At 41.1% G+C, this 117,747-nt stretch overlaps 9 protein-coding genes across 12 annotated transcripts; 1 reads left to right on the forward strand and 8 right to left on the reverse strand.

Moving 5' to 3' along the window:
- Nucleotides 1-2,053: 2,053 nt before the first annotated feature.
- Nucleotides 2,054-3,190, reverse strand: LOC135513615 (N-acetyllactosaminide beta-1,3-N-acetylglucosaminyltransferase 4-like). Its single transcript, XM_064936493.1, has one exon. The coding sequence runs from the start codon at nt 3,188-3,190 to the stop codon at nt 2,054-2,056; it is 1,137 nt and encodes a 378-aa protein (XP_064792565.1).
- Nucleotides 3,108-21,146, reverse strand: LOC135514074 (leucine-rich repeat-containing protein 43-like). Its single transcript, XM_064937262.1, has 13 exons — nt 20,874-21,146; nt 20,102-20,359; nt 19,618-19,728; nt 18,395-18,534; nt 17,441-17,679; nt 13,249-13,412; nt 12,980-13,169; nt 10,541-10,680; nt 10,299-10,373; nt 8,897-9,127; nt 6,291-6,396; nt 5,898-6,077; nt 3,108-3,194 (listed from the first exon to the last, which is right to left on the reverse strand). The coding sequence occupies exons 1-12, from the start codon at nt 20,958-20,960 to the stop codon at nt 5,920-5,922; spliced, it is 1,899 nt and encodes a 632-aa protein (XP_064793334.1). The 5' UTR covers nt 20,961-21,146; the 3' UTR covers nt 3,108-3,194; nt 5,898-5,919.
- A 6,497-nt stretch (nt 21,147-27,643) lies between these two features.
- On the reverse strand, nt 27,644-62,323 carry mlxip (MLX interacting protein). Its single transcript, XM_064937263.1, is given in 18 exon segments — nt 27,644-30,303; nt 31,122-31,251; nt 33,625-33,748; nt 34,707-34,834; nt 35,128-35,235; nt 35,400-35,512; nt 35,797-35,869; nt 35,982-36,088; nt 36,481-37,021; nt 37,024-37,089; nt 37,245-37,339; nt 41,275-41,364; nt 41,520-41,760; nt 42,343-42,384; nt 42,639-42,728; nt 43,214-43,299; nt 43,616-43,722; nt 61,734-62,323. Coding segments are annotated over 18 exon segments (2,580 nt in total). The 5' UTR covers nt 62,051-62,323; the 3' UTR covers nt 27,644-30,181.
- An 892-nt stretch (nt 62,324-63,215) lies between these two features.
- Nucleotides 63,216-70,489, reverse strand: LOC135514077 (B-cell CLL/lymphoma 7 protein family member A-like). Its single transcript, XM_064937265.1, has 6 exons — nt 70,280-70,489; nt 69,354-69,435; nt 69,025-69,121; nt 68,751-68,930; nt 66,232-66,335; nt 63,216-64,079 (listed from the first exon to the last, which is right to left on the reverse strand). Exons 1-6 carry the CDS (start codon nt 70,369-70,371, stop codon nt 64,005-64,007), a joined length of 630 nt encoding a protein of 209 aa, XP_064793337.1. The 5' UTR covers nt 70,372-70,489; the 3' UTR covers nt 63,216-64,004.
- A 214-nt stretch (nt 70,490-70,703) lies between these two features.
- On the reverse strand, nt 70,704-80,852 carry cfap251 (cilia and flagella associated protein 251). The gene is made up of 21 exons (XM_064937264.1): nt 80,746-80,852; nt 80,024-80,308; nt 79,785-79,925; nt 79,490-79,599; nt 79,289-79,397; nt 75,720-75,800; nt 75,525-75,602; nt 75,388-75,432; nt 75,081-75,283; nt 74,711-74,899; nt 74,365-74,615; nt 73,474-73,625; nt 73,173-73,346; nt 72,853-73,040; nt 72,640-72,754; nt 72,327-72,490; nt 72,160-72,250; nt 71,896-72,039; nt 71,482-71,710; nt 71,189-71,290; nt 70,704-71,080 (listed from the first exon to the last, which is right to left on the reverse strand). The coding sequence occupies exons 2-21, from the start codon at nt 80,288-80,290 to the stop codon at nt 70,929-70,931; spliced, it is 2,985 nt and encodes a 994-aa protein (XP_064793336.1). The 5' UTR covers nt 80,291-80,308; nt 80,746-80,852; the 3' UTR covers nt 70,704-70,928.
- A 128-nt stretch (nt 80,853-80,980) lies between these two features.
- LOC135514078 (26S proteasome non-ATPase regulatory subunit 9-like) lies at nt 80,981-85,538 on the reverse strand. Its single transcript, XM_064937266.1, has 6 exons — nt 85,382-85,538; nt 82,284-82,383; nt 81,917-82,098; nt 81,671-81,772; nt 81,404-81,492; nt 80,981-81,198 (listed from the first exon to the last, which is right to left on the reverse strand). Exons 1-6 carry the CDS (start codon nt 85,490-85,492, stop codon nt 81,168-81,170), a joined length of 615 nt encoding a protein of 204 aa, XP_064793338.1. The 5' UTR covers nt 85,493-85,538; the 3' UTR covers nt 80,981-81,167.
- A 231-nt stretch (nt 85,539-85,769) lies between these two features.
- LOC135514079 (rab5 GDP/GTP exchange factor-like) lies at nt 85,770-92,133 on the reverse strand. Of its 4 annotated transcripts, none has more exons than XM_064937269.1 (10): nt 91,989-92,133; nt 90,446-90,499; nt 89,163-89,347; nt 88,917-89,047; nt 88,584-88,735; nt 88,291-88,360; nt 87,937-88,072; nt 87,682-87,776; nt 87,254-87,510; nt 85,770-87,136 (listed from the first exon to the last, which is right to left on the reverse strand). In XM_064937269.1, exons 3-10 carry the CDS (start codon nt 89,321-89,323, stop codon nt 86,711-86,713), a joined length of 1,428 nt encoding a protein of 475 aa, XP_064793341.1. In that variant the 5' UTR covers nt 89,324-89,347; nt 90,446-90,499; nt 91,989-92,133; the 3' UTR covers nt 85,770-86,710. The 4 variants fall into 4 exon arrangements, with proteins under 4 accessions (XP_064793341.1, XP_064793342.1, XP_064793340.1 ...); XM_064937270.1 differs by lacking the exon at nt 91,989-92,133 and having other exon boundaries at nt 87,254-87,363; nt 87,457-87,510; nt 90,446-91,344; XM_064937268.1 differs by lacking the exon at nt 91,989-92,133 and adding an exon at nt 91,174-91,343 and having other exon boundaries at nt 90,446-90,503.
- Nucleotides 92,134-102,674: 10,541 nt separating this feature from the next.
- LOC135514081 (translation initiation factor eIF2B subunit alpha-like) lies at nt 102,675-109,576 on the forward strand. The gene is made up of 9 exons (XM_064937271.1): nt 102,675-103,077; nt 103,297-103,398; nt 103,594-103,730; nt 103,923-104,039; nt 104,154-104,266; nt 104,367-104,435; nt 107,289-107,364; nt 107,461-107,586; nt 107,672-109,576. Exons 1-9 carry the CDS (start codon nt 103,065-103,067, stop codon nt 107,825-107,827), a joined length of 909 nt encoding a protein of 302 aa, XP_064793343.1. The 5' UTR covers nt 102,675-103,064; the 3' UTR covers nt 107,828-109,576.
- Nucleotides 107,263-111,572, reverse strand: LOC135514082 (transmembrane emp24 domain-containing protein 2-like). Its single transcript, XM_064937272.1, has 4 exons — nt 111,190-111,572; nt 110,536-110,728; nt 109,289-109,396; nt 107,263-109,090 (listed from the first exon to the last, which is right to left on the reverse strand). The coding sequence occupies exons 1-4, from the start codon at nt 111,367-111,369 to the stop codon at nt 108,966-108,968; spliced, it is 606 nt and encodes a 201-aa protein (XP_064793344.1). The 5' UTR covers nt 111,370-111,572; the 3' UTR covers nt 107,263-108,965.
- Nucleotides 111,573-117,747: the final 6,175 nt, after the last annotated feature.

Here is a 117,747-nt window from a genome sequence, read left to right on the forward strand (position 1 = left end):
CACCCTGCTTACGTACTAAAAAGGAACAAAATGTCCTTGTTCTAATTCTGACTAAAACTACACACATCATCAGATTATAGCATGTGGTAAATAACATTTGATTTGAGTCAATGTCACTCTTTTACTGTGAAATTGCTCTTATATGAAATAGGCCTACAATAGGCTTCAAGCGGCAAACTTATTTTGTCTCATACCAAAAGTAAGCAGGTCACACATAATTGTGCCGCTGGGGTAGCCTAGTGCCAGATATGTTTGTGCTATCATGTCAGCTGTTTGGCATGACAAGGGGTGGCATGATGGCACAAACAGACTGGTGCCCAGTCTACCTCTGGGGCTACACACAATGCCTCATAATGTCAAAGTGGAATTATGTTTTCAGAAAGGTTTACAAATTAATAAAAAATGAAAATCTGAAATGCCTTTAGTCAATAAGGATTCAAACCTTTTCTTATGGCAAGCCTAAATAAGTTCAAGAATAAAAATTCCACCTCCAACATTGTTTTAGAGAATTTGGCAGTATGTCCAACTGGCCTCACAACCGCAGACCACATGTATGGCGTTGTGTGGGCGAGCATGATAATGCACGGCCCCATGTTGCAAGGATCTGTACACAATTCCTGGTAGCTGAAAAATGTCCCAGTTCTTCCATGGCCTGCATACTCACCAGACATGTGATGCGTACAACAGAGTGTTCCAGTTCCCGCTAATATCCACCAACTTCACACAGCCATTGAAGAGGAGTGGAACAATATTCCACAGGCCACAATCTAAAGCCTGATAAACTCTATGCAATGACACGCTCTATGACACGCTGGCATGAGGCAAATGGTCACACCAGATACTGACTGGTTTTCTGATCCACACCCCTACCCTTTTTTTTAAAGGTATATGTGACCAACAGATTCATATCTGTATTCCCAGTCATGTGAAATCCATAGATTAGTGCCTAATGAATTTATTTCAATTGACTTATTTCCTTATATGAACTGTAACTCAGTAAAATCAATTAAATTGTTACATGTTGCGTTTAGATTTTTGTTCAGTATACAAACAGACAACAGCCACATTTTTAACCACATACAGTACATTCTATCACATTTGCATGACTGCTGAAAAACAGGTGCCACCCACAAGGAAGTGGTGAGGTGCACAAATTTACATGCCTCTTCAGAGTGCAAAGTTGAGAGGCTATAGTTCTTTTTTACAATTGGACACAATTGTAAAAAGGTCGCCTTGTCAATTTGTCGGTGTGATAGTTGTGTGGTGGAAAGGTATGCAGAGGGATATAGCTGGCTCCTACTGACTGGAAGTGTTGGAACAGTGAAACCCAACACTGGTTGACTTTCAGTAAAAAAACACCTGACCTCGGACTCATATGACAGTGGGATCGTGGTCAAGGTTGAAACTGCTAAACAAACCTAAAGAACTGCACACACTTTATTTATCTCCTATCTTAAAATCCTTGGATCTTTTTTTAAATGGCCTTTACAAGAACATTGCGTAATTCAATTATAATGCAATGCAATATGCAATAAAGTTAATCTGAATAGAAGCTGACAAAACCCTGGAAATGACCACGTTTCAGAAAGCATTATGACATCACATTTAAATATACATTTACAATCCACAGATTTCAGCTATAGTAGACAAGTTCATCACTGCTCCCTCAACCAATTGATTGTTTATAATAATTGTACACCACAGCTCCCCTCCCCCCACAGCACACTAGACCTGTTAAGTTTGTTACCCATCAGTACCTCTGTAACCCACTAGACCTGTTTTTAAAGTTTCTGTTCGACCTTCCTAGAACCCAAGAAACATTCTACAAACTTCCTTGTCAAAAGTATCAAATCTCCGTAGGGCTCGTACACCATCTTTGCTGAACTGAATACACAGTAAAGCCAATATGTCAGAATACTTCAAATAGAAATATCGATGAAGGAAAGGAAGCTATTTTTTACCATTTATAAGGATAATTTCTCTATGAAAGGAATGCTTCTTTTACAGTAGTGAGACACACAAGTACAGCAAGATACACACAACACCTGATGCCTCATATCCTTAATCTAAAGCACTTCAGCTTTGTGTCCTGCAGTAGAGACCACATGGTCCACATCTCGGTGGGATTCAGTTTGTGCACCAGCATGATCTCCCTGTAAATGCAGGGGTTGAAATGTGACACCACCTGATGGAACCCAAAGGTTCTGAAGCCAGAGTGGTGTGTCAGCGTCACATTAATCTTCTGCAGGCACATGCCCACAAAGACATCATCAATGGGGAAGAGGTCAGTGCTGGACACTGCCACTCCCAGGCTCAGCACAGTCTGACGTGACATCAGGTAGCCCCCACCGCCAGCGTATGGAGGATATGGCTTGTTGGGGTACATCTCCTCTGGTATGAAGTACTTCCATTGGTTGTGCCGGATTGGATAGGCTCTTGAAATTATGTCACCAGTGAAGAGTTGCTCAGAGGGCTTGTGGCCTTTAACATATTCAACCAGATTGCTTGTGTGAACAAAAACGTCATCGTCCCCTTTGAACACAAAGTGGGCCCACTGGCACTCCAAGGTGAACCAGTTCAGGAAGTGGACCTCCTTCAGGGTCAGGTTGAAAAAACTGTCCTCAAAATCCCATTGCAGGATGTCCCCAAACTGCCTGCTCTCCCACTCCAGTAGCTGCTGCAGCAGGAATCCCTGTATTCTGTCTAACGACTTACCTACTAAGAACAACAGTTTCACCCTTTTACCCTGAACATATCCCCTCTTCCCCCAAGTGCTCCGGAGCGCAATCCTGCGATCCACCTGGATGGCTGTGGACTTAATGGCCAGCAGGAGAAAAAGGTCATTCTCACAGGGTGTTGGAGACAGCAGGCGGGGGAATGTCCTGCAGTGTTTATACATGAGGAAGTTACGGTGGGGAGGTGGAACAGAGGACGGAATATTCTGCATGCTGTCATTGAGGGAGCACTTGAAAACATCCACAGTAGGCTGTGACAGCGGTGGTGTGGTGGAGGCAGAGGTGTTCCAATGCCAACCTGTGTGGTTCTTACGCCACACTCTGAGCTCTCCCCTATATGGTAGTGAGACATTGACGTCCATCGTCATAAAGATGACACCCATCAATGACACCAACGCAGTCCCAATGACAATGGTCCATCTACTGAGGCGTAGGTTTCTGAAGAGGATCCTCATGGTTCTGAAAAGAATTGCAAGCACAATACATTTTAGCAACAAGGAGACAGTATTGGCACTGGTAGCCTATGGGCAATTCCACTGTAACAGAGTGACACTAAGACTAAAAGAAATTCACTTTAAAATGTAAGTCAAACAAATGATTGCAAAGTTAAGCAAACCATACAACTCTATGCACAAGGACTACTTATAACAATTTCCACTGAGAACTTTACAAAAACACATTTTCTTGAAGAACAGTGCAGATGCAAAGATTGGTATTACTGCGGAATTACAGCGGTCATTCAGTATGTACTGTATCTACTGGTATATGTAGTAGGCCTACAATAGACTACAAGCGGCAAACTTATATTGTCTCATACCAAAAGTATGCAGGTCACACATAATTGTGTCTCTGCGGTAGCTTGGTCCCAGATACAGTATGTTTGTGCTCTCATGTCAGCTGTTTGCCATGACAAGGAGTGGCATGATGACACAAACAGACTGATGCCCAGTCTACTTATGGGCCTTTCTCCACCACAGAATAATAAACCATGTTTGTGGAATATGTAATGCTGCATCCATAATCAAGTGGAAAGGTGGTAATAACCAGTTGTGATGTTGGATGCTAATTGTCCACAAGCTGTGTAAACTACAATTATAAACTACAATTACAGCTATTATGCTTGTAAACAAATCATAGTGTTCAAAAGCCATATTCTTAAATATTTTTTTATAAATAATGTTTTGTTTTTTAATTTAACTGCCAAAAATGTTATCAAGGTAATTTCCTTAGTGAGTGATGTCAGAGGTCAAAGTGTGAGAGAGGTTAGATGATAGAAGAATTTCCCACTTGGTTATGAACGTAACATTAGAACTAGGCTATGCTTAACAAGTGGCTGTCTAGACATGTAAATTAGAGGCTCTATTCAATCCGCATCACAGAAGTTCAGCTTTACATCGTATTTTAAATTTAAAGGCAATGTTCCCGTTTTAGCTGAGACTGCATTTGTTAAGAGCTGCATATGTCAGCCCTATTCTATCCTGTTGCAACACAATCTCACACTCAATTCATGCAAATATCTACTAAAAGTATTTCAGCAGATTTTGTGCGGCTTAGCACCATTATACAAGTATTAAGCAAAAACAAGCATAGAAAACAGCATTGGCATTAATAAAACCTGGTTGATGAACAATATTGGGTTGTTAACAGATTTGTTTTATGTGGGACACATACAAAGAACATTTACCAAAATGCATTGCTCTAATAACTTTAAAAAGATTGCTTGGAAGTTTTCCCACCCAAAAGCTATTTTCCTATAAATGAAGTCACACAAAAGTGTGTCTTTTCCTACGAAAAAAAAAATAAAAAAAAAATTAAGTCGCACAAAAAATGTGTGTATTTTCACACAAAAATGCACGAAATCTGCTGAATTACCTTTTGTACATATTTGCACAAATTGAATGTGAGATTGTGTTGCTTATTTCGTAAGGCAATAACAGGGTGCTTGAATGAAGCCAAACATGCAATTCCCACCAGTGGAGGCTGCAGAGGGGAGGACTGCTCATAATAATAGCTGGAATGGAGTAAATGGAATGGTATTTGAAACCATTCCAGCTATTCTATTCCAGCCATTAGCACAAGCCCGTCCTCCCAATTAAGGTGCCACCAACCTCCTGTGATTCCCATAGGCCTATAAAAAAGAAACAGGGTCCAAAACTCACTTGATTTAGTTACAATTTAAGTTTAGTTTAATTCTGATTTTGTTTTAAGAGCAAGATGGTTTGTGTGTTTTATGAACAGAAACTGAAAAACCTCAATAATGTTCCAGCACTCAGGTGTAGCCTAAAGAACCTTATGACAATAGTTGATAATAGTTTAGGCTACACCACTAAACTATTTGTCAATTATATAGTAGTTACACTAGTTATTTTATACTAGACTGTATTTACTTATTATAAAACAAGGAAATACAATATAATGCGTGATTGATTAACTAATTAATTGATAATTTATTCTATCAAGCCCAAGATATTTGGTTTGTTTTCATTTTTTATGCGCTTATTCAAACATTTTTATTCTTAGCCATTAAAAAAAGAGTTTCAATACAACACTAATTCACTTACTTGATATTGAAAACAAAGACGAAGATACCATCAAAATAGTTGAAGCCTACTTAGGAAGTGAGTTTCGGGGAGAACTGAAGTGCTGTTCGACATTTACCACCATACAATCCTTAGCGGGAAGGATGCACAATCAATGTTTGAGCACCTGTTGCTGAAATACTCCGTTTATAATTTGCTTGATCCAGTTATAATTCTTTACAAATACTATCATATTCGCGTTTTTAAGAAGTTATGCTATTCGTCTAGAGAATCGTTGCGAATTGCCTCGACTATGGTTACTAAATTCAAGTTACCTCGCTGTCCTGAAGAGAAGTTGCATTACATGTATTGTCACCAATCGTTCCTATAACCTTGAAGGGCGTGCCTTGCGCGTTGTCATTTGGATATTCTTCATTCCTTGTAACTTTTGTAGACTATGTCCAGTTCCTGCTATTAGACCCATGAACTTTTGAAAATTGAATTTCCCAATATTTTGATATAGCTACTAGGAACATGAGGGACAAAAAGGGTGCATTGTATTATCATAAACTTGACCAATTTGAGTTCGTAATTGGTTTTAATCCCCAAATTTGTCATGACAACTTTTTGTTTTTCTTCATACAAATAGATAGGCTGATGGCTCATTATGGGTGAGCCAGGTGATGAGCTTCTGAGGCTGAATGCCATTTATCCAGATGCACAGTGAACTCCACAGTCATTGACTCGAACTGGTTTGGACTGGGAGCAGAGTTGTCGTCCATGCGGAAATCTGCCTGGCTTTCCTTCCATCCTTTTCCCTTACCTATAAGTATGAAGGGAAATATTTAATCTTATGAACAACTTATTTGCTACCATTTTACATGGAATTGTACATTTTTTCCCGTACACTGTGTCCCTTGCACAAATATATTCTTCTCTAGAAACTAGCAAGGCTAAGGGATTCTATTTTTCATCCAGGTAAAACTGGCCTAAGAACAGATCAACGCCTACACAGTTGCTATGTATTTTTGCTCACTTTTAGAGGGTGGTGCAACATTCTTCTGCCCCCCTGCACTGTCAGCACTTGACTTAGTTTTCTTGTCCTCCTTCTTCTTGTCATGTTTGGCTTTCTTACTTGGGTCCTGCAGACAATTACAAAGCATGTCAGACATGTACAGTGCATTCGGAAAGTATTCAGACCTTCTTGACTTTTCCACATTTTGTTACGCTACATCCTTATTCTAAAATGGATTTAAGAGTTTTTTTTCTTCATCAATCAACACAAAATACCCCGTAATGACAAAGTAAAAACAGGTGTTTAGAAATGTTTGCAAATGTATAACATTTTTACTGAAATATGACATTTATATAAGTATTCAGAACCTTTACTCAGTACTTTGTTGAAGCACCTTTGGCAGCAATTACAACTTTGAGTCTTCTTGGGTATGATGCTACAAGCTTGGCACCTATATTTGGGGAGTTTTTCCCATTCTTCTTTGCAAATCCTCTCAAGTTCTGTCAGGTTGAATGGGGAGCATTGCTGCACAGCTATTTTCAGGTCTCTCCAGAGATGTTCAATCGGGTTCAAGACCGGGCTCTGGCTAGGCCACTCAAGGACATTGAGATTTGTCCAGAAGCCACTCCTGCGTTGTCTTGGCAGTGTGCTTAGGGTACAACCCTGTTGAAAGGTGAACCTGCGCTCTGGAGCAGATTTTCATCAAGGATCTCTCTGTACATTGCTCCATTCATCTTTCCCTCAATCCTGACTAGTCTCCCGGTCCCTGCCACTGAAAAACATCCCCACAGCATGATGCTACCACCACGCTTCACCGTAGGAATGGTTTTAACCAGGTGATGAGTGGTGCCTGGTTTCCTCCAGACGGGACGCTTGGCATTTAGGCCAAAGAGTTCAATCTTGGCTTCATCAGACCAGAGAATCGTGTTTATCATGGTCTAAGAGTCCTTTGGCCGCCTTTTGGCAAAGTCCAAGCTGGCTATCGTGTACCTTTTACTGAGGAATGGCTTCGGTCTGTCCATTCTACCATCAAGGCCTGATTGGTGGAGTGCTGCAGAGATGGTTGTCCTTCTGGAAGGTTCTCCCATCTCCACAGAGGAACTCTTGAGTTCTGTCAGAGTGAGCATCAGTTCTTGGTCACCTCCTTGACCAAGGCCCCTCTCCCCCGATTGCTCAGTTTGGCCGGGCGGCCAGCTCTAGGGAGAGTCTTGTTGGTTCCAAACCTCTTCCATTTAAGAATGATGTAGGCCACTGTGATCTTGGTGACCTTCAATGCTGCAGACATTTTTTGGTACCCTTCCCCAGATCTGTGCCTCGACACAATCCTGTCTCAGAACTCTACGGACAATTCCTTCGACCTCATGGTTTGGTTTTTGCTCTGACATGCACTGTCAACTGTGGGTTGACTGTGCATGTCAACCCACAGTTGCGACGAAACTGTGCTCAGTTTGGTCGGAAGGCCAGCTCTAGGCAGAGTCTGCGTAGTTCCATATTTTTTCAATTTCCTAATGATGGAGACCACTGTGTTCTTGGAAACTTTCAACACTCTAGAAATGGTTTTATACCCTTCTCCAGATATAAGACCACAAGCCTATCTCGGCGCTCTTTGGACAGTTCCTTTTACCTCATGGCTTGGTTTTTGCTCTAACATGCACTGTCAACTGTGGGACCTTATATAGACAGATGTGTGCCTTTCCAAATCATGTCCAATCAATTGAATTTACCACAGGTGGACTCCAAGTTGTAGAAACATCTCAAGAATGATCAATGGAAACAGGATGCACCTGAGCTCAAGTTCGTGTCTCATAACAAAGCGTCTGAATACCTATGTAAATAAGGTATTTCTGTTCTTTATACATTTGCACAACTTTCTAAAAACCTGTTTTTGCTTTGTCATTCTGGGGTATTGAGTGTAGGGAAAAAAATATATTTGATCCATTTTAGAATATGGCTGTAACGTAACAAAATGTGGAAACGGTGAAGGGGTCTGAATACTTTCCGAATGCACTGTATAGGCCTATCTCTATTGACTAGAAGAGATTCATGACTCTTTATTTGCCTTGACCACAATTGTTTATTTCTGTCAAGATCTGTTATAGATCATTTACAAATGACAATGGGCAATTTCATGGTTCATTCCATGGTTATGTTTCTTTTTAACACAGACTCAGATTTTTCACTTTAAAATGTATACCAAATCAAAACCATTGATTTCAAAGTTTAACAAACCATAGAATTATGTGTACAAGGTTTACTTTTAATAATTTCCACAGAAAATTTAACAAAAATACATTTACAGGAAGAACTCTGCAGATACAATGTTTGGTAACAGAATAAAACTGAAGGAGATTTTACCATAATTCTGTTACCATACTTTGCATCTGCACAGTTTTTCCAGTAGACCTACATGTTTCATTTATTTACTGTGTAAATTGTTCAAAGTAGTCTTTGTTCTATGTTTTGAAAAATAAGTCTCAGCATAATTCCAGTACTGTGGAATTTCCCCAATACTTTAATATAGATAATGTAGAGCAAAGGGCCTCTGTGGTCAAATTTGGCACTTATTTTCACTTTGATAGTTGTACTTTGCTTGCAGAGAAACAGGAGAGTCACAAGCTACAGAGTACCTTGTCTCGGGGTGGCATGGCCCTGGTGCTTTGTTCTGTGAGCAGCACCCCAAGGTTGCACAGGGCATCAACTCTCTGATCACCAGACACCAGGTCCTGTAGTGGCACATGGATCGAGCCCAGGGTTCTTCTGATGGGAGTGTCCTGGACCAGGTCCATTATTGAGTCTTTCTTCTTCTTCTTGTCTTTTGATTTTTGGTTGGAACAAGTGTTGCTTGGTGATCGCGCACACTGTCCAACAGACAAAATAATACTTAGTCGTATCTGTTACCATAAATGCGTTCATAAAAGGTTTCCATTAGACATATCATGTGTTGGATTACTACATACTGTAAAAAGGCAGAGAAATATTGTCTGATGACTGAAATGGTAGATTACGTTGTCACAAATATAGATATTTGTAACAACGGATATAGCCCATTACAGATATAGCCCGTGGTTCACTCTAGACCTGACTGGCCTTGACCAGCACAAAAACATCCTGTGGTGTACGCCATTAGCATCAAATAGCCCCCGCGATATTCAACTTTTCAGGGAAGTTAGGAACCAATATACACAGGCAGTTAGGAAAGCAAAGGCTAGCCTCATCCCCATACAGTTATTTATTTCTTTGCTCCTTTGCACCCCAGTATCTCTACTTGCACATTCATCTTCTGCACATCTATCACTCCAGTGTTTAATTGCTAAATTGTAATTATTTTGCCACCATGGCCTATTTATTGCCTTACCTCCCTTATCTTACCTCATTTGCACACACTGTTTATAGACATTTTTTCCTCTATTGTGTTATTGACTGTATGTTTGTTTATTCCATGTGTAACTCTGTGTTGTTGTTTGTGTTTCACTGCTTTGCTTTATCTTGGCCAGGTCGCAGTTGTAAATGAGAACTTATTCTTAACTAGCCTACCTGGTTAAATAAAGATGAAATAAATATAAATAAAAAACATTTTAAAAAATGGACTTACTGGACGTGATCTCGTCAGATTAATGGTTATGCTTTTTTAATAGTGTATCTGAAAGATGTTTTCACACTACCTTGGCTTGTAAGTGATTGTAACCATTTCAAAAATGTGATGTACAGTAACTCGACCAGTTTGAGTGTCCCTCTCCCATTGTGTTAACCACAAACACGCAACAGCTACATAAAGTATATGAGGAAGCAATAACCTTCTACATGACTATGCTGAAAAACAGGTTATGGCATGTGATACAGTGTCATAACAAAGAAACGTTTATCAGCTGTTAAGTGATATTATAAACCTCTCTGACAAAATGACATGGTTGAGAACGTTTCCATCCCCAGACAATAAGGACTGTTAAATTGTGTAATCGTTTACCCAGAAGTAAAATTCTGGCGAAAGTTTGTGACTTCCATGAGAGATTACAAATTGTGTAACATCACCTCTTTCCCCCCTTTCTTTTCTGTTGTAGATTTGGTTATTGGCTGTTCTCCTGAAGGGGCAGGCCATGAGAGGACCTAAAAAAAGCCAAATAATAGTCAGATAACAATAACTCAATCCTCACAAGACATCCATGCATCAACCTGAACATAAATCTATGCATCTAGAGGACTCGGTATGTGGGTGTGGGAGTATGTGAACTGTCTTTGTTTGCATGGGGCGGAGTGTCTATTTTGTTCTGTACCTTCTCCTCCTCCACAGTCAACCAGAGCCCACGAAGGACAAAGGACTTGAAGGACCCCAGGTCACCAACACTATGCACACTTGTGTGGTCATAGTCCATGGACTCTGCCCATGCCAGCTTATGTGTGCTGTTCATTATCACTGCAAAATGGGGGCAGTGAGAGAGAGAGAGATAAATAGTTGTTACTAACTAAAGACAGAGTGATTTTCTAGATGATAGAGGATGAGATCAGTAAAAGCTCAAGTCAGGCGATGGAGGTTTCAAGAATCACCTAGTGGAATCAAATGAAAAGGCATCCTATGCACGGCCCTGCGTCCCTCAAATATTAATCTAGGGATAGTGTGAGATTTTGGTAATAATTTTCTACTTACCCAGAGTCAGATGAACTCATGGATAGTAGTTTTGTGTCTGTGCGTACAGTTTAAAGGTAGTTGAGCAAGCCATGCTAACTAGCATTATCGCAATGACTGGAAGTCTATCTTCACATCACAGGGCTTTCTGTAAAGCTTATTAAATTGTAGGAAATACAACTCCTCTGAAGGTAAGAAAACAAGATTCAGTTAAAATTTCTGGACAATATCCCTTTAATTAATGTTCCTTCGCCCTTAACAACTCTGCATAATGTTCTCTGATACTTGGCAAAAGTAATCATGATCACACTACCTTAATTTATTGAAGAGAACCTGCAATATAGGAAGCCTTCTGCTCAGGAAGCCTTCTGTGTGGTGGTTAAAGTACTCATACCCTTTGACATATTTATTGTGTTACAGTCTGAACATATCTGAACATATATTTAATCCATTTTATTTTTCTTTCACCCATTTACACACACTCAATACCCCATAATGACACAGTGAAAACATGTTTAGAATTTTTTGCATATTTATTGAAAATGAAATACAGAAATATCTCATATATACATACCCCTGAGTCAATACTTTGTAGAAGCACCTTTGGCAATTACAGTTTGGAGTAATCTTGGGTATGTATCAGCTTTGCACATCTGGATTTTGAGATTTGATTTTTTCAAGCTCTGTGACGTTAGATAGGGCGCAACAATCGTCAAGTCTTCTCACAGATGTACAATGGGATTCACGTCTGGGTTTTGGCTGGGCCACTCAAGGACTTTCACATTCTTATTCTGTAGCAATTACAGCATTGCTTTGGCTGTATGCTTGGGCTCATTGTCCTGTTGGAACATAAATCTTTGCCCCAGTCTAAATGTGTTTACACTATGAAGCAGGTTCTCATCAAGACTTTGCCTGTATTTGGCTCCATTCGTTGTTTCTTCTATCCTTACCAGTCCCTGTCGCTGAAAAGCATCCCCATAGCATGATACTGCCACCACCATGCTTCACTGTAAGGATGGTATTCGTCAGGTGATGAGCTGTGCCTGGTTTTCTCCAGACATAGCGCTTTGCATTCAGGCCAAAAGGTTCAATTTTTGTCTCATCAGACCACAGAATCGTTTGCCTTAAGATCTGAGAGTCTTTCACATGCCTTTTAGCAAAATCCAGGCGTGCGGTCATGTGCCTTTTAGCAAAATCCAGGCGTGCGGTCATGTGCCTTTTAGCAAAATCCAGGCGTGCGGTCATGTGCCTTTTTCCAAACTCCAGGCGTGCGGTCATGTGCCTTTTTCCAAAATCCAGGCGTGCGGTCATGTGCCTTTTCTCAGGAGAGGCTTCCATCTAGCCACTCTCCCATAAAGCCCAGATTGGTGAAGTGCTGTAGAGACATTTCCTTCTGGCAGGTTCTCCTATCTCGGCCAAGGAACTCTGTAGTTCTGTCAGAATGGTCATTGGGTTCTTGGTCACCTCCCTTACCAAGGTCCTTCTTGCCCATTTGCTCAGTTTGGTCGGAAGGCCAGCTCTAGGCAGAGTCTGGGTAGTTCCATATTTTTTTCAATTTCCTAATGATGGAGACCACTGTGTTCTTGAAACTTTCAACACTCTAGAAATGGTTTTATACCCTTCTCCAGATATAAGACCACAAGTCTATCTCGGTGCTCTTTGGACAGTTCCTTGGACTTCATGGTATAGTTTCTGCTCTGACATGCACTGTCAACTGTGGGACCTTATATAGACAGGTGTGTTTCTTTATAAATCATGTCCAAATAATTGAATTGGCTGCAGGTGGACTCTAATCAAGTTGAAGTGACATCTCGAGGATGATCAAAGGCTATTGGATGCACCCGATTTGCACCCGAGCTCAATTTGGAGTGTCATAGCAAAAGGGTTTGAATATTTATGTAAATTAATTATTTCTGTATTTCATTTTCAACAAATTTGCAAAGATTTCTAAAAATATTTTTCACTTTGTCATTATGGGTTGCTGTGTGTAGATGGGTGAGAAAAAAAATCTGTTTAATTAATTTTGAATTCAGGCTGTAAAATGTGGAATAAGTCAAGGAGTATGAATACTTCACTGAAAGTTGTTTACCATCAATGGAACAATGGTTAGATTCCAAACTCTCCATTGTCCTGGCTGTGGTGTCTGGCATTGGAGTGTTGGTTGTTTCCTCCTCACAGTTCTCTTTTGGTGTCTGATAGATGCCAACGATGCCCCCATCCATCTTCTCCACCATGGGTGTCATTGGATCAGATGTGGATGCAGTGTCACTGCCAGCCTGCTGTGACCAATCAATAACTAGATTGTAATATGACAATCAATTAAGTTGAATGACTAAACAGAAAAATGGGATATCATGCCTTGTTGCCAGGGGGTGGTTGGCTGAGGAACTCATAGTTGACAAAGTAGCTGTAGCTGACCACAGGGAACTCAGGGGCACTCTCATCCACAGTCAGCAGTGGGTCCGGGACACCCCTGATCCTTCGCACTGTCACTGTTGCCATGGCCTGGTCCACTATCCGGTCTGTGGATGGAACATAACCATCTTACACTTCAAAAGCAGGCTGATACATTTCCCCAAGTGATTTTATTTGGCCCCCCAAGTTTCAATATTTTACTTGTTGGACATAAAAGACTGTAAAAACACCAGCAAATCAGCTCCACGGGATTTCATTTTGGTAAATCTGTTCCAAAGTATTCCCACACTGTCACGACTCCTACCGAAGGTGGCTCCTCTTCCTGTTCGGGCGGTGCTCGGCGGTAGTCATCACCGGTTTACCAGCTGCCACCGATCCCTTTTCCCTTTTCTGTTGGTTTTGTCTTATCAGATGCACCTGTTTCTTGTTTACATTTAGTTGGGCTATTTTAGCTGGTCGTCCCGCCTGCTCTTTGTGCGGGTTTATTTTCCCCCCACTGTGTTTGTGTGTGGTAGAGTGTTGGTAGCGTGTTTCATTTTGGGGTTTTCCTTCTGGACTTGTTCGGTCCTGGTTTGGGGTATCGTGTTTGTTGCGCCAGTGAGTTTTGGCTCGCACAATTTTCCCCGTGCCTAAATAAAGCACTACTCAATACTTTCTGCCTCCTGCGCCCGATTCCGCACTCACTACGCTTAAGTGCGTCACACACACGCAAAATACAGAGATACAGTTGAAGTCGGAAGTTTACATACACTTAGGTTGGAGTCATTAAATCTCGTTTTTCAACCACTCCACAAATTTCTTGTTAAACAAACTATAGTTTTGGCAATTCGGTTAGGACATCTACTGTGTGCATGACACAAGTAAGTGTTCCAACAGTTGTTTACAGACATATTATTTAACTTATTTAATCTCAGTGCCTCTTTGCTTGACATCATGGAAAATAAAAAATAAATCAGCCAAGACCTCCACAAGTAGACCGCCACAAGTCTGGTTCATCCTTGGGAGCAATTTCCAAATGCCTGAAGGTATCACGTTCATCTGTACAAACAATAGTACGCAAGTATAAACACCATGGGACCACAAAGCTGTCATTCCGCTCAGGAATGAGATGTGTTTTGTCTCCTAGAGATGAATGTACTTTGGTGCGAAACGTTTTAATCAATCCCAGAACAACAGCAAAGGACCTTGTGAAGATGCTGAAGGAAACAGGTCCAAAAGTATCTATATCCACAATAAAACGAGTCCTATATCGACATAATCTGAAAGGCCGCTCAGCAAGGAAGAAGCCACTGCTCCAAAACCGCCATAAAAAAAGTCAAGACTACAGTTTGCTACTGCACATGGGGACAAAGTTTGTACTTTTTGGGGAAATGTCCTCTGGTTTGATGAAACAAAAATAGAACTGTTTGGCCATAATGACCATTGTTATGTTTGGAGGAAAAAGGGTGAGGCTTGCAAGCCGAAGAACACCATCCCAAACGTGAAGCACGGGGGTGGAAGCGTCATGTTGTGGCGGTGCTTTGCTGCAGGAGGGACTGGTGCACTTCACAACATAGATGGCTACATGAGGAAAACTATGTGGATATATTGAAGCAACATTTCAAGACATCAGTCAGGAAGTTAAAGCTTGGACGCAAGTGGGTCTTCCAAATGGACAATGATCCCAAGCATACTTCCAATGTTGTGGCAACATGGCTTAAGGACAACAAAGTCAAGGTATTGGAGTGGCCATCACAAATCCCTGACCTCAATCCCATAGAATATTTGTGGTCAGAACTGAAAAAGCAAGCAAGGAGGCCTACAAACCTGACTCAGTTACACCAGCTCTGTCAGGAGGAATGGGCCAAAATTCATCCAACTTATTGTGGGAAGCTTGTGGAAGGCTACCCGAAACGTTTGACTCAAGTTAAGCAATTTAAAGTCAATGCTACCAAATACTAATTGAGTGTATGTAAACTTCTGACCCACTGGGAATGTGACGAAAGAAATAAAAGCTGAAATAAATCATTCTCTCTACTATTATTCTGACATTTCACATTCTTAAAATTAAGTGGTGATCCTAACTAACCTAAGACAGAGAATTTTTGCTAGGATTGAATGTCAGGAATTGGGAAAAACTGAGTTTAAATGTATTTGGCTAAGGTGTATATAAACTTCCGACTTCAACTGTACATACTGCCTTCAGAAAGTATTCACACCCCTTGACTTTTTCCACATTTTGTTGTGTTAACAGCTTGAATTTAAAATAGTGTAAATTTAAATAGTGTCACTTGCTTACACACAATACCCCATAATGTCAAAGTGGAATTATGTTTTTACACATTTTTACAAATGAATAAAAAATGTAAAGCTGAAATGTCTTGAATCAATAAGTATTCAACCCCTTTGTTATGGCAAGTCTAAATAAGTTTAAGGGTAAACATGTGATTAACAAGTCACATAATAAGTTGCATGGACTCACTATGTGTGCAATAATAGTGTCAAACATGATTTTTGATTGACTACTCCATACATACTGTAAGGTCCCTCAGTCAAGCAGTGAATATCAAACACAGATTCAACCACAAAAACAGGGAGGTTTTCCTATGCCTCGCAAAGAAGGGCATCTACTGGTAGATGGCTAAAACTTCAAGTTATTCATTACACTTTGGGTGGTGTATCAATACACCCAGTCACTACAAAGATACTGGCGTCCTTCCTAACTCAGTTGCCGAAGAGGAAGGAAACCACTCAGATTTCACTATGAGGCCAAATGGTGACTTTAAAACGGGTACAGACATTAACGGCTGTGATAGGAGAAAACTGAGGATGGATTAACAACCTTGTATTTACTCCACAATACTAACCTAAATGATAGAGTGAAAAGAAGGAAGCCTGTACAGAATTCAAATATTCCAAAACACAAGTTTTGCTCTAAGGCACAAAAGTAAAACTGCAAAATAAATTAACGTTATGTCCTAGGGCAATCCAACTGATCACTGAGTACCACTCTTCATATTTTCTAGCATAGTGGTGGCTGCATCATGTTATGGCTATGCTTGTCATCGGCAAGGACTAAGAAGTTTTTATTTTATTTAAAAAAAAAAACGGAATAGAGCTAAGCATAGGCAAAATCCTAGAGGACAGACACTGGGAGACAAATTCACCTTCCTGCAAGACAATAAACTAAAACACAAGGCCAAATAAACACTGGAGTTGCTTACCAAGATGATATTGAATGTTCCTGAGTGGCCTAGTTACAGTTTTGACTTAAATCGGCTTGAAACTCTATGGCAAGACTTGAAAATGGCTGTCAAGCAATGATCAATAACCAACTTGACAGAGCTTGAATATTTTTCTTTCAAATAATGTGTGAATATTGTACAATCCAGTTGTTCAAATCTCTTCGGGACTTACCCAAGAAGACTAACATGTCTTGATTCGGGGGTGTGAATACTAATGTAAATGAAACATTTCTTTATTTCATTTTCAAACATTTCTAAAACCCTGTTTTCACTTTATCATAATGTGTTATTGTGTGTAGACGGGTGAGAAAAAAATCTATTTAAACTCAGGCTGTAATCTCTTTTGAATTCAGGCTGTAACACAACAAAATGTCAAATAACTAAAGCGGTATGCATACTTTCTGAAGGCACTGTATGTGATCGGATGAATCTAGTTGATTTTTTGGCTAGGGTACTTGGCTCTCATTGATGATGAAATGCACAGGCCTAACAGAGTGATGAGAACACAAGCAACTGCTGGGAAATGCCTAAGATAAAGTGGAAGATAATAACCAGTTTAGTGAGTAGAATGCTCTTTCAAGAATCACTGTAAGGCAGGCTCCTTCAATATGAAAATACACTATGTGTCCACATCATTGAATAGGTGAATCCGATGTCCAATCAGATCAACCATAATTTACAACTCCCAGGTCGCAGTTGTAAATGAGAACTTGTTCTCAACAGGCATACCTGGTTAAATAAAGGTGAAAAAATAAAAATAAATAAATAACAATCTTGTTTGATTAGCACATTGTTAGGTCAGGTGGAGTTACTACTACACAACGCTCATCCCTCAACCGATCAGCGTAGACGTAGTAGTCACACTATATAATGTAAGACAATGGTGATAGTGTGGTGATTGATAGCTTAACCTCTCATCTTGGCCAGGCCTTCAAAGCGATGGTGATCATCCGGTGTAACCCGTGTGGCGTCCAGGTAGAGCAGCCTCGGGAGGCTGTCCAGGATGAAGCCTGGGTAGGAAGGGGTGAAGGTAAAGGGGTTGCCCTCCAGCACCAAGGTCCTCAGGCAAGGCAGGGTGACCAGGGCATCCACCAGGGCCCGCTGTCCTTGGAAGCCAGACCAGCTCAGGTCCAGAGATACCAGCTGTGGCCTGAAGAGGTAGACAGCATGCAAGGGCTGAGCTGACAGCTGGTAAGAGGAAGCTGTGGAACTGCCTCTGTATGTATGGGATCTGCCTTTTCATCACTTATAACAATGTTTGATTGACCAATCAAACAACTTGAACAGCCATGGTAAAAAAAAAAGTATGTTTCTCATATTGGGACTAGATGGTATAGCACCTAAATAAATATACATGATAGCTAGTTCATATTTTTTATGAAAATAGTATTTTAGTAACTATAATATGTTGTGGCCCTAATAGATGGGCGGCAGGTAGGTTTCGGGTACAGCGTTGGGCCAGTAACCAAAAGGTAAAAATCTGTCGTTCTGAGCAAGGCTGTTAACACACTGTTCCCTGGGCGCCTCTCCGATTCAGAGGGGTTTGGTTAAATGTGGAAGACACATTTCAGTTGAATTCATTCAGTTGTACAACTGACTAGGTACCCCCCTTTCCTAAGATCCTCTGTTTCACCCGCAAAGGTTACTTTTGTTAGACCTTTTATTTTATGATGTGCATAACTTTGTTACTTGAATTGAAAAGCACTATACAATGAAAGTTATTATTATACATATGACTGCTAAGGAATGTAATGTCACTACCTATTATTGCTAGAGTCTGTTGTCACCTGCTGGTGATTGTGAGCAAGTGCAGATGAGTATTGAACTTGTACTGCTTGTCACTTGCCCTGTGTGTGAGCAATTACCATAGAGTTCCAGTGAGGTACTGGATGTCTGCGGGGGAACCCAGCCTGTTGCAGCCCAGACCCAGATGCTGAAGGCAGGGTAGAGGCTGGCTGCTAAGACCTTTAAGGCTGGAAACCTGGTTGGCGTAGAGCTCCAAAACCTTTCAAACGAACGCATACAATGCATTTCATTGAAGGACTGTGCAGTGATATCAAAGACGATCACTATATGCATCACAGTGTTCATAAAACATCCCAATGATATTAAAAGTTACCCTACCAATGCCATGAATAAGAAAAAGTAATATGGCCTACTTGTTTGAATGTTTTTAGTGATACATCACACCAACATCTGTGAATTTTCTAATCAATTTGGCCAAACCCTAGATTTAGGTCCACACCGCAGTTGAACCCTAAACTTAACCCTAACCCACCCTAGCTTCATGTCCACACCCCGGCTCAACCCTAACTCTAACCCACCCTAGGTACATGTCCACAACCTGGCTCAACCCTAACCCTAACCCACCCTAGCTTCATCTCCACATCCCGGCTCAACCCTAACCCTAACCCACTCTAGCTTCATCTCCACATCCCGGCTCAACCCTAACCCTAACCCACCCTAGCTTCATCTCCACATCCCGGCTCAACCCTAACCCTAACCCACCCTAGCTTCATCTCCACACCCCGGCTCAACCCTAACACTAACCCACCCTAGCTTCATCTCCCTATCCTGGCTCAACCCTAACCCTAACCCACCCTAGCTTCATCTCCCTATCCTGGCTCAACCCTAACCCTAACCCTCCCTAGCTTCATCTCCACATCCTGGCTCAACCCTAACCCTAACCCTCCCTAGCTTCATCTCCACATCCTGGCTCAACCCTAACCCTAACCCACCCTAGCTTCATCTCCACATCCCGGCTCAACCCTAACCCTAACCCACCCTAGCTTCATCTCCCTATCCTGGCTCAACCCTAACCCTAACCCTCCCTAGCTTCATCTCCACATCCTGGCTCAACCCTAACCCTAACCCACCCTAGCTTCATCTCCACATCCTGGCTCAACCCTAACCCTAACCCACCCTAGCTTCATCTCCACATCCCGGCTCAACCCTAACTCCACAGAATCACTCCTCCTACTATAGTTCAGTGCAGACTAATGGCGCTCTGAGTGTCCCTGTGGTGGGATTCAATGAGACATGGGTTGATGTACCACAGCCCCTCCTCTCCCTGTGTTGTGTGACTCACTTGTAAAGTGCAGGGCAGGTACTCTGCTTGTAGTTCAGAAATTTTGTTGGCACTCAGCACTAACTCTCTTAGATTGGAGAACCTGAGCACGCCATCATCGACTATGGAGACCTGATGCACACAAAAAGACCCATTCACTGACAGCATGAATTCACATTCAAATAGATAGGAACATATGGGGGAGGGTGTTCCTCTATATAGATGGTCTTTTCCTGAAAATGCGAGACAACACTGCTGGGACTTAAATAATGCATTCATCCGACATTGGTTTTCGAATGCAATCAACCTTGTGCCTGTCCCGCTCAAAGTGATGGCACGTCTTACTATAATTGCCGATTACTGTGCAAAATAAAATGTTGGATGAATTGTTTATTTCAGCAGGACAGGTATATAAAGTCTGGTAATATAAATTGGAGCCAAAAGATTGCTCAACAAATGAATCAAGGCTTGTGAACATTGGCTATCAGACAGCTAAGATACTCACACCCTTGTCTACAATACGTAGGGTGTTGAAGTGGCTGAATATGAAGTTGTCATGGAGAAGTTCAGGTGTTCGCACGGACAGCTCTCTCAGGGTTCGGGCTTGAGGGCTCCATGACCCCTCATGTTGCCATGGGGACAATGGACTGGTCAAGTGCTCCATAAGGGCCTCCTCCTCCTCCTTGGCTGCACCTTCTCTCCCCTCGTCCTGCTCGCTGTAGCCCCAACTCTGTTCCTCAAAGATACTCCCTCTGGATTTGCTCTAAACACAACAGCACAGGAACATGCCGTTGAGGTAAAAAGCATTGCACTTCTGTTAATCAATGGTATTTTGGACCACCTCATTCATATCCACTAATTGTACATAAAAAGAGTAGGAAACCACTAAGAGGTGACCTTGCTCGATGGATGGCACCATCAAGAGCCAGAAATCTTGCTTGTTTGTAGGTGACCAAATACATATTTTCCACCATAATTTGCAAATAAATTCATTAAAAATCCTACAATGTGATTTTTTTTATTTTTTCCCCTCATTTTGTCTGTCATAGTTGAAGTGTACCTATGATGAAAATTACAGGCCTCTCTCATCTTTTTAAGTGGGAGAACTTGCACAATTGGTGGCTGACTAAATACTTTTTTCCCCCACTGTATATATAGCTCTGGCACCATCCATTCCATTACATTGAGACTTTGGGATCTTTGAGTGGAATCACACAAGTTTGTCTGCTCTCTTTTCTGATCTGATGTGTGGCCAAAAAAGCTTAATGTGGACTCACCCAACAGCCATGCCCACATGGAAAGTCCTTCAGACAGAGGCTACGAAGCTGCTCCTCCACAGCCAAAGAAAGTGTCCGAGAGCCCATTCTAAAGGATTAGGGTTGTAGATAAAGAAAAAAATAACAGACCCATTAAAGGGAAAGTCAATCCCATAAAATGGTGTGAGAGCCACAATATCAAACTAATTTACTTTTGAGTTTTTGGTAGAGTTTTTTCAAGGCCCTGTTGCTTGTTAACAATCGAGTGGCTGCATTTGGCTGTGGATCCTTCTGAAAGGTTGCCTGGCAACAGTTGACAGAACACATACCAGAGATCTACATTACACCACTTTCCTGTTGTGGGAAGGTACGGTGGCAAGAAACAGTATGTAAACCCTTTGGCATTACCTGGATTACTGCATAAATTGGTCATAAAATTTGATTTGATTTTCATGTAAGTCACAACAATAGATCACCACAGTCTGCTTAAACTAATAAACATACAAACAATTATACATGTTCATGTCTTTATTGACCACACTTTGTAAACATTCACAGTGCAGGGTGGAAAAAGTATGTGAACCCTTGGATTTAATAACTGGTTGATCACATTTTGGCAGCAATAACCTCAACCAAACATTTTCTGTAGTTGCGAATCAGACCTGCACAACGGTCAGAAAGAATTTTGGACCATTCCTCTTTACAAAACTGTTTCAGTTCAGCAATATTATTGGGATGTCTGGTGTGAACTGCTCGAGGTCATGCCACAGCATCTCAAATCGGGTTGAGGTCAGGACTCTGACTGGGCCACTCCAGGAAGCAACTTTTCTTCTGTTGAAGCAATTTTGTTGTTGATTTACTTCTGTGTTTTGGGTCGTTGTCCTGTTGCATCACCCAACTTCTGTTGAGCTTCAATTGGCGGACAGAGAGCCTTACATTCTCCCGCGAAAGATCTTGATAAACTTGGGAATTCATTTTTCCGTTGATGATAGCAAGCTGTCCAAGCCCTGAAGCAGCAAAGCAGCCCCAAACCATGATGCTCCCTCCACCATACTTTACAGTTGGGGTGAGGTTTTGATGTTGGAGTGCCGTGCCTTTTTTTCTCTGCACATAGTTTTGTGTGTTACTACGAAACAGCTAAACTTTAGTTTAATCTGCCCACAGAATATTTTGCCAGTAACCCTGTCGAACATCCAGGTGCTCTTTAGCGAACTTCAGACTTGCAGCAATGTTTTTTTTGGACAGCAGTGGCTTATTCAGTGGTGTCCTCCCATGAACACCATTCTTGTTTAGTGTTTTACGTATCGTAGACTCGTCAACAGAGATGTTAGCATGTTCCAGAGATTTCTGTAAATCTTTAGCTGACACTAGGATTCTCCTTATCTCATTGAGCATTCTGTGTTGTGCTCTTGCAGTCATCTGAAATTCACTTCTCGCCTGAGGGACAATATAGATAATTGTATGTGTGGGGTACAGAGATGGAGTAGTCATTTAAAAATCATGTTAAACATTATTGCACACAGAGTGAGTCCATGCAACTTATGTGACTTAAGCACATTTTGACTCCTGAATTTATTTAGGTTTGCCATAATAAGTTTTCAACCGTTTTGTTGACTCAATACATTTCAGCTTTTCACTTTCATTTAATTTAATTTCTAAAAACATTCCACTTTGACATTATGGGGTATTGTGTGTAGATCAGTCACAAAACATTTTAATTTGATTCATTTTAAATTCAGACTGTAACACAACAAAATGTGGAAAAAGTCTAGGGGTATGAATACTTCATGAAGGCACTGTATGTGTTCCGTGTTAATGTTCAGGTTAATCACCTTAACTTGTGACTAATGGGGAATTTAAACCGTGAAGGATTTTTTTAAACAAAATGTGCAAGATTACATCTCACATTACACTTTTTCTGTGAGCGGTTTTATTCTAAAATGCCTTCTATTTCTCATATTCTAGTGGACATGGATGCAATGCATTATTTGCAATGCATGCAAAGTTATTCCTATTCAACCATGCTTATTGGTTTGATCATCTGATTCATCAACATCACATTTGCAGTGATCATGGAGGAAACTAGTAACCTAGTGATACCTTCCACTTGCAAACCAAAGTCTGCTCGTAAACACTACGCTGCGGTAGGAAAAATGACTACAAGATTGCTTAGTAGATTATGGGATTGGAGTCAGAAACTAAAAAACTCAAAAGTTCCATGTAGGTACATTTCCATGTTTGAAATAGAAATTAGTCTCATTAATTCAAAAACTGTCAGACATCACGAGACAATCACTCATTAACACATCTTCAGAAACTTGTGCCATGCATCTCACTCGAGGTAAGACACTTAACACCACAGTAATATAGTTGCCGCAAACAAAATGTTTATTTTTCATATTTTTTATACAAAGAAAAAAAATAACTAATCTAAGAGAGTATTCATGGGCAATTCATAGACTTTACAAAATGTCTCTAAAATCCTGATTTGGTATGGTAGGATATGTGGAAGTGGATTCAGATTTTTTTAAATCATTAAAATGGACAAGCCAAGCAAAGAGCGACATCAAATGTTCACCCGTTTGTAGTAGTCAGTCAAATCTACTCCAAAAAGGAAATGCATTAGGATTTTCATAGTTATTTGATTTACCTCATTGTTGAACAGGTATCTTTCTATGTGAGTTTTGTTTAGGACTACCAATATCTTTCCTTGCAACATTGTTGATCGTCAGCACTGCCTCAAGACCAATGGGCCAAAATCACCTGAAAAAAGCTGCAAAATCCAAAACTCTGAACTGGCTTGCATCTCAAACACAACAACTGCTTAAAAAATATGTAAGTAGTGGACATCAAATGTTATTTGTCACATGTGCTTAATACAGCATGTGTAGGTAGACCTTACCATGAAATGCTTACTTACAAGCCCTTAACCAACAATGCAGTTCAAGAAATATGAACTATGGACATGGTTATTATATTGTGTAAAAGTGAAATAATGGAAAGAGCTTTGGCCTGTACATAATATTTGGTAAAATGATTAGACAAGAAAGAAAACATAAGCTCTGAAAAAGACTGTAAAATGGTGCTTAAATCCAAAATGTATCTTCTCATTAGGTTAACAGCAATTTCCAGGGAGAAGACCCACAACTGAATTTGACCATTACAGACATCATTCTGCCTGTGACGAGTGTCTCTGCCGTTAGATCCTCCTGTGCCATCAATGGATACCTTAGACAACTGAAACAAATGATTCAGCGAGATGATTTGACTGGAGACTCAGAGAGATTCATATCTCAGACTGAAGTCATCAGGAGCCAGTTCATAGCAGCCATGGATAATCAAAACTGTGTGAAACTAGATCTGGAGAAGCCAGGGGACAGTTCATACAAAAGGAAATTAATGGGTTACAAAATCCTTGATAATGTCTACAAGTGGCTGAAGGGATACTAGCAAAACACAACAAGCGTCCTTAGACTAGTCTTGTTCTTTGGAGGATAAATGATAAACTTGATATATTTATTTATTCATTTCAATCTATTTATTAATTAATATATGTATTACTTTTTCACTTGTTTACATAGCATATTTATTTATTTGTTCATGAACCTATAGTAAATGATGCTGTTCATTTGACCTCACTGCACTCCGTTCAAAAAGGTGCAGTTAAGTGCACAGGGGAGCAGCGGCTGCATACGGTTTTCCCGAAAGTTTTTTATTAAAACTCATTTCAAAACCCATAGTCCATTTGTTCACAAACCTTTTGACTGTCATGCTGCTCTTGCATGTTGTGTGCAAAATAAATACATTTTCTTTTATTCAAAGGAAAGGCCATATGTGTTCCCAATTTAATAATTTTGTATCTGAAGGATTGAATTACTTAAAGGAAAAACGCAATATAGATAGCCATAGGTTTTAACATTTAGAAAAATGAAATATGATCAACTTAAGCAAGAAACAGGTTGACTAGGGTAGGCCATCATTGTAAATAAGAATTTGTTCTTAACTGACTTGCCTAGTTAAATAAAAAGGTTTAAATAAAAAATGTAAATAGGCTAGAAGAAGTTCAAAAACGTATTAGCACAATGTGATCCAGATATGACTGTGAAGGCAAGGGTTGGTTTGGGGTTGTTTAGGGTTATGCAATAATGTTGAATAAGTAGTATGGCTTCATACTGTCCAGGACATTCTAGACGAAAAGGCATAGTTTGAATTCTGAACATACCAGTTCTACTGGTTGTGAAAACTGGAACCACATTAGTGAAATATTGCAAAATAGTCCTGTATATGCCAGAATAATTGCACAATAGTGTGTATACTCAAGTACCAGCAACAATGTGAATATCTCGTTCCATACCTTCCAGTCTATTTAATGGGAATGTATTAATTTATTAATACATACATTTATTTGCATTTCCTCAATTTGCATTCTGGGATGTGAATTAGGTTTATTCACAGTAGTCCTTCCATTGATATACTTCCTAGACTTGTGACATATGCCGTCGGGAATGTTCTTGGGGACCTTCAATGCTGCAGAATGATGGAGGCCACTGTGTTCTTGGGGACCTTCAATGCTGCAGACATTTTGTGGTACCCAGATCTGTGCCTCAACACAATCCTGCCTCGGAGCTCTATGGACAATTTATTGGTTTTTGCCCTGATATGCACTGTCAATTGTGGGACCTTATTTACAGTAGACAGGCGCCTTTCCAAATCATATCCAATTAATTGAATCTGCCACAGGTGGTCCTCAAATCAATTTGTAGAAATATCTCAAGGATGATCAATGGAAACAGGATGGACCGGAGCACAATTTTGAGTGTCATAGCAAAGGATCTGAACACTTATGTAAATAAAGGTATTTATGTTTGTTATTTTTAATAAATGTGCCAACATTTCTAAAACCCCTTTTTTTGCTTTGTCATTATGGGGTATTGTGTGTAGACTGCTGAGGAGTCTTTATGTTTAATCCATTTTAGAATAAGGCTGTAATGTAACAAAATGTGGAAAGAAATCAAGGGGTCTGAACTCTCTCCGAAGGTATATATTATAGGTGTATATATTCCATAAACAATCACTCAACCTTTGCACTTACGAAATGATTCACAATCACTGATATTTCCCCACGGGGTCATATTTACTAAATCTGTGTGTGAGATTTGAGTTTTCAGAAAACCTGTGCCAAGTATGTTATTCCTTCGACTACATTTTGAATTAGGACAGCCCCGATATCTGGTGAATAGTCAGGGAAGCCCCAACATCTGACACTCAAGTTGATCAAATTACACATCTCATTTACTCTCAATGGGAGTAGTGATTACTCACACAATAACAAAAAAATGACAATAAAGCAATTTCAATATATGCATTTTTGAAAGAAAGAGGAAAGAAAGCATATTGGATGATCTTTATCTCAACCTGCACATTTATAAGCAAAGGCCTTTGCCACTTTGACCAGATCTACACAACTATTTGACATGGGACTCTGTTGTGGTGAGAACTGAACCTTTATTTTTAACAATATGTTTTGCTTGAGAGGAATTTATATATTGGAGACACTCAGTAAAGATGTAATCTGCGGTCTCTTAGACAAAACATTGCACAATATTGTTTGATCTTATAGTGAAGATAACATGGGTGGTGTAAGTGACTATAGTAGAAATATTCATGGTCTTTTAAGGACCAATAGCATTTCGATGATAAACTTACAGGTCAGATATGGGTTGTGTTGGAGACTAACTTGAGTGCCCTCTTTCAGTGTTTTACCTGTTCCTGTGCCTTACATCACAAGTAGCAGCCTTCCAATGGACACAGATGGCAACATATATGATGTTGCGTCATGGACAAAAAGAGTTGGACTACTTGGCATGTTTAGGAGCCTTTTCCTGAGTGTTAAAAGGTTAAGGAAACTAAAACTCTATAAAGAAAAGCAAACAACATTAGCACTGATTAACTGTAAATCATTGCCTTCATCATAAATGCAATCAATGATGATTATATTGACACTAGAGCCTTTTAACAGTAGAAAATGACTTTAATTTCTCTTTCATATTCCACCAGAACCAGCCCGGGATTCTTCCCCCCCATACTGGGCCCAACCAGGTAGGCTGGATCCAGGAGCCGAAGATGAACGAGAAGATCACCGGAAAACATCTTTCTGCCTTTCTTTGTTATATGAGTGAAGCTGCCAAACTGAACATGGAAAAGAGGGTGATCAATGGACTCAATGAGGCCTGTCAACATATCAAAGACCTGAAATCCTGGATGTGCAACCACCAAGACTGCCAGGAAGTGTGCCAACTCCCTTTTGATGTGAACGACCACCACGAAACTCTTATGTTTGTGAAGAGGCTTCTCACCCTCTACACACAATGGTTGATTAAAGGAACATAGTAATACAATATGCCTACTTGAAGTCTAGCTTTATTAATAATTCATATTTATTTATGACATTTATTTATTCATCAGTGTACTGGTCAGTGTCTTATCAATTGAACACTTATTTGGTTCCGGGTCACATTGAAAATACTGTTTTTTGTCAAAGAATTGGCTGTATCATTGTGTTATCATTTGTGTCATACAAGAATGTTACCAATTGTTGGAAATGCCATGTATTGTACCTGATACACATTAAGTAACATGCAAAAAAATACTATGTTCCATTCATTAAAAATGTTTCCGGAAATTGTATCGTTTGACATTCTTCCTAGACTTGTGATGTGCCGTCGGGAACGTAAGAAAGTAGGATATTAAGGTTACCCAAAACACAGTACACAAGAAAAACACAAACCATGTAGGAAAAAAATACTATTTTCTTTACTACAAGAAAGAAAATATTTACCACACGAACTTTGAGGGAACAAACAGACAAGGACTTCCAAAAAGTAATCTCATAAATGAAATCTTCCTTAGACAAAATTGTTAATACTTGTTTTATAATTTAAACCATGTCATGATTCTTGACAGAGGAATATTTCCCACATAGTAACTGCTTTGCAAACAAAATAAGTTTAAATCATGACATCCATCTGCTCTTGCCCTTTGAGTATTTGCATAGCTCCAATTCCCTTAGAATGGAACAGAAATAAACATTTTGATCTGAATGACATTAGATGAATGTTAGCTGTGATTAGCCCTAATGCTGTCTGATTTGGACAATAATGTACATGTGGGGCTCAGAATCTTGATCTGTAACAATAATATAGTCCCCAGTCATCGGGTAAAGGGGACTCCACTCGTAGAGTAGCAAAGGGTGCAAAAATTAAGTGATCACAGTTAAGACATGTACTAAGACCTCTCAAAAAGCACACTATAAAACCCCCATAAAATATACATTCATGAAATAAACAACCAATGCTGCTAGATTTGACATCATTCAAAGTAAACTGTTGTTGTGCATCAAGTAATAAATACAGAAAAATCATTAGACTTCCTGAGGAGAGTTTACACAAAATGTGCTAAGACATATAACAAACAAAAAAAATAAGAATATCACACTGCAACAGTAATACAGTATCCATGCATGTACCGTTCTGGGGTGCATTTCTCATAAAGGAGTCGTCTCTAGACAGATGGGATGCCTCCCACAATGTGACAACGTAGGTTGGTGTTTCCAAGACTAAAAAAGGAGAGCGGCGTAAAATGTATGTTCCTATATTAATTTCAATATGGCCTTTAAAGTTGCATCTTTGACAAATAAGATCTGAACTAGGAAAGACATGCATCTTTGAAAGGCTAGCTTGATTATGAGAAACAAATATAGAACATACATACGCTGTGTAAGCTGTATGCTTATGGCTGACGCTTGTCTTCAGCTTAATGTATCCTAAATGTGTTTGTTTGGTTAAAGGGTACAGCATAAACACTCACCAGCGCCTCCCTTAGCGGAACAAGAAGAAAATAGCAACATTCACCACATAATGTTTGAATGCTCCTATAACACAACGTTTCTTTGTTTAATTGACTGAATGGAAGTTAGGCTGCAGCGTATGATGTTAAATGTACAGTGAGTGTAGTGTGCCCCCCAAGTGCTTCGCATTTGGTGTTCGGACCACTCAGGGTCCATTCTGCATTTTCCTTAAGTGAAAGTTGAATACTATTCCATGGATAACCCTTGGCTTAACATTATCTGAGGATATTAGACTTCTGGTATGATTCAGTACAACCCCCCAAGAAAAGGGTAGAATACCCAGGACGTCTGTCCACAAAGGACTGGGACACCCTGCCTCTCACCAGATGCATATGAGCTGAATGATGAGAATGAAAGACCAGTAGCGAATAGTTACTGTTGAAGGCTTTCATGGTACTCAAAGCATGCTGCCAATCAATGCTAAGCTTTTGGTTTGTTTTATAGGCTTTTTGATGGCAAGCTCAGTGTATCCACACTCATCGTCATACAACAGAGTAAACAACAGAACCAACTGAATCTCACTCAACTCCTTCAAGAGATATTTCCCTTTTAAGACAGTTCATAGGCCATCTTATACCTTAAATAATTTAGAGCTGAATAAAAACAAAAAGATAAAACAAAAATGAGCAAGTATGCTAAATGGTTGAAGCGCCATGTTATTTGTCTGCTGAAGTGAGCCTGAAAACAAGCTGGTAGTTCCCCTTTCAGCAGTGTTGAAGGTTACATAAACAAAAGAGCAACAAGGGCAGCAGGTCACCTAGCGGTTCAAGCTCTGGGCCAGTAACTGAAAGGTTGCTCGATCGAGTTCCTGAGCCAACAAGGCGAAAAAAATCTGAGCAAGGCACGTATTCCTAATTGCTCCTGGGTCGCCTTTTACAATGGCTGAACATGGCCATGACCCCACTCTCAGAGGGTGTCCCAGGGGGAGTTGGGATATGCAAAAAACACAATTCCAATTCACATATGCGTATAATACACACTTTTACATGTGTGAAATAGGACAAATATAAGCACCCACATTATTGCTGTGTTCAAAAGATGCTGTAAAGTTGTTCCATAGGTTGTGTGTATCAATCCTCCAAAGTAATGCACCGAGCCTGGGTTGTTGACAGCAAAGCCCAGTCGATGTGTAGGAATGATAGGTCAGTGAGCTGGATAAGGTCACGTACAAAAAGACCCTAAACATCATGTCCTGTTCTGAATGGTAATGGATAGGGTGGAAGACAGAGTAACCTCTTTGGATTACCTTTAAGGCAAACTAGTGCTGGTGCTTTTCCATACAATTGTTTCAAGGTGTTTTTCAATCTGGGGAGGTTAGAGGAGTTTGTGGTAGGGGCCCTCAGTGGCGGGCTCTACTAGAGAGTACTATGACCATGCCCTCTATCTGAACCCTTCTTCCGCTTCCTCTCTCCTGAGGGTGCGGCTAGGAGTCTGCAGAGTGCCTGTGGGTGTTGGTGACAGCCTGGGTGGCTTCCTCAGGCAGCAGGTTAGGGTCAGTAAGAACAGATGTGCTCGTGCTGAGCTGCCGGAGAGTGCTTAGGACCACTGGAAAACAGAAAGAGCAATCAGCTATACATTCATCAGAGTTGACATTTTGTGTGACAACAAGTTACACAAAACAAAGTCAAATTTTACATTTCTCTCTCCATAAAATGATATATGAAACAATCATGAATGAATGAATCGTGAAGTGATGAGTGATAAAGTTAGAGGCATAAATATCATACCCCTCCACAGACGGTCATGTGCTAGCTGTCTAGTCTGTTCTATAAAATGTGCAATAAGCATAACAATATGCATTAATATGAGGAATGAAACAAAGATGAAGACAAGGAGCTAGCATGCCTCAGTAGGGCTTCAGATTGTGTAGCTGACTCTTCAGGATCCTACTTCCTGCAGCATGCTAATCAGACAGTAGTAATAGAACCTAGTGAAATGAACGGTCTCCAGCGAAGATAATCTCTGACGTCAACATCCCTCCCTCATATCATGAGATCGCTCCTCTTTGAGTGCAGGAGACAAATGTTGGCCAAGACACTGAATGTGTTCTTTCTTGTAAATAAATTACAGGAAAAGATTGTGGGTGATAGAGGTTGACAGATCATGACACACCATGACACCAAACTTTCCTTAGAAAGCATTGGGGGTGGAATGGACTTTTATACATTCTAAAGAAGGAAGTATAGCATAACGTCACACATGCAATCTAACACCTACAGAAAGACAGTCATTCAAGTAAAAAACATAGTGAAATGCCAATGGAATCATTAGCCTCTCTCCTACTTTGACACAGCTACCATTTAATTGAAAACAACATGTGTGTGCGTGAGAGAGGTTTGGGGTGCTGCGTGGGGTTTACTTACTGGGCCTCAGCACAGGCAGGGAGCAGTGACAGTCCAGCCATTGCAGTGTGGTCTCGCACAGCTCCCCTTTGCTTGTGGTGGAGACCGTCCCATTGAAGGACTCAAACAGGGGCTTAATGATGATGCTGAACTAAGGATGGTGGGTCAAGGGTCAAACACATTATTCTGTGTATTCAGATCTGAATTTGCATCCTATTGCTTTCTCTCACTGACAATCAAGACAGATATACTCAGATGGCTCATGGAACAACAGTCCTTCAGTTAAGTCCAAAAGTATTTGGATAGTGACATGTTGTTGTTTTGGTTCTGTACTCCAGCACTTTGGATTTGAAATTATACAATGACTATGAGGTTAAAGTGCAGACTATCAGCTTTAATTTGAGGGTATTTTCATTCATATCGGAAATTGCAGCACTAGATATAAAATGCTAACCTCCCCTGTTATTGGTAATGGTGAGAGGTTAGCATGTCTTGGGGGTATGATCTTTGTGCCTCAAACTTAGTCACTCATTATTCACAATTCATTCAGGATAATCCATAATAATGGTAGCAATCACAAGGGCCTCCCGAGTGGCGCAGCAGTCTAGGGCACTGCATTGACTCCAAAATGACATCTCATTTACCATTGGTTTCTATTGGGCCAAAATAATCTGAAACACAACCAAAACAAAGTACAAATGCATCCAAAAAGTTTATCAAGCTTGATGTAGTCATTGTGTGGTAGGATTATGGGATCAAATACTACACTTGTGACTATGTTAATACATACAGAGCATTCGGAAAGTATTCAGACCCCTTGACTTTCTCCACATTTGGTTACGTTACAGCCTTAAATCTCTAAAAATGTATTAAATAGTTTTTGACCCTCAATCTAAACACAATACACTATAATTACAAAGCAAAAACAGGTCTAGACATTTTTGCAAATGTATATTTAAAAACAAATGAAATATCATATTTACATAAGTATTCAGACCCTTTACACAGTACTTTGTTGAATCACCATTGGCAGCAATTACAGCCTCGAATCCTCTTGGGTATGACGCTACAAGCTTGGCACACCTGTATTTGGGGAGTTTCTCCCATTCTTCTCAAGCTCTGTCAGGTTGGATGGGGAGCGTCGCTTCACAGCTATTTTCAGGTCTCTCCAGAGATGTTAGATTGGGTTCAAGTCCAGGCTCTGGCTGGGCCACTCAAGGACATTCAGAGACTTGTCCCATAGCCACTCCTGCGTTGTCTTGGCTGTGTGCTTAGTGCCGTTGTCCTGCTGGAAGATAAACCTTCGCCCCAGTCGGAGGTCCTGATCGCTCTGGATCAGGTTATCATCAAGGATCTCTCTGTACTTTGCTCAGTTCATCTTTCCCTCAATCCTGACGAGCCTCCCAGTCCCTGCTGCTGAAAAACATCCCCACAGCATGATGCTGCCACCACAATGCGTCACCGTAGGGATGGCACCAGGTGTCCTCCCGGCGTGACACTTGGCATTCAAGCCAGAGTTCAATCTTTGTTTCATCAGATCAGAGAATCTTGTTTCTCATGGTCTGAGTCTTTAAGTGGATTTTGGCAAACTCCAAGCGGGCTGTCATGTGCCTTTCACTCTACCATAAAGGCCTGATTAGTGGATGGCTACAGAGATGGTTGTCCTTCTGGAAGGTTCTCCCATCTCCACGGAGGATCTCTAGAGCTCTGTCAGAGTGACCATCGGGTTCTTGGTCACCTCCCTGACCAAGGCCCTTCTCCCCTGATTGTTCAGCTCTAGGAAGAGTCTTTGTGGTTCCAAACTTCTTCCACTCAAGAATGGAGTCCACTGTGTTCTTGGGGATCTTCAATGCTGCAGAAAGTTTTCGGTACCCTTCCCCAGTTCTGTGCCTCGACACAATCCTGTCTTAGAGCTCTACGGACAATTCCTTAAACTTCATGGCTTTATTTTTGCTTTGACATGCACTGTCAACTTTGGGACCTTATATAGACAGGTGTGTGCCTTTCCGAATCATGTCCAATCAATTGAATTTACCATAGGTGGACTCCAATCAAGTTGTAGAAACAGGATGCACCTGAGCTAAATTTCAAGTCTCATAGCAAAGAGTCTGAATAATTATGTAAATATTGTATGTCTTTTCTTTTAATAGATTTGCAAAAATGTCTAAAAACCTGTTTTAATTTGTCATTATGGGGTATTGTGTGTAGATTGATGAGGATTTGTATTTATTAAAACAATTTTAGAATAAGTCTGTAACATAACAAATGTGGAAAAAGTAAAGGGGTCTGAATACTTTTCGAAGGCACTGTACTCTCCACTCATAACCTTTCACAAGTCTGAAAGCTGAGGTTAGGGTGCTTTCCAACAGTCAAACGGTGGATCTTCTTTGCTGATATAGAGCATCTTATCGAGCCATCTGATCTAAATAAAATGAACAAGCATAATATTAAAGGTAGCCTGATTGAATCTTATATTATTATGACAAAGTTATGTTCAATGTCAAGGATAAGGGTAAAAGGATACAATCCAAAACTTCCAGTTCTGAAGTGTGCGGCTCTTCACATACTCATCAAACTTCTCCCGCATGTGGTCGAAGCGGTGGCGTGTGATAGGCACTCCAGTAGCAGGCAGCTGCTCCTGACAAACACTGTGGCACAGCAATAACATACAGATCAGATTACTATGTAATGTATACTGACACATGGTATCATCACATATGGTAGGGTGTACACACACTCTGCCCAGATGCAATTTGGTGATTAAATTTTACTTCCTTATGTTATAAAATACATTTTACAGAGACAAAAAGTATTATTCATGTTCTGAATCATTCAGTGGGGTCTTTAGCATATCATTAACAGCATATCCAAAAAGTCAGATTTTGCAACCTAATACATCCAAAAACAAACCATGACCTCTTGACAAAGCTGTGCAGGTTTCTCTGAACAACGTGAGGATTTTACATTTTGTGGCCGTTCTTCAAAGTTGTTTCCACAGGTCGAAAAAAAATTAATTGGCATTGACACGAGCCAAATTAAAAGTAAAAGACTTTGAAAATAAAAACTTGGTATACGTTCAGTGCTCCGTTGACATTTCACAGGGACACGCTTGTTTTGTGAGAAATCTTTGAGAAATAACAGGAATTTATAATAAATATGAAAAGCTTATCCTAAAATATGAAAATACTACGTCAAAATCAATATCCATTTTTCCTCTGTTGTTTTATGTCCTGCAGATTCAAGAAGAAAGATGAGCTCAATGGGAAAGTAGCTTGCCAGGTTTAATTCATGCATGCGATGCAATTTTCGCAATTTTTTACCAATATTTTTCTCTGGCCTCCATTAATTTATTCACCCTAATTCTGGCCACCCTGCAAGGGTACACACTCCAATAACTTTTGAATGGATTACAATAAGAGACGTGGGGTTTGGACCATTGGTTTTCTTAGAGGACTATATATACAATTAACATATTTTTCCCATTGGTCAAAAGATGCGTTTTTGATTGGACACCCTACATGTGACTGTGTACCAATAATGAAAATGTTTCATGAACTCGTCTCCTCAGAGGAGAGTAATAACAGATAACAGTGAGGCAGTACGTACTTTATGGAGGCATTGATCTCCTCAATCTCCTCCCGTAGCCTCTTGGTCTCTTCCTGCATTTGCTGCCTCTCCTGCTGCAGCTTCGCAATGTAGTCAACGGTCTTCTGCAGCGTGCCAGCATTACTGATCTGGTATTAAACACAACAAGAATGGGTGGCGATATTGGGAAGGTCATGTAGAAATATATATATATTTTTAGTTTAAATAAAAGCTTTGGGTTGCATGTTGGAACATTCAACAGTGTGATGGTATCCATCTTTCTTTCATTACTTTACTATTTGTACCCTGCACCTGAAAATAACAGGATGTGCATATACAATGCTTCTGAACTGAACTTTAAATAAAAGCCATCAAAAGCTAGATTTGGAAGATATGAGTATGATGACTCAGAAGACGGATGACAGACAGATAATGGCTTTACATTGGACTGGGACTTGAGAGTGGGAACCAGGCTGCTCAGTGTTTTGAAGCCAATGTTGATGTTAAAGCGCCTCTTCTGTTCAGCAGTGATGTGGGTCACCCTACGGCTCTGGAACAGATAGGGAGGAGAGACAAGTATCATCACAATGATCAGTGTCCACAACGCTTCTACAGCAGGCACCCTCAGCACCGGACCTGCTTGAAAAAGCTGAAATTATACACAGTCAAAGAAACACAGAGAGAGAAGCAGACAGGCATGTGGGCAGATGATACCTGGTTGGACTCGTTCTTAGAGAAAGCTGTGCTGCTGCTGAGGGGAGACTTAGGACTGGAGACCTGCTCTGACCCACACAGTGACCCCTGACCTGAGCCACGCTCCTCGTGCCCTGGGAGAGACAGATGATCCAGAGTTGCCAAAAACCATCACAAAGACTGCTACACCAGTGAGCACCAACTCACAAAGACAAATCAATAATGTTATGGAAAGCAGAAGTGCTCTAAACATTCCAAAACAATGTGTATGAATGTGTTACCATGCCACATCCTGTATGGCATGTAAAGTTATTAGATCGATAGCTTAGGTTAGACAGGAGGAACGTACCCTCTGACACTTGACTGAGGTTAGTGTACATACAACAGAAAAAGTAAGGGCTTGGCGTATGTCACTCACCAGTACAGTCCTCTTTATTGATAATGGGCTGGGGCGACTTCGATGTCTGTGGAAGGATATGAAATCCAGGAGCCTGAGCGAGAAGGATGGGAAGAAATAAAACACAAATTAAATGAAAACAAACTAACATAAAACTGGGTTCAGTGTAAAGTAAGGCAGGCCCTTCAGAGCAGACACGGTCTTACCCTTGATAGGCTTGAGGAGGCGATGACCACGCCAGTTGAGGGAACCACGTCTGCTTTCAGGGGAGTTGGAGTAACAATTACTGCACTGGTATGCCCTGGGAAGGGGGCTGAGACAGCAAAATATTTGACATTACAACCGTCACAGAATAAATGCTGATTTTTTCTCATTTATTTCATCTCTAATATTGAGCTTGGATGTCATTGATGATCTTTGCTGGGATCATTTCAATTGCTTGCAAATACTGACTAGGTTTCATTCAGTTTTTCATTACAATAGTGACAGACTATAAAAATGACAAACAGTATTGCCACCTTGTGGTGTGATCACAATATGAGATCGCCCTCTAGTGAAGCAGTAATGCCCCACTTCAATAAATGGTAGTGTTTTGGGAGTAGCACCTGCTATGCATGCATTAAACCAATATTACATTCAATATTAAAATCAATACACCATTCTCATCCATCAATAATGAAATTGTTTGGGATGTGATTAACTCACTTGTAAGGATGAGGTGAGATGAGGGGATGGGGTTGGCAGGAACTATCCTTTGCACATGGCATGTCTTTTTGCTGGAGCAAGAAGGCTGGATGGGTCTGGGCAGGGCGAAAGTCTGGGGGTGTTGGAGGGGGATGGCAGGTGAGGGTGCCAGGGGCTGGAGGGGGGGTGGTGGTGGTGGAGGAGTCCGGGTTAAGGAGCTGAGCTCAGAACCCTGACTGAAGGTGGTGGCAGCCTCACTGGGTGTAACAATAGAGGAGGCGGTGTGTGTGATGACTGATGGGGGTGGGGAACCGTCCAGGCTTGTAGCATCATCCAGGGGTGGGGGGGCTACTGATGTTGCTGTGACAGCACCTTGGCAGGGCTGGGTGTGTGGCATCGTGGGAGGGGCTGAGGGTTGCATGAGGGAGGAGCCTCCAGCCTGACCACTGGGGGGCACTGGCGCAGTGAATAGAGGCATGTAGTTCTGTACATAGGAGGAACCTTCATCGGTCCCACTGGTTTGATTGGCCATGAGGGAGGAGATAGGCAGGGGGCTGGGGAGACGAGTCTGTGGTCATGACTGATGGACGGTAGGTCAGCTGAGAGGTGCATGGAAGAGAGAAGCTGGCCCTGTCAAGTCACAAGGACAGGAGAAAAGAAAGCGCATTTATAATGTTATCAGTTAGTCAGATTATGTGAAAACATCTAAGAATAAAGGCAGGAGTGTGTTAGGTCTGGGGGTATGTTAGGGCTGAGGTTCACAGTGACTGGGTCTAGGGTTTTACCTGGGATTGAGAGCTGCTGCTGGGTAGAGGAGTGACAGATGAGGCAGTGAGGGAAGCAGGGGGGAAGATGGGCTGACGGAGGCTGTGAAATAAGTCTGGGAGAAGTCTCTAGGTTAGTTAAAATTAGTATAACATCCACTCCACCAACATAAGTGTTAGGATATGCCACCTGCTGTATTACAGTCAACTGCATGGGACTAAGAGGTTAGGCAGACTTCACACAATGATTTGGAGCACAACGCAGTACATGAATGATTTTTGTGTTTTTTCGTCACAAAATCGGTGGCCTATGGCGCTTGCAACGCAGATTCTCTCTGCTCAAATTTTGAGAGGGAACGTATTCTTCCTTCCATCACGGTGCGGGCACTGTTGTGTAGATAGGGAGGCTGTATTTTACCAACAAACTTGTTTGGTTGAAACATTTATTTTGGTCCACTTTCTCTTCTGGCACAATATTGTTTCACAAAAGAATGTACTCTACATTATAAATGTAAACTAATGTAAAAAAATAAGCAACAGTAGCTAACCAATTGGCGAAAATGTGCACATTTTCCCACCAGTGGAGTTTTTCCACCAAACGGACTTATTGCAGATAAAAATCAGTGTGTGATGAAAATGATCTTTTTTTGCTTACGTTTTCATGTATCGAATAAAACTAAAAAGGTTCAATGTGTTTCCATCATATTTCAACTCTACTGTTGTGTTAAATTGCAAATGTTCCTACTCATGTGCTCTAGCCAACAGCTCACAGATACAGTGCAGGTAGGCTAGTCTACATGATGAGATTATTATGGATAAGAGACAGAATATTTGTATTTGTCAAACGCCAGTCAAGCATCGATCATCATGTCACCAGAATAAGACCCTCTGTATTTATTAGAAAAGAGCATCAAGTTCATCACTGTGCACTTTCACCACCCTGTGAAGTTCATTAGAACTTCTTTCATCTGTAGCCTAATAAACTGCTTGGTTTTCAAGTCATAGGACCACAAACCATATCATCGCGTGACTACAAGTTTATTTCAATATTTGCGCTTAAGGTCGATGTCCGCGCCGCTGAGGAAATGTAATTAGCATAATACAAAAAAATCCCTGTAAAAATCAGTCAGTTTAAGCTAGAGATATGTTGTTGTTTTTTTTTTTACATGGGATGTGACCCATTCCAACGCATCCGCCTATGTCGCACTTCCGCATCAGCAGTGAAAGGTGACAGAGCTAGAGCTGTGAGACATCCCGAAGATCTGTCTTCTCACAAAATCGGCTATAGTGACCGAATGGTTTGGCCTATAAACTATGAAAGATGGAAAGATGAGACGCTCACGAACACGATCGTATTCTCCGTTTTTCTCTACGACCCCCACAAGAGTCTTGGGACTCATCTGAAGTAGGTACAGCTGATTTGTCAACTTCTGTCTGTAGCATCCAAACAGTATGGGTTAAACACTGTGCAAAGATAGGACTCTCAAACATGTACATGCCAACACTAAATGTTGTTCCATGTAGTGAATCTGTTATTCAATGTGTTTGGGCTAATAACAGTTTTTAATCAAATAATTGTTTAATATTTTGGGGGGATACTTTAAGGGGTCTTAAAATTCTAAATCAAATAGATAAATTATCCTTGGTATGGCCTTCTTAAAACAATTCCATATAGCTTAGCAGAACCCCCCCCCCCAGCTTAGAAGTATGGTTTAAAGGCGATTCCACCTCCATTTCTCGCATAAAATTGTACCATCACAGCTGTGTTGATATATTTTTAATAAGGTGTGACTTAAATGGTGTTCCCAAGAACACGAAGGTAACCTGCCTAAATGACTACCGACCCGTAGCACTCACGTCTGTAGCCAAGTAGTGCTTTTGAAGGCTGGTCATGGCTCGCAACACCATTATCCCAGCAACCATAGACCCACTCCAATTTGCATACCGCTCCAACAGATCCACAGATGATGCCATCTTTATTACACTCATCACTGCCCTTTCCCACCAGGACAAAAGTAACACCTATGTGAGAATGCTACTCACTGACTAAAGCTCAGCGTTCAACACCATAGTGTCCTCAAAGCTCATTAATAAGCTAAGGACCCTGGGAATAAACACCTCCCTGTGCAACTGGATCCTGGACTTCTTGACGGGCCGTTCCCAGGTGGTAAAGGTAGGTAACAACACATCCACCACGCTGATCCTCAACACATGGGCCCGTCAGGGGTGCGTGCTCAGTCCCCCCCGGTACTCCCTGTTCACTCATGACTGCACGGCCAGGCACAACTCCATCATTAAGTTTGCAGATGACAACAGTGGTAGGTGTGATCACCGACAGTGATGAGACAGCCTAAAGGGAGGTCAGAGACCTGGCCGTGTGGTGCCAGGACAACAACCTCTCCCTCAACGTGATCAAGACAAAAGGAGATGATTGTGGACTACAGGAAAAGGAGGACCAAGCACGCCCCCATTTTCATTGACAGGGCTGTAGTGGAGCAGGTTGAGAGCTTCAAGTTCCTTGGTGTCCACATCAACAAACTAACAAGGTCCAAGCACACTAAGACAGTTGCGAAGAGGGCACGACAAAACCTATTCCCCCTCTGGAGACTGAAAAGATTTGGCATGGGTCCTCAAATCCTCAAACGTTTCTACAGCTGCACCATTGAGAGGATGCATCACTACCTGGTATGGTAATTGCTCGGCCTGCAGAGGGTAGTGCGTAAGGCCCAGTACGTCACTGGGACCAAGCTTCCTGCCATCCAGGACCTCTACACCAGGCGGTGTCAGAGGAAGGCCCTAAGAATTTTCAAAGACTCCAGCCACCCTATTCATAGTGTTCTCTCTGCTACCGCATGGCAAGCTGTACCGGAGCGCCGAGTCTAGGACCAAGAGGCTTCTTAAGAGCTTCTACCCCCAAGCCACAAGACTCCTGAACATCTAATCAAATGGCTACCCAGACTATTTGCATTGCCCCCTCTCCTCTTTTACACTGCTGCTACTCTCTGTTCTTATCATCTATGCATAGTCACTTTAATAACTCTACCCACATGTACATATTACCTCAACTAACCGGTGCCCCCGCACATTGAGACTGTACCGGTACCCCCTGTGTATAGTCTCGCTATTGTTTTTTTACTGCTGTTCTTTAATTACTTGTTAATTTTATTTCTTATTCTTACAAATGTTTTATTTAAAAAATGTAACTGCATTGTTGGTTAGGGGCTCATAAGTAAGCATTTCACTCTAAGGTCTACAGACATTTTATTCGGAGCATGTAACTAATACAATTTGATTTGATTTACTCGCATAAAAACAGTGGATGGAAACGTGGATAGTGTTGCTATAAATCCTGGAATACAAAAGTGATGAAAGCATAACCGCCGTTCCTTGATCTGACCTATATGCATCAAAGTCATTTATTTTGACTTTATAAACATATATAATCCCAGCAACTGTTCAAACAATATACCAAAACAACATTGTAGCCTAATTAGATATTATTTTATTATAAAATCTGATTATTTGACATGGGGGAGATGTTGGAAGCTTAAAGGCTAGCTTGCTTGCTTTTTTTAGCAAGCAAGCTGTTAGCGGAGTAGCCTACAGGCAACTGGCAGGCACAAAACGAGGTAATGTAAAACAACACTGAACTTTCATTACATGTAGCTATTAATCAAATATGCAGGCGTTTCTCTTAGAAATGAGCTAACACTGGTGATGATGTTCTATTTCATTTCTAGTCAATCTACCACATCATATGAATCATGACCTTTCATGACCTTTTGGGTCAGGTGATAGGAGCAGAATTGCAAATTAACCAGTCAAACTATTCGGGGGTCTTGGTACACGTGGATGGGCGAGGGTATCATTTTACCAAAAGGTGCACGTTGCTCCCCCCCAAAAATATGACTCCACCCAAGCGAACACACATCAAATCTGTGATCTGTGGATCGGCCTTAACATGGTGCTCCAAGGTCCTGTTAAAGTTTGTGCACTGTGCAAGTGACATTATTTTGGAGTTTGTCACTGTGGTAGAGTGCATTGTCATTACCTTGCAATGGCTCAAAGGAGTCCATAAAGTCCAGGTTGGGCTGTAGGGGGATGAGTCCAGGCTGGATCATGTCTGCATTCCCTGCATGAGCTATGGGGAACAGGTGGACACGGATGGGGTGTGAAAAAAAAGTTGTTGAAAAGCAAATAGATTTTTCCAATAGATCTGGTTGAAGGCTTGGGTGGATCTGAGTGAATAGAAACAGACTTGGTGTATGGAATGGGATGTTGGTGGCGGGCCCTCACCCATCTCCCTCGGATTGGGCCAGGCCATGGGCTGGTGGGAGGCTAGCGTGGAGAAGAGTGTGTCAGAAAACTCTGACATCAGCACGTCCATGTCAAAGAGTGGGTCCATCTCCATGGGGACAGGCGACTCACGGCTTTTGCGAGCAACTCGGCGCACGGCCATTTCCTCATCCTGACAAAGGGACACACGGAATGTGTCTGGAAAGATCTCCCCAAACAGCAAAAACTGCTCCTCTGGCCCCTTAGGGTGTTCAAAATGCAACAAGCCAGCCAGTCAGTTAAAAAAAAACATGCAGTGCACATACTGCACAAACCATATCAAATCATAGAACTAATCTATTTAACAGTTATGAAACATGCAGACCACATACTCAAATTGATTAAAATCAGCCTCTTCAATAAAACACATGCCTCATAACAATCCAAATACAGACCAAGCAGTGTTTGTTTGCACAATTGAAGTAGGGGGGGTGTAACTTGTCACATGTAAATGTAATAGGAATGTGGATCTGTGTTTGTGTTATTAATTTCATTTGGTTGTTTGACAAAATTTCTGTTTTCACATTTCTTAATAAGGACTCTTGGAAGACTAGCCCTTGGTGAGCTAAGAGATCCTAATAGCATAAATCAAATCAACATAGCATACAGCTTTCCTACCCACATGTAGTAAATGTATGTAAATGGCCTATTCTTTACTTTATTCTTATTCTTTGTCATTTTCACAGATGTTAGATGTAGTGATTATTTGGGTGTTACCCTTATTTTTTCACTAGCACTACTTTATTACCTCATTTGAATCGAGGAAGCACACAAGAATGCATACCTTGAGAAGGCTTGAGAGATCGTCATCCTTGTGCTTCTGTAACTGTGACAAATTGGAAAATCAATGTTATGTGGCAGATTCATAGACATAAAATTACAACATGGAGTAGAGCATAGTAAATGTAGTACATTCATCAACTAGTTGCCTCACCGTCCAGTTAAAGCAACTGACAATAACCTAATATAGGTCTAATGCTGCTTAGTCTTGAACATTAGTCAACTTTGTTTAATTGGTGTATATATATATATATATATAAAATTAAAAGCAGAATCTGTCAACAAAATCCATTACCCTACCCTTTTCTTGAAATATGTCCTCCACTTGTGATACTCTCGAATTACAATTTCAATTCTTCTTTTCCAATATTTCCCCTCTGTGGCTATTGCCTATAGAAGACAAAGGGAGAGGGAGAAAATAGTGTGGGGATTGGTTTAAGTGGTAAACAGTAAGGAGAGAGACATGGAGTGAAACAGAGGAGAGAAAAAGAGGGACATGCAAAGGAGCTAAACGATACATATGGGATAAAAACGTTGTCCCATAGAAGAGTTGGGTTAAAAGGTGGAGCAGTGGTATGGGGCAGTGGTATGGTAGTGCTGCATATTATTTTCTGTGTATATTATTTTCTGTGATTTTGTTATTGCCGGGGCGGCAGGTAGCCTAGTGGTTAGAGCATTGGGCCAGTAACCGAAAGGTTGCTAGATTGATTCCCCGAACTGACAATGCAAAAATCTGTCAGTCTGCTCCTGAACAAGGCAGTTAACCCACTGTTCCTAGGCTGTCATTGTAAATAAGAATTTGTTCTCAACTGACTTGCCTAGTTAAATAAAGGTTAAATATAAAAAATATCCCCCAATCTACTGCCCTTTCTTACCTCTGCCGGACGATGGTCCTCTATGTCCATGGTCCCATCCAGAGGAGTGACGAAATGGCAGACAGGGTTGTCTCGCTTCTCCACATCTGTAGAGTAGAACACATGCAAGAGCTACCAGTTGAGCAAAAAGAACACACCACCTATACTAACATAGTAGTGAATAAGAAAACTTTTTTTTATAGAAAACATTAAATATGATTCATACACTGTAGACTATACTTCTCAATCATAAAGGGATTCAAGTGCCATTGAGTGGCTCTGCAGACCCAACCCTGGAGCAATCGTTAAATCAAATATTTCTTTCAGCCAAGTTCAACCTGGCGTTTATACTATGTTACAACAGTGAGGTTGCTTTATTTAGTGAGAGGCAATAGAATATGAAGCCGTGCGTGGAGCTCTTACATTGCATGTACCAGGCCCTCCAGATAGCGTTGTTGAGACGAATCTTGTCTCTCCACAGCAGCTTCAGGCCTTTGAAGTTCTTCCATTTTGGTGACACTAACTTGCCGCTGAAAAGGCAGAAGATAACACAAGCCTCTTAATGACCTACTTAAGCGGGAGAGGTGCAGATTGGCAAAATGAAGAGGTGATTTTAACAGTTAGGTAACCTCAAACTGATCAGATTCCTGGGGTCGGCAGGTAACCTAGCAGTTAAGAGCGTTGGGCCAGTAACCAAAAGGTGGCTGGTTCGAATCCCTGAGCCAGCAAGTTGGAAAAATGTGTTGTTCTGCCCTTGACCAAGGCAGTTAACCGCCAACAACAACTGCTCCCCGGGCACTGATGACGTGGATGCCGATTAAAGGTGCCCCCCCTGCATGCAGAGCGGTTGGGTTAAATGTGGAAGACACATCAACTGCATTACATTTTCTTTTTTTAAACACTTAAAACTTCAACCAGTAAAATGGTTCTTTGGCTAGCTTTTGCTACAGCCTATATCAATGAGCGTTAGCATTCTAGCTAACAACTACTGCATACAAAATAGTTATTTTGCAAAGACCAAACATAATCTAAGCGGCTGTTCAAGTAAGAATTTAAAAAAATATTCTAAGTGTATGGAGAACCCAAACAAGTTTTTTTGTTTACAAGTAATAGAAACTTAAAATCTCGGCTGTGTTGAATAGGCGCAGATGGTGATGGTTTTCTTACTCCCACCAAGAGTCGCACTCATGTATGTGTGTCGTGTACTGCAAAAGGGTCTATCCACTTCAAGCAACCACAACGTTATTATGGACGTGTCCACCAAACTTTTAGAAGATGATAGCACACAGCCTAGTAATATAATCTGTTCACTGTAAGTAAAGGGCAGTTCATAGGGCTGAGGCAAACCAAGGAAGACAAACTATCAACAGGACAAGAAAAACAACATTCAATTTGAAGGACATGTTGTCAATGGCCAGTGATAAGCTAGCCTAACCTATAATCAAATGACCCAATGAGCATAGACTCAATGAACTGGGTCCTGTGTGGCTCAGTCGGTAGAGCATGGCGCTTGCAACGCCAAGCGTCGTGGGTTCGATTCCCGCTGGGACCACCCATATGTAAAAGTGGTGGCCCCAGCCGACTTGTAAGTCGCTTTGGACAAAAGCGTCTGCTAAATGGGATATATTATTTATATTATATTTAACTACAGGGCCTTCAGAAAGTATTCACACCCCTTGTCATTTTCCACATTTTATTGTGTTACCTCCCAAATTTAAAATCGATTAAAATAGAGATTTGTCATCACTGGCCTACAAACAATACCCCATAATGTTAAAGTGGAATTATGTTTTTACGAATTAATAAAACAATTAAAAGCTGAAATGTCTTGAGTCAATAAGTATTCAACCCCTTTGTTATGGCAAGTCTAAATAAGTTCAGGAGTAAAAATGTGCATAGTAAGTTGCATGGACTCACTGTGTGCAATAGTGTTTAACATCTGTCTGTAACCTTACAATTATCTGTAAGGTCCCTCATTCAAGCAGTGAATTTCAAACACAGATTTAACCACATAGACCAGGGAGGTTTTCCAATACCTCACAAAGGGCAACTATTGGTAGATTTTATAAAAAAGCAGACATTGAATATCCCTTTGAGCATGGTGAAGTTATTAATTACACTTTGGATGTATCAACACACCCAGTCACTACAAAGATACAGGCGTCCTTCCTAAGTTTCCCGAAGAGGAAGGAAACCGCTCAAAGACTTCACCATGAGGCCAATGGTGACTTTAATACAGTTAGAGTGAAAGGAGAAAACCGAGGATGGATCAACAAACATTGTAGTTACTCCATAATACTCCTAACTGACAGAGTGAAAAGAATGAAGCCTATATAGAATACAAATATTCCAAAACATGTATCCTGTTTGCAACAGGGCACTAAAGTAATACTGCAAAAAAATTGGCAAAGTAATTCACTTTTTTTGTCCTGAATACAAAGTGTTATGCTGGGGGCACATCCAATACAACATTATTGAGTACCACTCTCTATATTTTCAAGCATAGTGGTGAATGCATCATGTTATGGGTATGCTTGTAATCGTTAAGGACTTAAGGACTGGAGAGTTTTTCCAGGCAGAAAAAATCCTGCAATGGAGCTTAACACAGGCAAAATCCTAGAGGAAAACCTGGTTTAGCCTGCTTTCCACCAGGCACTGGGAGATTAATTCACCTTTCAGCATGACAACCTAAAACACAAGGCCTAATCTAGACTGGAGTTCCTTAGTGGCTGCATTACAGTTTTGACTTATATCTACTTGAAAATATATGGCAAGACCTGAAAATGATTGTCTACCAATGATCAACAACCAATTTGACAGAGCTTGAAGAGTTTTAAAAATAATAATAGGGAAATGATGCACAATCCAGGTGTGGAAAGCTCTTAGAGACTCTCCGGTGTAAATCGCTACCAAATGGTGCTTCTACAAAATATTGACCCAGGGGTATGAATACTTAAGTAAATGAGATACATTTGTGTATTTAATTTTCAATAAATTTGACAACATTTTTAAAAACATGGATTTTTTTTCACTTTGTCATTGTGGGTTGTTGTGTGTAGGCGGGTGAGAAGAAAAAAATATTTTATCCATTTTGAATTCAGGCTGTATCACAACAAAATGTGTAATAAATCAAGGGGTATGAATACTTTATGAAGGTCCTGTATATATTTTGCATAGAAATAAACTTTTTTTTCTGCCCCCTGACTAGTGAACTGAAACCATCAGTGGGTTGAGGACATGTCTTTCCACTGAAGCCAAGATGATGGAGCGGGTGATTCTCACGTAATTGTCATTTTAAAAGGAGCTCTTTGGATTTTTTGAGAATAAATTGACTAGCACATTGTCATTTGGAGCAAAAATAGTAAGTTGTAACATCATTATAATTGTTGATTTCAAAGAGTTTAGTCAATGTTTATGTATTTTATAGCATTTTTCACAACTGATTGAAATTTGGCATTACCACAACACTAAATATCAAGAAAAGAAGAAAAACGGATGATTTTCCATGTTTAAAAAACATATATTGGTATACCACAGAACAAATCTAAGTTTGATAGTCGGGAGTTCACATACACCTTAGTCAATTACATTTAAACTCAGTTTTTCACAATTCCTGACATTTAATTCTAGTAAAAAGTCCCTGTCTTAGGTCAGTTAGGATCACCACTTTATTTTAAGAATGTGAAATGTCAGAACAATAGTAGAGAGAATGGTTTATTTCAGCTTTTATTTCTATCATAACATTCCCAGTGGGTCAGAAATTTACATACACTCAATTAGTATTTGGTAGCATTGCCTTTAAAATTGTTTAACTTGGGTCAAACGTTTCAGTTAGCCTTCCACAAGCTTCCCACAATAAGTTGGGTGAATTTTGGCCCATTCCTCCTGACAGAGCTGGTGTAACCGAGTCAGGTTTGTAGGTCTCCTTGCTCTCACACACACTTTTTCAGTTCTGCGCACAAATGTATGGGATTGAGGTCAGGGCTTTGTGATGGCCACTCCAATACCTTGACTTTGTTGTCCTTAAGCCATTTTGCCACAAAATTGGTAGTATACTTGGAGTCATTGTCCATTTGGAAGACCCATTTGCGACCAAGCAAATGAGATGTTGCTTCAATATATCCACATTATTTTCCATACTCATGATGCCATCTATTTTGTGAAGTGCACCAGTCCCTCCTGCAGCAAAACACCCACACAACATGATGCTGCCACCGCCGTGCTTCATGGTTGGGATGGTGTTCTTTGACTTGCAAGCCTCCCCCTTTTTCCTCCAAACATAACGATGGTCATTATGGACAAAGGACATTTCTCCAAAAAGTAAAATCTTGTCCCATTGTGCAGTTGCAAACCGTAGTCTGCCGTTTTTATAATGGCGGTTTTGGAGCAGTGTCTACTTCTGAGCGGCCTTTCAGGTTATGTCGATATAGGACTCATTTTACTGTGGATATAGATACTTTTGTACCCGTTTCCTCCAGCATCTTCACAGTGTCCTTTGCTGTTGTTCTGGGATTGATTTGCACTTTTCACACCAAAGTATGTTCATCTCTAGGAGACAGAATGCATCTCCTTCCTGAGCGGTATGACGGTTGCGTGGTACCATGGTGTTTATACTTGCTTACTATTGTTTGTACAGATGAAAGTGGTACCTTCAGGCATTTGGAAATTGCTCCCAAGGATTAACCAGACTTGTGTAGGTCTACAATTTGTTTTTTTCTGGAGTCTTGGCTGATTTATTTTGATTTTTCCATGATGTCAAGCATAGGTCACTGAGTTTGAAGGTAAGCCTCGAAATACATCCACAGGTACACCTCCAATTGACTCAAATGAAGTCAATTAGCCTATCAGAAGCATCTAAAGCCATGACATTTTCTGGAATTTTCCAAGCTGATTAAAAGGCGCAGTCAAATTAGTGTATGTAAACTTCTGACACACTGGAATTGTGATACAGTGAGTTAAAAGTGAACTAATCTGTCTGTAAATAATTGCTGGAAAAATTACTTGTGTCATGCACAAAGTAGATGTCCTAACCAACTTGCCAAAACTATAGTTTGTTAACAAGACATTTGTGGAGTGGTTGAAAAACAAGTTTTAATGACTCCAACCTAAGTGTATGTAAACTTCCAACTTCAACTGTAGTAATGAACAAATGACTTATTAGTAAACAAATGTTATTTTGAAGATTTAATTAGCGAAAAACAAAGATCCGAGTCATGACATGTGATAATATAACGTAAATGATCTTAAAACATTTTGCTGAATAACTACCACAATGTAACTCCTAGTGTTTGCCTGTACTATGGCAAACTAGATAAACAATTAAATAATGAAGACAATTAATTAGTGTTTCAGTAATGATAAGCAGGTTGCGGAAAATAATTAATATTTCGGTAATGAGCATTACTTTTTTGACCAAGAAGTTTTAAAAACATAACGATTATGCAATTAGCTTTTATTTATGAATGTAAAAGGGTCAATAACGAATTGTTCTGAAGTACGAGGAATGGGGTATGAGCTTCAAGTACAAATAATCAAGGATAACAAATAATCCAAGATACGACTTAAACATCAAGATAAAATGAATTAAAATACATTCACAATGTTGGACAATGGTTGTGAATAGGGCTGTTGCTGTAACCCGTATTACCGCCACACCGGCAGTCACGAGCCATGAAGGCAGTCAAATTCCATGTGACCGTTAAGTCACTGTAATGAGGCTTCTCCGAGCTCTCATGCTGCTGACCGTACCTTACCAAACTTGCTAACGGCCTGGTACTCAGCACTCTATTGTCCCTCTAATCATTCTGACATCAATGCAAATGTGATAGAAAATCGAATAAAAGAAAGCCCATGAGCTCATGTTGCACAACATTTCTTGTAGCCTGTGAGAAAGACCCGATCACGTGATGGAGAGCCATGTGAGTGAGAGGTGCTCCGGAGCGCGCAGCACCCAGGGAGAAGGGCACAACGGCCACTGGACGCAAAAGGAATTAACTGTTTTTAGGGTGTATTACAGCCACAGAAAGGGGATGCCGCCGTGAAATTTTAGGCATTATCAAGTGCTTGTCAAATTGTGAATAAGAGACTGATAGATTATGTACAGCCAGCGCAAAAAAACAAAGCAGGGCTCATACCTTTCATCTTTAGAGTTGCATCATGCAGCCTTACAATGTATTAAAAATCAAAACCTATAGCCCAATGTTTGTTGAACAACTAAAATTACATTAATACAAGCTGTATCACATCTGGCCATGATTGGGAGTCCCATAGGGCGGCGCACAATTGGCCCAGCGTCGTCAGGGTTTGGGCAGGGTAGGCCGTCATTGTAAATAAGAATTTGTTCTTAACGGACTTGCCTACTTATAAATGTTTAAAAAAAATAATAACTCTAAATTAACCATATAGGAGTACCTATTTCTTTGTTGCTAAACACAATAGCAGCATGTGCACACTCACTCAAAGAAAAAAATGTGTATTTGAAATAATGGTTATACAATGTATTTTTTTTACTCAAATCATCACCACCATCGTACATTGCTGGTTTCATGAGAATCACCCGGGTACATAGTGCACTTGAAAAGGCTGTTATCGCTGCCAAAGGTGCTTCAACAAAGTACTGAGTAAAGGGTCTGAATTCTTATATAAAATGTGATATTTCCGGATTTTTTTTAATAATACATTTGCAAAATGCTTCTTTCATTATGGGGTATTGTGTGTAGATTGATGAGGGGGAAAAAAACATTTAATCCAATTTAAGAATAAGGATGTAACGTAACAAAATGTGGAAAAAGTCAAGGGGTCTGAATACTTTCCCAATGCACTGTCGCTGCCTAAGCCTGTTGCCTGTGTCCACAAACATAGCCACTGCATGAGGGATCCCTGGGGACACCAGGCTGTAAAACCTCTCCATCTAAGACAGGCTATATGAGGACACTGGCTGCTCCCGATAGACACTCACTGCCCTACCAATCCCCCCACCCCCCACCCCACCCCAAATTGAAAGGCAACACGCTGCTACTGAGTGGGTGGGTGATTTATATGCGCTGTGTCATACCATTTGAATTAGTGCCGAGGTTAAGAGAGGACTTGAATGTGGTAGACTGGCCCAGTTTCAGATACCACAACAATTCTGTTAACCTTTTGCACTCATAGTAGTTCCAATTGACTGGGTGCGTCTTTAATTGCAGTATGTTGAAAAAGCGGAGTGAGTTTGATTTTATTGTGGATTCTTCAGGCTATTGTGTTGTAAAAGAGGGTGTAGCTAGATCATCTACAATGTGGTGCACTTTTGTTGCTCTCAGAGAGAGCCAAAGTGCTAAAGGACTCCAGGTTATGGAGCATGTAGTAAAGGGTAAGAGGTAAATATAGCAGACCTTACCTGACATGTCTGAGGAATTAACTTAGTTTAGAACAATGGAAGTGCACAAAATTCTGCTGATTTGATTGCCCAAGATCATATTGTGTACCTGCACCATGGCCCTACACCCTACATTTAGTTCAGGTTCTGACCATCGGTTATCGTTCTTTACACGTTGTCCACAGTCAAAGGAAATTATTGTGGACTACAAGCACACCCCCATTTACATTGTCGGGCTGTAGTGTAGGGGGTCGAGAGAGTTCCCCGGTGTCCATATCACTAAGGATCGATCATGGTCTACACACACACAGTTGTGAAAAGGGCACAACAATGCTTCTTCCCCCTCAGGAGGTTGAAAAGATTTGTTCTACAACTGCACCATTGAGACCATCTTGACTGGCTGCATCAATGCTTGGTATGGCAACTGCTTAGCATCCGACCGCAAGGCGCTACAGAGGGTGGTGTGTACAGTCCAGTACATCACTGGGACTGAGCTCCCTGCTATCCAGGACCTCTATGCCAGGCAGTGTCAGAGGAAGGCAAAAAAAAACAGCTGTCAAAGACTCCAGCCATCCAGTCATAGACTGTTCTCTCTGCTACAGCACAGCACCGATGCACCAAGTCTGGGACCAACAGGACCCTAAACAGCTTCTACCCCCAAGCTATAAACTGCTAAATAGTTAGTATCTATTTGGTCAACTATTTATCCTGTTGCCTAGTAACATTATTCCTAGTCATGTGTACATACACTCCATGACCAAAAGTATGTGGACACCTGCACTTCAAACATCTCATTATAAAATCAGGGGCATTAATATGGAGTTGGTCCCCCCTTTTCTGCTCTAATAGCCTCCACTCTTCTGGGAAGGCTTTTCACTAGATGTTGGAAATTTGCTGTGGGGACTTGATTCCATTCAGCCACAATAGCATTAGTTAGGTTGAGCACAGACATTCCAATTTATCCCAAAGGTCTTCGATGGGGTGCAGGCCAGTCAAGTTCTTCCACACCGATCTTGACATTTATGTATTGATCTCGCTTTGTGCACAGGGGCATAGTCATGCTGAAACAGGAAAGGGCCTTCCCCAAACTGTTGCCACAAATCCCGAAGAACAGAATCGTCTAGATTATGCTGTTGCGTTAAGATTTCCATTTACTGGAATTAAAGGACCTAGCCCGAATCATAAATAACAGCCCCAGACTATTATTCCTCCTCCCCCAAACTTTACAGTTGGCTTTATGCAGTCGGGCAGGTAATGTTCTCCTGGCATCCGCCAAACCCAAATTCACACTTCGGACTGCCAGATGGTGAAGCGTGATTCATCACTCCAGAGAACGCATTTCCACCTCGCCAGAGTCCAATGGAGGCGAGCATTATACCACTCCAGCCAAAGCTGGATGGAGGCGTGCTGACGGTGCTTCCAGAGTCCGTTTGGAACTTTGTAGTGAATGTTGCAACTGAAGACAGACTGTTTTTATGCGATACGTGCTTCAGCACTCGGCAGTAGCATTCTGTGAGCTTGTGTGGCCTACTATTTCGTAGCTGAGCTGTTGTTGCTCCTAGACGTTTCCATTTCACAATAACAGCACTTACAGTTGACTGTAAGACAGTCGTGAAGAGAGCACGACAAAGCCTATTGACCTCAGGAAACTAAAAAGATTTGGCATGGGTCCTGAGATCCTCAAAAGGTTCTACAGCTGCAACATCGAGAGCATCCTGATTGGTTGCATCACTGCCTGGTACGGCAATTGCTCGGCCTCTGACCGCAAGGCACTACAGAGGGTGTGCGTACGGCCCAGTACATCACTGGGGCTAAGCTGCCTGCCATCAGGAACCTCTACACCAGGCGGTGTCAGAGGAAGGCCCTAACAATTGTCAAAGACCCTAGTCATAGACTATTCTCTCAACTACTGCATGGCAAGCGGTACCATAGTAGAGGTCGACCGATTAATCGGAATGGCCAATTAATTAGGTCCGATTTCAAGTTTTCATAACAATCGGAAATTGGTATTTTTGTGCGCCGATTTGCCGTTTTTTTTTTTTTTTACACCTTTATTTAATCTTTATTTAACCAGGCAAGTCTGTTAAGAACACATTCTTATTTTCAATGACGGCCTAGGAAAGATGGGTTAATTAACTGCCTCGTTCAGGGGCAGAAAGACAGATTTTCACCTTGTCAGCTCAGGGGATCCAATCTTGCAACCTTACAGTTAACTAGTCCAACGCAATAACGACCTGCCTCTCTCTCGTTGCACTCCACAAGGAGACTGCCTGTTACACAAATGCAGTAAGCCAAGGTAAGTTGCTAGCTAGCATTAAACTTCTTATAAAAAACAATCATTCATATTCACTAGTTAACTGCACATGGTTGATGATATTACTAGATATTATCTAGCGTGTCCTGTGTTGCATATAATCTGACTGAGCATACAAGCATACAAGTATCTGTCTGAGCGGTGGTAGGCAGAAGCAGGCGCGTAAAGATTCATTCAAACAGCACTTTCTTTGCGTTTTGCCAGCAGCTCTTCGTTGTGCATCAAGCATTGCGCTGTTTCTGACTTCAAACCTATCAACTCCCGAGATGATGCTGGTGTGACCGAAGTGAAATGGCTGGCTAGCTGGTGCGCGCTAATAGTGTTTCAAACTTCACTCGCTCTGAGCCTTGGGGTGGTTGTTTCCCTTGCTCTGCATGGGTAATGCTGCTTCAATGTGGTGGCTGTTGTCGTTATGTTGCTGGATCGAGCCCAGGGAGGAGCGAGGAGAGGGACGGAGGCTACACTGTTACACTGGCAATACTAAGGTGCCTATAAGAACATCCAATAGTCAAAGGTTAATGAAATACAAATGGTATAGAGGGAAATATCCTATAATAACTACAACCTAAAACTTCTTACCTGGGAATATTGAAGACTCATGTTAAAAGGAACCACCAGCTTTCATATGTTCTCATGTTCTGAGCAAGGAACTGAAACCTTAGCTTTCTTACATAGCACATATTGCACTTTTACGTTCTTCTCCAACACTTTGTTTTTGCATTATTTAAACCAAATTGAACATGTTTCATTATCTACTTGAGGCTAAATTGATTTTATTGATGTATTATATTAAGTTAAAATAAGTGTTAATTCAGTATTGTTGTAATTGTCATTATTACAAATGTAAAAAAATATAATAAAAAATATATAAATTCACACAAAAATAAAATAAATAAACTAAATCGGCCGTATCGGCTTTTTGGTCCTCCAATAATCGGTATTGGCGTTGAAAAACCATAATCGGTCGACCTCTATACCAGAGTGCCAAGACGAGGACAAAAAGGCTTCGCAACAGTGTGTACCCCCAAGCAATAAGACTCCTGAACAGGTAATCAAATGGCTACCTGGACTATTTGCATTGTGTGCCCCCCCCAACAACTATTTTTACGCTGCTGCTACTCTCTGCTTATCATATCTGCATAGTCACTTTAACAACCGTAATTTCCGGACTATAAGCCACTACTTTTTTCCCATGCTTTGAACATCGCGGTTTATACAATGACGCGGCTAATTTATGGATTTTTCCCGCTTTCACAAGATTCATGCCGCCAAAAAACTGAGCACTGTCACTTAATGTGACGTAAATCGAGCGCGCTCTAACTTCCCATCATTCTGACTACGGTAGTCATTTTGCCACCCTCATCATGGCAAAGACACGAAGAAATGCATATGATGCAGCTTTCAAGTTGAAGGCGATCGATCTGGCTGTTGGAAAAGGAAATAGAGCTGCTGACAGCGTGGAGCATTGTCAAAAAATCCACTATCATCAACGGGTTTCGAAAAAGGCTGGACTGCTGCGTGTTGAAGAGGGCAGCGATCTAACATCGGATGAAGCAATTCTGAGGCTATTCAACTCCGACACCGAAGGAGATGACTTCAGTGGTTTCAGTGCACAGGAGGAGGAAGATAGTGACCAATGACTTTCTTGGTAGGCTACTGTTTAATTTTTGTTACAAGCCGTGTTTCGTTAAAGCCTATTTATTTTTGTTACAAGCCGTGTTTCGTTTAAAGGCTGTGTAAAGTTAATTTGTTTCAATGTACCGGTAGGCACCTGCGGCTTATAGACATGTGCGGCTTATTTATGTACAAAATACATATTTTTTAATAATTCATTGGGTGCGGTTTATATTCAAGTGCGCTTAATAGTCCAGCAATTAAAGTATACATTCATGTACATACTACCTCAATTGGGCTGACCAACCAGTGCTCCCGCACATTGGCTAACCAGGCCATCTGCTTTGTGTCCCGCCACCCACCAACCCCTCTTTTACGCTACTGCTACTCTGTTCATCATTCACACAGTCATTTTAACCATATCTCCATACTACCTCAATCAGCCCGACTAACCGGAGCCTGTATGTAGACTAGCTACTGTATATAGCCTTGCTACTGTTATTTTTACTGTGGTTTTATTTCTTTACTTACCCATTGTCCACCTAATACCTTTTTTGCACTATTGGTTAGAACCTCTAAGTAAGCATTTCACTGTAAGGTCTACACCTGTTGTATTCGGCGCACGTGACAAATTAACTTTGATTTGGTACCCTGTGTATATAGCCAAACTATCCTTAATCATTGCGTATTTATTATTACGCACTTTACTTTTCTATTATTTCTCAATTTTTCTTCTCTGTGCATTGTAGGGAAGGGCCTGTAAGTAAGCACTTCACTGTTTAGTCTACACATGTTGTTTACAAAACATGTGACGGATAAAATGTGATTTGATTTGATCCACTAAGTGTAGTCTGCAGTAAAACTGGGGCAAAGGTTGAGGGATGGGCGATGGATAGTGCCAACCCTTGGCAAGCAGAGAGCTGTAAAGGGATGTGATTCCTCTGACACAGGTGTCCTATCATGTGTTGACAGGAGTTGAGGGGGTGCTAAGGAGGAGCAACAATTACTTATATCACGAAACCCCTGTCAAATAAGTGGTGCTCAGGCTGTTTGCATTGCCTGGGCATCTGGTGTTAAGTGTCCTTCTCCACACATCAAGCATGGCTAAACAAAGGCTGTAAATTCCCAACTGTTGATTTGAGCAGCAATGCATCAGTCTACTCTAGGCTGATGGGGAGAAGGAGATATTATAGGTGTGTAGCCCCTGCTCTAAAAATACCGGCTGCCCCAAGTTAACATGCTGCCTGCAATTTACAAATGCATGTGGAGACCCTCTTGGAGCAGCTGGCCTTTCACCTAAGAGGTTTTAAGAGAGACAAGCACACCAAGATGAGCCTCTAACACAGGGTTTTTCTCTGCTCTGTTCTAGGGGACCTTCTGTGCACAACATTTTAATTTCTTCAACTAGGCCTATTTTAGATTAGACAGGGTTTAAACATATGATTTGAATAAATAACCAAATTGCTGTAGCTAAATTAGGTTTAACTGTCAAACTGCTAAGCAAACTTTGCAAAGTTACCCATACCAGACCTGTCCAGTAGCACAGGACCATATTACTGCAACAGCAGACTGTTGACCTTGGGACCACTTCACAACACATGATTTAAAATGCCTATTATCGCATACCGCCCAAACAGATCCACAGATGACAATCTCTATTGCACTGCCCTTTCCCACCTGGACAAAAGGAACACCTACATGAGAATACTGTTCATTGACTACAGTTCAGCGTTCAACACCATAGTGTCCCCCAAGCTCATCACTAAGCTGGGAGTGAACACCTCACTCTGCAACTGGATCCTGGATTTCCTGACAGGACGCCCCCAGGTTGTGAGGGTAGGCAACAACATATCCATCACTCTGACGATCAACACGGGGGCCGCTCAGGGGTGCGTGTTTAGTCCCCTCCTGTACTCCCTAGTCACCCACGACTGCGTGGCAGCGCACGACTCCAAAACTGTCATTAAGTTTCAGACGACACAGCAGTGGTAGGCCTGATCACAGACAACGAGACAATCTATAGGTCAGAGACCAGGTAGTGTGGTGCTAGGGCAATAACCGCTCCCTCAACATCAGCAAGACAAAGGAGCTGATCTTGGACTACAGGAAACGGAGGGCCAAGCACGTCCCCATTCATATCGACAGGGCTGTAATGGAGCGAGATAAGAGCTTCAAGTTCCTCTGTGTCCACATCACTAAGGCTCTATCAGAGTCCAAACCAGGGTTTCCATTAGGAAAATGTGTCGCCAGACATTTGACCAGCAGCTTGGGATGTTAACCTCTAATTTGACCAGTCATACTTATCGGTCTATTGGGTAATTAATTTTCTGGAATTCAATTGCTGTGTGTGTATTTTCGTTAATCGTCATGCTTAGAGCTTTGGCAGTCACAACATTTCGTCAGCTGGTGATTGTCAAGCAAATAACTGTCGGTCTCACGGTAATTGACCATGAACTAACGTAAAACACATTTATCATCTCCTGGCTTCCACACAAGCCACTGATTCTGACCTTTGGAACATCTAAAATAGAAAAGGATATTTTCTCCAAACGATTTGAGGGAGTGCACACGAGGCAATTCTGTGTTGAGCGCTTAACAAATAAATAGGTACTTCTATATGTTTACTTTAGAGTTATTAATCTAACTTTAGTTGCGATAAATACGTTGGGCTATATGTTTTGATTTTTAATACATTGTAAGGCTGCATGATGCAGCCGGCTGCGACAGAGCCTGGGCGCGAACGCAGAGTCTCTGGTGGCACAGCAGACCACTGCGCCACACAGGAGGCCCAAAAGGTGCATTTTTATGGTGAAAATGATCATCGCAAACTGGAAACACACACTTTATGTATGCCAGTTGTGCTCTACACCCCTTGTAATGTGGATTAATGTGCATAATTTTAAGAAGTTATTTTGGCCACTTCAGTTGTGATACAAACCTTATCAAAACATATTGGCCTATGGTCTAGGCTACATGAGGTGTGTGACTATGATTAGAAAAAGTTGCCAAAAAAAGGCAACATTTCTCATGCTGGGCTAATATTGTCACCCATCAGACTATTCTTGATTTAACCTCGTCTTTACATATACACGTTCCATTTGATTTGATATAGAATGGACCATAAGCAAGCATCTGTCTTGAAACAGGGGCAGCCTATAGAAAGCTTTTAGTAAAGGCCATCACTCTGTTTTCTCACAAAATTGCATGTTGCGCAACATGAGCTCTTATGAAGTCTTTGATTAGATTTTCTATTACATTTGCATTGATGTCAGAGTGATTACAGGGACAATAGAGTGCCGAGTACCAGGCAGTTAGCAAGTTTGGTAGGCTACTAATGACCATCAACAGCATCAGAGCTCATAGAAGACTAATTACCATGACTAAAAGCTCACGTGAAATTTGACTGCCTTCATGACTAGTGACCACCGGTGTGGTGGTAATACGGGGTCACCGCAACAGTCTTAGTCATGCATCTCATTTATCACACAGGCACAACATACAGAGACCAGTTTGAGGAGCAGAATAGCCCACCACCTGTCAGACAACACGAGAGTAGCTCCTCAAAAAGTCTCTAGACTACTGGAGTGAAACCTGCCCAGTCATTGCGCAACATAACAATTTTAAATGCAATCACGTGTTAACTTGAGGCCATGATAAAAATGAGCTATTTTTATTTCTCAATCTCAATTGTAATTAAATCTCACCTTCCATTTGCAATTCAGGTGTATAGGCCATAGCCCGTCTACCGTTGACTATCAGCGAGGAACCCACCACTTTGCAATGTGAGCTTGAGGCAGTATAATTGTTTGAAACCTGAAAGTTTTACTTTACTTCAAATGAGGCATGTCTTACCTTTCTTCAAAGTAGCCTTGCAAAAATCCATCTGTAGAAACGTGAAGGCAATTATTTTCTAAAGACTTCCTCATGCCATTAACCAGCATTTCTCCAGTTCTAGTGTTTTTCTTATCAACTCTCTTTTGTTGTCCAGAAGGCAAAGGCACAATCCTAGTAATTTCAGTAACCCATCAGTTGTTGCTATTAAATACCCCTTCTTTCTAAGATTCTAATTCGCATTAGGTTTCGAAAGGCATTTTCCGCTAATTGCATTTTGACAAATGTTGTTTTATTAGCTGCTATAGCCTTTTGAACTATAACAGGATAGGCTTGCTATTGATGCACGTTTCCATTAAGCTCTTAATGAAAAATGTCCGGTCCTTGTATGCATGCATGGTATCAGAGAGGAAGAAGCAAAGAGAGAGGTTTCACTCGCGCCAAAATCTGTCCAAAATAAGCCCAACATGTTTCTATGGGCTTATTTTGGCCTAAGGTTGTCATCCGCCTTCCCACCTTGGGACGGCTCCCATTGCTAGGGTGGAAACATATGCATCGCGCCATTATATACAGATCTCTGACAGTACTTTCTGTTGGTGACCAAATTTGACTGTTTTGATTTTTTTTATTACTGTTTCTTGACCGGTTAATTAGTTAGCAAAATTAACCAAAATATTAATTCCTACCAGCAGCATTTTAATATACCAGACATTTGAGAAATGTACCGGACCCATATGCGTAGACTGCATAATCTGATTAGGGTGTCCATTCATGTTGCTCAGAATGACAGAAATCACATTTAGATTATGGTCATTCATATTAACAGAACATGCAAGTCGAAGATGCAACGATGTGCGGTCCTTCTTACCAAATTCTGATGCGCACTTTGAAGATGCTTAGAATAACTGTCCACATTTATTTTCCTCAGCCTACAAGACGAGAAACAAACATCAAAATCACTACCTTATGTCAAACTACTATCCCCTTTAGTAGAAAAGTTTACCTATTCTATTGGTCATCTTGTCGAGAAAGAAAGCCATTCCAAACTGACTCTGGGACAGTGGTGGGACGACGGATCCCAAATTCATACAACTAGCAGACATAGCTATGTAAAAATAACTTTAAAAAGCAATGAGTGATGCAACAGTTTAGAACGTTTATGTTAGAATGTTGATAAACTACTGCCTTGTGCTCACAGCAATGCGCACAAGGCAGTAGGCTACGCTCGAACGTTTGCTCCATAATGCAATGAGTTGGAAAACACTCAAAAGCCCACCACACATGCATACAGTTTAACCTGACAGACTAAATATCTGTTTGAAATCTAGGAAGAGGGGAGACCTAATAGGCAGCAACTAGCATGGGTTGCTAATATGGCTAGGATTGTGCCTTCCGCAACTGGACAATGAAAGAAAGTTGATATAAAATAATTGCCTCCACTGATATGGTCTGATTATTGCTAGGGTACTTTGAAGCAAGGTAAGTAATACAGACCCCTTGACTTTATCCACATGTTGTTATGTTACAGCTTTACTCTAAAATTGATTAAATTGTTTCCCCCCCTCATCAATCTACACACAATACCCTATAATGTAAACAGTTTTAGAAATGTTTGCAAATGTATTAAGAATTTTAAAAACTGTAATATCACTTAAGTATTCAGTCCCTTTACTATTTACTTTGTTGAAGCATCTTTGGCAGCGATTACAGGAGATGGGAGAACCATCCGGAAGGACAACAATCTCTGGAGCACTCCACCAATCAGGCCTTTATGGTAGTGGCCAGACAGAAGCCACTCCTCAGTAAAACACACTTCACAGCCCGCTTGGAGTTTGCCAAAAGGCACCTAAACGACTCTCAGATCATGAGAAACAAGATTCTCTGGTCTGATGAAACCAAGATTGAACTCTTTGGCCTGAATGTGGAGGAAACCTGGCATCATCTCTATGTTGAAGCATGGTGGTGGCAGCATCATGCTGTGGGGATGTTTTTCAGCAGCAGGGAGAATAGTCAGGATCTAGGGAAAGATGAACAGAGCAAAGTACAGAGAGATCCTTGATACAAACCCACTCAGGACCTCGGACTGGGGCAACGGTTCACCGTCCAACAGGACAATGACCCGAAGCACACAGCCAAGACAATGCAGGAGTGGCTTGGGGACAAATTTTTGAAGATCCTTGAGTGGTCCAGCCAGAGCCCAGTCTTGAACCCGATTTAACATCTCTGGAGAGACCTGAAAATAGCTGTGCAGCAACACTCTCCATCCAACCTGACAGAGCTTGAGGATCTGCAGAGAAGAATGGGAGAAACTCCCCAAATACAGGTGTGCCAAGCTTGTAGTATCATACCCAATAAGACTCAAAGCTGTAATAGCTGCCAAAGGTGCTTCAACAAAGTACTGAGTAAAGGGTCTGAATACTTACTAATATTTCACCCCCCCCAACATTTAACATAACAAATAACAAATGTGGAAAAAGTCTGAAGGGGGGTATGAATACTTTCCAAATGTACTGTATCAACTAGCTACAGGACAAACACTTCAAAACCTTGTTTCTTATGATTAATTGTTTTACTGTCATTCTTCTACACTTCCAATGCTTAAGTTTTGTTTTAGCATATTTTACTTTCGGTTTTGAACACCAGCTTCAAACAGCTGAAAATACAATATTTGTATTTATGGAAAATACACATTTCACAACGAGTTAGGTGGTCAAATAAATCTGCACTATACTTGCTTGTTTTGTCACAAACTGAAATTAGGCGAACCATCCACCCTACTCGTTTTTAATTTAAGCCTCTCTGATTTACATTTACTATGTTACTTCTAGTCTATGAGACCAAGCTGTATTATTACGCGTTTTACTTTTCTATTATTTCTCAATTTTCTCTCTATTGTTGGGAAGGGCCCCTAAGAAGGCATTTTACTGTTGGTCGACACTTGTTGTTTACGAAGCATTTGAAGACTATAAATGTATTTGATTCTCATCTGGCATTGGACTCCACATGCAACTGTTGCAGTTATTGGAATTATTACATATAAAGCATTAGACTGTATGCGTGTTGTTTTATGGCACTACTGTAGCCAATACTTTTTTAGAAAATTGTTCTGGAAATGTAGACTCGTGACACCTCATGCTTTGTCTTTGGGCGTGGATTCTGATGCTCGAGACAGATACTGGAAAAGTAAATACTCGTCCAATTTGTGTTTGGCTTCAATAGAAAACCAAACAACAGCTAACTAAGGATAATTTGGTAGCTATGTATTGAAAACCCCAAGTCATAGTTCAAAATGTAGCCCATATTTAAATGCCATGGTGGTACATGCTTGCATTGTTAGCCTTTCAAAGGCCAGACAGCTAGCCTGATATCTAGTTACCTAAAGTTAAACTTTTAGTTTATTTACGAGAAGGAATGAAGACACAAACCTGTATGCAAGGGTCATGCATTCGAAAAGTTTTGTTAAGGACGCGTCAATGGATAGATGTGATGTGCTGGTCTTCCCGAAGTGATACGTCCGACAGGTTTGTTTGTTGACTGTGTCAAAGTCGTAGCCTTTTTTAGGTGGGTGTTCAATGTGCGGCGAGGACACCATGAAATGACCACTGTGGATTATCTGTGACTCTCGTCCATCCGATTTCTTAATCCCCAAATTAGACTCCTCCGTGTCCGAGTCATCGTCCTGCTCCTGCTTGACACTCACTGTGGAACGTCGGTATTGTTTTAGCTCACTAGTGGTAGCCATATTTTAGCTAGCGAGCTGTTATTCTGGACCTATTTGCTAGCTGTTCTCATAGTTAGCGAGTTAAAAACAAAGTGAATATTATTTATGCATGTTCGAATACATTTTCCCGTGTTGTTTGACCCTTTGAGATATACACGTTGAATTGTTGGCAGCCAGTCTTTGGAGTATGTCCTCTTTTTCTGGTAGGCTAGCATCAGCTAACAAAAGTGTTGCTCGTGTCGAGGGATTTCAAGTGGGACCAACTGCTCCGTCATGTCTGCAAACGTGATTGGATGGAGTCACAGAAACACCCTCCACTCGAGAGCAGCAGGCTCAAAATAACTAGCCTGGTTGCCAGTCTCTGTTCAGCTAACCTAATGTAAGCAGGCGTAAATAGCTATCTATTTAATTCCACCTCATGTCATGTTTGGTAGACATGGAATACAAACAGTAGAATGTTAGAGACCGGTTCCCAGACTAGGAGTGTCTGACTTTCGTTGTTTGTAAATTACATATTTTCAAGTTTAATCTTGATTGCTTTATGGACATAGCTAAATACTTGTTTCATGTGTGTACATCAGAGATAATCAACTAAATTCCGTTTTTTTTTCTTTTTGCTTGAGCGAATGGTCGGGACATGATTACAAATAATTTGAAGACTGCAACAGATATTTGACTAAAACAATGTCAAACCTTGTTTACGTTTGAATACGATCAACGTGTCTCTATTTCCAAAATGAAAATCACTTGGTGCTAATTTCCTGGTGTTTTTACAGTCAGGTCCAGCAAGGAACATTCCGTATAAGTGCACTCGGAAAGTATTCAGACCCCTTGATCTTTTCCACATTTTGCTACGTTCCAGCCTTTTCCTAAAATTGATTAAATACGAAATGTAGAATAAGGCTTTATTGTAACAAAATATGGAAAAGGTCAAGGGGTCTGAGTACTTCGCAAATGCACTGTATAAAATTGTTTTGTTTAGAAAACTTCTGGGGCCAAATAAAACTACCTGTGAGGCAAACTCAGCCTGCCCGTTGGGGAACCTTGGTGTACATGATATGGCAACATGCTGCCTACACTCTGCATTGTAGCTGTGTAACAGGTTTAAACTTATTTTTACATTATAGAATCAATACCAACTGAAATGTACAATAAAATAACATAAGGGTCACAAAAGACAATAGTCAACATTTGACTTTCTGTAGCCAGGCCATAATTTAAAATGGCATTTTTAGCTGTGCAAAGACTAATGAGGAAACAACTATTTAGGCTACTTACATTTTGCAAATAAAAGGTTATACTTAGTTTAATAATCTATACATAGTGTTGCCAGCACTGCTGGACTCCAGTGAGGTATTCAAAGAGCCATCTAAAACCAAACAGCCTACATATGCACTGAAAAATGCTTTACAGGTTAACGAAAACTGGGCACTTGTTGTACCAGATTGAAGTATACATACAATTTAAACAAATCAACATGTTTTTCATTATTCTGGTAATTCAAGGTACACAACTAATCTGGTAGCAGGACTATGCTACAAGTGAGTTTCCATAAGAGGAGAAAAGGAAATAGATATGCGACTGACTGAATGGCACTAAATATGTAGGTATTGTCTTTAGTTAAATTAACTAAATGTTTTTACTGTCAAAGTAATAAACAGAACAGCAGCAGAACCAACAGATCTTAAGAGGATTCAAACAGTGTGTTGACCCGCATGAACAAAAACTAAATATATGTACATAAACTTAAGAACAAAAATAGAGGATGTGTGGCAAAATGAGATTTAGCTGCAGTTTAGGTCGATACTGCCCCATCCAGCTGATCCTGGTTTAGTTTAAGTTTTAAAGTCTTTTTTTGGGGTAGAGGTGGGTGCTGGATGTCACTTGGACCAATTCAGAAGAATAAAGAAATTAAGACACAGGAGGGCTGAGGACATGGCAACAGATCAAGGAATTGGTGATGGTAAAAGATAAGTTAGCTGGTTTTGAGGAAATCTGAGGGAGTTTCCAACTTCCCCTTCTTATTGGGAGGAGTGCCATCTTCAGATTCCTGCAAAAGAAAAATATATATTTCAGGAAACATTTAAGCTTCTCATGAAAATACTAATGTCAAAATGAGTTTCATTATACTGCATCAATCAAATTTCTAATTGACGAAAACATACATACTGCCAAAATAAAGGAAACATCAACTTAAAGTGTCTTATGGTGTTGGGCCACCACGGCCTGCCAGAACAGCTTCAATGCGCCTTAAAGTTCCAGACACTTATAGAATCTACACTATTGTAGGCATGTGACACCATTCCTCTATGAGAAATTCCATCTGGTGTATGTTGATTGACTGCTCCAGAATCTCTCAAGTGTTCAATTGGGTTGAGTTCTGGTAACTGAGACAGACACACCTTTTAAACCCCCTATGCTAATTTGAGACCCCTCAAAGTCACAGATCTCTTCTAGGCATGGTAATCAAAATAATAGGCAACTGATCATTTTTATACCCTAAGCATGATGGGATGTCAATTGCTTACTTAACTCAGGAACCAAACCACACCTGTGTGGAAGCACTTGCTTTCAATATACTTTGTATCCCTCATTTACTCAAGTGTTTCCTTTATTTTGGCAGTGACAGTGCATTCAGAAAATTCCGACCCCGTGACTTATTTCCACATTGTTACGTTACAGCCGTATTCTAAAATGGATCAAATCGTTTTTTTGCCCCCCAACAATCTACACACAATACCCCAAAATGACAAAGCAAAAACAGGTTTAGACCTTTTTGCAAATGTATTAAAAAAAAAAAAATAAAAACCGAAGTACCCTTTACTCGGTACTTTGTTGAAGCACCTTTGGCAGCAATTACAGCATTGAGTCTTCTTGGGTATGACGCAACAAGCTTGGTACACCTGTATTTGGAGAGTTTCTCCCATTCTTTTCTGCAGATCCTCTCAAGCTCTGTCAGGTTGGAATTGGAGCGTTGCTGCACAGCTATTTTCAGGTCTCTCCAGAGATGTTAGATTGGGTTCAAGTCCGGGCTCTGGCTGGGCCACTCAAGGACATTGAGACTTGTCCCCAAGCCACTCCTGCCTTGTCTTGTCTTGGCAGTGTGCTTAGGGTCGTTGTCCTGTTGGACGGTAAACCTTCTCCCCCAGTCGGAGGTCCTGAGCGCTCTGGAGCAGGTTATCATCAAGGATCTCTCTGTACTTTGCTCCATTCATCTTTCCCTTGATCCTGAGTAGTCTCCCAGTCCCTGCCACTGAAAAAGAAAACACAGCATGATGCTGCCACCGCCATGCTTCACTGTAGAGATAGTGGCATTCAGGCCAAGGAGTTCAATCTTGGTTTCATCGGACCAGAGAAACTTGTTTCTCATGGTTCGAGAGTCCTTTAGGTGCCTTTTGGCAAACTCAAAGCGGGCATTTACATGCCTTTTATTGAGAAGTGGCTTCTGTCTGGCCATTCTACCTTAAAGGCCTAATTGGTGGAGTGCTGCTGAGAAGGTTGTTCTTCTGAAAGGTTCTCCCATCTCCACAGAGGAACTCTGGAGCTCTGTCAGAGTGACCATCGGGTTCTTGGTCACCTCTCTGACCAAGGCCCTTCTTCCTCGATTGCTCAGTTTTTGGCCGGGTGGCCAGCTCTAGGAAGAGTCTCGGTGCTTCCAAACTTCTTCCAGGCCACTGTGTTCTTGGGGACCTTCAATGCTGCAGACATTTTTTGGTACCATTCCCCAGATCTGTGCCTCGACACAATCCTGTCTTGGAGCTCTACGGACAATTCCTTCAACCTCATGGCTTGGATTTTACTCTGACATGCACTTTCAACTGTGGGACCTTATATGGACAGGTATGCGCCTTTCCAAATCATGTGCAGTCAATTGAATTTACCATAGGTGGACTCCAAACAAGTTGTATAAACATCAAGGATGACCAATGGAAACAGGATGCACCTGAGCTCAATTTAGAGTTTCATAACAATGGGTCTGAATATGTAAATAAGTTGTTTCATTTTCAATACATTTGCAAAAAATGTCAATCTGTTTTTGTTTTGTCATTATGGGGTACTATGTGTAGATTGAGGACATTTAAAAATGTATAGAATAAGGCTATAACGTAACAAAATGTGGAAAAAGTCAAGGGGGCTGAATACTTTCCAAATGCACTATACCTGTACAAAGATATTCTAGTCTTGGATGGTGGTGGAGGGACCTGAGAATCTTGATGATTGTCCGATGATGGTTCATTCCTTCCCGTGGACCTTCGGTCTCTCTTAGGTGTGCTTGTGTTTAAAAATGCTGAGGGGTGAACATTTCCTGCAATACCAGAGCGTCTGTCTCAGTGCATAACCATGGGAGACAATATGCTTTAAGCAAATAGAATAAGAAAACAATTCAAGTGTTTGTATACTATCCCTACTACTTCTGTAACAGTTCTGAGCAAAAGATAGCATACAATTCTAACAAGGGGCAACTGCAAGTGAATTTGCTGTGTTATTCACTTTCCACAAAAGTTTCAACAAGTCAGCAATCAGTGGCCTTGCTTGCTGTGTATTATTGCAGGACTTGGTAGACAAGGCCTGTTTGCGAAATGTCCCAGGAAGATTTATTAACCTGTATTTTCTCCAATTCTGTGTGATGACACAAATACCCTACTGTAGCTGACTCCAAAGTCTACACTACAGCACCATCTTGTGGCAAGAAAGACAATGCGGAGTCACATCCATGTGCAGAACAAAGGGTTGATATTGGATTATGTTAAATACTCTTTTCAAGGGTGTTTAGCTTATAATGTGGTGAAAACTGCATCAATGACAAGTGGACGTACTGTAGTTTGAGTTTTGAACTCTGTCCTCAAATGGCATTAGCATGGCAGACCGTTTTAACAGCTCATTACTACAGGAACTACAGTAAGCCTTAGTGAAATCCTTTTTCAAGCCCACAATCTTCTCGTCAGTCTAGTACTTAACAGCTAAACTGTTCTCCAAATACACGACATGATCAAAAGTATACGGACACCTGGTTGTTGAACATCTGATTTCAAAATCATGGACATTACTATGGAGTTGGTTCCCCTTTGCTGCTACAACAGCAACCACTCTTCTGGGAAGGCTTTCCACTAGATGTTGGAACATTGCTGCGGACTTGCTTCCATTCAGCCGATAGAATGTTAGTGCAGTCAGTGTTCCAATTCATCACAAAGGTGTTTGATGGTGTTGAGGTCAGGGCTCTGTGCAGGCCAGTTAAGTTCTTCCACACGGATCTTGACAAACCATTTCTGTATTGACCTCGCTGTGTTCATTGGGACATTGTCATGCTGAAACAGGAAAGAGACTTCCCCCAACTTTAACTGTTGCCACAAAGTAGGAAGCACAGAATCGTATAGAATGTCATTTATATAGTGTAGCGTTAAGATTTCCCTTCTCTGGAACTAAAGGGCCTAGCTTGAGCCAAACAGCCCCAGACCATTATACCTCCACCAAACTTTACAGTTGGCACTATGCATTGTGGAAGGTAGCGTTATCCTGGCATCCATCAAACACAGATTCCGCCATTGGACTGCCAGATGGTGAAGCATGATTTATCACTCCAGACAATGCGTTTCCACTGCGTCAGAATCCAATGGCGGCGAGCTTTACACCACTCCAGCCGATGCTTGGCATTGCGCATGGTGATCTTAGGCCTGTGTGTGGCTGCTCGGCCATGGGAACCCATTTCAATAAGGTCCCGACGAACAGTTATTGTGCTGACAGTGCTTCCAGAGGCAGTTTGGAACTCAGTAGAGTGTTGCAACCGAGGACAGACTATTTTTAAGTGCTTCAGTATTCTGCATTCACGTACTGTGAGCTTGATTGGCTTACCACTTCGCGGCTGAGCCGTTGTTGCTCCTAAATGTTTCCACTTCACAATAACAGCACTTACAGTTGACCGGGGGAGCTCTATCAGGGCAGAAATTTGACAAACTGACTTGTTAGAAAGGTGGCTATCCTATGGCGGTGCTATGTTGAAAGTCACCGAGCTCTTCAGTAAGGCCATTCTACTGCCAATAGTAATCTATGGAGATTGCATGGCTGTGTGCTCAATTTTATACACCTGTCAGAAACCGATGTGGCTGAAATAGCCGAATCCACTAATTTGAAGGGGTGTCCACATACTTTCGTATATATAGTGTATTTGATAAACTCTTGTTGCTCTGAGTACATGCTCAGACTTGAACAAATCTCTCCGCAGATGCCCTCTTTATTTTAATTTTAACAATACTTCCATGTTTAGCATTTAATTATATAACCTCATCATTGATTATGGTTTGTCAATATGAATCTTTGAATGAAATATTTAAACAAAAACTTGCTCAATGTTTTCAAAGCCATTCTCTGTATGGTGATGGGTTAATTCTTAGAAATGTTGCTAATGCTGCCAATGATATTGGTGAAGACTGAAGAAGATTTTGTTCACCTAATGTTCTTTATGAAACTCATCACTACAAGCCATAACATGTACCCCTTTGACCTTAAGACAGTGCAATTCCGGGATTATGAGGGCTGGGTGAAAGCAGTCTGCCTGTCAAGTTAAACCATATTTTTCGACAATTTGGCACTACTCTTAGAAAATACCTTGAGGTAAGAACAAGAGCAGGACTAACGAGGACAAGTTGCAGTATGTATATGGTATGGTTTAGTTTAAACTAAGGCAGCACTCTCCCTTTCTGTGCTAGGTAGCATATATACTGACCACTCTTGCTGTCTGTGCTCTTCAGCTGCTCTTTGCCAGGGGACTGACTCTGGTCACTCTTGGCCTCAATGCTGTCACTCTGGGAAGTTGCCATGGCCTCTTGGGCAGGGCTGGCACTGTTGCTGTTCTCCTGCTTCATGGGAGAGCAGTCAGCAATGGAGCTCTGGTTACTGTTATCATCTGAGAGATACAGAAAGTGACAGATGAATTTACAACTATTAATGAACAAAAGAACATAATTTTTTAAAAGTATTTTGCCCTTTTTTTAGCTTACCATGCATATCCATCATTCCGGGAGAGGAGCTGTTTTCTGGTGTTGTGATCTCCGACCCATACTTGTTGTTGTTGGCTTTCTTCTTGTTTTTGCTCTTCTGCAAGATAGCACATACAATGCTGAAGTGGCGCTATTTATTACAGATTTATTAAGAATTACATAATGATGTACTTTTATCTAAAAAAAATAGATCATTGTGGACCAGTTTATGTAATTAGGAATTGGAAAAGACATGAGGAAAGGAAGCACATGTTGTTGATCATGCTACAAGGACCTGCAAATACTATTAAGCAAATGCAGTGCCCCCAAACACCCTGTGGATGACTTACATCATTTGACTTGGGTTCGGTCACAGGCACCCACTTGTAGATTCGCAAGGATGTGTCGCCGACAGTTACCCATTTCTTCTCCCTGCATTAGTTACACAAGGAATTAATAACACTTGTTTGCAATTGATGTATTCAATTTGAAATGTCAACAAAACCCTATATTTTAGTTAACTATCAATTTAAATTCCCAATAGAAAATATCATGATACATTTACTTTGGCAAGTTCATTTGAGGTTTAGGAATTTGTTGTTACTTCTTTCTAGACCCAATGACTGCCTATAATAGCCTCAAATCAATTATTTCGGCTAAATTTAGTGGTGATTATACATTTAGGCTACTTGCAAGCAAATCCACATGACAGTAAACTCTATAAATTTCAACTTAATTGAACTATAGGGGCCTATTATTAGTCATACAAAATAAAATTGTAAAGCAATTCGGGCTTTGCACAGTTCGTGTACCCACCACCACCGCACGCGCTCAATCTATTTGGAGGACACAAAAGAACGAACCTCTCCAAGCGCTAAATTTAAAACCCCGCGAACATAAACTATTCTCACTATACCGCTGTCGTCGAACTACGGCTCTGAAATTAATATTGATACCATTCGTGCGGTGAAAAAGCAGTAATCTACCAAGCTTCTAGGGCATTACAGAATGCTCGAACAGCAAAGGCTTCATCTAACTGCAACGAAATGGCTTCTAGGTTCAACCCACATTTTTGTATGATTAGATGTAATATTCCTACATTATAAGTGTTTTAAGCGGCGACCTCCTCCCAGATAAGGGCGAGAGGGTGCAGTACACCTGAGCCGAGGTAGCATCCGACCAAATTTGATTTAGTATGTATTTCGTTCTTTCTTCTCCTGTTCTCTCCTCCCCCCACTAGCATTGCTGCTCTCTTAGATAACGCCGTCCCTCTTACCAATTTCGTACTTTCTCAACAGCAGCCATAACCCGCTTGATGTCATCTTTCGCCCTACTCCGTGTCTCGGCGCGGACCGACCTGCCCGACATAGCTGCTATTGGTAAAATATTTTGTTAAACTCGCCGGCAGTTCAGACACAACGCAAACACACTGAAGAGAGCTCTAGGAGGAAGTAACGCGCCTGCGCTGTAAACAGCGCAAAGCGCTTCTACCGTTCTTGTATTGCTCAATGGCTTGCACGCACACTTTTGGGGTGTTTTTGTTGACAGTCAGGAGAGAAGTTGCGCTATTTCAGACGAGTTTTTTGGCATTTATTTTGAAAGTCTCCCAGAAAGCTAGTTAATGCACAGGCTATTGATGAATTAATTCGACTTTTTTTTACTTGACACAATAAGGTAACAATTATAGTGGATGAATAAATTAAATACATTTGCAATTAAATGTTTATACATGTTTAATATATCATAACATCTGATGTTTTCAATTGATCTTTATTAGCAATGTATATCCAATAAAAGGTCATATCAAACTACACCCATAAGGAAACGGCTGTCAATCATGTTTGTGGGTGCTTCATGAACTACAACCTTCCCATGAGTCTTTTATAGAATGAGCCCCACACTCTCACATGCAGTACATGTAATTACTATACAACTTCTGATCCTGAGGGGGACAACATTCCCTCTTGGGGGGAGTGAAGAATCTCTTTAATATAAATGGGGAATCCCAGGATATCACTTGCAAATGTTTCCATGGAAATCACCTCTGGGATCTCACTCTCCAACACATCTTCTGCATCTGTCCAACACACACACAGTTTTAATGATAGACTATCAAAACCGTGTAATTTCAGTCTCATTTTGAGATTTGTAGATACTACTTTAAACTGGACATGGTGATACATACCATCACATTCAAAAGCTCCCAGATCAGGTCCCCCCCCTTCTGGATTTAGTCCTACCAGTGTGGTGAAACATTCTGCCAGCTCATTTTCAGTCATGTGTTCCCCTGAAGCAAAAACAGGGTTGACGTGTTATTAGAATGAAATCCCATCACTGACACAGCACAAAGGAACATAAGTACATAATGCTTGCAAATTGTAGATACTGACACTACCCTGCATAGAATTATAGACACAGCAACCATAAATGTGTGGGGACTAAGAAGATGCAGATTTACAGGCAACTACACGAGCACACCTCTGTCCTGGAGGAGTTCCAGCAGCTCGATCTTGTTCACCACAGGCTCTCCCATCACATAGGAGTCACCCAGGACCTGGAAGGTGTGAAGCAGTTCCTTCCTCGAGATGCCAAACGCTGGCCGGTGGTTGACATAGAGCTTAATGAATTCCTCCAGGTCTATGTTGGTCACATATCTCCCAGACTCAGCATACCTGCTGAACTTGACTTCGTTCTGCATGTCCTCCAGCTGGATAGAGTCATGATCAACAAACATTACTCCTTTTATACTGAACTTAACTCATTGTTAGAACTGAAGATGTTATTATCACTGAAAAACAGGTAAGAAAACAGAAAATGATCAAAGACATAGATTGATCAATCGTTTCCAAATTAGCCTAGTCATCACATTAGTCCTCATTGAGGACTTTGTACCTCTTGCTCAGTGGGGAAGAAGCCCAGAGCCCTCATGACAAAGGGGACCTCTGCTAGGGGGATTCGGGTGGACACCTGTCGCATCTCCATGGAGTCAATACCTTGGTTACGCAGCTGACAGTAATAGAAAAAGTCCTCCATTTCCTAAAGAGAGAAATTAAAGTGTCAGAATAAACAAGTATTGTACAGCCATAACAACTGATGTACCCACTATACAGTTATGAATATTGATGGTTACATGATAAATATATTACTTTAACCTACTCTAAAGAGTTCCCCGTCTCTCCCTCCATCCAGGAGGCTGTAGAAGGGGATCAGCTCTTTTCCACCCATGGATGCAGCAGCCTCTAATGCACTAAACACACAACAAGAAATAACGATTCAGTTCATCAGGACAACTCAAGGGTCTATTCAGTGAAGGGTCTACTCACTTTAAACTAATCTCCCATGAGAGGACTGTGCAGTCAGACCCCCCAGCAGTGAAGACATATCGACTGTCATAGGAGCAGGCCATAGCAGACACCCCTGTTGGGTGGCAGATCAGAGCAGAGGACTTGTGGGGGTTCCCATCAATCGGCAGAATCTGGACACCTACCTTGAAAAAGAACAATGACAAGTTACACTGAAACCAGTATCTCTTCATTAAGCAACAAATACACACAAGTCTGGCCCTTAAATTAAGACATATTTGATCTGACTTAGGAGAAGGTGGTTTGATATGATTGGGAGTGAATCAACACTTACCTTGTCTTTTGTGATGTATGCCATGTAATGAGCACTAGGGTCATGGTCCTTAGAAAATGGAAGCATGGCCATCTTTTCAACTGGAGACCCGTATGTGGGACCAAGGAGTGTCTTTCTGCAAGAGAAACCATAAGTATTCATTTGTGGCCTTTATACTACACCCCAATGACACAGAGATGGCCAAAAATAAGAGTATGTTATTTGGCCGCTGACCTGCACATTTTGGTGGTGCTATTGAAAAGCTTCATTTTGTAAAGGTCCGAGGCGGTGAGCAGGAAGTCCTCTGTGGTGAGGGGTGGGTACCAGGCCATACAGGTGGGCACAGCGCTCTGCTCAATGCGCTCAGAGCTCAGGATCAGCAGCTCATCCTTGACTTTGCTGTTCTGCAGGTCATACTCCACCTGGACAATCACCACACCAAGGCAAAGTTATCCAAAGTGAGTCAGCATGTCTAGTGGTTCAACATGTGAAGAAACATGGCATGTAAGTAAACCAGAGTCCTCCTATAATAAGTCTGAGGGATTGGGACTCACAAGCCTGCGGTCCATGCCCAGGGAGAGTAGTCTGGGTTGGGTGCTGTCCAGGTACACCCCAAATAGGAGGTCCCTGATGGGCTTATAGTGGGAGTGGTGTCTCCCCAGGTATTTCCAGCACTGCATGCTCTTACCGGTGTACAAGCAAAACACCATCACCGCTCTTCCAGCATCCTGACAGTAGCAACAAAACAGGAGGGGAAAATGCAAATTCAGTTTGATTATAAGGCTTCAAGGTAGTGGGCTCAAACCTGCTACTTTCCCTATCCCAATGTCAGAACCACATAGTGTGTCTGCTCACCGCTGTGGCCAGGTAGAGGGAGTCTGGAGAGAAAGTAATGTGAGTGATGCAGTCTTGGCTGAAGTTGAAGCGCTCCTCTGCCTCACTCAGCAATGTGCAAGCATCCAGTACATGGACAGATCCACTGGCAAAGCCAACCGCCAAATAAAATCCTATTCACACAGTGGTGAAAAAAGTACCCAATTGTCATACTTGAATAAAAGTAACGATACCTTAATAGAAAATGACTCAAGTAAAAGTGAAAGTCACCCAGTAAAACACTACTTGAGTAAAAGTCTAAAAGTATTTGGTTTAAAAAATACTTAAGTATCAAAAGTAAATGTAAAAGTATAAATCAATCCACATTCCTTGTATTAAGCAAACCAGACTGAACGTGTTTTCTTGTTTTACTATTTTACGGATAGCCAGGGGCACACTCCAACACTCAGAAATAATTTACAAATGAAGCATTTGTGTTTAGTGAATCCGCCATATAAGAGGCAGTAGGGATGACCATGGCTGTTCTCTTGATAATTGTGTGAATTGGAAAAATGTTATGTTGTGCCCTCGAAATGTAACTAGTACTTTTTTGGGTGTCAGAGAAAATATATGGAGTAAAAAGTACATTATTTTCTTTAGGAATGCAGTGGAGTAAAAGTAAAAATAGTAAAGTGCAGATACCCCCCCAAAATACTTAAGTAGTATTTTAAAGTATTTTTACGCCACTGTTCACACACACAAGATAGCCTGGTCAAAGCTGAGCCAACTCACACACAGACAGATAATATGTTCTAAGGGGAGTTATCCATACACCACAAATTGAATTTGAGAAAATGTGAGCTCTTTCCACGTATGAATATAGTTTTACTGTAAAGGAAATTAAACAGACAAAAAAAGCCTCTGCTGGGTCACCTTGGGGGTCATAGGCGATGCACTGAATATGCCTCTCCTTCTCAAAGACCCTGCTGCAGATGGACACCTTGCGCTCATAGTCCCACACCTTCAGGATGCCGCTGTGGCTACCCATGGCAACAACTGGTTGCTGGGGGTGACAGGCCACAGCATGCAGTGCCTCGCAATGCTCACGCAGCAGCGTCTGCAGCACACCACATTGTGCATTCACATGTACCACCGTCGAGTTGACTGTAGACAGGACAAAGTTCCTACAGACAAGAGGGGGGTTTAGAGGGGGAAGGAGAACAAAGCAAATACACTACACATACACTGGGGTACAAACTGGCATCACACTGATTCTCACCGGATAACAAACATCTTGGCTTCCAGAGTGCAGTCCTCCAGATAACCCTGGCTTCTGTTGGGTGGAACTTCCTTGGAAAAGGAGATTGATGTGATTGGGTCCAGGTTAAATTCACTGTACCAGCTGATGAGCTTGAAGTTCTCATCATAGAATTTCACATGGCCCATAGTGTCACCAGTCACAATGAAGCTGAGGAATCAAAGACCATGGGGATATACAAGGAGAGCAACAGTTAGAGAACAACAGCTACACATACCAGGCTGCAATACAAATAACAATACTTCAATAGTGGTAAGGGAGTTGAACTCCGAGCAGAAAGATAAAGGTCCTGTTTCAGCATTGTTTGAAACCTTGAATGTTGCATGTTCACCTGTCAGTCAGAGTGAGCACGGTAATGCCGTCCTTCTGGAGGGGGATGAGCTTGATGGCTCTCCTAACAAGGGGTCTTGAGGTAGAGGAGGCCCTAACCATGTCCCACAACACCAAGTTGCCTACGGAGGTGGCCGAGAGGGCCTGAAGCCCCCTCCAGTGGAACACAGACTGGCTCAGCATGCCCACAACCTTGTTGAAAGTCTTTGAAAGGATGGTAAAACCACCAGAGTGAAATGTGAGATTATTACATGATTATTACAATGACATGATTACAGGTTCTATAAACAACTAAACAGGTACCTTACCTTGTCCAAGAGCTCTGGGGCAATATAATCAAGGTGCTGTTTGTCCTGAAAGATATAACTGACAATCATATACTGTAACGCTAGCTAATAACTGTAGCAGTGTTAAACCCAGAGCAAAATAAAACTGTGGTACTTGCCCTGGTGTAAAACAAGACTTGGCTCTCACTGTTGCTGAGCAGCTGAGTAATGTCATTGGGATTAAAAATGATGTGATTCTGAAAAGGAATTTAAATCAGAACATGTTGTAAATCATACATTATTGCAGATATTATCATATGAATGTATTCAATTATATACACTATCTTAAATATAGTGAGACCATAAAAGCTTACCTGAAAACCATACTCCGGGTTGAGGTCAGTTACACACAATGGATCCTCTGTCTCATTTGTCCAATCCCATATACAAACTCGCTGTGAACAGATCAGAAAGTCCTGTCCACTGTTTGTGTGTTTAAGTTCAATTAACAACATACACCCTAAACTAGAGGTCGACCGATTATGATTTTTCAATGCTGATACCGATTATTGGTGGACCAAAAAAAGCTGATACCGATTAAATCGGACAAGTTTTTTATATATATATATATATATATATATATATATATATATATATTTGTAATAATGACAATTACAACAATATTGAATGAACACTTTTATTTTAACTTAATATAATACATAAATAAAATCAATTTAGTCTCAAATAAATGATGAAACATGTTCAATTTGGTTTAAATAATGCAAAAACAAAGTGTTGGAGAAGAAAGTAAAAGTGAAATATGTGCCATGTAAAAAAGCTAACGTTTAAGTTCTTTGCTCAGAACATGAGAACGTATGTATAAAAGCTGGTGGTTCCTTTTAACATGAGTCTTCAATATTCCCAGTTAAGAAGGTTTAGTTTGTAGTTATTATAATAATTATAGGACTATTTCTCTATATACCATTTGTATTTCATATACCTTTGATATTTGGATGTTCTTATAGGCACTATAGTATTGCCAGCCTAATCTCGGGAGTTGATAGGCTTGAAGTCATAAACAGCGCTGTGCTTCAAGCATTGCGAAGAGCTGCTGGAAAACGCAGGAAAGGGCTGTTTGAATGAATGCTTACGAGCCTGCTGCTGCCCACCACCGCTCAGTCAGACTGTTCTATCAAATATCAAATCATTGACTAAATTATAATATAATAAACACACAGAAATACGAGCATTAGGTCATTAATATAGTCAAATCCATAAACTATAATTTTGAAAAACAAAACATTAATTTGTGAAATATGGAACCGTTACCTATTTTATCAAACGGGTGGCAACCCCAAGTCTAAATATTGCTGTTACATTGCACAACCTTCAATGTTAAGTCATAATAATGTAAAATTCTGGCAAATTAATTCGGTCTTTGTTAGGAAGAAATGGTCTTCACACAGGTCGCAATGAGCCAGGTGGCACAAACTGCTGCATATACCCTGACTCTGCTTGCACTGAACGCAAGAGAAGTGACACAATTTCCCCAGTTAATATTGCCTGCAAAAATAAATTAATTTTAATTCGCAACGAGCCAGGCGGCACAAGCTGCTGCATATACCCTGACTCTGCTTGCACTGAACGCAAGAGAAGTGACACAATTTCCCTAGTTAATATTGCCTGCTAACAAATGTATTTTAACTAAATATGCAGGTTTAAAAAAATATATACTTGTGTATTGATTTTAAGAAAGGCATTGATGTTTATGGTTAGGTACATTGGTGCAACGATTGTGCTTTTTTCGCAAATGCGCTTTTGTTAAATCATCACCCGTTTGGCGAAGTAGGCTGTCATTCGATGATAAATTATAAAGGCACCGCATTGATGTGCTGTGATTCGTTGATAAAGGCACTGCATTGATTATATGCAACGCTGGACAAGCTAGTTAAATTAGTAATATCATCAACCATGTGTAGTTAACTAGTGATTGTTAAGTTTGATTGCAATGTAATCGGCCATAATCGTCATCCAAAAATGAAGATTACCGATTTGTTATGAAAACTTGAAATCGGGCCCTAATTAATAGGCCATGCCGATGAATCGGTCGGCCTCTAACCCAAACATTACAAATTGGGAGACACACTCATCCAAACATTCAAAAAAATACTGGTATGTTTCACAATTTATGTTTCCCCTCAACTTTAACATGGGCCTTAAAAAAAGAGCAGCTCGGCTGGTTCAGCTGAATTACACATGATTCTATCTAACTACACCCCCACATGCCATGTCTGGAAATATGCAGACAGATGGATTAAAAGTAAGTTTACATTGTAATACTTCTGACAGCCCAATTTCTAGCTCCGCCTACAACTTCTGGACTTTATAGCATTCCCAAAAAGCATGGATTATTGAGTCATTATTAGTTTTACACTTGAGACATGACTGCCCTTGTGCTGTAGAATTTGTGAATTTTGTCTCTTATATAATACATTCTATACATTAGTTTGTAGTGGATTATGCATGCATTTTTGTTAACTGTAATTTTGTTAGTTATGCTCAACTTTCCCTCCATCCTGTGTCAACATCATCTCTTTTTATAACTTGGTTCCAGTAGTTTTGTAACGGTTTTCTTCCTCTTCTGACGAGGAGTATGACGGATCGGACCAATGCGCAGCGTGGTAAGTGTTCATGTTATTTTATTTAAACTGAACACAAAACAAAATAACAAAGAGAATGAACGAAAACAAAACAGTCCTGTCAGGTGCAGAAACAAAAAACAGAAAAAAACTACCCACACCCCATAGTGGGAAAACAGGCTGCCTAAGTATGGTTCTCAATCAGAAACAAAGATTGACAGCTGCCTCTGATTGGGAACCATACCAGGTCAAACACCTAGACATATAACACACAGAACAAAACATAGAATGCCCAACCCAACTCACGCCCTGACCAAACTAAAATAGAGACATAAAAAAGGAACTAAGGTCAGGACGTGACAAGTTTATATTTTTTTCTAAGAGATTGTTAGTTGGATATGCAATCTGCAAAGGTCTGGTATATATTCCCTATCACATGAACATCCTTTTCTGACTCAAATAAGATTCCCTGAAGGTTGTTCTGATGTCCAAAATATTTCAAATCGACATTTTGTGATATGTAACTTTTAAGTTGTGTGTATCTAATACTATCTACATTGGTCAGTCCAAAATGTATTTTTAATTCTGTCATGGAAATACATGTATTTCCTGTTACCAAGTCATTGACAGTTTCTAAGACTTTAGTTTTCCATGTAGCCCAATTCATCGATTAATTCTGAAAAGCTATCCAAGGACTGTTCCATAAAGGTGTGTTTTAGGGTGGGATATTGTATTTTGTAGAATCCATTTTGTTTTCTTCCATACTTTTATAGTGTTCTTAACTATGAAGTTGTTAATGTTTTTAGCTTTATCCTTTGAAAATGGACAGGTAAAAAGATTCTGGGGATGAACATGTGCATCTTCAATATGTACCCATTGTTGCTCTTCAGTACATTTAACTATATGTCACAAATAAAAGCCTTGGGTGGCGAGTTGATACAATTCCAAGTCTGGAAGGTTAAAACCACTCTCAGACTTAGGAAATGTAAAACCTCCCTTTTTATTCTATGAAATGTATTTTCCCATATAAAGTCTGTTATGACTGAGTATACGTTGTTAAGGAATGTCTTCGGTGAGGTAATTGGTATTACTAAAAATAAATGCTAACTTTGGCAGGCATGCTATTTTAAAGAGGTTTTAGATTTAGATATGATACTTTTTCACAGAGTAGTTTGGATGTAGTGAACTACTTTTTAAAAGTTACATTAGTTAAGTAAACTATATTTTACTTTAGGGTAGCATTTGTGTAGCTTAACTTCTTCCAGTGTGAAGTAGTATTGTAGCCTCCCCAACACTGAGCTTACCTGAACATCTCCAGCTCCAACTGTTACCAGGTATTTGGAGTCCTTTGACAGTGCCAAAGCTGCAACACCGCCCTCAGGGTGACTGTCAAATAATGTCCGCACAGGAATCCTGAAACATAAGCCAAACAACCACTGTTTCAGAATAACAAATGGAAACAGATACATCAAAAATATAAATGTACTGTTAGAATATAGTTCTACCCTGAAAAGGAGTCCCAAATGATCACCAGACTTTCCTGTCCTCGGTCTGCTGTCACCAGCCAGCGCCTGTCCTCACTCACACACAAACACGAAATGGGGCTGCTGTGACCCTGTGAAAGGTGACCTTCAAGTTTATATCATTACTATTTGCCTTGAACAGTTATTATTGGCTTTACCTTTGCCATTGAACACTGGCATTCCTAACAGCATAGACATAGCACTCACTCCCTATACCCACAGGCTTTTGCCTACTTCTGACCTTTGTGAGTGCATTTAGGCAACTGCTGGGCCTTACCTGAAGGACATGTTGTGAATTTGATGTATGGTCGTACATGACGGCTACATTGGTGCCACCATACAGGATCACCAGTTGATCCTGGTCCTGAAGGCTGAAGACAGGAAGAGCCCTGTTCATCCCAAAGGCCCACTCCAGTGTCTGTCAAGAAACACATTACATTTTTCAGATATTGTGCTTTTTTTCTTAGATATATAGTTGAATAAAAAAATGCATGATAAAAAGCTAATTTAATTTACCAGTGCATGGGTTTTTACATGAGGGGACTTGGGTAACAGTGTAATTTTAGTGGCTGTGCAGACTTGAGAGACAGTTGGACTCTGATCATCTGTCTTGGGTTCCCCATTCTGTCCACTGACACAGTCACTCATTTCACCCTCCCCTTTACTATCCTCCTCTTTTCTCTGATGCAGATCCTCTTCACCCTTGTCGAGGCCAGTTGTGGCCTGCTGCTCCTCTGGAGGGCTAGGCAAGGGGTCATTGCTCTCGGTTCCAACACCTGACATGACTCAACTCATCACAGGCTTGGTGTATTTTCAGAGAATAGACAAATGCAATTTGAAATGAATGGGTACCATGAGGGCAGTAGCTAGCAAAAAAAAAAAAAACGATTGGAGCACAATGTGCTTAGTTGTCAGTTTGTTGATGAAAAACATCTAAATGTATTACGCCCATAATCTAGCTATGTTTAATAGCTATTTTCTGCAAGTCTAATTTGAAACGTACTTAGGTTCCTACTTCTACTAACGTTAGCATGGTATGACAGTGTTCAATAATAAATTGGCTAGCTAGCTAGCGTAAACTAACTAGCAGGCTATTAGCAAGGGGACTGTTTCTTTAAAGGGGTGCAGCAAGTTGTTTCACGACGAAGAAATAAGACGAATAAACAATGTAAACTATAAATGCCCTGTTTTAGCAAAATATTTAATCGACAGTTGCAGTTGATCAGCAAAATACTCACTTCAGAAACGCATGAACCTACAGCACTGTCTTGTCTGAAAGCATCTTGTTGCCTGGATACGCTTGCTGTACAGAGAATGGAGTGGCCAGAGCAAACACGTGCCAAACAGATGTCTGGGCTTCTCACTTTTTTCACATTTTGGCAATTAATTTGTTGTAACATGTTTCTTCAGGTGAAGAGTTTGGAAAAGGGGAATGTCATCTGAAGAAAAACGTATGTAAACTCACACAGAAAATAACCTTAAACAATACTTTTATTAGAACATGAAATTAACATTAAATCAGTTGAAAATGTCAGTCTTCTAATCTATGGGCTCAAACATGTAATTAACTCACAGCCACCCAGTGGCATACCAAAGCAGAGCTAGTGGTAAGGTTGACCCGAAGATCTTTCTGATCCTGATCCTACTGGTCACATTGTCCTTATAATTTTTGGATGGGCACAATGTTGCATCTGTTGGGGAAAAAAAATAATAAGCCGTCAATAGTCAATCTCTCTTAGATATATATGCATCTTAGCATGGCATGTATTTTAACATCCATGCTATCAAATGTGAACTACAGTAAAATTAGATGAAATAGAAATCAGTCTAACATCTATAATATAATATAATATCTATAATATATAATATATATAATATAATAGGTAGGAAACTCACCCCAGTAAACCTCTCCCTGACCACTGCTGTGGGGTAAGGCCCGTTTGGGTTTTCTGGCCATTTCGAATCACTGTAACGCTTAATGGTTTCTACGGAGAAAATGGAAAGACAACATGTCATGCCTGGTAAGTTATCACTGTTACAGACTGCATTTCATTGCTTTCATCATGATACGTGAAATGATCATGATAATGATGAGGTCATTTGGCATATGAACAATAAAATAAAAGTGGTTATAACAACATTATTCTGATCAGACTAACATACCCCTTCACTATGCTGAACCACCGAGGCAATATTCTGCAGGTTCTGGAAGGTCCTTGTGTTGACGGATCCAAACGCTATGATTTCATCATTAACTCGCAGGCCCTATGGGAAGAAACATACATTTCTCACAACTGAAAACAAAACCACCCTTAAATACCCCAAACAAACACAAGTAAATACCCATGCCAGTGTTGTAAAAAAAATCTATATATGTTTTAGGTCAATCTAGGAACTGTAAACACTCACAGCCTGACAGGCAGGGGAGCCTTGTGAGACAGCATCCACACGGGCGAAGGGAGAGGGCAGGGTGACCTCCTGCTCCATGGACTCTGCCTGGTCCTGGTCCCGCTTTGCCTTCTCTCGAGCATGCAGCCTGTGCAGGGCCTCCTCAATTTCCACCATGATGGCTTTGTGATCATTCTGCAGACCTGCCACGTTGACAAGGTTGTCATAGTAAGCAGAGAAAATCCAGCAGGCAGTAGCATGTGAGCAAGGGAACCCTTTACACATGCCAGAAGCAACGTACTGCATCACTGTAAATTGGTTGTCTAACTGTTGTCAAGTAATGTGTCAGTCAAAACATTTCATATTGAACAGCTCCAAGCTCTCTTACAAGAAATACTGTGCCTTGCTGTTCTGATCTGGTACACATTAACATCTGCGCGAGGGAAGCCCTCTGCATCAACTAGAGGACCTTCCATTCCAACGCCTTGCTAAAAGGGAACACACAAATTATAAATGAAGGGAAAACAAATTTCTTGCAGAATAGATGTTTTTTAACCTTTACTTAATTTGGCACGTCAGTTAAGAACACATTTCTATTAACAATAACAGCCTACCAAAAGGCCTCCTGCAGGGGACAGGGGCTGGGATTAAAATTAAAATCTAAATATAGGACAAAACACACATCACAACACTACATAAAGAGAGACCTAAGACAACATAGCAGCAAAAGTATTATAGCCCCACAACACGCATGCACGTTGTTTCTAACGTTAGATAAGCAGTGATGTAAAGTAACTAAGCAAAAATACTTTGATGTACTACTTAAGTCATGTTTTCGGTATACAGTGGGGCAAAAAAAGTATTTAGTCAGCCACCAATTGTGCAAGTTCTCCCACTTAAAAAGATGAGAGAGGCATGTAATTTTCATCATAGGTACACTTCAACTATGACAGACAAAATGATGAAGGAAAAAATCCAGAAAACCACACTGTAGGATTTTTAATGAATTTATTTGCAAATTATGGTGGAAAAGAAGTATTTGGTCAATAACAAAAGTTTATCTCAATACTTTGTTACGTTTTCTGTAAGTCTTCACAAGGTTTTCACACACTGTTGCTGGTATTTTGGCCCATTCCTCCATGCAGATCTCCTATAGAGCAGTGAGGTTTTTTGGACTGTTGCTGGGCAACACAGACTTTCAACTCCCTCCAAAGATGTTCTATGGAGTTGAGATCTTGAGTCTTGCTCGGCCACTCCAGGACCTTGAAATGCTTCTTACAAAGCCACTCCTTCGTTGCCCGGGCGGTGTGTTTGGGATCATTGTCATGCTGAAAGACCCAGCCACGTTTCATCTTCAATGCCCTTGCTGATGGAAGGAGGTTTTCACTCAAAATCTCACGATACATGGCCGGCCCCATTCATTCTTTCCTTTACACGGACCAGTCGTCCTGGTCCCTTTGCAGAAAAACAGCCCCAAAGCATGATGTTTCCACCCCCATGCTTCACAGTAGGTATGGTGTTCTTTTGATGCAACTCAGCATTCTTTGTCCTCCAAACACGACGAGTTGAGTTTTTACCAAAAAGTTCTATTCATCTGACATTCTCCCAATCTTCTTCTGGATCATCCAAATGCTCTCTAGCAAACTTCAGACAGGCCTGGACATGTACTGGCTTAAGCAGGGGGACACGTCTGGCACTGCAGGATTTGAGTCCCTGGCGGCGTAGTGTGTTACTGATGGTAGGCTTTGTTACTTTGGTCCCAGCTCTCTGCGGGTCATTCACTAGGTCCCCCCGCGTGGTTCTGGGATTTTTGCTCACCGTTCTTGTGATCATTTTGATCCCACGGGGTGAGATCTTGCGTGGAGCCCCAGATCGAGGGAGATTATCAGTGGTCTTGTTGTATGTCTTCCATTTCCTAATAATTGCTCCCACAGTTGATTTCTTCAAACCTATTGCAGATTCAGTCTTCCCAGCCTGGTGCAGGTCTACAATGTTCTTTCTGGTGTCCTTTGACAGCTTTTTGGTCTTGGCCATAGTGGAGTTTGGAGTGTGACTGTTTGAGGTTGTGGACAGGTGTCTTTTATACTGATAACAAGTTCAAACAGGGGCCATTAATACAGGTAACGAGTGGAGTACAGAGGAGCCTCTTAAAGAAGAAGTTACAGGTCTGTGAGAGCCAGAAATCTTGCTTGTTTGTAGGTGACCAAATACTTATTTTCCACCATAATTTGCAAATAAATGAATTAAAAATCCTACAATGTGATTTTCTGGATTTTTTCTCTCATTTTGTCTGTCATAGTTGAAGTGTACCTATGATGAAAATTACAGGCCTTTCTCATATTTTTAAGTGGGAGAACTTGCACAATTGGTGGCTGACTAAATACTTTAGTGCTCCACTGTATGTATTTCACAAATTATATTTTTGACAACTTTTACTCCACTACCTTTCTAAAGACAATATGTACCATTTATTCCCATACATTTTCACTGACACCAAAGAGTACTCGTTAAATGTTAATGCCCAGGCAGGAGAGCAATATGATTCAATTCACACACCTACCAATATCATCCTACTGGCTCTGATCTGGCGGACTCATTAAGCAAAAATACTGTGTTTGGAAATGATGTCCGAACTTTGGAGTGTGCTCCTAGCTGACCTTAAATTTAAAAAAAACAATATCATGTGGTCTGGTTTGCTTAATATAAGTCATTACTTTACTTTGTCAAGTATGACAATTGAGTAATTTTTCCACCGCTGTAACTACATTTAAAACCAGATACTTTTACTCTAGTATTTTACTGTGTGACTTCCACTTGAGCCATTTTCTCATAAAGTATATTTACTTAAGTATGACAACTTAGTACTTTTCCCCACTACTGCTGACAGTGGTGTAAAGTACTTAAGTAGTTTGTGGTATCTGTACTTTACCATTTATATTTGACAAATTTTACTTCACTACATTCCTCAAGAAAATTATGTACTTCTTACCAGACACCCAATAGTACTTGTTACATTTTGAATCCGTAGGACAGGAAAATGGTCCAATTCACACTTACCAAGATAACACATGGTCATCACTTTTGCCTCTGATCACAAATATATATTTTATCAATTATGTCTGGGCGTTGGAGTGTGCCCCTGGCTATCCATACATTATAAAAACAATTCACTGGTGCTGCCTGCTTTGCTTAATATAACGAATTTGAAATAAATTTATACTTTGAAATATACTTAAGTATCAAAACGAAATACTTTGACTTTTACTCAAGTAGTATTTCACTGGGTGACTTTTGAGTAATTTTCCATTAGGGTATCTATACTTTTACTCAAGTACGACAATTGGGTACTTTTTTCCCCCACCACTGACAGTTGATAAGACAAACTGAATAAAAGCAGCATTGACTGACATACAACATATTGGAAAATATAACCTAGTTTGAGCTCGCTAACGATAGTTGGTCCACAATGTAAACGTACCAACTTACATCTTCCAAAACGTCGTAGTAAGCTTTAATTTGTTCTTCCATGTTGTCTTTCTTTTTTATAAGACTTTGGACCGCTTCCATTGCCGAATTTCCATTGTTTTCCTCAGTCATCTTTATGATCCTCTCTCGTCCGGAAAGAACTACAACTACGAGTCGGCGAACAGCAAATACGTCCCAGAAAGCGCGAAGTAAAACTTATTAGGTGCAGTCACTATTTCCGGTTTCTATGTGTTGCAAACCGTCGTAAAAAAAGTAATACTGTTTTCAATGCAAGACAGAGTGCAGAGCTAAATTGCCTATAAAACATCAAAACGTACTTACAAGAAAATCAGCTTCTTGGTTGAAGCAAAATATTTCAATGGATACAGAACACAAAAATAAAGTCCACTTTCCTTGTTTTTTCTTTAATTAGAGGTTCTGCTGTACATTCACTAACAATATTTCTTCATGATCTTCAGAAACTTTATTTACAACATGTAGACAAGATTCTTCACAAAAGTTAGTGCTATTAATGAGTAGAATGATTACATGGAATAGAATCAGCTTTTAAACAAGAACAGGTATATGCAAGGGATTGTAACTGTACCTTCAACAGTCTAATATTGGAAAGTAAGACGTAATCCATAATCACAAGCATTCAAATAAAGTATTCTACCTTGACTGAGCCACCTCTACATTACAGGGTTAACAGGTTTCACATTTTGTTCACAATCTTCATTACTAGTTTTTGCAAAGGCACTTGTGTTTATCTTAATTGAGTAATCTAAGAAATATGATAGCAGCAATCAATAGTAAGTCTGCTCACTACCCAAGTAAGTGCTAAATTACAAAAATAATTGCCCAACTGTCCTGATATTTAAACTTCAGGGTGCAAGACATAGCTTTTCTCTGACAGCATATAAGAGCACATTTCTTGTAGATAAGAGAGTAACGTACAAACAAATAAGAGAACCTTAGAAACGTTAAACAAGGTCAAGAATGTAAACAGATGACGGCACTTTGTGACCCGTTAAACCAAATAGCAAAAATAATTGCTTGTGTTAACAATGGTTTCAAGATCGGCATTTGTCATCAGGTTGTGCTTTTGGTGTGCAAAGTTGGCATCAAGGAATGTTGAGGTCTGTTTCTCTTTGAGGATCCCACCGAACCAAAATGTATGCCCTTATTTGGTACCTCCTCTGTTATCAATTAAGCTACTTCCTATAGTCCTACATAAATACTTATTTTAGCCGATCACCTGCAACTCACTAATATTTACCCCACAAAGCTCACACAAGCATGAAGAACCAGGGTAAAAAGGTTTCCCACTGCACCCCAGTCTTAATATGGCTAACACTCTGCCTCTGTTAGACAAGTGTTGTTGTTGGACTCTTGACCATCTAGCAACAACACTGACTGGTCTTTGACATCATCTGCCTGTGTTAGAGTAGAGACAGAATGGCTTTGCAAAAACTCTGACTGGGCTTTAATTTTTTCTTGTGTCAGAGCAGACTGGGATGTTACCTCATCTATCTGTGCCTTGACAGACTGTATCCAATGCTGTAGCTGCTCTTTGAGGGCATTTATTCCTTGGTCCACCTTCTCCTGTCGACCCTTCAGGTCCTCTAGTTGGTCTTGCGTCTCCCTGGCAATCTTTTGCCTCTCACTGCCCCTCTTTGAGGGAGCACGGCGACCCTGCATGTAGCCCTCAAACTCCACTGGGCTTAGGTTGAGTGCTGGCCCATCCAGCTTCTCAATGAAGGCCACTGCACAACACTACATTAAAACAAAACGATAACATTACTAAAAACAGACTGTAGTAATCTCAGCACAAGTCATTCAAGACTATTTACAATCAACTAATGTACCGTACGCATGTACATATTAGCTCACCAAATTGGTGAAGTAGTAGCCACTCTCTCCTGCCATCAGGCTGTGAGGGAGGCCGAAGCGGATCACATACTGCATGTTGGAGTGAAGCCGGGGTGGGTTGGCCTTTAGTACTACGTAAATCAGGCCAGACAGGTAGTCGTCAGCATTTGCTGGCTCACTATTGGAAGTGGAGAGAGCCTGGAAGACATTCTGACTGCACTTACATACGCATGTAAGCTTGTCCTGTGGCGCGCGCTTGGCATCCATCTCGATTATGGCTGGGGATTGTGAGTGTAACAGTTAGTACACAGGTGGAATTTGAAAAGGTCTGGAAATGTTTCAGTCAAACTAATTTAGTCATTTGGCTTTCTTCATATTGAGATTTCAGTGCTGCTGGTGTCATCTTTTAGCCAAATAAAGGAACACGGTCTTCCTTTAAAATAAGTCACCTGTTATAGCAGGCAGAAAGGGATCACTGACAACCTCAGCCCTCTCATCAGGGAAAGGCACCCTCAGCATGTGGGGGGTGACCCAGTTTAAGGACCTGTCGAAGTTCAATTCAAATTAAAAACAATGTTGAACTAAGTTGAATCACAATACTAGTCATTAACATTGCTAATAGTCTATCTAGCATCACCGAGACCTATGGTACGGAGAATGGGTTTGGTAATAATGTTAGACAAGGTTATGCATGGCAGTCTGACCGTATCCTCCTCTGGAGTGCCAAGTCTTTCACTTCATCGTCACAGCTGTCATGGCAGAACACCCACTTGTGCAGACGCGTCATGATCAGCTTCTCCATGTGCTCCATCATCTGAGAGACCTGAATCTCTGAAAGACCTACCAATACAGCAGACACAATGAACAAGTATGTGAAGTTGGGGAATAGGATAGAGTGAAGTGTTCAGTGCAATATGTTGTGTAATGAGACTGATATTCAAGGATGAACAAAAATTATTGTCTATATGTTAAGTGAACAAACATAGGCCCACAATAATTAACATCAAATGGGAACCCACATAGCAGCTCAGAAACAGCAAAATGGCCTCATTACTCACTACTGAAATGCACAGCGATGTTCTGGTAAAAGTCTTGAACAAGGTCAGATTGCTTCTGCACTGGCAGGCCCTGCAGCAGGAAAGAAAATATAATAATACATGAAATAAGAGAGGCATTATTCAAACTTCAAATATCAGGGTAAAAGAAAAGCAGCACAAGAAGCAGGCAATGGAAAGGAACCTGAACTTGACAATTAGAAAAGGCAGCTGAGAGGGCCGTAAAAACAGAAGTTGGAAGAGAAAAGTAATTGCAGAGATAAGAGTGGTGGATAAAGAGGAAGGAAGCACATTACGTGGTAAGCCTCCATGGTGTTGAGGAAAGCAGTGCAACGGGACTGCAGACGTTGAGAGGATGGGTTCCTCAGCAGCTTCAGGAAGCTGGTAAAATCCCCTGGCTCAATGCTCTGATAGGCTTTTAATGTAGCCACCTGGCCCTCTGAAGACTCTGAAAGAGCATAAGGGTTCTCATAAGACCGCTATTACGGTGTTAGCTAAACATGCTTTTGCTTTGTATCACTTCAAATTATAGACCCCAAAAAAATGCACATTAAAATACTCATATAGTTGTGGAAATTACATTATAACCGTTTTCAATGACTAAACAGAGGAAGTGCAGAGGGAATCACCTGGGCGTTTAGGAGGGGACGGTCCACCCCAGAAGAGCCTCCTCATCGTATTCACTTTGCGACCCTTCTCCATATTCTTCTTCTCCTCAAATTTAGAAAAGGTGAGGGGAGAACCTGCATCATTGTGGGGCCTGACAGCAGGGAACAACAAAGGAAACATTTTAATATTTCCCAGATCAAAAAGACCTGATAAGTCTCTGGTGGACTTGTCTTGTCAATATTTATGAACGACAACAAAACCATTACCCAGTCTCCTGCCTGTCCGCCTCTGCTTTACGGGTTCGTTCTCGCCAGCACTTGGAGCAAAAGCCCTGCCATGCAGGGTTGCCATAATAACCACACGCATCCTTGCAGAGAAGCTCTGCTTGAGTGACTCGGATCCCTCTTTGCTGCTGCTCCGCCGCCATACTTCAGCACTCTTTTACTCCCACCTGGTGACATAGCAAAGACAATTGTTTAACTGTTTTGAACAACTCTTGACAAACATACACAAAGAAAAAATGTAAATACAAAGGCAGTAGTGGAAATAAATGGATTTGTTACATAGCATAGTTGCAGTTGGAGTCAAATCCCCCCCCCTAAAAATGTGGTCCTCCAATTAACTGTCCAGTTGTAATTCTGTTTGTGGAACATCCTAAATTGTTGTAACGTTAGTTATATCCAATCGAAACCCTGAGTAATATAACGAGGATCAAGTAGCAAGATCAACCTTTCTCACAATAAAGATTACCAGTATGTGATAAATAAAATATCTAACATGATGCCATTTAATCGAGCACAGCCACTGGTTCTTAGCTACTTTTAGCAACGCAGGTGTACTTACATACATTAGCGTTACTTTCAATTGTATTGTTTTACACAAAAACAGACCGCAGGAATCCAGAAGTTAAATACCACTGTATTTCAACTTCCAGTGTCGATATTTTGTCTCAAATTCCCTTCGTCAAAATGACCAACCGTCCTGTCCACAGGCACAGTAACGTTACGTTGACATTGAATTGCATTTAACTTCTGGCTTCCCAAGGACTGTTTTTGTTCAACCTACAGTTGAAATATGTAAAAACACGCGTTTTTAAAACCAATTAACTGATTCAGACGTCTTTTCTGACAGTAAACCAAAACATATTCCTTACTTAGCAAAACAAATTATTGTTCAGCAAAGTAGTCATATTCCTGGTAAGATAAAATTATGTGTCGCACTTCAGCAGTTATCCTAACGTTACCACTACTCCAGCTATAAATTAAGGTTAACATAGCCCAAATTCAAAACCTAGTCATATAATATATTAAATACAGACTGAGAGAAAGCTAACCAAGAAATGACATGGTGAGCTCACAGCTGGTAGCTAATTTGTTGTGCTAACGTTAAATAGCTAGTACGAGAAGGCTCCAAAAGACTAGAGAAATTAGCTACTTATATATCATGCAAACATTTTAATGACGTGTAACCAAAACCCAAATTGTTCATATTATTCGATTTTACTAACTATAGCTAACACCTTTTGATAGCTAGCAAGAAAAAGACTTACCTTGGCAGGTTCACTTGGTTGACCGACGTGACGTGATGACGTGTCATCGGCTGCCTGTCTGATGACCCCATAGAATTAGAATAGTAGAATGTACATGAAACTTATGGTGGGTTAAAGGTCAGCCATGTTGGTCAACCATGGTTGGCCAGTGCTGTGATATCGGGCGCTTTCCAGCGGATCACTTTTGTCAAGAGTTGACCAACGTCTTTCAAACATTGTCTGACTTGCGACTAAATTTCTACTGCATTAACTTTACACAAATCATGTGAACAGGTCATGCAGTTTTTGATGAGATCGCCTTCCAAGTTGCTTCTCACCAACTGCATTGTGGGAAGCACTATTTGTCAAACAATCATTAGGGTGTTTTTGTTTGACCCACGCGAACATGGTCAAATAAATGACTGAAACAGGTACCAACTTTCCTGCAATTCTAAAGCTACAGGGGATACAAGTCAAATGTATATTTGAGAACTCATTTCCAACCAATTGATTGTACACACAAGTTATGTTTTCAGTTCGTGAGTGTGTGATATGGGGGTATAGAAAAGTTGATTTCGACATTTATACAGAAATACTTTTATAAACAGTAGCAGCTGTGTTGACACTGCCATGTTGATCTGAACCTTGCTGTTGGAAAACCACTACTGTCTGACTTTTGGCTCTCGCAGTTGCACCTACCTCAACTTCACTCTCCACCTTTTGTCTACACTTGGCATTCTTAGGCTTACCGCTGGAAGACACCCCATTTTCTTCAAGGTGCACTATGCAGAAATCGCACCCCCATTTCCTGGTCTAATAGTTTGCCTTATTTCAGTTTGTGTCAAGCAAGTATAGTGTAGACTGTAGAGAATCAGTGTACCATCTAAACCGCTGTGAAATATTTTTTACATAACCAAAAATATAGTATTTTCAGCTGGTATAGAAAACTGAAAGTAAAATACAAAAACGAAACTTAATGGGAAACATAGAAATAGTGTACATAGAATAACTCTACCGATTTATTGACATGCTTTCAATAAGAATGACAGATCTGTAACTCAGCTACATATTGCAGCTTTAAGTAGTTGAACATATTATTACTCCAACCTCTCGTGAAAGTGACAAACCGACACGTTTTCATTTGTCAAAAACAAAGCAAATCAAATTTATTTGTCACATACACATGGTTAGCAGATGTTAATGCGAGTGTAGCGAAATGCTTGTGCCTTTAATTTGACGCCCAGCAGTTCGGCACGATTAAATGTTTCTGCGTATGAGTTTAGCTAGCCAACCTCGTCATGACATCGCCTACAAGTGTAATATGGGATTTTTATCGGGAAATGCAGTTCCTGCCTATCTTCCACAGGAGGCTGCTGAGGGGAGGAAGTCTCATAATAATGGCTTGAATGGTATCAAACGCATGGAAACCATGTGTTCGATATCATTCCATTCCATCCATTAATATGAGCCCGTCCTCCACAATTAAAGTGCCACCTGCCACTTATGCTATCTTCATACTGTACTGTATAATGCCCACCCCACCCATTATTTTCAATCCACTCACGTCTGCATTACACCAATTCATGGGCCGTCTATATCCGGGTAGCATCTGGTTTATATGGCCCAACATCACATGGCACAACATCACATGGCACTAGCACTCGGTGTTGCCAACTATTTTTCAAGGAAAGTAGCTGTTGGTTGCTCCATTTGTCGCGCATGCGCATTACATTTCTGTAAAAAAAAAATCAATAAAAAAAAATAAACACCATCTGCTGAAGAAGACATTTCAGGCCCATTTATCACTTCGCCTCTCCCTCTCTGTTATTAGAGCAGAGAGAGGCGGGGGAGCAGAGCGAAGAGAGCCGGGGCTAGGGGTGCAATTGATGGGTGCACACCAACAATGTATACAGTGCCTTCGGAAAGTATTCAGACCCCTTGACTTTTTCCACATTTTGTTATGTTACAGCCTTATTCTAAAATCGATTGAAAATGGTCCTCCCCCCCTCAATCTACACACAATACCCCATAATGATTAGCAAAAAAAATGGTTTAGAAATGTACATAAGTATTCAGACCCTTAGTCCTTTGTTGATACACCTTTGGCAGCGATTTCAGCATTGAGTCTTCTTGGGTATGATGCTACAAGCTTGGCACACCTGTATTTGGGGAGATTCTCCCATTCTTCTCTGCAGATCCTCTCAAGCGCTGTCAGTTTGGATGGGGACCGTCACTGCACAGCTATAAAATCGCTACTGGGCAATTTACATAGACACCCCCACTCCCTTTTGTACACTGCTGCTCCTCGCTGTTTATTATCTATGCATAGTCACTTCACCCCCACCTACATGTACAAATTACCTCAACTAACCGGTACCCTCGCACACTGACACGATGCCCCCTGCCTTATTGTGTTACTTTTTTTGTCTACTTGGTAAATATTTTCTTAACTATTCTTGAACTGCACTGTTGGTTAAGGGCTTGTAAGTAAGCGTTTCACGGTAAAGTCTATACGTGTTGTATTGGACACGTGACAAATAAAGTTGGATTTGATTGCAAGACGCGCTGTGCTAATACTCTTGATCGCTGGTACTCGAAGCCACGATGCATACAAAGCCCTCCCCCGCCCGCCCTTCGGTAAATCAGACCATGACGTCATCTTGCTCGTTCCGTCTTATAGGCAGAAACTCAAACAGGATGTACCAGTGACAATAACCATTAAATGCTGGTCTGACCAATCGAAAGCCATGCTTCAAGATTGTTTTGATTACTCGGACTGGAATATGTTCCGGTTAGCCTCAGAGAACAACATTGACCTATACGCTGACTCTGTGAGTGCGTTCATAAAGAAGTACATTGGAGATGTTGTACCCACAATGACTATTAAAACCTACCCTAACCAGAAACTGTGGATGGATGGCACAATTGGCGCAAAACTGAAAGCCCGATCCACCGCATTTAACCATGCAAAGAGGTCTGGAAATATCAAGGCAATCAAACAAGCGAAATGCCAGTACAGGGACCAGGTGGAGTCACAATTTAACACAAGACGTACAGTGGGGCAAAAAAAGTATTTAGTCAGCCACCAATTGTGCAAGTTCTCCCACTTAAAAAGATGAGAGGCCTGTAATTTTCATCATAGGTACACTTCAACTATGACAGACAAAATGAGAAAAAAATCCAGAAAACCACACTGTAGGATTTTTAATGAATTTATTTGCAAATTATGGTGGAAAAGAAGTATTTGGTCAATAACAAAAGTTTATCTCAATACTTTGTTACGTTTTCTGTAAGTCTTCACAAGGTTTTCACACACTGTTGCTGGTATTTTTGCCCATTCCTCCATGCAGATCTCCTCTAGAGCAGTGATGTTTTGGGACTGTTGCTGGGCAACATTGTTCCTGTACCCAAGAAGGCAAAGGTGACTACCGCCCCGTAGCACTCACTTCTGTCATCATTAAGTGATTTGAGAGGCTAGTCAAAGATCTTATCACCGCCACCTTACCGGCCACCCTAGACCCACTTCAGTTTGCATACCGTCCCAACAGGTCCACAGATGATGCAATCGCAATCACACTGCACACTGGCCTATCTCATCTGGACAAAAATAATACCCATGTAAAAATGCTGTTCATTCACTACAGCTCAGCATTCAACATCATAGTACCCTCCAAGCTCATCATCAAGCTGGAGGCCCTGGGTCTCAACCCCGCCCTGCACAACTGGGTCCTGGACTTTGAGGGGCCGCCCCGAAGTGGTGAAGGCAGGAAACAACATCTCCACTTCGCTGACCCTCAACACTGGGGCCCCACAAGGGTGTGTGCTCAGCCCTCTCCTGTACTCCCTGTTCACCCACAACTGCGTGGCCATGTACTCCTCCAACTATCATTACGTTTGCAGTAGTGGGCCTGATCACGAACAATGACGAGACAGCCTACAGGGAGGAGGTGAGGGCATTTGGAGTGTGGTGCCAGGAAAACAACCTCACTCAACGTCAACAAAAGAGATGATCGTGGACTTCAGCAAACAGCAGAGGGAGCTCCCTCCTATCCACATCGAAGGGACAGCAGTGGCGAAGGTGGAAAGTTCCTGGGCGTACACATCACAGACAAACTGAAATGGTCCACCCATACAAACAGTGTGGCGAAGAAGGCGCAACAGTGCCTCTTCAACCTCAGGCTTGTCACCTAAAACCCTCAAACCTTTACAGATGCACAATCGAGAGCATCCTGTCAGGCTGTATCACAGCCTGGTATGGCAACTGCATCTCCCTCAATCGCAAGGCTCTCCAGAGGATGGTGCTGTCTGCACAACATATCACCGGGGCAAACTTCCTGCCCTCCATGACACCTACAGCACCCAATGTCACAGGAAGGACGACAACCACCCGAGCCACTGCCTGTTCACACCGCTATCATCCAGAAGGCGAGGTCAGTACAGGTGCATCAAAGCCTGGACCGAGAGATTGAAAAACAGCATCTATCGCAAGGCCATCAGACTGCTAAACAGCAATCACTAACTCAGAGGCTGTTGCCTACATTGAGACCCAATCACTGGACACTTTAATAAATAGATCACCAGTCACTATAAACAATGCCACTAACAATGTTTACATATCTTACATTACTCATATCACATGTACAGTATATCACAAAAGTGAGTACACCCCTCACATTTTTGTAAATATTTGAGTATATCTGTTCATGTGACAACACTGAAGAAATGACACTTTCCTACAATGTAAAGTAGGGAGTGTACAGCTTGTATAACAGTGTAAATTTGCTGTCCCCTCAAAATAACTCAACACACAGCCATTAATGTCTAAACCGCTGGCAACAAAAGTGAGTACACCCCTAAGTGAAAATGTCCAAATTGGGCCCAAAGTGTCAATATTTTGTGTGGCCACCATCATTTTCCACCACTGCCTTAACCCTCTTGGGCATGGAGTTCACCAGAGCTTCAAAAGGTTGCCACTGGAGTCCTCTTCCACTCCTCCATGACGACATCACGGTGGATGTTAGAGACCTTGCACTCCTCCACCTTCCGTTTGAGGATGCCCCACAGATGCTCAATAGGGTTTAGGTCTGGAGACATGCTTGGCCAGTCCATCACCTTTACCCTCAGCTTCTTTAGCAAGGCAGTGGTCGTCTTGGAGGTGTGTTTGGGTTCGTTATCATGATGCAAAACTGCCCTGCGGCCCAGTCTCCGAAGGGAGGAGATCATGCTCTGCTTCAGTATGTCACATTACATGTTGGCATTCATGGTTCCCTCAATGAACTGTAGCTCCCCAGTGCCGGTAGCACTCATGCAGCCCCAGACCATGACACTCCCACCACCATGCTTGACAGTAGGCAAGACACACTTGTCTTTGTACTCCTCACCTGGTTGCCAACACACACGCTTGACACCATCTGAACCAAATAAGTTTATCTTGGTCTCATCAGACCACAGGACATGGTTCCAGTAATCCATGTCCTTAGTCTGCTTGTCTTCAGCAAACTGTTTGCGGGCTTTCTTGTGCATCATCTTTAGAAGAGGCTTCCTTCTGGGACAACAGCCATGCAGACCAATTTGATGCAGTGTACGGCGTATGGTCTGAGCACTGACGGGCTGACACCCCCACCCCTTCAACCTCTGCAGCAATGCTGGCAGCACTCATACGTCTATTTCCCAAAGACAACCTCTGGATATGAAGCTGAGCATGTGCACTCAACTTCTTTGGTCGACCATGGCGAGGCCTGTTCTGAGTGGAACCTGTCCAGTTAAACCGCTGTATGGTCTTGGCCACCATGCTGCAGCTTAGTTTCAGGATCTTGGCAATCTTCTTATAGCTCAGGCCATCTTTATGTAGAGATTTTTTTCAGATCCTCAGAGAGTTCTTTGCCATGAGGTGCCATGTTGAACTTCCAGTGACCAGTCAGTATGAGGGATTGTGAGAGCGACGACACCAAATTTAACACACCTGCTCCCCATTCACACCTGAGACCTTGTAACACTAACGAGTCACATGACATAGAGGAGGGAAAATGGCTAATTGGGCCCAATTTGGACATTTTGACTTAGGGGTGTACTCACTTTTGTTGCCAGCGGTTTAGACATTAATGGCTGTGTGTCGAGTTATTTTGAGGGTACAGCAAATTTACACTGTTATACAAGCTGTACACTCACTACTTTACATTGTAGCAAAGTGTAATTTCTTCAGTGTTGTCACATGAACAGATATACTCAAATATTTTCAAAAATGTGAGGGGTGTACTCACTTTTGTGATATACTGTATATACCATCTACTGCACATTGCCTGTGCTGCTCGGCCATCACTCATCCATATACCTTTAGATTTGTGTGTATAAGGTAGTTGTTGAGGAATTGTTAGATATTATTGCACTGTCGGAACTAGAAGCACAAGCATTTCACTACATTCGCATTAAATCTTGATTTGAGTGTCTTTCCAAATCATGTCCAATCAATTGAATTTACCACAGGTGGACTCCAATCAAGTTGTAGAAACATCTTAAGGATGATCAATGGAAACAGGATGCATCTGAGTTAAGTATGGTGTCTCATAAAAAAGGATCTGAATACTTATGTAAATACTTTTTTTTTCTCTCCTTAATCTAGGGCAGGCGGAACCCCTCGACAACATTCCGCTGAAAAGGCAGCGCGAAATTCAAAACAATTTTTTTGAAATATGTAACTTTCACACATTAACAAGTCCAATACAGCAAATGAAAGATAAACATCTTGTTAATCTACCCATCGTGTCCAATTTCAAAAATGCTTTACAGCTAAAGCACAACATATGATTAAGTTAGGTCAGAGTCAAGTCACAAAAACACACACAGCATTTTCCAGCCAAAGATAGGAGTCACAAAAAGCAGAAATACAGATACAATTAATCACTAACCTTTGATGATCTTCATCAGATGACACTCATAAGACATCATGTTACACAATACATGTATATTTTGTTTGATAATGTGCATATTTATATCCAAAAATCTCAGTTTACATTGGAGCGTTACGTGCAGTAATGTTTTGATTCCAAAACATCCGGTGATTTTGCAGAAATACTCATAATAAACATTGATAAAAGATGCAAGTTTTATTCACAGAATTAAAGATAGACTTATCCTCTATTCAACCGCTGTGTCAGATTTTTTTTAAACTTTACGAAAAAAGCATAATCTGAGAACGGTGCTCAGAACCCAAAACAGCCAGAGGAATATCCTCCATTTTAGCGTCAACAGAACCTAGAAAAAACACTATAAATATTCCCTTACCTTTGATGATTTCATCAGAAGGCACTCTCAGGAGTCCCAGTTCAACAATAAATGACTGATTTGTTCCATAAAGTTCCATCATTTAGCCACTTGTTGTTAGCGTGTTCAGCCCAGTAATCCATCTTCATGAGGCGCGAACACTTCCTCCAGACAAAAACTCGAAAAGTTACGTTACAGTCCGTAGAAACAAGTAAAATGATGTATGCAATCAATCTTTATGATGTTTTAAACATAAATCATTAATAAGGTTACAACCGGAGAATGTCATTGTCTGAAGAAAACATTGGAACGAGAGCAAACTCTGTCGGGAGACCGAGGCTCTCTGCCAGACCACTCACTCAAAGAGCTATTATGAGTCCCTCCTTTATAGTAGAATCCTCAAACCAGTTTCTAAAGACGGTGACATCTAGTGGAAGCGCTAGGAAGTGCATCCTCATTAATATCTTACTGGGATTTCAATAGGCACTGTTTTGAAAATTGATTTCTTCTCAGGTTTTTGCCTGCCATATGAATTATGTTACGCTCACAGACAACATTCAAACAGTTTTAGAAACTTCAGAGTGTTTTCTATCCAATACTAATAATAATGTGCATATATTAGCATCTGGGAAAGAGTAGGAGGCAGTTCAGTCTGGGCACGCTCTTCATCCAAAAATGAAAATGTTGCCCCCTTATCCCAAAAAGGTTAAATTTGCAAAAAGGTTTTAAAAAACTGTTTTCACTTTGTCATTATGGGGTATTGTGTGTAGATTTCTGAGGATTTGTATTTATTTAATACATTTTTGAATAAGGCTGAGACAAAATGTGGAAAAAGTCAAGGGGTCTGAATACTTTCCGAAGGCACTGTATCGTTGGTGCACACCGGCAGCAACTGCGGAGAGGGAGCAGACTGCAGAGCAGGCACACACAAACAAACAGGGAAGTTGCGAAATCAAGTTGCTGGAGCAACCTTAAAAAGTCGCCAAATTTGTCGCTATACTCTTCTAACAATTAAATTGTTAATTAACCACAACTTTGTAAGATATAGCAAGTCACACCATGTTACTCAGTTCTTGTCACACACACAAACAGGCAAGTAGATGTAGCTAGCAGTTGTTTAATCTCATGATGATGCAAGCAGTTGTTTAATCTCATGATGATGCTCAAGTGCACAAATGCAGATACTTCACACAGCCAACATCAGATAATATTTAATCATATACATGGTAATGGCTATAATGTAAAACACAGAATCCCACACTGGTGTTACTGTTCTTGCCGGTAACAGCAGTGACATGACGATAACGCCAGTGACAATCAATAACACCAAACTTTTTTCTCAACAAAATATTTTAGAAACCCTCAACAATTATATTTTAAAAATACTTATTAGCATTTTATTACTGTTTCAATATTGTAATCACATAATATGGCTTTCCTTTTGATAGATATGGCGAAATGAGGTGCTGCTGAAAAGCAAAGACTCTATAGACTCTATCTACACTTACAAGTATGCTTCAGAGAACCAGTCAGTTCAGGGGGGGGGGAGTCACACAAGCAAGTGATGTTCCACAGTGGTGTCCTCGGTGTGGCAGAGGAGCCCCCCATCTCCTTCTGCACCATCTCACCCAGCAGAAGGCATGATCAGCAGCCATATGGGCACACATGGACCCCATCCTGGACATAAATGACAGATTACTGACCATTTCGAATCCCACCATACCTTCTCCGCTATGCAATCTGGTTTCAGAGCTGGGTGCACCTCAGCCATGCTCAAGGTTCTAAACGACATCATAACCGCCATCGATAAGAGACATTACTGTGCAGCCGTATTCATCGACCTGGCCAAGTCTTTCGACTCTGTCAATCACAACATTCTTATTGGCAGACTCGACAGCCTTGGTTTCTCAAATGATTGCCTCGCCTGGTTTACCAACTACTTCTCTGATAGGGTTCAGTGTGTCAAATCGGAGGGTCTGTTGTCTGGACCTCTGACAGTCTCTATGGGTGTGCCACAGGGTTCAATTCTCGGGCTGACACTCTTTTCTGTATACATCAATGATGTTGCTCTTGCTGCTGGTGATTCTCTGATCCACCTCTACTCAGACAACACCATTCTGTATACTTCTGGCCCCTCCTTGGACACTGTGTTAACTAACCTCCAGACGAGCTTCAATGCCATACAACTCTCCTTCCGTGGCCTCCAACTGCTCTTAAATGCAAGTAAAACTAAATGCATGCTTTTCAGTCGATCGCTGCCCGCACCTGCTCGCCTGTCCAGCATCACTACTCTGGAGGGCTCTGACTTAGAATACGTGGACAACTACAAATACCTGGGTGTCTGGTTAGACTGTAAACTCTCCTTCCAGACTCACATTAAGCATCTCCAATCCAAAATTAAATCTAGAATCGGCTTCCTATATCGCAACAAAGCATCCTTCACCCATGCTGCCAAACATACCCTCGTAAAACTGACCATCCTACCGATCCTCGACTTCGATGATGTCATCTATAAATTAGCTTCCAACACTCTACTCAATAAACTGGATGCAGTCTATCACAGTGCCATCCGTTTTGTCACCAAAGCCCCATACACTACCCACCATTGCGACCTGTACGCTCTCATTGGTTGGCCATCGCTTAATACTCATCGCCAAAACCACTGGCTACAGGTTATCTACAAGTCTCTGCTAGGTAAAGCACCGCCTTATCTCAGCTCACTGTTCACCATAGCAGCACCCACTCGTAGTATGCGCTCCAGCAGGTATATCTCACTGGTCACCCCCAAAGCCAATTCCTCCTTTGGTCATCTTTCCTTCCAGTTCTTTGCTGCCCATGACTGGAACAAATTGCAAAACTCTCTGAAGCTGGAGACTCACATCTCCCTCACTAGCTTTAAGCACCAGCTGTCAGAGCAGCTTACAGATCACTGCACCTGTACATAGTCCATCTATAAACAGCCCATCTATTTACCTACCTCATCCCCATACTGGTATTTATTTATTTTGCACCCCAGTATCTCTGTAAGGGATTTCCTCCTCTTCTTCCGAAGAGGAGAGGCGAAAAGGATCGGAGGACCAATATGCGGCGGGGTCAGTGTCCATGGTTCTTTTAATTAGAAAATGTACACATGAACAACTGAATACAAAAACAATAACCGTGGAATGAACGAAACCCAAAACAGTACCGTGTGGTGAAAAACACAGACACGGAAACAAACACCCACAAACACACAGTGAAACCCAGGCTACCTAGTATGATTCTCAATCAGAGACAACTAATGACACCTGCCTCTGATTGAGAACCATATTAGGCCGAAACATAGAAATACCCAAATCATAGAAAAACAAACAGACTGCCCACCTCAACTCACGCCCTAACCATACAAAATAATGACAAATCAAAGGAAATAAAGGTCAGAACGTAACAATCTCTACCTGCACATTCACCTTCTGCCGATCTACCATTCCAGTGTTTAATTGCTATATTGTAATTACTTCACCACCATGGCCTATTTATTTCCTTAACTTACCTCATTTGCACTCACTGTATATAGACTTTTTGTTTTCTTTTGTTCTACTGTATTATTGACTGTATGTTCCGTTTATTCCATGTGTAACTCTGTGTTGTTGTATGTGTCGAATTTACACTTTATCAAATGAGAACTTGTTCTCAACAAGTCTACCTGGTTAAATAAAGGTGAAATAAATAAATAAAACACCAGTACCCTGCCATGCAACATCTTCATTTCCTCAGTGATGGCCCTGCAGCTGATGTACAAACCGTACAGACAACCAGTAGAGTATGTTTAAATGCAATTTTATTCAACATTCAGGCTTGTAAGGAACATTTACATGATTTTGAAGCCATTAGTGTCTGGCTGTATATACCAATTCATTGTTTATTACAGCCTGATTAATCAAACTAAGGACGATTATGCTGCACTTACTTCTTACATGAGGTCATTGGCGACTGACAAGAGCTCATACTTGCCATCCCCATTTGTTGATGCATTGACGTCCCCATTACCATCTCCAGACTTCTAAAGCTTACAGGGATACAGAAAATGACTGCAGCATATGACGAGGAAGAGATATTTGTTATTAGATTGAAACATACTATCACTGGATAGAAACCATCATTTAGACATTTTCTGTGTATTTACTAACAAGTGACAAGGTTGATTATCTTTCCTGACAATGGCTGGCAATTATAGCCAGCTTGTTGGTCCTAGTCATGACTAGGAGGGCATTACTCATCACCATGACAGCATCCAGACACTTGGACAGGGTGCACTAAGGGAAGGAGAAAGACAATCAAGCTAATTTCAGTCTAACTGGCTCTTTGAAGTGGAGGCTAGCTCTGTAGATATTTGCACAGAGAATAATACTAGTTAAATATCTGGGGTTCTCTATTAGCTTGCTGTCCCCATCATATGAGATTTGCATCCACAACAATGACCAGAAGACTGACTTCATCCTCTGCAGAAAACCACAGAAGTTAGCTTAACAGCCAAAACAGGTGGCTATTGTTGTTATGACAATAATTAACTGTTAAGCCTATTCATCATGCATTCATGTGATATCAGTGATAAACTGTAGTAGACCAACGTTACTGACTGCTAGGTAACGTTAGCTAGCTAAATTATAGCTAGCCAGCTATAGTAGCCATTTAATTCCTTCATAAAACTCATTCAATGCAAGAGTGTAAGCAATTGTTTTCACTCGATAAATGGTACACTCCCAATGTTTAAAAATCTGAATTATTGCTTGAAATTATGCTTTATTAAATTTAATCTCTCCACATTCCCGAAGCCACCCTAACACAAACAGCTAGCTAGTTAAATTACATTCTAACGTGCCAAAATTAAAGCCCTGCACAAACAATAACAATACAATGTTGCATTGCCAGGTGCACCTGGTGAATGGATTTATCTTAATCACCAATGGAATGGTCGAAAATGACAACACTCCGGGCCATTTGACCAACGATAACTGAGTTATACGTCATTAAATTGCGACATTAGCTACACCATGCCAAAAATTAGCAAACTTTTACCTAAAAATATGTAGCTGTAAGAGTGACAGAATTAGCTAATACAAATATTTGATTTTACACAAATCAAGGACTGTCTGTTCTCAGTCCAAAACATAAGAAGCAACTCTTGAAATAGCGTCATCCGCGTCAGGAGGACAAACGTGCTGTTTCATCAGCTCGAGCAAGGTAACGTTACATGGTAGTTAGCTAGCGTAGCTACGTTATTTGTCAACAATAATCCTTCTGGCATTTACTAGGTTAGCTGCCTAGAAAGTTTAATCTGTTCAAAGGTGTCATCTGGCCAGCTTCCTGCTTTTGTTGAGGTGTCGACTTGTTTGAGAGAATGGACAAAGATGGTGAGTTGAAGTCTCATTGATGAACTTGATGAGTAGACATGCTAGTCCCATATGGCCATATATTTCTGAATGATCTTATAGTTGCTTTCATGGGGGTTGTTTCAATACATGCACAACGCTATCCATACAACGCTAAATAAAGGGTAAAGTTTTTAGTGAGTGTAATCAAGTATAATGTGTTTCCATTTGACTGACTTGCCCATGGCCATTTCCTTTCAGAGCTGGTGGAGTACTTCAGGACACAAGTGAGACAGGACCCTGAGGTTCCCTCTGCTGTGGCAGCTATCCGCACTCTCCTGGAGTTCCTCAAAAGAGACCAAAGTCAGATTTTTTTATACTTTTCTACTCTCCACTTGTAATACTGATATCTAGTGAATCAGAAGGCTTTTTGTCTGATGATTTACTGAAATAAAAATATTTTCATCACTGCTGAAAAAGTTGGCACTCGATTGACAAATTATTAGCAAACAGACAAGTTGTGGTATTGATTGGCTTATGCTTTATGTTCCTGAGCAGGTGAGACCATCCTGGGCTTGAGAGAGAACCTGACCCAGACCATCAGGCGCCTGGAGGAGGCTGACTCCTCTGTGGCTGTCTCGTCTGGTGGCGAACTGTTCCTCCGCTTCATCAGCCTCACATCGCTGGAGCACCCTGTGAGTAGAGAGAGGGCCTTCACCTATCCTCCTCACTGTAACGCCAAGTCTACTCTTAAACACTCCAAGCCCACTTTAAAGTGAAATAACATGTATTCAATACGTGAGAGTAGCTTGAGTTGTCCACCATACCATCATGATTTAAGATGTCATTTTCAGAAATATTAAGTGTTTTCTTTGTCCCCCAAACAGGATCTCTCTCAATGCAAGAAAGTGATGGTAGAGAGAGGAGAACTCTTTCTTAAGAAAATCTCCCTTTCCAGGAGTAAAGTAGCAAAACTCTGCCATACCTTTATCAAGGATGGTGCTGTAAGTATTTCTGTTTAATTTTTTAATTTTAATGATTATTCCAAAACCCGCTCCACTGGGACACTCATGGTGATTCTGCCTCTAACAAACACTGTTCTCTATTGTCATTCACAGAAAATACTGACACACTCCTCCTCCCGGGTGGTTCTTAAGGTACTGGAGAGTGCAGCAGCTGACAAGAAACGCTTCACTGTCTATGTCACTGAGTCACAACCAGACTCTGCAGGGTGTGTGGTCAACACATGCATATGTCTGTCAAACTAAGCAAGCAAGCCCTAAAGAGGAACTTGAAAGACTATTCACAAGTGTACTCTTTTCTCTTTCCAGACGACAAATGGCTGACAAATTACAGAATCTAAACATTCCAGTCACAGTGGTTCTTGATGCTGCAGTGGGGTAAATATCTAAACCATTTCAGTTGATACATGACATGAAAGCCCAGCTCAATCACACCATGTTTCTTCGAAAAACCATACAGTGCCTTCAGAAAGAAGTCATACCTATTGACTTATTCCACATTTTGTTGTTACAGCCTGAATTCAAAATTTAATTACATTGAAATAGTTTCTCACCCATCTACATACTACCCGATAATGATAGTGAAAACATGTTTTTAGAAATGTTTGCTAATTTATTGAAAATGTAAATACAGATATCTAATTTACATAAATATTCACACTCCAAATTGAGCTTGGGTGTATCCAATTGCCTTTGATCATCCTTGTAATGTCACTACAACTTGATTGGAATACACCTGTGGCCAATTAAATTATTTGGACATGTTTTAGAAAGAAACACATCTGTCTATATAATGTCCCACAGTTGACAGTGCATGTCAAAGCAGAAACTAGACCATGAAGTCCAAGGAACTGTCCGTAGATCTCCGAGATATATGCCTCATCACAATTCTATCTGGGGAAGGGTATTAAAATGTATATAGTGTTAAAGGTTTCCAAGAGCACAGTGGTCTCCATAATTTGGAAATTGAAAAAAAAAAAAAAATTGAACTACCCAGAGCTGGCTGTCCGACCAAACCGGGTAAGAAGGACCTTGGTCAGGGAGGTGACCAAGAACCCAATGACTACTCTGACAGAACTACAGAGTCCTTGGCTGAGATCAGAGAACCTGCCAGAAGGACAAGTCTCTACAGTACTTTACCAATCTGGGCTTTATTGGAGAGTGGCCAGGCGGAAGCCTCTCCTGAGAAAAAGGCACGTGATAGCATGCCTGGAGTTTACAAACAGGCAGGTGAAAGACTGAGATCATAAGGAAAATGATTCTGTGGTGTGATGACACTAAAAATATTACTTTTTTGGCCTGAATGCAGAAGCGCTACGTCTGGAGAAAGATGGGTGATAAGCTTCCCTACCGTGAAGCATTGTGGCGGCAGCAACATGCTATGTGGATGCTTTTCAGCGGCAGAGACTGGTAAGGATAGAGGGAAAAATGAATGGAGCCAAATACTTCCTTGATGAGAACCTGCATCAACGTACAAACGACCTCTGACAGAACAATGATCCCAAGCTTACGGCCAAAGCAACGCTGGAATGGCTTCAGAACAAGAATGTGAAAGTCCTTGAGTGGCCCAGCCAAAGCCCAGACTTGAATCCCATTGACAATGTGTAAAAAGACTTGTCAATGGGACCACTCCTTATCTAACTTAACAGAGCTTGAGAAAATGCCCAAATCCAGATGTGCAAAGCTGATACATACCCAAGATGACGCAAAGCTGTAATCGCTGCAAAAAATGCATCTACAAAGTATTAACTCAGGTGTGAATATTTATGTACCATCTAAGGTGCGTACGCAGTAAACCCCGAGACTGCTGCGCAGCTCCACCCTGGGACAGCCCTGCAGAAGAAATATCAGCCCATGGAGAGAAGTACGAGATTGAACTTAACTTTTTCCCCTGTTAGTTAACACTCAATGTTTCCCTTTACTGTGGCAATTGGGATTGAATCGACACAAAGACCGGTGCGGTATAACCAATCAGAGCTGCACTAGGCCTATATGCAAAAATACCATTGCCATATATGGATCTGTGCCATTTACTTTGAACTGGACTGTTTACAGCATGAGCGGTTGTAGATGCGCTTGTTTTGAATGTAGACACGTGTGCACATTTTGTTAATATCCTTTGCTAGTGAGTTATTAGCCCAGTTATAGATAATTTGTAGTCAGCAATAGGGTTGTGATTGCTTCCTACAAGAGCACAAAACATGTACATCTCTAGACATCTTTGAAAAGCTAGTCAGGTAAAAAATAAAAAGTCAAACGGGCAGTTTTGTGTTTTTGAGACATGCTTGAATAAGCTAAGTAGCCAATAGGCAGAGGGTAGCATAATTTGTCTGATTCTCTAATGGTAGGGGAATAATAATGCATTTTATTTTGTAAAATGGTTTCTTGCATCAATTTTTTTTCAGTCACCTTGTCTGAAAGACAAGTGGTTAAACAGATGCATGTTTTATTTTATTTTTTTATCATGGAATGTAGGCCAACATTGGCTGCTACTGTAAGCTGAATGATGGAATAGCTATTTCCATGTTAAATTGTTATGGAATGCATTTTCTCCATTGTGTTTGATGGTAGGCCTACATTATGATCAAATAGCCACAGTAGCCTACTTGGCCACTTAACTAACTTAAAGCAGGTTCAGCCTCAGTGTTCACAGTAAACGCGTGCTGGAAGTTGCAAAGCATTTTCAAAGTTAGTTTGCGCTCAGCAGACCTGAAATTTGCTCAGTGCTGAAAATTGAGGGAACATTGCTTATGTACGCTGAACAAAAGTGCTGAGGAGTATTTCTGTCGGTAATAAAGCCCTTTTGTAGGGGGAAAACTAATTGGCTGGGCCTGGCTCCCCAGTGGGTGGGCCCACGCCCACCCATGGCTGCACCACTGCCCAGCATATCTATGAAATCCATAGATTAAGGCCTCATTTATTTATTTCAAATGACTGATTTCCTTCTATGAATTGTAAATCAGTATAATCTTTGAAATTGCTGCATTAATATTTTTCAGGATATGAAATGTTTCATATTCAATACATTTGCAGACATTTCTAAAAACATGTTTGGACTTTGTCATTGTGTGAGGGAATGGGTGAGAATCTACACAATGTGGAATAAATCAAGGGATATGAATACTTTCTGAAGGTACTGTAAATACCCTGTTTTACCTATACCCACCTTTTGGATTTGTACAGGTAGCCTAAATTAACAAAGCAGTCAGTGAAATCTGTATTTTATTACAGGTATATCATGGAAAAGGTGGACCTGGTGATTGTGGGTGCAGAGGGAGTGGTGGAAAGTGGTGGTATTATCAACAAGGTATATTATGAATTGGGTAACACACCATTCAGACAGTCTTATGTTGATGTCCTTGGATGACATTACCCTTTATTCTGCATGCAATTCACATGACAGATTGGCACCTATCAACTGGCTGTGTGCTCCAAGGCTCACAACAAGCCTTTCTACGTTGTGGCAGAAAGCTTCAAATTCGTCCGACTCTACCCTCTAAACCAGCAAGATGTCCCAGAACGATTTAAGGTAATAGCACCAAGATATCTATTGGCCAGTGATATTTCTGTAGTTATTTGATGTCCTAACTAGTGATCTCACTTTGCTCTCTCAGTATAAAGCAGACACACTAAAGGCAGTGGAAGACCTAGCAGAAGAACACCCCATGATTGACTACACACCACCATCGCTGATTACACTTCTTTTCACAGACCTGGGGGTCCTCACTCCTTCAGCAGTCAGTGATGAACTTATTAAGCTGTACTTGTAAACCACCACTAGAATACTGACACAACCCCATCCATTTCAACAAGTCACCGTTCAATACGCATTTCATTAAAAATGGCAATCCCCCAGGGAATCTGCCTTAAACACTTGACTATTTACCCCCTACTTGTTTTACTGGAGTTTGAAATGTTCTTCTGACCCATACCAGACTTTAAAAACCTGCAATCATAGCAGCGTACTGTGAGTAACTTATTGCAAATTAGAAGTAATCAATCTCAAAAGGAGACTTTTTATTATGAACAGGACGTGGGTCATCCATAGTTTGTCTGAGCTCTCTCAAGTGTGTTGGCTCAGATTAGTTATTCACCCTCTGTACCCAAAATAACAAACATCCCTTGAACAAATACCAATAAACTAAGTCCGTAGGAAATTGTCCTCATTTGATAAATAGAAATGCTCAAGTGACTACTTAACTGGCAACAGCTCAGATCGCATACCAATGCTTTTTGTACTGCCCTTGCCCCAAAAGGTAGAATCATTCCTTTGTATTTTTACCATTAAAATGTGCATACTGTGACTGATTGGCACAGGAAGTGTTTAAAAAAAGTATGTTTATCAAGAACTCCCCACCCAAAAAAGCTGAACAGTTGTCTAACACATTTAGAAAGAACAGATCAAATACAACACTGGGCTTGGAATGTGTCCAGTGTGGCTCAGTTGGTAGAGCATGGCGCTTGCAACAGCAGGGTTGCGGGTTTGATTCCCATGGCGGACCAGTATAAAAAAATGTATGCACTCACTGTCGCTCTGGATGATGGTACGACTATGTAAAAGCAAAAATATTTCCACCACCTACTCATTCTATCCACAGCTATAAGATGAGAAAATGACATCCAGCGTTTTGGGGCGGTGGCTTTGAATGTGCAAATACTCAAACCTTCCTTGATCAAAAATTAATAATACCCTCTTCAGTGCTATTGATGTTAAAGTCTGAGGAGTCAATGCGAAGACATGTTTTTCCACTTGCGGAAAACTGCATATGTAACATGGCCTGAAGTACACGAACAGAAAAACAGGAGATTGGACAAAGTCTTTTCAGATGTTTGATTTCCAATTTTGAAGTATGGTGTGGCTAATAGCTCAAGTGAATGGTAAATACTTTTTGGGAAAAATAAAATGTTTTACACAACTCTCCGCACTTCGAAAAATCTCTTCAGGTAGTAGATCTGCCCAAGGGTCATGGCTACCAGCACAAGAGCTTCAAAGAAGGACCAAAGCACCACTCGGCTGTTTGTGTTGTCATTAACTGGAGGGGAGGAAAACACAGGACAGTACATTAAACCACTACTGCCACTGAAGTGTTTTCACTAAGCTGTCAAAATTGGGTGTTCTTGACAAATACTACGCAGTTTGAGATAAGAGGTTAGGTATGTTATTCATTTTCTATGGAAATAGCACATTATACATGGTTGTTATTGAAGTAGCAGCACAGAAGTGGTCTTACTTGCTCTGTGTATCCTCTCTCGGACCTCCATGTATTCCTGCTCGTGTTTTACTGCGGTCATGGCAACTGCTAGCTCATTAATCATCTCTTCCAGCTTGTTCTGGTGGGCTGTGAACAAGAATGGAAAATTAACTAGTACAGTATACAGCATTTTGCAGAGTTAAAGAAACCCCAACAAGTACAGGCACATCCAAGTAAATCAGGTACAACTCACATCAAGGTTAGGTTTATTGTAGATGCTGTTCAAAGTGATGTAATGACTTACGCAATAAAAGGTTGTGCAGGAAATGTTTGTCCAGTAAACTGGTCTCCATATCTCTACCAAAGCTTGGGTGTACCCATTGTGCAAAAACTTAATATATTTACATGAACCTTACAAATACATTGTCAGATACATTGAAGTAATTCAAGCTGTTTTTAGTGGGTCTAACATTAAATAACATTGCTGTAACACAGCAAACTTGATTTAACATAAAACTAAAGGCACCATTTGAGCTGGTAGTGCTGTGCAAACTGCTGCATTGACTGGACACAAGTGTACTGATTTGATAGATGTATAATTGAAACTGACCAACCAACACTTTTGAAAAACTGAGGGCAAAAGTAATTGACCCAATTTGTTTCCTGAATGCCTATATGGCAGAAGCTGAGGGGGGCATAAATTCCTAAATCCATCTCAAGTCATTGCCAGGCAGCAAGTGAGCGTCCATAAAGCAAAAGAAAACAGCACAACCCAGGCAATTAACAAGACTAACTATGAAAATTGTACTATTTAAATTCACTCTGTTAATTTTGTAATTCAGTACTTGGGGTAAGCAACACCACAGAGAAGAGTCCATTTTCTCCAAGGGCATTGAAGAACGACCATCTCTGACCTCATGCAATAGTGTTAACCTACCGTCCCAGGTGTCTCCACCACCTGATGGAGGGTGGAGAGCAGAATGAGAAAAGGAGGAATATGAAGGAAAGAGTCTTCCAGAGAACCTACAAATATATGGTGATATTATATTCGCAACATCAGTCAGTGTGACCAGAGCTCTACAGTGCAACCATTTTACTTGAATGTGTGCCTAAATATTTTGCTGTGCAATCTGGAATTTTAATTTAGGAGCACCAGTGTGCCTAGAAAAAAATAAAGATTCTTGCTTTATTACCTGAAATATTTATATTAGGTGCACACTTGCTCCTTGTAAAAAAGTTCAGCATTGAACCCTGATGCCCATTGTTGCCTCTTCACCCCAGTTTACCTTCTGTCTCCATGCCATCTCCCTTGGGGGCCTCTCCAATGTCAATGGTGAACATGACGATCTTGGGTGTCATGGTGGACATCTTATTGCTGAAGCAAAACTTGTATGTGCCATCCATATGGGCAGCCACAGAGTACTTCCCACTGGATTCTCGGTCTCCTTTGTAAATCTGCTTCCCATCTGGACCTGTGATCTGCAAATTAAAAATACCTACATAGTCATTGACAGTCTATTAAACATTAGGCATAAGGTAGCTAGTTACCCATGTTTTGACTAAACAGCACTAGATACACAATAATTGCTCCACAACACCACAAACTCAGATATGATCAATAGCCCTAACATGAAATCATCCCTTGGCTCCTGATATTTTTTCTTAGATGATAATCTCGCACTGTCAGTCAACCAAGAGAGTTGAGCTAACGAACGTAGCTAGGTATAAAGCTTGCTCGCTAGCCATATGGCACAATGAGAGGGACGTTTGGAAGCATAGCTATCTAGGAGAACGACGTTAGCTAGCTACTTACCTACATTGTTAATGTTTAGCTAGTTAGGCCCATGATTTGCCAAAGCTAGCTAACGGGAGGGGGGGGGGGGGGTCTTTCCCCACAATAAGATTAAGAAAGAGGGCACCTTCCACAACTCGGACTTTACCTCCACATCGATGTCTAGGAAACCTCCTTCGGCCACCTCAAACATGAGGCCCATCTTGGTACCAGAGTTGACTCGTTCAAAGAAACACTCTTCTGCATGAGCGTCGATGCTTACGAAGTAACCTGACGCTGTGGCAGATAACATAGATAAAATGACCATACACTCCGAGAGAGTAAACATGATTACTATTGTTTTTCGCTACTGTCTAGCTATGTGGAAAAATAGATTAGCGAACAAAACGCTCAGAACCGGCTTGCGGAGGAGGAGCCAGCAGTAGAAGGGGGACGCAACTTCCTCGCAAATGCTGCCACATAAAGACGGGAAAACAAGCCGCGTCGAGGTTCAAAAAGCCAATCGATTGTGCCCACTCAAATTGACCTCAGGCCCCTGGTCCAAGACCTGGGTGTATTCATTAGGGTGATTCGGTTGCAAAACGTTTCTTAAACGGAAGCAAACAGAACGAAATGGGGAGGGACCTACCTGAGTTTGGCCAATAGAAACTCGTTTTAGTAATGCAACTGTTTTGGACTAATGAGTCAGTGGCGACCCGTCATTCAGTGCAGGTGGGGCTCTTATTATATATTTTTTGTCTTTTTGGGGGGGACTTGCCTGTTTTGCATGTTATTTTGGCATTAATACGTGTCACATATCAGTTTGCAAACAATGTAAACAAAAGTAAGTACATATCATTGAGTTAATAAAACCGTATACAAACATGGTCTCATTTTTGTTTTCTTGAGTAAAGCAGCTCCAAAATGCAGGTGTTTCAGCCTAGCTCAGTGCTTTCTCTGGTGGTGGGGCAAGCCAGCAGAAAATACAGAGCGTTGGCCATGATTGGCTCAGTGTTCTGTCACTCATGGGGACACTACGTCACCGCCAAGTCTAAGGGTAGAGCTTGACAATTCAAGCCCCTTGAGTGCTGCTATAGATAAAATGCCCATCTGCCTTACACTAATTATTTGGTCCATTCACCTGCCCTGAATGACGGGTCTCCACTGCCAGGGAGATATGTATACTGTAGCTAATACTAAGTGTATGTTGTGTAGTAAGCTCTTTGTAGCCCATGTGCCTCACCCTAATAATTTGGTATATTTTCACCTCTTAATTTTGCCTACTGTCTCCACTTGGTGGTGCACATGTAGCCTATAACATTTTTGAGAAATGTAATCATCGAATAATGTAAGAGCTTTCATTGTCTGCTTATATGCCCCCTTTATTAATCCTATGGTTCTGACTTGGTGTACAGGGAGAAACACTGTAAGAACGGCCCATGTTCTGAATTCTGTCATAGTCTGGGTAGCAATTTGATTAGCTGTTCAGGAGTCTTATGGCTTGGGGGTAGAAGCTATTTAGGAGCCTCTTGGACATAGACTTGGAGCTCCGGTACCGCTTGTCGTGCGGTAGCAGAGAGAACAATGACTAGGGTGGCTGGGGTCTTTGACAATTCTTAGGCTCTTCCTCTGACACTGCTTAGTAAAGAGGTCCCGGATGGCAGGAAGCTTGGCCCTGGTGATGTACCGGACCGTACGCACTACCCTCTGTAGTGCCTTGCGGTAGGAGGCCGAGCAGTTGCCATACCAGGCAGTGATGCAACCCGTCAGGATGCTCTCGATGGTGCAGCTGTAAAACCTTTTGAGGATCTGAGGACCCATGCCAAATCTTTTCAGTCTCCTGAGGGGGAAAAGGTTTTGTCATGCCCTCTTCACGACTGTCTTGGTGTGTTTGGACCATGATAGTCATTGGTGATGTGGACACCAAGGAACTTGAAGCTCTCGACCAGCTTCACTACAGCCCGTCGATGAGAATGGGGGCCTGTTAGGCCCACCTATTCCTGTAGTCCACAATAATCTCCTTTGTCTTGATCACATTGAGGGAGAGGTTGTTGTCCTGGCACCACACTGACAGTTCTCTGACCTCCTCCCTATAGGCTGTCTCATCGTTGTCGGTGATCAGGCCTACCACTGTTGTGTCGTCAGCAAACTTGATGATGGTGTTGGAGACATGTTTGACCACAAAGTCGTGGGTGAACAGAGAGTATAGAAGGGGACTAAGTACACACCCCTGAGGGGCCAATGCATGGCAGATGTGTTGTTGCCTACCCTTACCACCTGGGGTCGGCCCATCAGGAAGTCCAGGATCCGGTTGCAGAGGGAGGTGTTTAGACCCAGGGTCCTTAGCTCAGTGATTAGCTTTGTGGGCACTATGGTGATGAACACTGAGCTGTAGTCAATGAACAGCATTCTCACATAGGTGATCATTTTGTCCAGGTGGGAAAGGGCAGTGTGGAGTGCGATTGAGATTGCGCCATCTGTGGATCTGTTGGGGCGGTATACGAATTGGAGTGGGTCTAGGGTATCCAGGAGGATGCTGTTGTGAGCTATGACCAGCCTTTCAAAGCACTTTGTGACTTCCGACATGAGTGCTACGGGGTGGTAATCATTTAGGCAGGTTACCTTCGCTTCCTTTAAATGAGGCTGAAGGAGCTGTTTCGCTGCCAGACAAGGCTCTGCTGATAGCTAGTTGTAACAGTGGTATAGTGCAATTAATGTATTGTTTAGTGTTGTGTAGTGGCTTTGCTGGCATGCATCATACATTTTTTTGTTTGTTGCCCCACTAAGATTTACATGCTAAAATCGCCACTGTTGTCACGTGTGCTCCCTCTCCAGCCTCTAGGTCACCAGGCTGCTCGTTATGGCGCCCACCTGTCACCATCGTTACGCACATCTGCGCATCATCAGACTCACCTGGACACCTGGATCACTTCCCTGATTACCTTCCCTATATTTGTCATTCCCTTTGGTTCCTTCCCCAGGGGTCATTGTTTCTCTTTCAGTTTCATGTCTGTGTGCTGTTAGAACATTCATCCAACTACAAGCACCCTGATGTAGGTCTGTGGCTGTGCTGCATGAAGCCCACCATGGCATTCTTTTGGTATTGTTCTTCATACCATTCCCCTTTCCCTAAACTTTAAAATTGTATGTTTATAGACCCAATTCCAGCAAAAGTGGTGTAGTTCATGGGTGGGCAATTTATGTCCCAAGCCCATTCAATCCAGCCCGGAGGAGATTTAAGTAAAAATAAACAGACACTCCAGGCCACTCTTGAACTTCTAAAACTAGATTCAAGTATGCATGTAGAGACTTATAATGGACCTATATGTTTTCAAATAACCTAATTGCCCCTTTTCTGGGCCATAAATGGCTTTATACAGTATATAGGTTACTGTGGTGCAGACTTATTTCCCGGTCACTACATAGGCCTAATTTGGAGTACTTTGGGGCAGGATTCAGGGACATTTGTGGCCCCGCATCTGATTCACTTGGAGAGCACTTGCAAATGACTTCCATCCATAGGTACGATTCCAACACTGTGCATCTATTTAGAATGTTTAATGTTGAGTACTTTGAATTTGCACATAAATCCATCCTCTTAGAAACATGGCCAAGAAATAGGCTTACAACATGATCATGACCAAAGCTAAAAAGGACCAGTGCAATGATTAACTGTGATGGGGACTTCCTTCATTCCACAGGGGAAACTAAAATAACAGAAAAATAATAGATAAAACAAATGTTCTACACAATATCACACAACATACGTTCTGCTACAATCTGGGAACATGCCGTTATAGCTTTATTATTTGGTAACACATTTGTCATGTTGGACAAATTCACTGTACAGTGTGGCTATTTCAACAACAAAAGTACACAAATTGTTTTATAATAGCCATTCTGTAGCCTAATAAAGCAACTCAAAGTTCCCCTTTTTATTTTGCAACCATGAAATATGTTGTCCAGCCTGCTAAGAGCAAAGCACCTAACAGAACTGTGTAACTGAAGAGAACAAATTTCAGAAGTTCTTTGAAGGTCCGAAGAAATCGGATAGACAAGGGCTCCATCTCGTAACGGTATTCCATCTCCCAATGAATGATGTAGTTTGCAGGATCTGTCTGCTCTGCAATCACAGGCCCTGAAAAGATGAAGGATTTTAATTTGTCCCCCCCCAATTAAGTATATATACAGTAGAGCCTACAGTGCATTTGGAAAGTATTCAGACCCCTTGACTTAATCCACATTTTGATACGTTACAGCCTTATTATAAAATGTATTAAATTGTTTCCCTCTCCTCATCAATCTACACACAATACTCCATACTGACAAAGCAAAAACAGGTTTTTAGATTTTGTTTAGCAAATGTATACAAAAATAATGGAAATATCACATTTGCATAAGTATTCAGACCCTTTACTCAGTACTTTGTTGAAGCACCTTTGGCAGCGATTACAGCCTTGAGTCTTCTTGGTTATGACGCGACAAGCTTGGCACACCTATATTTGGGGTTTCTCCTATTCTTCTCTCTAGATCCTCTCAAACTCTGTCAGGTTGGATGGGGAATGTCGCTGCACAGCTATTTTCAGGTCTCTCCAGAGATGTTCGGTCCGGGCTCTGGCTGGGCCACTCAAGGATATTCAGAGACTTGTCGTTGGTCGTTGTTCTGTTGAAAGGTGAACCTTCGCCCCAGTCTGAGGTCCTGAGCGCTCTGGAGCAGGTTTTCATCAAAGATCTCTCTGTACTTTGCTCCGTTCATCTTTCCCTCGATCCTGACTAGTCTCCCAGACCCTGTTGCTGAAAACCATACCCACAGCATGATGCTGCCACCACCATGATGCTGCCACCACCATGTTTCACCGTAGGGATGGTGCCAGGTTTCCTCTATACGTGACGCTTGGCATTCAGGCCAAAGAGTTCCATTTTGGTTTCATCAGACCAGAGAATGAGAGAATGAGACCATCAGACTATCCTTTAGATTGATGAGGATTTTTATTTTATTTAATCCATTTTAGAATAAGGCTGTAACATAACAAAATGTGGAAAAAGCCAAGGTAGTCTGAATACTGTCCGAATGCACTGTATATCAGCAACATATATTTACAGCTGAAGAGTGCATTAGTTAAAGGCATTGCGACCTATAATTGTAGTTTATGAATAATTAATGTCAATTGCTCCAAATGCTTTTGGCATTGATCTTGCGCTAAGCAAATGGTCAAACATTTACTTCTGACACAGTTACAATATATCTAGGCTAGTCTGTAAATCGTATTTGGTAATTAAACTATTGAAATATACCTATTGATATTTGAAGACATAAGAATTAGACATGCCTAATATAGCTGTCACTTTCTTATCAAAAGCCCTAATAATTATTTGTAGAGATAAGAAATATTTTTTATATTTAGCTTCAACACCCGAGAACTAGAACCAATAACGAGATTAGGAAGAAGCTGTTGTTTGTAAACATTGAAGTGCTGGTCCACACACTCAGACAGGTAAGCAACTTTATCGACAGAAATTATGTTCAAATGTATTTATTTTAAAGTATGTAAAGGAAGTAAATTCCCTTACATATATCTATCATATACATGTTGACATGTACCTTGTGTACCTTCAAGCTAAATAATGTAATAGCCTATAACAAAATATTATCAATAAAATATATTTCTCCAGACGAAATATTTCACATTAGTTGCACAAAAACAGCCATGCCCCACTTTCGCAACTCCAAAGAAATCTTTCGCTTTGATAACCTGCAGTAAAAATTATTAAAATAGTTTTACTGTAGCCTACTGTTACTGTTGATGTTATATGATTTCATGCTATTTTTCGAGTATCTCGAAGCTCTTAAAATGTAAGCGCATGGTGGATACGTAACCTACTCACTGGGCATAGGGCCTATAACGTTACAACGTTTCAATATTTATAAACTGCTTAAATTGGTTACTTACCTTGTCGGTTTATATGAAGGATTTTCAATCCCTTTTAAAATGATTTTGTTGAATATACTCTCTGTACACGGGTTTCAATGTGCTGCCAGGAATACAAGGTGATGTCCGTTGCCACAAGTCCTAATGGCAAAGGAGGGGCCAGGAACAATTACATTGATTACAAGAGTCCTGAGACCCATGGGGTTTTCCTAATGGAAAATTAAGCCACGTCCTACACCCGCTTCTCCGAAGCGAGACCTTGCCAAATAGACAATAATAGGCTATGCATGTTCTATTGTTTTAGCTCTGAAAATCCTCGGGTGTTTGCAAGAACCGCTCATTTCACTTCCCACTCTTTATAAAAAATGGTATTATTACATGTGTAATTGTTAGCATTTAATATACCAAAAGGAATGCAATGTCACAATATATCTTCATGAGATGTGATATAGTGAGTTCCTCACTGTTGGTTCACTAAAATCTCCGACTGCTGTCAATTCCCGTCCCCCACTGAGTACAAGACCCAGCTGTCCACAGCGCAGGGCACGGACAAGCCATCGATCAAACCGGAGATCAAACCAAACTCCAACGCACATATCCTCTACCGGAACATGGAGCAAATAGCCTCCTAATTCAATCAGCGTCCAGCGCTGTCAAATCAGGGGCCCTTATGGGGAAAGATCTCCAGACAGCTGAGGGCCATTATCGGCTGATAGGTAGGCCTGTTACTGGGCTAATTGCTTCTCGAGATAGCAGGACTGCCGACGGCTGACAGGGCTCTCAACCTTTCCTCTCCA

This window comes from Oncorhynchus masou, chromosome 25 (genome assembly GCF_036934945.1).
Source record: "Oncorhynchus masou masou isolate Uvic2021 chromosome 25, UVic_Omas_1.1, whole genome shotgun sequence".
Classification (NCBI taxonomy): Eukaryota; Metazoa; Chordata; class Actinopteri; order Salmoniformes; family Salmonidae; genus Oncorhynchus; species Oncorhynchus masou.

Excerpts from the sequence above, each read along its gene's own strand:
- cfap251 (XM_064937264.1), bottom strand. The coding sequence starts at position 80,290 with ATGTCAGGTGTTGGAACCGAGAGCAATGACCCCTTGCCTAGCCCTCCA. Across the intron at positions 79,926-80,023 it reads ATGTAAAAACCCATGCACTG|ACACTGGAGTGGGCCTTTGG; the intron begins GTAAATTAAATT and ends GTTTCTTGACAG. Across the intron at positions 71,081-71,188 it reads GGGAGCTTTTGAATGTGATG|ATGCAGAAGATGTGTTGGAG; the intron begins GTATGTATCACC and ends TGTGTTGGACAG.
- LOC135514081 (XM_064937271.1), top strand. Across the intron at positions 104,436-107,288 it reads GTTCTTGATGCTGCAGTGGG|GTATATCATGGAAAAGGTGG; the intron begins GTAAATATCTAA and ends ATTTTATTACAG. Across the intron at positions 107,365-107,460 it reads GTGGTGGTATTATCAACAAG|ATTGGCACCTATCAACTGGC; the intron begins GTATATTATGAA and ends TTCACATGACAG.
- LOC135514078 (XM_064937266.1), bottom strand. The coding sequence starts at position 85,492 with ATGACTGAGGAAAACAATGGAAATTCGGCAATGGAAGCGGTCCAAAGT. Across the intron at positions 82,384-85,381 it reads ACTACGACGTTTTGGAAGAT|CAAGGCGTTGGAATGGAAGG; the intron begins GTAAGTTGGTAC and ends GTTCCCTTTTAG. Across the intron at positions 81,199-81,403 it reads TCAGGGAGAGGTTTACTGGG|ATGCAACATTGTGCCCATCC; the intron begins GTGAGTTTCCTA and ends TTTCCCCAACAG.
- LOC135514074 (XM_064937262.1), bottom strand. The coding sequence starts at position 20,960 with ATGGGCTCTCGGACACTTTCTTTGGCTGTGGAGGAGCAGCTTCGTAGC. Across the intron at positions 18,535-19,617 it reads ACCTGCCCTGCACTTTACAA|GTTTTGGAGCTCTACGCCAA; the intron begins GTGAGTCACACA and ends TTCGTTTGAAAG. Across the intron at positions 10,681-12,979 it reads TAACCATTGTTCCATTGATG|TGATAATGAACAGCACACAT; the intron begins GTAAACAACTTT and ends CCCATTTTGCAG.
- LOC135513615 (XM_064936493.1), bottom strand. The coding sequence starts at position 3,190 with ATGAGGATCCTCTTCAGAAACCTACGCCTCAGTAGATGGACCATTGTC.
- LOC135514077 (XM_064937265.1), bottom strand. The coding sequence starts at position 70,371 with ATGTCGGGCAGGTCGGTCCGCGCCGAGACACGGAGTAGGGCGAAAGAT. Across the intron at positions 69,122-69,353 it reads CCGAACCCAAGTCAAATGAT|AAGAGCAAAAACAAGAAGAA; the intron begins GTAAGTCATCCA and ends GCTATCTTGCAG. Across the intron at positions 66,336-68,750 it reads GAGCACAGACAGCAAGAGTG|GAAATGTTCACCCCTCAGCA; the intron begins GTCAGTATATAT and ends CTGGTATTGCAG.
- LOC135514079 (XM_064937269.1), bottom strand. The coding sequence starts at position 89,323 with ATGGCGGCGGAGCAGCAGCAAAGAGGGATCCGAGTCACTCAAGCAGAG. Across the intron at positions 87,777-87,936 it reads GCACTCCAGAGGAGGATACG|GTCCTTAAACTGGGTCACCC; the intron begins GTCAGACTGCCA and ends GAACTTCGACAG. Across the intron at positions 87,511-87,681 it reads CTTTCTGCCTGCTATAACAG|CCATAATCGAGATGGATGCC; the intron begins GTGACTTATTTT and ends CACAATCCCCAG.
- LOC135514082 (XM_064937272.1), bottom strand. The coding sequence starts at position 111,369 with ATGTTTACTCTCTCGGAGTGTATGGTCATTTTATCTATGTTATCTGCC. Across the intron at positions 110,729-111,189 it reads TCCTAGACATCGATGTGGAG|ATCACAGGTCCAGATGGGAA; the intron begins GTAAAGTCCGAG and ends TTTAATTTGCAG. Across the intron at positions 109,397-110,535 it reads AGATGGCATGGAGACAGAAG|CCCACCAGAACAAGCTGGAA; the intron begins GTAAACTGGGGT and ends TCTTGTTCACAG.